General features: G+C 35.4%; 6 protein-coding genes across 7 annotated transcripts; 4 read left to right on the top strand and 2 right to left on the bottom strand.

Annotated features, from left to right (window-relative positions):
• Positions 1-3,939: 3,939 nt before the first annotated feature.
• LOC138330158 (large ribosomal subunit protein eL32-like) lies at positions 3,940-9,089 on the bottom strand. The gene is made up of 4 exons (XM_069277577.1): positions 9,031-9,089; positions 7,536-7,635; positions 5,218-5,370; positions 3,940-4,132 (listed from the first exon to the last, which is right to left on the bottom strand). Exons 2-4 carry the CDS (start codon positions 7,626-7,628, stop codon positions 3,974-3,976), a joined length of 405 nt encoding a protein of 134 aa, XP_069133678.1. The 5' UTR covers positions 7,629-7,635; positions 9,031-9,089; the 3' UTR covers positions 3,940-3,973.
• Positions 9,090-15,268: 6,179 nt separating this feature from the next.
• Positions 15,269-44,239, top strand: LOC138330156 (leucine-rich repeat protein SHOC-2-like). 2 transcript variants are annotated; one of them, XM_069277575.1, is made up of 17 exons: positions 15,270-16,553; positions 21,129-21,260; positions 21,944-22,012; positions 22,622-22,651; positions 22,974-23,159; positions 23,902-23,997; positions 24,942-25,062; positions 25,548-25,656; positions 25,993-26,086; positions 26,711-26,815; positions 27,313-27,427; positions 28,447-28,571; positions 31,235-31,322; positions 31,734-31,803; positions 32,520-32,587; positions 36,535-36,704; positions 37,530-44,239. In XM_069277575.1, the coding sequence occupies exons 1-17, from the start codon at positions 16,296-16,298 to the stop codon at positions 37,563-37,565; spliced, it is 1,872 nt and encodes a 623-aa protein (XP_069133676.1). In that variant the 5' UTR covers positions 15,270-16,295; the 3' UTR covers positions 37,566-44,239. The 2 variants fall into 2 exon arrangements, with proteins under 2 accessions (XP_069133677.1, XP_069133676.1); XM_069277576.1 differs by lacking the exons at positions 36,535-36,704; positions 37,530-44,239 and adding an exon at positions 33,760-33,815 and having other exon boundaries at positions 15,269-16,553.
• A 4,061-nt stretch (positions 44,240-48,300) lies between these two features.
• Positions 48,301-51,985, top strand: LOC138330155 (large ribosomal subunit protein uL11-like). The gene is made up of 5 exons (XM_069277574.1): positions 48,301-48,467; positions 49,970-50,043; positions 50,391-50,571; positions 51,396-51,595; positions 51,937-51,985. The coding sequence occupies exons 1-5, from the start codon at positions 48,431-48,433 to the stop codon at positions 51,940-51,942; spliced, it is 498 nt and encodes a 165-aa protein (XP_069133675.1). The 5' UTR covers positions 48,301-48,430; the 3' UTR covers positions 51,943-51,985.
• A 1,884-nt stretch (positions 51,986-53,869) lies between these two features.
• LOC138330154 (DNA topoisomerase 3-beta-1-like) lies at positions 53,870-68,203 on the bottom strand. The gene is made up of 17 exons (XM_069277573.1): positions 67,836-68,203; positions 66,924-67,001; positions 66,096-66,209; positions 64,361-64,528; positions 63,883-64,017; positions 63,427-63,539; positions 62,845-62,936; positions 60,782-60,890; positions 59,995-60,078; positions 59,681-59,801; positions 58,795-58,974; positions 57,955-58,164; positions 57,239-57,456; positions 56,492-56,672; positions 55,769-55,968; positions 54,638-54,743; positions 53,870-54,287 (listed from the first exon to the last, which is right to left on the bottom strand). Exons 1-17 carry the CDS (start codon positions 68,073-68,075, stop codon positions 54,075-54,077), a joined length of 2,562 nt encoding a protein of 853 aa, XP_069133674.1. The 5' UTR covers positions 68,076-68,203; the 3' UTR covers positions 53,870-54,074.
• Positions 68,204-68,221: 18 nt separating this feature from the next.
• LOC138330153 (DNA helicase MCM9-like) lies at positions 68,222-89,304 on the top strand. The gene is given in 20 exon segments (XM_069277571.1): positions 68,222-68,377; positions 72,399-72,495; positions 72,930-73,071; positions 73,753-73,864; positions 74,162-74,250; positions 75,206-75,299; positions 76,316-76,469; positions 76,948-77,077; positions 78,017-78,163; positions 79,162-79,225; positions 79,560-79,669; positions 80,355-80,501; positions 82,534-82,614; positions 83,139-83,274; positions 84,366-84,465; positions 84,719-84,819; positions 85,455-85,480; positions 85,482-85,538; positions 86,335-86,413; positions 86,970-89,304. Coding segments are annotated over 20 exon segments (3,843 nt in total). The 5' UTR covers positions 68,222-68,328; the 3' UTR covers positions 88,898-89,304.
• Positions 89,305-92,339: 3,035 nt separating this feature from the next.
• LOC138329851 (uncharacterized) lies at positions 92,340-107,352 on the top strand. The gene is made up of 11 exons (XM_069277140.1): positions 92,340-92,343; positions 92,750-92,776; positions 96,596-96,685; positions 98,582-98,719; positions 99,370-99,423; positions 99,615-99,650; positions 100,685-100,717; positions 101,347-101,379; positions 103,052-103,220; positions 104,969-105,003; positions 106,016-107,352. Exons 1-11 carry the CDS (start codon positions 92,340-92,342, stop codon positions 106,669-106,671), a joined length of 1,275 nt encoding a protein of 424 aa, XP_069133241.1. The 3' UTR covers positions 106,672-107,352.
• The last annotated feature ends 693 nt before the right edge of the window (positions 107,353-108,045 follow it).

The raw sequence follows: 108,045 nt of genomic DNA, 5'->3' as shown, positions 1-108,045 counted from the left end.
ATTCATTTCAATCCACATTCTACAAACTAAAAAGGTACGCTGCCCAGAAAGCACATCACGTCTAGATGACGTCTGCATGATGTTGGATTGTGGTCATGAAGTCAGTTTAATAGACATGCAATATCATAGATTACATATGTATCGTGTTTTATTGTATCATTGTATCGTCACATTTACAGGCATCGCATGCCAATGGTTCAGAAGAAACTAATATTAAAGCCGTTGTAAAGAACGCAACTCGGAGGAAGCGAGTCAGCAAGCGGTTCTCGATGTGTGAAGAGCGACGATTAATAAGGGGAGTGAAAAGGTTTGGGTACAACTGGAAATCCATTCTCAACTTATTCAGTTTCTCAAAGGGACGCACTTCTCATGATCTCCGGAACAGATGGAGGAACATGCACAAAAAAGTCGTAGGAATGTGATTGTGGTTCTAGTAGAAACTTCACAAAATGATTTCTCAGTTTTCTTGACAAATGGACTAGAGTTGGTTGGACTCAGTATAACTGCAGAATAATCAATTGACAAATTCTAATGGATATAACAAACGAAAAAAATGTTAAAGTTATCATTCTGGCATTCATATAACGTTTATTTAAATAGTTATCAAGGAATACATGCAGATAAAAAGCTCTTAACTTATAACCGTTACTTGTGATAAGTTTTTCATTTGACTGGAGATTTGTTCTGAGTAAAGAAATTATTTTTGTTTTTATATATTGTACATATCTTTGTTATTGAAGATGCTCTATGTGATGGGGTGGGGTTGGGGGGGGGACTAAATTAATCAGTTTCCTGGTTAAAAAATGTCATCATTGAAAGTCTGTGATATATTGAATTTGTTGGATGATTTGGCAAATGTTATTTAATCATACAATGTATTTTAAAACCCTGCCAAGGATTGCTGGGTCCTACAAGGTAAAGGTTACTTCTTCTGGTTTGTTGATTATTTATTTATGATGTTGATCAACTTGGCGAAGTTTGATGTTGATATAAGTAACCACTGTTATTAATTACCGTGCATACAGTTGTAAATAGTTGATAGAACATTAATGGCACAGATGATACATTTTTACTTGCGTATATGAACGATATTGTACTTTTAGATAATTTGATGTCGGTTTGACGATCAACTAATAGTCGGTCAGTTCTGATTATTATTTATATATTAGTTATCCCGAGGTTTTAAAATCCTCTTTTTTAAATATTTTTTGTGTAATAAAAACCAATAATCATGCATTGTATATATCCAAAAATGATATTTTTAAACAGCATCTAAGTTAATATACCCAGAATCCAGGGATCAATCTAGGTTTGGGGGGAAACTACCCTTTTTCAAAATAGGGGAAAATTTGGCGAAATATAGGGGAATTTTAATCTTCTTAGTTTGGTCCAAAATTATATTCATTTTGACGAAAAACTACTGAAAAACAACTAATTTTATTTTTAGATTTAGTAAAGCAAGATTCTAAGCTCAATAATGAAAAATTTGAGTTCATCATAAAATAATTCAATTTTGTTTGTTACGAGCATTTTCATTGGCTTAAAAATTTACTTTATCAGCCCATAAAGGAAAAAATGGCGTCGCCGTTTGTGACGTTGCTTCTGATTGGCTGAGAAGACGGCGTAATGATTTCATAGACAAAGGAGTCCCAAAATGAATTTCGAGTATTGAAGAGATTATCTTTAGTAATTTGAATTATAAGGATTAAGTTGAATAGACTTTTTATGTTATGGAGATATAACACAAAATCGGAGATTTTTGTGTTATATCTCCATAACATAAGAAAGCTATTCAAGTTAATCCTTAAATATGCAGGAGCTGTATGATAAATATGAAGAAATTTGCAAACAAAAGTCTAAAAAAATAATGAAAAATAAGTCACAGGGGAAATTGTGTTACAGAAACGGTCATTTTTTAACTTCAAATGGGGAATCTTTAAATCTTTAGGGGAATTTTAGGCCAGAAATTTACCCATAAACGGTAATAAATCAGAGCTAGATTGATCCCTGGTATCATTTATATAACTGTCAATGATCGCCATCTTGATCTTCGTTAAATGTATTTATTTCAGCTATTTCTCATTTACGTTATGTTATTATCAATACAATAAAATTCATTCAGATGTTCACAGTCTTGACAATGCGTATTTATTTCGAAAGATTTTCAAACAATTAAATGAAAAATTTTACGAGGATGATATTTTTGTGAGTCATCCCTGAAGGCTCTGTGTGCGACCAGAAATGAGAAGGTAGTTTTGTCCCTTGATATACATCAAAAGAATTGAATAATGATACACTTCGGTTGACTGTGTGGCTTTGAAGTTGGGCGTCACTCTCTTGTGTACATATGTAATCTTCAAAAGAAGTCTTTAGTTTAGCCATAAACTGTGTATATTACAGGGGTCGATATATTATATAGCGGCAGTGATTATAACCATTGAAATATCAAGACTGCACCTTTGTCACTAAATGGATCCGTAAACAACACTTAAAACCAAATCGCCAGATATTGGCCCGCGAAGATACGGTTTCTGGCTAATTCTGAAGACATTTTTGTTCACAATCCTGCAATCAAACCTTTCCAAAGTCGGAGAATGCCGCGACCACATGCACTTGCAGATTATATATATAAAGTTTCTGTTAAAGGTATAACGGAACATGGCTACTGGTTAACTCCAGATTTTTTACATTACAGATGCTCCAAAATACAAATAAAATAATTTTTGTTTTTGATACATGCTCAATCAGTACTTAATTCCATATAGGGCATAGTGCCGTGAAATTTTTTTCGGACGCAATAATTTTTTTTTATCTTGAAGTAAAATAAGAAGCTCAAACTTTTCAATGATGGTAATTGTGTAAAGTAAGTAACTTTTGTGACTGAAGAAAAATGCTATTTTGTCTGCTCCTGCTTTTTATAGAGAAAGCGCCAGTGACCGAGACTGGTAAAATGACAACCCATGATTGAACCTATATGATATAATCTTTCATCCATCATAATAGTCCTTCATTTCGTCTGTCCGTCTTTTCTTCAGCCCGTCAGTAATTGTTTGGTTTTTCTCAGAAAGCACCAGAGGAATTATTCTGAAATCGTAGTTTTTTAATCGGTCCCTAATCCCTATATTGCCAGATTCTAAAACAGGAACCTTAATTCAACAGCTACACGTACTGAAGGGAACTTATGTTCGTTACTCATTGTAGTGTGCTAGCTGTACATTGTTTTAGCATTCATTGCAAACATGTAAAAACCTTGGATTGGAGTTTGTTACCGCTATTTCTTAGCGAAAAGATATCTTTCACATTCCAAACCAGAGTTTCTCATGATCACTTATATGCATTCTATTTTATGCAATAGAAATACGTGTGTACATGATTGAAGTTTGTCGCTTCTGTTAACAAAATACCGTACATGTATTAACAATGTCTCCCTTGAAATCTTTTATAAATGTAGGACATCTTGGATTTTGATCATATTGTTTATGGATCCAAAACGCAATCTACAGAACTAGGCAACAAGGGGAACCTACGACACATATGAAAGAGAGATCACTTTCTAAAACGTGCACCAAAGAGTAATCAACCATGGGTCTTAGACCATGCACAAGATCTCAAATTAAATTTACTTGAAAATTAAGCCTGATCATTATTTTTCAATGCCTATCCATTTTTTTTCCAAAGAAAGTCGCTATAAAAAGCAAGGCATTCTGATCCATCAGTTACTTCCCTTTGTTTCACCCATCAGTAAGGAATGGATATACAATCGGAACACTTCGCCCACTTCTGCAAACGTTAGAGAAAATGACCAAGTGATCAAATTGTATGATATAGTAAACTAAGGGAAGTAACTCCGATGGATCAGAATGTCTAACCTTGTATTAAATGTTCCTTTCAAAGGGAGAGCATTATACTATACCAGTAAATCAAAATGAAAACAAAATATTGTTTCTGTCCTTTTTTTATTGTACACATATATTTATTCGTTATTCTCAGACCTCAGTCTAGCATTAGGATTGGTCACTTTGATGGACAATTGCTGGGCACGCTCAACGATTTCTTTCCTCTTCCTACTGGAAACGTTGTGTGCTATCTCGGCAGCAATGGATCTGTTCTGCATAAGGAGTACTTCGAGTTCCTGAAAACACAAAATGTTATATGATACTCTATGTATTTTAACAAAATATTCTAATCTAATAAGGTAACCCTCAGCCCGCAATGAAAATTTAAGTTCTTTTTAAACCCTCAGGTACATAGGCCATATTTTCATGCATCATTATCTTCTGTCAGATGCTGTAGCAGAAGTCTTGTTCCATCAAAAGTTGATGTTTAAACATATATATTTCCGATGGACTTTTCTTCGCTTAGATTTTACTCATACTGTGAAAATATTTGGAATTATTCAACCCAATAAGCACCTCCCCCTCCGCCTTTTGAGGCCTCAATTTCAATTGCCCAGGCATAAATAAAGACCAAAACTATCAAAATTGTATAGGTTTGCAATAATACCGTCTTATTAAGTACATTTGCATTTCTTAAATTTTTTTAAATGCCCTAAACGCTTCCTTATTGGGTCGAATAGTTTCTACAATGATCTATCTGTGGTTATATTTTGACCATTAGTTATTAAGCACCAACGCAATCAGGTTTTTAGTGATTAGAAAAATGCCAACCAGATCAGACTATGTACCTGCACTAAACACAATCAGCATGTTTATGGATGTACCTTTTCAATGGCACTAAATCTTATAAACACACTTTGTTTATAACAGAGCTGTGAGTTAAGTGGCCTATGGACCAAGGGGAAAGTAAATGGCAGTATATTGATTAACTAAATCAAAGGTATGAAATTTACCTAAGTAAATGATAGACACCTGGCTAAATAATTATTGTTCCCTACTAAACAAACTGATTTACAACAAATGACAGACTTTTGATTTTCCATTCGTAAATGCCTCAGTAATTATAATGACAATCCATTTATATTGACAAAATTCAGCAAATGGCAGATGTCTCTGAAATAACTCACTGCTTTTCCTTTCGATTGGGCTGATAAATTTTCACTTTTTTTTTTATCAAGCATCCTCAATGTTTATAGACAATTTTGTCCTTGGTGTCCACCATATTTATCATGTAAAGAATGCCGACCTTGTTTCTATGATTACGACACTGACTTACAAAGAGATATACTTGCACCTCTAATTTTAAAAAGATTTTTTTTACCTTAACATTGTGAATGCGGAACTTCCTGAAGCCATCGGGCATTAAGTGCCTTGTCTTCTTGGCTGTTCCATAACCAATGTTGGGCATCTTGTACTGTCCCTTGAAGCGCCTCCTCACCCTGTTGTCAATACCCTTGGGTTTCCTCCAGTTTTGCTACAAATAAACAATTCCATTGCAGGTTAAACCTATGTACAGTACCTGCTTAATCAAATGGCTTTATGATTTGGGATTTCTAATATCAATTAAATTTCTTTAACAATACCCATGAAATTGTAAATATTGATCAAATGGTTTTACATCATTTGCTTCATCAATTTCATGGCTATTGTAACGTGATCAGGTCTATCTTTCGACAGATTTCACCAAGTGAGATATCTGGTCTTGGTAACAGACCACTGGTCATGTAATACTCACTACAATGTATTTTCTGCTAGATACACCTCCAATAATATATACTGTAATTAGTTAGATAACGTTAATAATTCTCTTAAATGATGTGCGCTATCTTTCTAGCCTCAATGAATTTTCCTGGTAGCGAATGTAAACAATACGCAATTCAGGGGAAACCTCAACTATAAATAACCTACCATTCTGGTATAAATATATTACATAACAAGTATTGTTCCCTAGGAGAAATAGAGAGTGAGTCACAGAAGACATCGTAAAATGTGAATAACACATGTGGTATAAGGTGAACCACCTAACGTTACTTTATAATGGAAATCTATTTAAATTGCTTTAAAGGGACAATTCAGTCAGGCTAATTCTGTTATATAAACACAGTAAAATATGGCATAAATGTATTGTTCTACATTCCTTATAAAACATACAACATAAAATATTGACAAATTCCACGTCATTGTATTTTCATACAGGGGTTTCGGATCCCAATATTATTTGGGTAAAGAACAATTTACCGCCGATTAGTCCCACCATCCGGTGATTATGATGTCATCATTTGACATCATTTTTGTGACATCATAATCATCAGAAGGTGGGACTAATTGATGATAAATTGAACTTTGTCGTTTTAGAATCTCGAAACCCTGTATTGATACCGTTGAAATTTCAAATGGTATAGCAATACCATTAAGAAGGTATAATATGTATGCTGTACCAATACCGAGCCAATGTCACATACTTATTCAACAAATGAAATACATAACCACTAAGGACGAAATGATTTTTTTAAGCAAGACAATTTACCTAATAAGGTAAACGAGCACACTAATCTATAAGTAATTGGAGCAGTTCTAGACAAGAAGAAAAACAGGTTCCTGGTATATATATTTAATTTGCACTACTCTAGAGATTAAATAGTCACTAGTAAAATGTTGGGGTTTATATTACTAGTCTAAATGACTAGCAGCTGAAAAATATTAACATCACAGGCCGGTAATAGCAGACAGCAAGTGAGTTTGCACATTTCACCACAACAAAATGAAATACATAACCACTCGAGATATGTCCTTCATCTTCGTTTCATCTAAGGACGAAATGATTTTTTTAAGCAAGACAATTTACCTAATAAGGTAAACGAGCACACTAATCTATAAGTAATTGGAGCAGTTCTAGACAAAATTTGCATTACTCCAGGAGCAAGGGACAGGATTCATCGGACCACAATTTGTAATGCAGTCTGCGACTTTAAGCACTAGTCTGATGCCCATGACTAGTAATTTTAAGGCCAGACTAGTGCCAATTGTAATTAAAATTGGTATAAAATACTATATTAACAAGAGCAGTGGTTAATTGCATTTTCAACACATTTGAAGTCCATTCTGTATGCCATTATTTCAGTGCGAAATGATGACTGAAGTGACGAAGAAAAACAGGTACCGGTATATATTTAATTTGCACTACTCTAGTGATTAAATAGTCGGACTAGTAAAATGTTGGGGTTTATATTACTAGTCTAAATGACTAGCAGCTGAAAAATATTAACATCACAGGCCGGTAATGGCAGACAGCAAGTGAGTTTGCACATTTCACCACCATGGGCTTTTCTGGCATATCACAGTAAAACCAATTTACCTAATTTCCATTAGAACCTTGTGTGTGTGTTTTTTGTTTTTGTTTTCTTTGTTGTATGTGCAAATTTTAATGTTCTCTTAGACTGAATTGTCACTTCAATGAATTTCTCTAAAACTATCAAAACTGAGTGAATGGGAAGCTACATAACAGGATGTAATCAGATTGCATATGGCTAGAACACTCGAGATATGTCCTTCATCTTCGTTTCATGGCAGGGTATAAAATACTATTTGAGAGTGCATTTTTCTAAACAATCATCATAAAGAAATAAATTCATTTCTTACCTTGACTTTGTCATATCTGTCAGACTGGTGGCGAATGAACTTCTTATTTCGCTTGTGTACATTTCTTAGTTTAACAAGTGGTCGGACAGCCATCTTGCTTCTGAAAAAAATAAAGTATTTTGTAATTGGATACCACTCATTGAAGAAAGCAAACATGTAGAATAGATTCGAACCTGAAAACCCTGAATAGCTAAAAGTAGCCTGTAGACAGAGACCAAAGTTTCTGGTCTCATCGTTAATATCAATGTTGATCAAGGACATCTTTGATAATAGATATTCCAGGGGTTACTATCACTGTCTTCATATCCACCCCTGAAATATATCATTGCAAAATTTAAGGCTCTGTGCAAGACAAAAGATGAGCAGGTTGATTGGTCCTTTGATGTACATCAAAGGAATTTAATAATGGTACAATGTGATTGACTTTGTGTCTTTAAGTTGAGCGTTACGTATACTGTCTCTGTAGTCTTCAAAGGATGTCTCTGTGATTGCTCAGTTTTTTTCTCCTGAACTGGCATGCTTTCACAAATTTTACAATGACATAATCCAGGGGTGGATTTATAACGACAGTAATAACCCGTGAAGTATTTAAGATGGCCCCAAGATATACAATCTCACCATACTTTTTGGATTTAAAACGACAGTAATAACCCGTGAAGTATTTAGGATGGACCCAAGATATACAATCTCACCATACTTTTACAATTAGGGTCCATTCCAATTCTATCATGAATAATTTCATGGAGCACTTGTTAAAAGCATTATTGCAAATGAAAAGGTACATGTACATGAAAGTGTCTTTAATTATATATTATCAGATATTAAACTTCATAAGTTTCTGGATGAGGTCAACAATAACCTTAGTTTTAATGTATATCAAAGGTAATTAACTAAATAATAGCATTAGTTAATTGACTTGTATACTTAGATGACAAACCTACACATAAAACAGGCCAAGGTTAAATTCTGTAATCGATTCATATGAACATACGTCTGATATCTGATTTATTGATATCCCAATGGATGTATTATTCTTAAATGTACAATAGAGGCAGGTGGTACATAAATGTTATCAAATTTATTATATAGCCGGGCACCTGTGTAACAGACGACACAGAACCTGCGATACGCTAGAATTTCGAGCTTCCAAAACCGTCTAGATGTCCGTTACCAACAACGATCACGACCAGTACTATCTCAGATTAATAAAAAGTATTTCATCACCAACAAAACAGAAAGATATTGGAATGCAATCATTCACAAACAGTCACAAAATCGACAGTTATAAACAACCATTTGCCTAAAAATGCACGTTATAGTGGAGGGTAGAGACTTTTCAGGAATTATTTAAACCATCATCACGAAGACCTGGTGATGTTAACTGGCTAAAACGTATTTAGATATATACTGGCGATAATATAGATTCAAGTCAGGATATGAAATTGCTACATATGAGGGATTAGATCGGATTTTATTATCACAACAAGTTTCAGACCTTCGACTGCCAGGAAGAAGACGGAAAAGGAAATAGACACAGTGTCGACCCCTAACGGTGAAGCAGGGAAGATAACTCCAATGTAACGGCTTTCAGGACTTAGGTGTTGGTCTTTGCGCACATTAGAGTTTCATAGCTGGTAGATAATTAATTTAATATTCATTTATTGTTATATCATGGTGACTATAAGAACCAAACATTTTTTCAGTACCTTTCAAAAAAAAAAAAAAAAAAAAGGTAATTTTTCAGGTTACCAAAAATAAATAAAACATTTACATAACCCCATGTTTGAACCAGATGTAAACACTAGCACATGATCTTGTGCAGTACACTCTATAATCTAATTTTAATCATATTATATTCAATTTAAAGTGAACAGTCGGGCAAGGATAACTAAAGTCGGTAAAAATGGTGTGAATGTATCCAGTATAATTTCTTGAGAAATGGAAAAATAAAATCTCTCGTCAAAATCTGTCTGCGTACAGAGAAATTAATTTAAAGTATGGAAATTCTAAAACGTCCTCCCGGCTCACTATGTCCGTGGTTACATTTCCACGCAGCCTCGCTTTCAATGCTTTCAACTTTTCTTTACTTTAATGGTCAGAACTGGGAAACTAAGCAGAACTTGACCGTCGTTTTAATATGTGAGAACTTTTGGAAGGCCAATTAAGGAACGCATTTAGACTGGTTTTCTTTGCCCGACTATTCACTTTAATTAGCTGACCATTTAAAGTCCAATAGAAAAAGAAAAGAAAATTGAATTATATGTCAGTTTGCAATTTTTACAAATGTTAAACAAACAAAAACTGGCGACTTTTCAAAGCAGACGGCGCTTGTCGCAATTCTTCCAAAATGGTCCCTTTGTAACATGGTACGTCTGCATCTAACATTGCCATTCTGTTCTTTGTTAAAATTACCGGAAATTATGTGTGCGCAAGATATGTGCCGCGCAAGATCATGTTCCTTTCCTGTAATTAACAGCAAAGTTATTGAAATGAAATGATAATTACGAATCTAAATTTTGGCAGCATATGTTATTCATGTTTTTAAAAGACGAACCACTTGATTTCTGAACATATTGAAAGGATTGGTGAATTAAAAAAGACACTGGATATATTGCTTTTTATATTTCTGATGATAAGTCGTGTCATAAACCAAGGACGTACATGTATGACGCTTAAATAAATTCTTGGAATAAAAAAATAATAATAAAAAAACTAGTAAACTCCGATGAAATCACAAATCGTGTGAAACACCTGGACGGTATGAACTTATGTCCAAAAATCTATACATTGTATTAGAAAACATGAGTTGTAGGAAAACGTTTGAATTCTCAACAGACGCTACAAAATTATTCCAGAGAATCCATAACTTAAGGTATAAAGCGAATTTCACACTTTTAATAAGTTTTATATACATAACATCCATATGTGTAACAGCCATGATCATGATACACCAGTTAAATAAACTGCATTCATTTTATTAAAAAAAAAAACAATAATAAAAAAATACAGTATTGGTATTTTTTATCAGTATGCCTAGTCTTGTTCATAAATTAAATTTTTACTTCGTTAAACGGTGACTTCACATATCTTAACAATAAATGAACTGATGAAATATATGAAATTTAGTGATGCCGATTGAGTTCATGACTATCAATGGTTATCAAATACATATGTACAAATCATATATCAGTGGAAATCCAGTATTAAGTACGAACATTTCAAAGATGTTAAACATCTTTGAAAACTTGAATTCAGAAAAAATATATATAAATTTGCACTTTTTATCGCCGCGAATGTATTTACTTGGTATTATTATTATTTTCATTTATTTATTTCTAGTTTTTCTTTTGTATGTTATCAGGAACTTTAATCTCATTATCCGGTTACTCGAAGTATGAGCTTTTAAATATTGCCTGGTTAAACACAACGACAGGTATACAAAAGATGGCTACTACCAACCTCCAGGTAGATCATCTGATAATTAGGTCAAGGGTAATAGATCATCTGATAATTAGGCAAATGGGAAACAAAAGACCGACTGCTTTTATACAACCCCGCGGGCAGTTGTTCATGGGTCGCTGCGCACGAGATAATTATGAAATCACAGGTGGATGTGGGCTCATCCAGAGGGCAATTAGTTACAGGGATCTGAGAATTGGTTACACTTTTATGATTATGGACTCATCAGAGTGTCCTTAGACCATTTTAAGGCGTTTTAGGGGGTCTAGATCAAAAATCGGTAAACATCATACTCTACATGGTACTACATGAATTATAGACACCGATCGGCCCCTATTTTCGTAATAAATGGGGTTATATCGTCTTAGTGACGACTCTTTATATCTATAGATGTGTAGGATGATCATTGCTCTTTCCAACGGTGGTAATTGTTTTTATGAGGACGTGCTCAGGGGCGTATAGCTATCATAGACTCCGGTACTCCCGTGCATCCACATAATTTTCATGTTCATTTTTATAAGAAGCAAGATTGCTCTTTACTTGTATTGTAAGCTATACTCTTGCTAAAATAACTACAATGAGTATCTATACTCTATTAATTAATATATATTTAAAGCAACCAGCAATACTAAAAAATAAGGTGACATTCTAATGTTGGAAATCAAAATATATTGTTTTTGTTAGATAAATTTTTCCACTAATGCTATGGGTACGTGGAGGTCGGTATGACATAGCATATGGGTTTTCCTTTTTTTGAGAAACATTAACTAATTTTAGTTTCAGTGACGTCATAGACGCATTGATATTGCACTTTTGAACTCCTCTATGCAAACGTTGAGTTCACAAGGGTAGTTTTCTATAACCATTATTTTTTTTTATTAGCAAAAACATATGGAAGTAATTTCGATCTTAGCATAAAAGGAAATATCTACAGAGAGGATTTTGCATCCACATTGTTTCAACCCTGGCTACGCCCCTGGTGCTGGAAATGTGGTTATACGTTTTGTGTGGGGAAACTTTCCACTTTTTACGTATATAGTACTATGTAGAGTATGATTTTTACCGATTTTTGATCTATACCCCTAAAACGCCTAAAATGATTTAACTATGGCATTCTGGTGGGTCCATAATTATGTAAACTGTAACTAATTCTCAAATCCCTGTGCTATTAGTGGACGTTGGGACAATAAAATGCTGGTCGTAGTACGGAATAACGGGGTGGTCGTAAAACTGAAACAAGGATTTAATTCACTTATAAATCCTTGACTGAAACGACCAATATATATACAAAGATATTTATAGAAAAGAAGAAGAAAAAGTGAATAGCTGGATGGTCGTAATTCCCCTTGAATACATAAAAACTAAACCATGTTATTAAGTTACATTTCTATTATAAATAACCTATACATGGTATTACCATCTCCATATGACTACTAAGGCATGCGCTAAACTACATCTCATTTATATGTTAAAATACATACATGTAAATGGATGTAAAATTTGTATTTAATATTATTAATATTGTCTAGGTCTATTTCTCTTGTTATTACTATAAAAAGGGCAATAATTCCATTATACAAGAAGACACAACACGAATATACCGCAGTCTCCCAAAACACGCACCATGCACTTCATACACGCAACAGTCCGCATACATGGGAGGCCGTCCTTACATGACCCTGGCTGTTAATAGGACGTAAATTTAATCAATCAAATAAACAAATCCGTCGTTGTATATAAAGAAGGCTTTTATAAGTTGTAATAACTTTCGTGTTGACAATAAATACTAAACTAAAGTGAATAGTTTTCTCAGTATCTCGATTCATAACAAAAATATCTAATTTAAAATAGTTAATTACATAATACTGCAAGTTAAAAGTTTGGTATTAAACCAAGATCGCACCGAAAATACAAATAATAAAAATACAGAAATGAAACATGTTTGTGGTAACGAAAATTAAGCGCAAATACGCGGGAATCCTTCTTTTATGCATAGCACAACATAGTTAAAATTGATGACGTAAATTGATCTGATAGATGTCTCAAATAGAATTGTTTTCTAAACCATTTGCATAGCTTGGTCTAGAAATTCAATAACTTTAATTTCTTCATGATGAGAATCAAAATTATAATATGATGCATGCGTTTTTTATATGAAATACAAAGCAGTCGATGGTATATGGCAAGGCGACCCCTAGTGTCCACCTTTTGAATATATTTTTATTAATGTTAAAGATGCTCCACCGCCGACAGAGCATAAATGATATTCATCACGTGAACAATATTTGGTGTTTAATCGTGTATATATATGCCTAATTAACACACAAATAATATAAAATAATTTACTTCGCCTTTGGTGCTTGCTCAATCAGTACTTCATTCCATATAGGATATAGTGCCACAATTTTTTTCGGGATGCAATTAATTATTTTTCATATTTTTAACTTGAAGTAAAATTAGAAGTTCAAATTTTTCAATGGTGGTAATGGTGTAAAGTAAGTAACTTTTGTAACTGAAGAAAAATACTAAATCGTCTGCTTTTGTTTTTGATAGTGAAAACATACCATTTGTCAGTGGTGGAGCATCTTTAATGAAAGAGGCTTCATTCTTTTTACACCCATTTATAATTAATGATTATTTGATTGGTCAAACCAAAAATCAAATTGTTTGACAGGATGAAAGTAAGATTTTGGGTTCTCTCCAAATATTGGGCGTGTTTTCGATTGTGTCCACAATTTTAAATCATTTAAGCATTGAACGTCTTTCAGTTGGCATTCATATTGACTATGAATTCCATCTAAAAGACGTTTAATACTTACACTTACATTTGATAACAATTTTATGATGAAATCCCAAGATAATTTGCGTCTATATAGAATAAATAATGAATAGTTACAATCTCTCCCAGAGTTCGGCCCCCACAATGCACCCTGGGAGAGATTGGAATAAATAATGTATTATCATCAAAGACGGAACATCTATTTGAACAGCAATCTTTTCGTGGTCACTGACACGACAATTGTGATGTCACAATGATAATGACGTCATATTAAGCGGATGACAGTTTATAGACTGATGAATGCCAACTGCGCTTGGTACGTGAGGTTAAATAGTGGGACTGCAATGCTTTTTTCTTCTTTTAAAAAGTCAAACATTTGTCCTATATATGTGACTTCAAATTCAAAATTGATAATAGGCCCTTGATTCAACGCGAATGTTTGTATTTCGTGTTAAAAATGCCATTGCTATTAATGAAAGTTTTTAACTAGGATATATTTTTTTTTTATATTTCACATCTCATATTATTTAAAAAAAATGAACAGGTTTTATGCTAAAATATAACTACCACAAATTAAACTGTTGAAAATGTCGCTCACGCACTTTCTCCTGCATTGCAATTTCTGAAAGGAGACATATATGTTTTTCTAAAACGTATATGTTTCTGGTTTTCGATTAGAGCGAATATATGTGTACCCGGCCTACTAATTTTCGGTCGATATAAAGACGACATCATTATCACAAAAAAAAAAAAAAAAAAAAAAATCTGTCTAAAAGTCTTTTGATCTACGATATTGCAGCTAGTTTTCTATAAAAATGGCAAAGCCATACTTCAACTGCCGTGGCAATCATGCGACGTTATATTTTCATTATGACGTCGCAATAGTGCAATTGCACGATGTAAGGCATGCATTGTGGTATTTTAAATTGGGGACATGTCGGTGTGGTTATGTTATATCAGATAAAACTCGCGGGAAAAGGCAATGACTTTATTTTATCAGTCGTACACGGGGTGCCTGATTCAGTCAATAACATAACCACAACGACATTTCCCCGATTTATATCAGTCAATTAAAAATAAATATAAAAATAAAAGAAAAAATTGGTAGGTGCGCGCTTTTTAGATACAAACAATTATATTTATTACGTTGATAAAAAGAATAAAAGTAAACTCTAGAAAAAAACCCAAAAAACTTAAGACATAAAAAATACCATTGCAGTGAGGGCGACCGTTAAAATGGGGCCGGTTTTACAGTTAATTAAGCTAATTAAGCGCGCACCTGTCAATTAATTAACGTATTTTGTAGTTGTTTTTAAATCGTCAAACTTTTATAAATGCTTAAAGTGTTGTTGTGGTTAGGTTAATGTATTAAACATTTTATGTACAGTGGATAAAATAAAGTCATTGCCTTTTTCGCGAGTTTTATCAACATAATAAATTCTCAGTTAACTATTCCTTGACGTCACTTCCTACACAAATGTTCCAGTGCGCATACAGCTCGCGCATGTCTAGAACCTATGTGATATTTTCTGCTGCAACATAACATGCAAGGTATTTTCATTTGCCGATTTCTCGTTTACGCAAAGGGTTCCAATTTTTTGCAATGAACATATGGTAGAAAATTATTGAAAGAACAATTTAATCAACGCAACACATTATTTGATATTTAGTAACAATAGGAGCACCGAGAAATTTATTCGATATATCCTCGAAGTCTTTTGACGGGAACAGATGGAGGAACTAGGTCACAGTCTCGTTTTCGCCCCAATGGATGACTTCGTGAGAAACCATCGTACGTAACTACGAAAGAAGAGGTATCTCTGTCAGCATGATAACGTTGTTGACGAAGAAAGCTTGGTTTCAGTCACCCTCGGTATTAGGCCGATAGACCAATTTCTTTGAACTGTCACAAGGGCAGATTATATTGTGAATCGAGTACAGATTTCAGTGAATATTGTGATGTTTTCTTCACCTCGTTGAAACCAACGTGTGTTTGTATGTGTATTGCTTCAAATCACAACCTAACAGATTACTATTCACGTGCTTGAGAATTAGACAGATGGCTGGTCGGGCCGACATGCCGTGAATTTCAAGTTATCGGTGTATTCAATTTATTTAAAATCTATCTTATATGATTTCATTGTGGCGATAAAGACCAACAGTGGTCATTTCGACTGATGAACAATGAAGTGATGGACCAATGATATATATGACTTCATTTGTATTAAGTTTACATGACCATAGAAAACAGACATGATTTGTTTTGTTGATCACAAAAAATGACAACTTGCAAAATATAACCCGAAACGTGATTTAAGACATTGAAACAGTTGTATATACAGTAACATTTTAGGCCTATGTCTCTTCAAACAATGCAATATATGCTTTGATTGAACTTGTGATATTTTTGTTTTAACATGGACCTACTATCGACACACATGTATTTGTTAAGAATATTAGGGTAACATAAAACATCAATGCTAGTAGATCTTTCATGATTTCAACAAAAGCGATATATTGTGATGAGTCGGAAATCCAACCGTCAAGCACCACCATCCGGAGATAATTCAGCCACAGCACATCGTCTAGCAGACTACCTTGGGGAAACTTCCACGCCTCTTGCAGGTCACGGCATTTCTTCTCCCCAGGGTGGATCATTTGAACAAGTAGACTACAACAGTACTTTTAAGCCCTCAAACTCTGTATCTAGCACTATGGGTGACAGTCCAGATGGGACCGAGGAAATCAACATGGATGATCCTCCAATAGATTCAGGAAAGGTGAGAAAATTAAAGTAGATATTAAGTTTCATTATTTTTAGGGTGCCGTTGGATAAACCTGCCTGCATGTTTGGTTGAATAGAAAGAGTGGGTTGGTATGGCACTATGTATTATATGTACATATCTGTGTGTGAATATACTGTTCAGGTCAGTTTTAAATGTAAACAACGATTTCTCGACACCACCTGCGTAATTGACATGCTGTTGCTGCGCTTCTTAATTCAAGGGAAAGCAAGCATTGCTACCCCGACACTATGGACTATTTTCCCTGTTCTTTTATATGTTAGCACCAAACTAATATGACTAAATAACACATGAAAGCCATTTTTGAGAGTCTTTGGTTGCGATTAAGGAAATAGGGAGACTGGGGAGTACCTATTTATAGTGTAAACGGAGCCTTATTAAAAATCACAATAAAAAGTTCAATTAACCATGCTATTCAATTAAAAAAATAAACATGGATAATGTTCTCAATAGCAGTGTTTTTCTTGTCAAGATCGGGGATCAGTCAAATATCTATCTATCCACTTCCATGTTTCCTAATTTGTTCCCCAATTATTTCATAAAATTTCTCATTGACAAATAAATTAATTGATTCTTTTGAGAACATATGATATATTTACCAGAATGTGAGTCCTGATGGGATGTTGTCAGATTCTCTATTAAACTGAGTGATTATCAGGTTTCTTTAAAACAATTATAACGTGATATGGCCAAAGATGGGGTTACAACACCAAACCAGTTGGAGTTTTGCGGTCTTGCGCAGATTGGTCAAGTACCGCGTTGTAATTATGACAACGTCAGGGAAACATAATACGACCTGCGTTATGAAAATGAATATTTTGTTTATTTTAATAAAGTTGTTCAGAAGGTGCAGTTGGCCTTTCCTTTATGCGAGCAAGTTTTCCGTTAATAGCACTGTCCTGATATGCATGTATACATATACATGATATCATACGCATAGAAATAAGCATAACATTTAGGATTTACTTTAGCGTATACAGTTCAACAAATATCCCCTAAGTAAAGCCTAACTTTGTTTTAGCATCTCCCATATACAGACACTTTTTACAGGGCCGCGGTGGCCGAGTGGTTAAGATGTCCCGACATATTACCACAAGCCCTCCACCTCTGGGATGCGGGTTCGAATCCCATGTGGGGCAGTTGCCAGGTACTGTCCGCTGGCCGGTGGTTTTTCTCCGGGTACTCCGGCTTTCCTCCACCAACAAACCTGGCACGTCCTTACATGACCCTGGCTGTTAATAGGACGTAAAACTAAACAAACCAAAAAAAAAAAAAAAAAAAACACTTTTTACAAGTAGGTCATGATCATCTAGCTTACAGTACTAGTTAAGATATATGTAGATGCTCCACCGCTCCTGACAATGTTAACAAAACTCGGCAAATCACCGAACTATTTCCGTCAATTTCTCCGAGGGGATCCGATTGCGAACTTATGTTCTATTCAGTAGGTGTAGCGCCGTCTTGGGTGATATCTGAGAATAATGTCCGACAACCAGAAAAGACATTCAGACTTCTCTGGGTTTAGCAAATGATAATTTGTTTGCAATAATTTCCCCCCACTGGTACCCATTACAAACATGAAATCTTCAACAACAAGTAACCAATCAACACACGTAAATCGTTTTGGCCAGCCAATCAAAGTGAACAGACTATTTACCTTGTGAAATCCAAACAACATGGCAGAAAAAGTGACCAATTATAATAGCTACCATCCCAGGATGGTAGCAATTAAGTAGGTGTTAGCTATTGAACATTACAAAGTTATCTACCCTCACAGCTAAGTATTCATTGTGACGTTGTGTGTTTCAGGGTGTAACTGTATACTTTTGAGAGAAAACAATGTGAGATATGTGCTCACAAAATAATGAAGTCACAATGGCTACCTACCCAAAAGGGAGGTAACTCTAATATGTAATGATGGAATAATATCTATAGGAATAGTTACATTTATAATTATGGTAGTTGTTGGGTCAATGTGGTCAATGTGTACATGGGAAATAAATTGCTCATATAACCATTGATTATGCATTTTAATTAAAAATTAAAAACAAAGGTTTCTTTTACTTATACACTTCCATGGCTTTACATATTGTATAACCTGGCCCTGACAGGTCTTCAGAGATAAGATAAGATGGCCCAGGATAGTGTGAATACAGCTAGGGAAAATGTGATTCATAGTCTTGATAATTTAACTGATAACCCACAGCAAAACTGAAGGCTCTGTATGCGACAACAGATGAAAATCATGAGACAGGTAGTTTGGTCGTTTGATCAAAAGAATCAAATAATGGCACACTGGGGATTGTTGGGCGCCGCTATGTCTGTAATACTACATGTTTTCTTCAAAGGAAGCCTCTACAGGCCTGTGATTGGTCAGTGATTTTCTCCTGAACTGCCTCCAGTTTTACTGTGACATATATATAGACCAGGAGTGGATATTATAGCGACAGTGAGATAATAACCCCTTGAGTATCGAGAATGTGGTAACCAGGACTAAGTCACTATACACAAGTAGAATGGCCAAACATAATACGAACCACATTATGAAAATTAACATTTAATTTATTTAAAATTAATTATTCAGAAGGTGATGATAGGTGTAGTATTAACGGTAAGCTAATAACTTTTGCGTCTCTACAAAATTATTAACCTCGTTTCACATTCCAATTTTAATAGGTAAAAGCCGATTCGGAAAGGTAGTGGGCCTTTAAATAATTACATTTTCATATCAAATTTACTGACACATATCTCTAAGAACATCTGGACTTACATATCTCTAAGAACATCTGCGCTTTGGTCGTTGAGACAAGGCATCGTAATAGGCAAGTTATGTGGGCAATAAACCAGTATATAACTAACTTAAATTCTTGAGTTTTAGAATTTTGTTGACTATTTTGATAACTGCATTCTCATATCAATTTTACTGATACATAATGTATATATAAGAACATCCGAGTGGACTTTGGTCAGTGAGACAAAGCCTAAATAGATCTAGACAGAGTCATGTAGATGATAAACCAGTGACTAACTAATAGTAACTATATATTTACATGTACAGAGTATATATATATTTTCACTAACTCAAACTTTTTTTTGTATTTGAAATTTATTGGCAGTTTTTAATAACACCATTCTCATATCAATATTGATACATATCGCTAAGAATATCTAAGTAGACTTTGGTCAGTGAGACAAAATTTAGTAATAGACAGAGTCATATAGGTGTTAAATATATATTCACTGACTCAAATTTTGGAGAATTTTAATTGTTTTGGCTGTATTGTAATAACAACATTCTCGTATCAAATTTACTAATATATATCCCTAAGAATATCTAATTAACTGGACTTTGGTCAGTGAGATAAAACTTAGTAATAGACAGTGTCATGTAGATGATAAATCAGTAACTAAATAAGTCTATATATACATGTATATATATTAACTAACCCAAATTTTGGAGTATTTTAATTTTGTTGGCTTTTAATAACAACATTCTCGTATCAAATTTACTGATGCATATCGCTTAGACCATCTGTGTTATCTGTCCAGTGTTTCAGCCGGTGTTTTAAGTGTTAAAATCCTGTTGTTTGTATACAGTATTGTTGTCCATATATCGTATCCTCCCAGCTAAGCTCTAGTTCTAGGTAACACTTCTGTTACCAATGTATTTTCACTTTAAAACAATTCAGGAATGTTTGAAAGAGGAAGTAAACATATTTCAAAAAAAAAATTAAAGGTTATATATAAATAATGTATACAAGTGAAGCTCAAATTTACTCTTACCCTATTTTCAGATTGAGATATTTGAATTTTGACGACTAGGTGATGGTTGACATGTACATGTTGACCAATGGATTTTCACTTAAAAACAAATAACAAATAAGAAATGTTTGAAAGAGGAAGTAAATATATTTGGATCTTTCAACGCGAATCAGAGATCGTCATATGCCCTGCAAATTCCAATTGACAAATCCAATTTTTGACCCAGAGCTGGATTTTCTGTAGGCACTCCTGTTTTCTCCCACTCTAAGACTTACACATGGTTTTATTCTGGTTATTGAAAGTGTTGTATAACTTCACTGGTATAAAGTTATTTTATACTTCAAAACAAGTATATTGTATAAATATTCTAAATGGTGTAAAATCAATCAAGATAATAACAATTAAAAAGCCCCAACATTATCATAAAATTTTTGACCTGGTATATGTGTTGTTGTGAAAAAAACTTCACTTTACAAGTGTACATATGTATTAAATGAATGTACATGTATATATATATCTACAGTTAATACATTATTCAATATTATTCCTACATAATGTCATGGAGCACATTAACACTGTTATAGGAATTGTGACCTAAACTGAAAATCTAACAACCTGTCTATATTTGTCTTTAGCATGAGGAAAATTTAAAATAGCCCCAAATTGAATTTTAAATTCGTGTCAGTACACTAACAAAATAGAAATGTGAAAGATCAAACTTTCATATTTTTATCGAGTGTTTTGTGATATTGACATGTTAAACTTAAATTCATGTTTTCTTTGTTACAGGAAAAGAAAGGAAGTCTCGGTACTATACCTGTAGATCCGACAAGACCAAAGATGGTAACGGTGAAAAACCCTGGCCAAAATCGTGCCAAGCCAACCATGCCAGGGAAGAAATCCTCCCTCAAAGCAGACCTGGTAAGTCATTGTTACAACATCTTAGGAATGGAAAAGATGATTTTCTTGTTACAATGTCTTAGGAATGGAAAGATGGTTTTGTTGTTACAATGTCTTAAAAATGAAAAGATGATTCCATTGTTACAATGCCTTAGGAATGAAAAGATGATTTCGTTGTTACAATGCCTTAGGAATGAAAAGATGATTTCGTTGTTACAATGTCTTAGGAATGAAAAGATGATTTCGTTGTTACAATGTCTTAAGAATGAAAAGATGATTTCGTTGTTACAATGTCTTAAGAATGAAAAGATGATTTCGTTGTTACAATGTCTTAAGAATGAAAAAATGATTTCGTTGTTACAATGCCTTAAGAATGGAAAAATAATTTCATTCTTATAATATCTTAGGAATCGAAAGATTATTTTGTTGCTGCAATATCTTAAGAATTTTCTCAAGATAATTTCATTGTTACATAAGTATCTTAGCAAATTAATGACAAGATAATATCTTTGTTGCAATGTCTTATGACTATGATGCCAGGTACACCTGGCTGAGGTACTGCCTGATCTGGGCGGAATTACATTAGATATCACACTGATAGTATACAAAGTACCACCTGAAATTGCGATTGTATTGCCTTTCTTTAAAATGATGAAAGCCCAGATTCTTACTCAATTTAAATTTTGAGTTTTTGTCCATTGCAGGATGTGGCAAAAGAATTTAAGAAGTGTAAAGAAGATGAATCCACAAGACTTGATCTAAGTAAATCACAGGTGAGTATATCCAAGAGAATGGTAAGATTCCAGGAAAATTCAGACATGTCGGTCACACAGTGATTTTTCTGCCGAGAGATCTTTTGTTTTGTCATTTATCACATCACCTCAATGGATAAACACCCTTTCTTATGTGTAGAGTTGATGACCTGTTTTTCCAGCTTGTAATTATATCGGTTTCTTGGAATGAGATTTCATTGAACCTCTACAAATCATTAAAAACCTTTGTATATATCAGTACAATTACCAAGGGAAAAACAGTAGGGTCCTTTTGATTTTCTATGCTTAAAAAGGATATGGGGATGTCATGAATGCAAACCCTGATTATATCACTTTATACAAGTGACTTCTTATTCCAAAATAATCTATTTTGCTATTTTCCTTTAGACTACTGTATTTACAAGATTATATAGCTTTATATGAAGTCAGTACCAAGTTATTTGGACAGATTTAATGAGCACTCCTGTGCAGTTTGACTATGATCAATATTAAACCGTGTCACTTAGGAATTGTTCCTGGTGCACCGTCATGGATACTGTTATCATTATTTGTTGATGCTAACTTCTCGGCTTTAATCATTATTCTTAATAAAATATCTTTATTTTTCAGATAACTATTATTCCAAGTTCTGTGAAAGAGGTAAGGAAATACAGAAATCTATTCATCTCTTTTACATGTACAGTTTTACTTGTCCAAACCGTTTGATCATATGGGATTTTCTTTCCTAAGCCAAACAAAGAATTATGTTTGTTTACTGTGCTCCTACCCTACATAACCAGGATTATTTTGGTGGTGCTAAAGTGACTTTTAACAAAAAAAAATTATGACCTTAATATTCATCTGGCCCTGATATCTTGAAACAAACAGAGTAAAGATATGATGCAAGTCTAAATCGGAGCCTGTTCCCTAACATATGATCCATTTATGCCGTTATATTGACAGATTTGTTTGAATATTTTAGTTGATACTGCTACAAGAGTTCTATCTGTATGGGAATAAGCTGGGCACATTGCCTGCGGAGATAGGCTACCTGACGAACCTACAAAAACTTGGTCTGAGCGAGAACTCGCTCACCACACTTCCGGACTCTTTACAGAACCTCAAGTTCCTCAAAGTGCTTGATTTGAGGCACAATCGACTGAACGAGGTAAAACATTTCAGGGATTAATCTCTTTGTTGTAAAATACAGTGGAACCAGGTTATATTGAAGTTCTTTGGGAATAGAAAATCTCTTCATATTATCCAGATTTCAATATATCCAAGGAGAAATACTCTGTATATGTGTGAACAGGGATTGTAATTAATTTCAATTTAAGCAGGATTTTAATATAAAAATTTCAAATTAATTGGAATCCCATTATTCCGTCTTTGCATATTACAGAGTTAGCTCCCTTGCGAGTAGATATCAATTGTTACATCATTATTTTGTGAGTGCAATTCACATTGTTTTCTCCGAAAGTCCAACATATGATGTTACGCTCTTAAACACATGAAGTCATAATCAATACCTACCTGCAAGTGCAGATAACTCTGTAATATGCAAATTAGGAATATGGAAGTTAATTTTGCTATCTAATATGGAATTCATTAAACAAGTTCAATGAATTGATATGCCATAAGCATAAAACAAATAACTATTTCAAATTATTCAACTCATTTAATAAATTACTTATCAATACGATTGGATGTCTCATTTCTGATCGTTCTCCCTTCTACAAAACTACAAAAGACCCAATGCCATCAATAAAAATATGAATATCTTTGATGAGTTACCTCCCCTGAAGATTGTTTTATAAATTTTCCTTTGTAAAAATATGTACAAACGCAAAGAATTTTATTTGCTTGTTATCAATCCATTTGATAATGACATTTAATCCTTATTTCCACAGATCCCTGAGGTTGTGTACCAATTAAGGTCTTTGACAACACTCTTCCTGAGGTTCAATAGAATTCGACAGGTGGATGAAGATATCAGTAATTTAACAGTAAGTGTTGGATAACAGTTTAACCCTGTCATGTGATCTCTAACCCTGTGTCCTACTTGCCATATTTGATGAAATAAGCGCCCAGGGTGCTTAAAAAAAAATTGAAGGGGTGCTTTCTAATTATATTTTGCACAAAATTATTGATTTAAGTAAGCCACTAATCAATATTTGCAATCAATTTAAAAAGAAGCAAAATAGAGGAACTTTGACATCTATATTAAAGGGACAATTAAGTGAGGCTTATTCTGTTGCATAACCATGAAGCAAAAAAAATCATTTCACACACATTTCACACCAGTGTGGGCTTTACTGGCATATCACAGTAAAACTAACTAATCCCACTTTCATTTCAACTGGTTTGTTTCCAATTTATATCTGTGAATTTTAAAGGCCCATTACCTTTCCGCATCAAAATATAAAGGTTTCTTAAAAAAACATAAATAAGATCAGAAAATGCATACCGATGACCTAAAATAAGGTTACGACACCATACATATACAAGATTTCATGTGTAATATATGAAAACAGTGGAGAGTCAATTCGCTGTTTTGCCGTCTGGCGCAGTGATAGTCAACTACCGCGAGGTATATAGGACGACAGCAGGAAACATAATACGACCCGCCTTATGAAAATAAACATTTTATTTATTTTAATCAAATCGTTCAGAAGGTGATGATAAATGTAGTATTAACGGTAAGTTAACAATTTTTGTGACTCTACAAAATTATCGATCTTGTTTTACATTCCCATTTTAAAAATTAAAAGCCGTTTCGGAAAAGTAGTGGGCCTTTAATGTACTCTTAGACTGAATTGTCCCTTTAAAATAAAGATTTTAATTTGAAGTAAAATAAGTCTGGGAAAGTGAGAGGGATCATTTAGATGTTCAGATTTTTTTTCTCTCATGAATGATATAATAAATTCACATTTTTTTTTTTTTTTTGCAGAAACTAACCATTTTCAGTTTAAGAGAAAACAAAATTCCCAAGCTACCGCGAGGTATAGGGAAGCTTGTGAACCTGGTGACCTTTGACATTTCTCACAACCATTTGGAGCACCTGCCGGAGGGTAAGTATATATATATATATAATAAGTCACAGCAGTTGGTAAGTCCATATATATGATACATCACACCAGAGGGTACGTCTGTTATAGTGACCAACCAACTTTCTTTCCCGGCTACTGAATTTTGCGATTTCCATTTCAAAGCAAATTTGTGAAGATAAAGCGTCACAGATTTACAAAATGAATTGACAAGTGATGTATAGATACTAATTTACGGAGATAAACATTAGTGAATTTACTTGCATCACAAAATTTGTGAAATTGACTCGCACATGAAAGACGTTAGTTTATGAAACATGGAACATGGAATGTTATGGTCTTAAATTTGAAGGGGTCTTTGAAACACTTGACAAATGTCATTTCCAACAGTGTTTCACTGTCTCCTATTATAGATGTTTGATATTTTGTTAGATGCTATTTTATTCTGTTATAGAAATTATTATACACTGATCCCCACTGATTTAATGTTGATATTTTTTTCATTACAGAAATTGGTAACTGTGTGATGCTGTGTTCACTTGACCTCCAGCACAATGAGTTACTGGACATCCCAGAATCTATAGGAAACCTAAAGTCGTTATCTCGGTTAGGCCTAAGGTTAGTTCCAGATTTCAAAGATACAGTAGGTCAATGGTTTTCCTCCGGGTACTCAGACTTTCCTCCATTTCAAATTCCTGACATGTCCTTTAATGACATGCGAAACAATATCAACATAAGATTTGTACTTCAGATAATGAAAAAAAGTTTTATATACTATCGGTGCTACAAAATATGAAAATGGAAAATCTCATCCGTTAAATTTTACTTGAGTCCTCTTTTCATATTTTGCATCTACTTTGATTTCATTAAGCATGCTAAAAAAATGTAGAAAAATTCAAGGTCATGGAATTAATCTTGCAATACGGTAAAGATTTCATTTACTTTATATTACAGGTACAATAGATTGACAAGTATTCCAAAGTCTTTAGCACAGTGTGTTCTTATGGAGGAGTTCAACGTGGAGGGGAACAACATATCACAGTTACCGGTATGTATTCAAAACACAGACCATGCATTCCATTTGCGGGTTTGAACCAGATGTAATGGTTTGTGCATTACCAGGGAACCGAACGATGCAAGTGGTTTATTTCTAGAAGCGTACCACTTGAATCTCAAGATGGCAGGCTCAAGATTTTTCTTTCATCATCGAAATGTTTTCTTGAAAACAAGACAGATAGTATATCCAATGAAATTACATGATTATATATTTCTATGTATGCCAAAACTATTTAGGTATTACAATATATCCATAGAAAATACTTAGCTTTTATATTTGAAGTGCATCTATCATATGGGTGCCACCATCATAGAAAAATTCAAACGTGTTCCATTTGGCGATGCCGTTTCATTTTAGTACAACTGGTACGAATCTGCAAAAAGATTATTCAAAACACTGAGTGAACATATCAATTACAGATGTGTTATGAATGTGTGGGCTTTGATGCCTTACAAATGGTACTACAGGAAGTTATATGAAATTTGAGGGCTTAACATGCCCCTTTAGGAATGTTGTTTTAACAAGAGTGCATCAGTTAATGTTATTTTAACATGAATGCATCAGTTCATTTCTTAATCAATAAATATTTGTCCTTCAATATTTTTACTATAACAGGAAGGCCTGCTGTCCAGTTTGACAAACCTGACCAGTATCACGCTGTCAAGGAATGCGTTTCAGTCCTATCCCACAGGGGGCCCTGCTCAGTTCTGTTCAGTTTATGTAAGTACAACTGTCAAGGAATGCATTTCAATTTCAACAAAACTCCATTGATATCAAACGCATCAAAAGGATGAAGACTTATATAGGCTTTCCTGTTGTCTGATCCCTTTGTTATTAATAAAATATGTTGAAATGAAATCAAAAGGATTGGACATCAGGCTAGGTCTAATTATGTCAAAATATGAATTTACAAAACGTCTGCATTCAATTAATTTTAAAGTACAGTCAAACCTGTCTATAAAGACCATCCATAGGACAAGATAAATATGTCCTTTATAATCAAGTGGTCTTTATACACAGGTTAAATTATATTGAATTGGATCGTCTTTATATTGAGAGGCGGTCACCATGGTTACTTCACTAAAGGGGGGCAACTCTTAATAACATTAAAATAACCTGAGTTGTCAGTTTAGATAAATATGCTTTCATATAGAATTTGCATGTTGTTTGAAACTATTTGAATTCAGCCTGATTCTGTATTGTATTGTTTTGGACAGTCAATAAACATGGAACACAACCAGATCAACAAGATTCCACTGGGGATATTCTCCCGGGCACAGAGTCTTACGAAACTCAACATGAAGGACAACCATCTTACATTCTTGCCACTTGGTAAGTTTGGTGACTTTAGTAGTTCAGTACTTGAATCTTATAGTCACGTGTAAATTTGGAGTTAGATAATTAGCAAATAGAATAAAATAATTAGCAAATAGAATAAAAACTTGTTAAGATAATTAGCAAATAGGATAGAAACTTGTTAAGATAATTAGCAAATAGAAATAAAACGAGTAAAGATAATTAGCAAATAGAATAGAAACTTGTTAGATAATTAGTAAATAGAATAGACACTTGTTAAGATAATTAGTAAATAGAATAAAAACTTGTAAAGAACTTGTAATAATTAGTAAATAGAATAAAACTTGTAAAGATAATTACAATAGAATAACTTAGATAATAGAAAAACTTGTATATAGAATAATAGAATAAACTTGTAAAGATAATTACAAATAGAATAAAAACTTGTAAAGATAATTAGCAAATAGAATAAAAACTTGTAAAGATAATTAGCAAATAGAATAAAAACTTGTAAAGATAATTAGCAAATAGAATAAAAACTTGTAAAGATAATTAGATAATTAGCAAATAGAATAAAAACTTGTAAAGATAATTAGCAAATAGAATAAAAACTTGTAAAGATAATTAGCAAATAGAATAGAAACTTGTAAAGATAATTAGCAAATAGAATAAAAACTTGTAAAGATAATTAGCAAATAGAATAAAAACTTGTAAAGATAATTTGCAAATAGAATAAAAACTTGTAAAGATAATTTTCAAATAGAATAGAAACTTGTGAAGATAAATAGCAAATAGAATAAAAACTTGTAAAGATAATTTTCAAATAGAATAGAAACTTGTGAAGATAAATAGCAAATAGAATAAAAACTTGTAAATTATTGTAATTATACAGCATTGAAATGAAAGGTTTATATCGTATAATATATAGTGTTCATTCCATCCTGTCATGGATAATGGCATAAAATAGATTAAGAAAACTATATATTTTGTATTTACAATAGCCATTAATTATGAAATACTATATAAAACATTTCTTGTATGATTTTCGGTTGCAGACATTGGAAGTTGGGTAAATATGGTGGAATTGAATTTAGGTACCAACCAGTTGACTCGGATCCCTGACGACATCCAAAACCTCGAAAAGTTGGAAGTTTTAATTCTTAGTAATAATTTGTTAAGGGTAAGAATTCCTGTGTTTATTACCACGTAGTCCCCCGGAATACCTGAAATTTTCTTTAGAAAGTGAACTACCCCACCCTCTAAAAATTAGCAATGAACTTTTCCAGTCATTGAACAAGATGAATTGGCTTCAGGGGTGAATAAGATGCCCTCTCAAGCATAGCCAGTAAACAATTTTTAATTACGAAACATTATATTACAGTCAAACCTCGATGTATCGAAGTTCAAGGGACCGTCAGAAAAACTTCGAAACATCGAGACTTCGAATTATTCGTGGTTGAAATTAGACCGATGTTTTTTTTTTACCATGACCAACTGTGGTAGTTGTGTACATGTCGTCTCCGTTCCGTAAACTTTATAATCATTGTATTTACCACAAGCAAAACAAAATAAAAACGAAGTATGCAATTAATCACATGTATTGCTATCGTTAGCAATACATACGTATGTATATTATAAACAAGACTTACGTGTACTAGGCCTAACCCATGTACAAGTGTTCGTTTGGTGACTATTTAAGCGATGGTTGATATTACGGAATGAATATAAAAACGAAACTAAAAAGGAGGAACCGAAAGCGCTACACCACCTACAAAATACTTCGATTTAGAATGATCGATTTGCTCCAGTATTTATGCCAAAGTTGTGCAATGTAACAGTTTTGAGTATGAGTTACTAATAATGTGGCTTGCTGTTTACCATTCTGTAAAATTCTACAAACCGCTACCAATGGCGGCGGCGAACATCAAAAACGACTAACTGTATATTTGCTTTACTAATGATTTAATAACGCAGCTTGTAAAAACAAAGCACCGGGTATCGGTCTGATTAGTGATATTAATTATCTTGATGATATCAAGCTAGCAACACAAGCTGTCATAATCCCTATTGTCCGGCGAAGGGCCGTCGCGAGACAGCTAGGTGTGACAGCATGCCGCGGGGTATCGGCGAACACCTGATCTGTACAGGTAAATTTTTATTCGAATCATCGAGTGTCAGTTACCTATGATTCTATAACAAATGGTCCATGAAAAAAGTTCGATACATCGAGAACTTCGATTCATAAAACTTCGATTCATACATGGTTTAGTTAGTAATGTTATATAGTGAAGAAATTCGGGACCAAACAAAAAGTTCGATACAGCGAGAAATTTGATTCATCGAAGTTCGAATCATCGAGGTTTGACTGTAGTTCCAATATTGGAATGGTGGTCAATATCTACATATTTAACAAATTGATATGAGGGTATAATGATAATGGAGCTAGTGTAAATTATGTAACCCCGGCGTAGCCGAGTTACATAAAATTTACACGGGCTCTATTATCATTATACCCTCATAACTGCAAGAAAATAAAATCAATTCCTAATATTTACAGTTTTTCATGTGAACGAATATCATTTATTCTCGCGAAAATTGCATATTTTGAGGTCATCTGACCCGAAGGGTCAGGATGACCTATTGTCATCATGCACCGTCCGTCGTCGTGCGCAGTGCGCCGTCAGCCGTGCGTTAACTTTTCATTCAAACGACTTCTTCTCAATAACCGGAAGGCCCAGGGTACTCATATTTGGCCTGTAGGTTGCTGGGATGGAGGGCTACCAAGTTTGTTGAAATGAATGACCTTGACCTTCATTCAAGGTCACAGGGGACAAAAAGGCTAAAATCTTTAAAAGACTTCTTCTCAAGAACCAGAAGGCCCAGGGTACTGATATTTGGCCTGTAGGATGCTGAGATGAAGGGCTACCAAGTTTGTTCAAATAAATGACCTTGACCTTCATTCAAGGTCACGGGGGTCAAATAGGCTAAAATCTTTAAAAGACTTCTTCTCAAGAACCAGAAGGCCTAGGTTATTGATATTGGTCCTGTGAAATGCTGGGATGAAGGGCTACCAAGTTTGTTCAAATAAATGACCTTGACCTTCATTCAAGGTCACTGGAGTCAAATAGGCTAAAATCTTTAAAAGACTTCTTCTCAAGAACCAGAAGGCCCAGGGTACTGATATTGGGCCTGTGACATGCTTGGATGAAGGGTTACCAAGTTTGTTCAAATGAATAACCTTGACCTTCATTCAAGGTCACTGGAGTCAAATAGGCTAAAATCTTTAAATGACTTCTTCTCAAGTACCAAAAGGCCCAGGGTACTAATATTGGGCATGTAGCATGCTGGGATGAAGGGCTACCAAGTTTGTTCAAATGAATAACCATGACCTTCAAATAAGGTCACAGGGGTCATATAGGCTAAAATCTTTAAACGACTATGTTGTATTGTACTAATAGTCAGATGACCGTTAAGGCCCATGGGCCTCTTGTTTTTATTAAAATACCCATATTATTTTCTCTCCCGTCATCGTCAAGGAATTTCATTGAACAGCTGATTGGAATTGAGTCATTTATATGTTCCCACCAAAAGTGGGGTCTGTAACAATAGAATTGCAACTCTTATTGTAATATCATTATACACTGATAATGATAATACTAGAAAGTAGAAAGCATGGTTATTGAGTCTATGTCAATGCAAACTGTAAATATTTTAAGTTTATGATATTGAATTAGGAAAAGGTGAATAAGCATGATCGTTTGCAAAATAGCAATAATTAATGGCTTAATATTTGTAATGATTGACTGGCCCATGGTCATAATTGATTGTTCTCTAATTATACAGAGGCTACCTCCAAGCATAGGTAATTTGAAAAAGTTACGAGTGCTGGATCTGGAAGAGAATAAACTAGAGTCTCTACCTCATGAAATTGGTAAGTTTTTATATTTCCTAAAGCCATTTTCTCAAATATTTTCCAATTTGAATCATCATCTTGATAGAAAAATCTTAAACAAAATGATGTAGTAATTTTTCTTAACAAAATGATGTAGTAATTTTTCTTGCGTGCTTTTCAAAAACACACAACACCATGTGATACAGAATTTTGAGAATTTTAAGAGAATGTGCAAAAATGTATTATTAAGCTCTTATGTCTTAGCTGTTCTTAAACAGCTCTTGTTATAACCTAAGGTCATGTTATGTTGAAATTGGTTATATGGGATCCCTAGAAAGTGGTCATATTAAGCAGGTGTTTATACAGACTATACCAGTATAACACTATCTGCCTAATTATTATCGTAATCGGCCTTAATGTTATCTCCCTTTTCTTGATCTCCTTCCACAGGTCAGTTACGAGAGTTAACGAGACTAGTAGTTCAATCCAATCAACTCACAAGCCTTCCCCGTGCTGTTGGGTAAGTAGGAAATTCTCACTTTCAGGTGTGACTATTACACTGTATCTTATATAAGTCCATCCTCAATACTCCAGAGGTTAGTATTACTGTCGGTATATCCACCCATGGCTTATTTCATAGCAAAATTGAAGGAATTTCAGGAGAAAAAAAACTGACCAATCACAGGCCTGAAGAGACTTCTTTTGAAGATTACAGAGACAGCGAAGTCCAACTTCAATGCCATAAGTCAACCACAGTGTACCATTATTAGGTTATTTTGCTGTACATCAAATGACCAAAGTACCTGTCTCATCTGGTGTCGCCAATAGGGCCTTCAGTTTTGCTATGAAATAATCCAGAGATGGATACCGCGCCAGAAATAGTAACCATTGGAATATCGAGGATGCTGTGAAACTGGATGGGAACAATAGTGTTCAAGTCTCTGTATATCTGTTGACATGATATAAGTAGGGAAACTCACACCTACAAATGTGGCTATGTTTTATAATTAAGTCATCAGCTATGAAACTATATATTGTTTGTCCACAGCTAATGTTTAGGGATATTGTCAACATGGGGGTTTCGAGATTTAAAACGACGTGGGTAAAGGGTGCGTGATTTGTCTAAATGTGTGCAGTATATTTGCTTTTTTGGCACGGAATAACTCTCTTTAAAATTGAATATAAATTCTGTTTTGATATCACAATTGTTCACTTTGTAATTGTTTAATATTTCAGGATGCTGAGTAAGTTGGAGTATCTTGGTGCTGGAGAAAATAATCTCACATCTCTACCTGCTGAAATAGGTAATTTTAAAGAGAGATCCTTATTGTTTATGGCAGATCGTTGTTGTTTATAGAAAAATACATCTATTACTATGCTGTAAACCAATATTCTTTAGCAGCTATTCAATGTCACAATTTCCATTTCAAAACAAATTTGTGAATCCTAACACTTAGATTAAAAAAAAACATTTCTCTCGATACAAATACATAAGGTAGAAATTAACTCACAGAGATAGATTTAATGGTCAAAATCCGTCAAAATTTGCAAGATTTACACGACTTTAAAATCGTCAAAACAGATAAATCCATGGTTTCCGCTCGATATCTTTAGTTTATTGTCCGATTTCAAGTAAATTTGGTATGATGCTTTATATCAATGAGATCTTAGATGGGTTTGATACTTGTCAAAATCCATCAATATTTGCAAGAGTTACGGGACATGATAACTTCACCTAATTCTTTAAAATATTTTAAACTGTAAATAAATATTTTTTGTGATGCTGTGCAGGCGACACATTCACTTCCATGGAATTCTTATTTTACGTGTTTTAGGTACGCTGGAGAACCTTGAGTCGCTGTACATCAGAGACTAGATATCTGTAGTTTTATTTCGGTGTTTAAGGTACGCTGGAGAACCTCGAGTTGCTGTACACCAGAGACTAGATATCTGTAGTTTTATTTCTATGTTTTAGGTGCGCTGGAGAACCTTGAGTCGCTGTGCATCAGAGACTAGATATCTGTAGTTTTATTTCGGTGTTTAAGGTACGCTGGAGAACCTCGAGTTGCTGTACACCAGAGACTATAGCTAGATATCTGTAGTTTTATTTCTATGTTTTAGGTACGCTGGAGAACCTCGAGTCGCTGTGCATCAGAGACTAGATATCTGTAGGTTTATTTCTATGTTTTAGGTACGCTGGAGAACCTCGAGTCGCTGTGCATCAGAGACTATAGATATCTGTTGTTTTATTTATATGTTTTAGGTACGCTGGAGAACCTTGAGTCGCTGTACATCAGAGACTATAGATATCTGTAGTTTTATTTCTATGTTTTAGGTTCGCTGGAGAACCTCGAGTTGCTGTACACCAGAGACTATAGATATCTGTAGTTTTATTTCTATGTTTTAGGTTGCTGGAGAACCTCGAGTCGCTGTACACCAGAGACTATAGATATCTGTAGTTTTTTCTATGTTTTAGGTACACTGGAGAACCTCGAGTCGCTGTACACAAGAGACTAGATATCTATAGTTTTATTTCTATGTTTTAGGTACACTGGAGAACCTCGAGTCGCTGTGCATCAGAGACTATAGATATCTGTAGTTTTATTTCTATGTTTTAGGTACACTGGAGAACCTCGAGTCGCTGTACACCAGAGACTATAGATATCTGTAGTTTTTAGCTCACCTGGCCCGAAGGGCCGGTGAGCTTATGTCATGGCGCGGCGTCCGTCGTCCGTCGTCCGTCGTCCGTCGTCCGTCTGTCCGTCAACATTTCCTTTAAATCGCTACTAGTCATAGAGTTCTGCATGGATTGTAACCAAATTTGGCCACAAGCATCCTTGGGGGAGGGGGAACAGAACTTGTATAAATTTTGGCTCTGACCCCCCGGGGGCAGGAGGGGCGGGGCCCAATAGGGGAAATAGAGGTAAATCCTATAAATCGCTACTTGTCCTAGAGTTCTGCATGGATTGTAACCAAATTTGGCCACAAACATCCTTGGGGGAGGGGGAACAGAACTTGTATAAATTTTGGCTCTGACCCCCCGGGGGCAGGAGGGGCGGGCCCCAATAGGGGAAATAGAGGTAAATCCTTTAAATCGCTACTTGTCCTAGAGTTCTGCATGGATTGTAACCAAAATTAGCCACAAACATCCTTGGGGGAAGGGGAACAGAACTTGTATAAATTTTGGCTCTGATCCCCCAGGGGCAAGAGGGGCGGGGCCCAATAGGGGAAATAGAGATAAATCCTTTAAATCGCTACTAGTCATAGAGTTCTGAATGGAATGTAACCAAATTTGGCCACAAACATCCTTGGGGGAAGGGGAACAGAAATTGTATAAATTTTGGCTCTGGTCCCCCGGGGGCAGGAGGGGCAGGCCCAATAGGGAAAATAGAGGTAAATCCTTTAAATCGCTACTAGTCATAGAGTTCTGAATGGAATGTAACCAAATTTGGCCACAAACATCCTTGGGGGAAGGGGAACAGAACTTGTATGAATTTTGGCTCTGGTCCCCCGGGGGCAGGAGGGGCGGGGCCCAATAGGGGAAATAGAGGTAAATCCTTTAAATCGCTACTAGTCATAGAGTTCTGAATGGAATGTAACCAAATTTGGCCAAAAACATCCTTGGGGGAAGGGGAACAGAACTTGTATAAATTTTGGCTCTGACCCCCCGGGGGCAGGAGGGGCGGGCCCCAATAGGGGAAATAGAGGTAAATCCTTTAAATCGCTACTAGTCATAGAGTTCTGAATGGAATGTAACCAAATTTGGCCACAAACATCCTTGGGGGAAGGGGAACAGAACTTGTATAAATTTTGGCTCTGACCCCCCGGGGGCAGGAGGGGCGGGCCCCAATAGGGGAAATAGAGGTAAATCCTTTAAATCGCTACTAGTCATAGAGTTCTGAATGGAATGTAACCAAATTTGGCCACAAACATCCTTTGGGGAAGGGGAACAGAAATTGTATAAATTTTGGCTCTGGTCCCCCGGGGGCAGGAGGGGCGGGGCCCAATAGGGGAAATAGAGATAAATCCTTTAAATCGCTACTAGTCATAGAGTTCTGAATGGAATGTAACCAAATTTGGCCACAAACATCCTTGGGGGAAGGGGAACAGAACTTGTATAAATTTTAGCTCTGGTCCCCCGGGGGCAGGAGGGGCGGGCCCAATAGGGGAAATAGAGGTAAATCCTTTAAATCGCTACTAGTCATAGAGTTCTGCATGGAATGTAACCAAATTTGGCCACAAACATCCTTTTTGGAAGGGGAACAGAACTTGTATAAATTTTGGCTCTGGCCCCCGGGGGCAGAACAGGTGGGGTCCAATAGGGGAAATAGAGGTAAATCCTATAAATCGCTACTTGTCCTAGAGTTTTGCTTGGTTTGTGACCAAACTTGGCCATAAACATCCTTGGGGGAAGGGGAACAGAACTTGTATAAATTTTGGCTCTGACCCCCTGGGGGCAGGAGGGGTGGGGCCCAATAGGGGATTTAGAGGATAATATTATAATTCCTTCAGAAAAGAAACAATGAACCTGTATTCAGAACATTACTTGGCATTACAAACCAAGTGAGCGATACAGGCCCTCTGGGCCTCTTGTATTTCTGTGTTTTAGGTTCGCTGGAGAACCTCAAGTCGCTGTACACCAGAGACTATAGATATCTGTAGTTTTATTTCTGTGTTTTAGGTACACTGGAGAACCTTGAGTCGCTGTACACCAGAGACTATAGATATCTGTAGTTTTATTTCTATGTTTTAGGTACACTGGAGAACCTCGAGTCGCTGTACACCAGAGACTATAGATATCTGTAGTTTTATTTCTATGTTTTAGGTACACTGGAGAACCTTGAGTCGCTGTACACCAGAGACTATGGATATCTGTAGTTTTATTTCTATGTTTTAGGTACACTGGAGAACCTTGAGTCGCTGTACACCAGAGACTAGATATCTGTAGTTTTATTTCTGTGTTTTAGGTACGCTGGAGAACCTCGAGTCGCTGTACACCAGAGACTAGATATCTGTAGTTTTATTTCTATGTTTTAGGTACGCTGGAGAACCTTGAGTCGCTGTACACCAGAGACTATAGATATCTGTAGTTTTATTTCTATGTTTTAGGTACACTGGAGAACCTTGAGTCGCTGTACACCAGAGACTATAGATATCTGTAGTTTTATTTCTATGTTTTAGGTACGCTGGAGAACCTCGAGTCGCTGTGCATCAGAGACTAGATATCTGTAGTTTTATTTCTGTGTTTTAGGTACACTGGAGAACCTCGAGTCGCTGTACATTAACGACAACCCGGATCTCCATAGTCTGCCCTATGAGCTTGTACTGTGTAGTCATTTACAGATCATGAGCATAGAAAATTGTCCACTTAGTCAGATAGCTCCTGAGATTGTCGCCAAAGGACCCTCGTTAGTTATACAGGTACGACAAAATCATTTAAAATGATAATTCTTCATGGTGAAATAATTATTTTGATGTTAATAACCAGATTTATCATTATTAAGTCATCATGTTTTTAATTTTTAAATTAAAAAAAAAAAGAAAAAAACAATTGACACATAGTACTGTTATTCCTTGCATATTGCCAGAGGTTTATCTGGAATTTATTTTATAAAATTAAAGAAAATGCCTTACTTGCTTCCTGCTAGCTCTACCTGTGTGTGTAATATTTAGGAATTTGTATAATTATTTTTCATGAATAACCTCAACATTTTACCATTATTGCTCCAACATGATATAATTATAACCGCTGCATTGAAGTTAAGGGGTGGGGGTATACTGGAATCGGGTTGTCTGTCTGTCTGTCCGTAGACACAACTTTTTCCGGTGAACTCCCCCTAAACCACTTGACGGATTTGATACATTTGGTACACAGAACCCTGACATAAAGGGGAGTTGAGTAAACTAGATAGGGTTCTACAATGTCCCCTATTAATGGAGCTATTACTAAATTTATGCAGTGGGGGGTATTGGTCGACCACTCTGGCGACAGTTCTAGTTTGATTTGGTTGTATTTAGACTCATACCAAGCTGTTCCTGTCGATATAATTTTTTTCATGCATTTTTTTCATTAGTTTTCAGTATAATAGTACAATTCACAGTACAATAACAATGAGTACAGTATATACACTGGACGAGTGTCGATATAATTTGATTCGGTTATATTTAGACTCATACCAAGCTCTCCCTGTCGATATAATTTGATTCGGTTGTAATTAGACTCGTGTTTTGCTGTTTCTGTTGCAGTATTTGAGAATCCAAAGTCCATACAATCCAATGTGAAGACTGAAGACGGTGATAAGTCATCTGTGATCTAACCATCCCCTCCTATAATCCAGGGATAGTCCACAATGTTATTTAGGTTTGGGTTGCTGCCAGACACTTATAAACCGATTGCACATATTTATATATGAAAATGAAATCGTGCAACAAAGACCCTTGACAGTCACATGCCGGATATTCTACAGACCAGCGGGATTTCATTTTTATTAATTTGCAGATATATATATATATATATATCATGGACATGTTAAAGATGATGTGTTTCTTGCAAACAGTGATGCTATACTTTGCATTAGGGATTTATTTTGTGTTGTTGTACCTGGAAACATACAAGAAATGAAAAGGTTTGGAGCAGTATAAAGATTTTAAAATGTGCCAAATGTGTTGGGACGGAGGTGTTGGACCACGACGGTTCTTGGTTGAACCTTTTTAATGCTGAGAGTGCTAAAGACGCTTGTATCGCATGTGGAAGAATGGACTGTTTGCTTTGATGACAGATATACAGTGTACATGATATAGCATTCAGGCACAAAATGCCGGAACAAGTTATCTTGGGAGCTTCGGACACTTATAACGGATACGGCTTGTTCAATTTTAGCAACACAGTACACAACTATTGTATGTTTGATTCACAAAGCTGAGAACTTTTTAGTGATCTGGTGTGATTTTATTTTAATCCTGCAATGCTGCAAAGAAGTGTTCTTTGCTTTGTACCAACCCTTGTTTCCATGAGCAAGTCTAGACGGCTTTACTGCGGCAACATGATATTGATGTTGCCCATATTTAAACAAAGCCTGAATCAGGCTCGTCTCCCTTGAAAGTAGTAATTGCTGTCAGTCAACTGAAGGTCAAAGTTGACACAACTGAAGGTGACAACTGAAGTTGACTCAGGTATGCGCTACCTAGTTCACAGCTTTGCCCAAGGCCTATTGTTCTATGAATAACTTACATTTTGAGGTAAAACATTTTTCGTTGCAATTCACAAGAAAAGTCCAAAACAGTGTGTAGGGACACTTGTTAAAGATAGACATGTAGTTGTTGTCCTTGTGAGTTAGTGATATAAAAAAATAGTCATAAAAAGTACATTATACAAATGACTTGTGACGTCGCTCCTATGTAATATGAGCTGTGTTTGTTGTTTAGCTGTGTACCGGAGACATGTTTAGACGCCTTTCCGTGTTGATGTAGAGTTCAATCAGTTGTATAGGGGGCCCAGTCTGTTCAATCCCGTAATAATATTCAAGTTAAAACTTAAAAAACAATATCCAGACTAAATTAAAATATTTTCTTGTTCAAAAAGAGGGTGATAGAATCTTATATTGGTCTGTCAAGTGGACAGGGATATCTCAACCTAGAGTAATCTTTCTATAATTGTGCAAGATTTTGGCTAGGCAGCATAAGGCATGCAGAGTGTTGACCAGCCAAAATCTTATATGATTATAAGACATTATAATTACTCCAGTCCAGTCAGCAAATTATTTGGTTTGTAAGCTGAATAAAAGCAGTTTCATTTTGTTAATAAAATAGTAAATGCTTGCTCTTGTAAAAATTATTTCTACCATAATACAATTTTATATTGGTATACATTGAATAGAAATTTTGTGTTGACAGGAAGTGAATTACTATTAGGTGTAGTTTGAGGAATATAGAAAGTTTCAGTTTTCCACCTTTTAAAGTATTGTTGTTGACAGTTACTTAAAGTTAAACCCAGAACTATTTAAAAAATAGAAGCATTTAGATTTGGTTTGTTTAAGCATTTACTGCTCTCATTTTTAATGTTATTTTTAGAAACCAAAAAATATACTCTTTTATACCAACTTTTTGTGTCGAGAGAGAAATTTTCCTCAAAGGCTACATGCATTTAGATTTTAAAGCTTTATGTACAAGTAATACTTAAAGGTGATTTCAAAGGTTGAAAATTTTGTTTAAATTATTTTGTTGATGTAGATGGAGTGATATAAGTGATGAAATTCTGTGGATGTATAAAGTGGAATGAATTGTCTGTATTCTAATATCAAATATATAATGATGAAACTGGAATCCTTATCGCACTTGTCATTCCTGGACTTTTGAGGTAGCACTTTTCAGTTTGATTCTAATGTGGGAAATTCAGATACTCTTTAGCGGTTAAATTTTGCTGGTATTTTTAATTTATTTTTGCTATATTCACATTTTTTTCTGAAATCTGTGAATTCTTATCATATAAACACTAGCGAAATATTCAGAAATACAGTAACGTACCTAAGAATGATAGCTGAAAGAATTGTAGGAATTAGTGAACCGTGAAATTTAACCTCTGGGAATTCAAATATGCTCCGCATATAGGAAACTGCAAATATTGACCCTGTTGAATTGAAAGTGCTATACGGTAATTCTGTAGATAGTGACACAAGATGCAGTAGACTTTCTCAAGATTTGTTTATACAAGGCAGAAGCTAACATTTTGAAAATGAGACTGAGACTAGGACAATGAATACTGCTAGACGTCTTTGCATATTACTGAGTTATCTCCCTTGCAGATAAGTATCCATTTCGACGTCATTATTTTTTTTAGCAAAATTCACATCTTTTCTGAAAAGTATGATGTTTTACTCGATCAATACCTACCCACAAGGGCAGACAACTCTAATATGGAAACACAGAATAACTGACAAGAGAATTCTATAATGTTATCTTATGCTGATTGATTTAACTTATATGTGAAATATCATGTTACCCATCAGTTTGGTATCGATTATTTATTTTTCATATATACTGCTTCCTTTTTTGAGCATTTTGATACTTTCAGTGAGCATGTCATGTTTGAACCTATCGTGATGAAAATATTGTTGATAATTGTAGCGGGATTTTACTGCCAACCTGCAGGTAGTCAGTTTGTGAACCCATTCAGACATTTTCAATTAATTGGACCTCTAAATTATAACTTTGATCTTATTTCTACTATTACATAATCTATCAGTCATTTAAATTTGAAATTCTGTGAGAAACTTTCATAACTATATGACAATGATTATGGTAATAATATATAGTAAAAATACTATATAATAAAATTTGGTCAGTATTTATAGTTTAAATCAGAATGTTATCTTCAACTGAATAACAGATCACACACCTTAGATATATTGATAGAACAACATGACAAAATTGTTTTTACTTACTGCATTATGTATTTTTGGTTTTGAGTTCTTCCATTTCTGAAGTTTAAACCGAAATAAGGGATACTAGTCTTATTTTCTCCATCTGTCTGTCAAACTTTATAACTGTACAGCTATAGCTATTCCATTTTTATAAATAATTGAATTTTATTCAAATTTTGTATTAAACATGGCTATATGCTATATAGCCAACCAATCAAATGTCAGCTATAACAGAGCAAAAGCACAGGGACCTGACACAAAAATTTTAACAAACAGTATACATTTAAATATATTATAGTACCATAATAAATATATATGTATATTGATGGTTAAAAATTTTGTGCCAGGTCCCTGTGATAAAAAGAAGAGTTATATCCACATAATATTGTTTTGAAGTTTTAATATACAAGATCTGCAGCAGGTTAATTATTAACGATTTTCTTCTATTTAAACACCTTAAACTTATCCACATTTGATTGGAAGCTTTATATTTAGTTGCATGTCTTTGTCACTTGGTAAACCAAAACATGTATTGACAGCGGACAATATTAATTTCACACAGTTTAATTAATATGAACTTCAGGATACAGTAATTAAACCAACTTATTTTCTTATGCAATTTTATTTTGTGTATTTTATAGGCAATGAGAAATCACAAATGTAATTTGTTGTGTAAAGGTTTCTAATACAGGTGAAGTAGAACTGAAGAGGTCTTGGTCTCGAAATCAGATAGTTGTGAAAAAGTGGTTATGTGTGGAAACACGAAATTAAGTCACCCAGAAAATAACTTGATTTACTATAATATAACATAGTGTCATCGAAATTTAGTTTAAGCAATTTTTTCCTGAATCAACTACCAAAAATAGCTGATTTCAGGTAAGAGAATCGATAATTTATAAATATTTAGGATTCTTTGATACTGTTATCCTCAGCATTTTATGTCTTTTGTTATTTTTAGGTTTTATGTACTTGTAATTTATGTTCATATTTCTGTATCCCTTGTCAATTCAAGTACAGTTTGATCAGTACAGTGGACCTCCAGTAATACGGACGCTGATAGTCTGGAAAGCTTGCCGTCCAGACGAAAATGTTAGTTACAGGATGACCGTGAGCCCAATAATCTGGACACTAATAGTCCAGAGAGCTCGCAGTCCGGACGAAAATGTCCGGGACCGGATTACCGTAAGGTTACATATTGACTAAGATCACAGAATTCACAAATAAGTCCAAACTATTTACGCTAGGAATGAAGTGTCTGGATTATCGAGGGTTCACTGTAAATATTTTTTGTCTGATTTTGCCAAAGATTCATACATTATAAACATTTTGAGCCATGAAATGGTATTAATCAACATGCTGTGACAAAGTGATTTTTGTCTAATTTTGTGTCACTTTTTCTTTATCTTTATTATTATAGTTGTCTCAGCATTTATGAAAAGCCCGATCTATATATATATATATACACAGTTAGTACAAAGTTTTGTGAACGGAGAAACTTTTCAGCTAAATATTTATCACGCATCTTCATTTGTATTATCATACTTTGTGCCATTATAAATGAAATTTCCAAAGCTGAGGCCATTCTACTAACAAATCATGTGTTTTGTATAGAAATATGCTATGAATTAAGTTGTTAAAAAGCCAAAATGAAATCTTCTTAAATAAAATTTCCAGATTTTCAAAACATTAGCAAGTGCATCAGCTGCTATTTAAGCTCTGCAGTAACAGTCTGGATAATAGACTAGAAAAGGAAAAAATTGTCCTGATCGACAAGTCTAAAATATTTTGGTTATGGGTAAGATGATATGGTCAAATAAACATGCGGTGCTCTTAAAGGAATGAGGGCATGCAGTTAGTGGGGATAATTACATATACATGTAATTTCTACCACATTATATCGTGTTATTCCACTCTAAGGCCATTGTATAAATGTGCTGGGTATTGGATAAATATATTGCTATATCACTCGTGGAACTTTTCAGGTCTTTTGATTGGCCGTAATATAATCAATTATCCAAAAGATTTAACCATTCAATTTCACCATGGGTGCAATACAGAATGATATAGCTGATGCAGAAAACATGGCAGAACTTGCTTCGTCTTGCATATATATGTTAAATAACATATTTATTTATTGCTGTTATTGAGCAATTATATTTTACCGTCAAATTTATAGGAAGGATAGGTTTATATGCTATGATTTAGTTGGTCAGTTATGCTTCCTTAATAAGTATATCTTTGATGTGTGTGCAGACCCATTGATATAGGTAGAATCTCCTGATACACTCTGGCGTTGTTCTGTCCTATGGACAATTTATTTTTTTTACAAGGGAGACTACAAAATGGATATATCAAAGTAAAATGATGTTATATCTTCATAACATGAAACAGTGAACTGAATATATATATATTGTAATCTGTAATTTTGTATCGAAGAAAAGATGAAAAATACAAGAGAACTAGTTCAGTGTTGTCCTTGACACTATGTGTTAATTTTCCAGAATAAGGAAGTATGTTAGTACTATTGTATTGGTACACTTGCTGTATTTAACCCTATAAGTGTCCAGGGTAGTTATAAAATTGAAAAATAAAGGGGCGTAAAATAGGACCAAATTTTGGCTAACATTTCACAAAATTATTGCACTGAGTAAGCCATTAACTAATTTACAAAAGAAAACAAGAAAGAAACCTTCACAATTGTCATAGTTTCAGTCTGTATTTAAGTCAGTGTAAGTGGAATTGAGGCCTCCAAAAGAGAGAGGGATGGGGCGTTTATTGGGTCGAATATGGTATATTTTCTTTTTTTCTGAGAAAAAGGTTATGTTCTGGTTGTATGATCAGAGTTCAAGTTTCACGTAAAATGTATTTATGTTCTAGTAAATTCTAGTAATTCTTGTGAATAGGGAACTCTGACTAATAAATTTCCTGGTCAAAAAAAATATATTCCTGATTTCGTTCTATACTTAACTCATACACCCCTGAAATTTCTCAATGGACTGTTCTAGTCCTTGATTTGGAAGAGTCTAAATGTGTCTTCAGGGGTTAACAAGTTAGTATATTTCAACTACAATCTACATTATATTGAAACTTGTTCGGATGAAAAGTGTTTGACTTTGGTTTGTGTATCATTAAGCTTGTTTAATGATGTTTGATTCAGCAGAGCCATCAAAAATTATCCTTTAAACTCTGGCAACTTTTCTACAAATAAAGAAATATGAAGAATGTGTAAATATTATAATGATTTAATTGAAAGGATAAGATTTTCTTTGTGCCCCATGCATCATTATGCTATTTTTCTGCTAGACATGTTTTCAAGTTGACTCGACAGTCACCAAACTTTGTACTGATGTCTTTTCTTGCTTAACATGCCAACAGTTTTAACATTATAGCTGGTATCCCTGACTTCTCCGTGAAATATTGGCGTGCGTTTTATCAATGGAACAGTACTATAGTATTTATTGTTATTTTTGTATGCAGGAAATAAATTCAGCATGTAACTGCATCATTTTCATTGTTATTAAACATTTAAAACTCTAATTGTGTTTTCTTATTAATGCGAGATGCTTTTCTGTTTAGGTCATCTGACCCGAAAGGTCAGGATGACCTATTGTCATCATGCACCGTCCGTCGTCCTGCGCGCCGTCCGCGTCATTCAAATGACTTCTTCTCAATAACCGAAAGGCCCAGGGTACTGATATTTGGCGTGTAGCATGCTGGGACAAAGGGCTACCAAGTTTGTTCAATTGAATGACCTTGACTCAAGGTCACAGGGGTCAAAAAGGCTAAAATCTTTAAACAACTTCTTCTCAAGAACCAGTAAGCCCAGGGTACTGATATTGGGCATGTAGTATGCTGGGATGAAGGGCTACCAAGTTTGTTCAAATGAATGACCTTGATCTTTATTCAAGGTCACAGGGGTCAAAAAGGCTAAAATCTTTAAACAACTTCTTCTCAAGAACCAAAAGGCCCAGGGTACTGATATTTGGCCTGTAGCATGCTGGGATGAAGGGCTACCAATTTTGTTCAAATAAATGACCCTGACCTTCATTCAAGGTCACAGGGGTCAAATAGGCTAAAAATCCTTTAAACAACTTCTTGTGAATAACTAAGAGGCCTAGAGACCTGATATTGGGCCCATAACATGCTTGTATGAAGGGCTATCAAGTTTGTTCAAATGACCTTGATCTTAATTCAAGATCACAGGGGTCAAAAAGGCTAAAATCTTTAAACAACTTCTTCTCAAGAACCAGTAAGCCCAAGGTACTAATATTGGGCATGTAGTATGCTGGGATGAAGGGCTACCAAGTTTGTTCAAATGAATGACCTTGATCTTTATTCAAGGTCACAGGGGTCAAAAAGGCTAAAATCTTTAAACAACTTCTTCTCAAGAACTAAACGGCCCAGGATACTCATATTGGGCCTGCAGCACGCTGGGATGAAGGGCTACCAAGTTTGTTCAAATGAATGACCTTGACCTTCATTGAAGGTCACAGGGGTCAAATATGTTAAAAAATTTTAATGACTACATTGTGTTGTGCTAATAGTCAGATGACCGTTAAGGCCCATTGGCCTTTTGTTTCAAGAAGAATAATTCTTGTACTAACGATCAACCGTTCATGATGAAATTTTGAGCCAACATCATTTACATAAATGAGACAACTATGTTTTTCTTCTTCCTTTGAGATGCAAGTTCAAATCCCATGTGGGGCAGTAGCAAGGTACTGACCACTGGTCAGTAGTTTTTCTCGTGGTACTCTGGCTTTCATCCACCAACAAATCTGGCACATCACTCATGACCCTGGCTGTTAAAAGGACGTTAAACTAATAAAAGCCAAATCTTCCAGATTGCAGTCATCATTATGGGGTTGATAAAAAAATAAGGGTGCTATAGGTATTGCATAATACAGAGTTATCTGCCCTTGCAGGTAGGTATTGATTGTGGCGTCATATGCATGTGTTTGTGAGCTATGGTAATATTTTTCGGGAAAACATGCAAAACAATGTGATCAAAGCCAACAAAGTTATGACGCCACAAGGGATACCTACTCGCAAGAGAGCTAACTCTGTTGTAAACAAGGTGGCAGTCTAGGGAGAATAAGAGTGTTCTAAACTCTTTCCCAAATAGGGACCTAAGATTCAAATTTAATGTACAAAATGAGGACCTACAATTCAAGTTGGATGTACCAAATATGGATGTACATTTCAAGTTACATGTACCAAATAAGGATCAACAGTTCAAGTTAAAGGTACCAAATTAACACGGATCAACATTTCAAGTTGAATGTACCAAATAAGACCTACAGTTCAAGTGGAATGTACCAAATAAGGACCAACAGTTCAAATTGAATGTACCAAATAAGGACATACTATTCAAATTGAAGGTACCAAATAAATTGAGATAATTTGTTATAAAACACGTGCACTACGGAAGATTAGAGTTAATCATGAGTATTTTCCAGCAGTTATTTCTGCAAAAGGCCTGGCAGTTTTCACGCAACATGTCCAAAAACATTTTTTGAGTTGACATAGATCGGCAAATTATCGCATTTCAAAACGGACATACCAGCTGTAATATGTAATAGTATATGTAATGCAGCAAGGTCACGTGTGAATTACAGGCATTAGGGTTTTGGAATTACATGTTACAATATTGATATACAATATCGGATTTAGAATTAATGAATTATTAATGTCATACTCACTGACGATCTCATGAACTTTGATGATCCCGGATTTTTAAATTCCATGCAGTAACACTTTGAGATATAGGTAAAATATGCCGCTATTATTAAACGCCTAAGGGGCATTAAATATAATTTTACTTTAAAACGTCTCTCGGTTAGGCTGCAGTTATCGCAACTAGACAATTCCTTATTTCTGTTACCATATAGTCTTTTGAAAAAACGGAAACGTGGAATTCATTGGTGCATAAAAGCTATAGTCAGTTTTAAAACACATAGTCAGTTTTAAAACACGTTTTTTTTTTTTTTTTTTCATAGTATGATGCTGTTTTTGCGTCCGGAAGTTGTAAATATTTTTCATTTCAGCGAGTTGTGATGCCGCACATCAATTATGTGCAATCTTTATCGCATATCGCACATTTGCATACACGATCTACGCACATGTTATTGGTTGCATTCACAGGGACCTGGCACGAAAAATTTTAAACTAAGAGTATACATTTATATATATTATAGTAATGTATATATGTATACTCTTAGTTTAAAAATTTTCGTGCCAGGTCCCTGTGGTTGCATTTGCTAAATTATTTACATTGGTCAATAATTCTTGATTACATATATATTTTATAAAAGTACTGAAGACTGTAAAAACCAGCTTACATATCCATCCCTATCTGTAGATTCATTACCAAATATACATTATTATATAATTAAATTTTCATTTTCGGTGTTTTGACAACTCTCTTTTATGTGCGCGCAATATCTTATTAAAATAAGCCTACATACAAAACCTAGTGTATAATGGCGAGCATTTAAATCGGACCTTAAAAAAGGTACCATTCGTCGGCGGTTGAGCATCTTTAATGTGTCTATAATTGTATATCCAGGAACAGCTATACTTTATGTTGCGTTTTAGCACAGGAGCTTGACGTTCTGTCAATAATATATACAAATGTAGTATAGATATATAAAAATATTACTATACAAGTTTTTTTTAATATATATTTATACTTTACATTATTGACAGAACGTCAAGATCCTGTGATTTTAGCTTTTAATAAGAAAAAAAACTTCCCCAGAAAAACCACAGAGATTAGCAATTGTGCCATTTTTACGATCGGCAGATATGTGCCCCGGGACGGTTTTTTCCCCTATTCATGATAACTCTGGTATCTCTACATAGTAGTTCAATAAATTTTAGATGATGTTTATGAAGCTACATAGTAGTTCAATAAATTTTAGATGATGTTTATGAAGTATAAATAATAATTTAACTTATACAGTACGTATAACAATAAAAGAAAAATGCAATTTCGGTTTTGAATGTAAGATTAAAAAAAATATAGTAAAAAAGATTTAATAGAATAATATTTGTAGCAGCTTAGAAACTAAAAAACGGTTCATATCAGACACTGATAATGCTTAAACTTAACATATTTGCAAAAGTAAAATGAATAAATAAACTCAAAAGTGGTGAGCTATGGGAAACTGATGATATTTATCAAGGTCCATTTACCATTAGCAAAGGCAGGGAAGGAGTTTCCAATTTCTTTATTTCTGGATACACGTTTCATTTTCATTTTTTGTCAAGTCATACTTAGTTTTCTTTCATATACATAGATTTATCTATAATAAAAATAACAAAAACAAATGAGAGGAAAAATAAGAACATATAAAAGTTGATAAGCTCACTTTGAATGGGTTTGCATGTTTTTATAATTTTGTTCAGTTACTCATAAAACATTTGTTTATTTGCTTATTTAAAATGGAGTAAAATTTCAACGTTCTGCTTTTAACAAATTGAAGCGAAATAGTTATCTTATAACTATCACCATGTGCACTTGCACGACTGTCTATTGCCCATGAGAGGAATTCGGAGTTATCGTTCCTGGTGTAGCAATTCACCGGAAGTAGCCCTTGTGACTTCCTTTTCCGTTAGGGACATTTTGACGATTGGTGCAACCTATCTTGGTCGTGTCCAAAAGCCGGACTCATCCAACACCTTTCGCCGATTTAGACGTTGAGACCGAGTTAAAAAAGTAGCAAAATGCCTCCTAAATTTGATCCAACTGCGATCAAAGTCGGTAAGAAGGACAGACTGATTTTTTTTCAGTTCGATGTGAAACATCTATTTCACGTGTTGACATCGAAGAGTTCGTTGACGTGGTAGGTAAACGGCAATGATAAGATGTTTAATAAAATCCTTATAAGCCCCTATGGTTTGTAGATTGTTATCGTATATAAAGTTACATGAATTAATATCGATTGACAATGTCACATTCGTCTGATCTTATTAAGCACTGAGTGGCCACTGATAGTCTAGTGCGACGTCACCAGTTTCGACGAACATGATGATAGTTTGATTGACATTTATGCACAGGGATTTGACGTTCTGAAGCCTGCATGACGTATTTATATGATATATAGAGGATCTTACATGAGTGGCTATAGTATATGATATGAAATTTATCATCCTAGTTCTGACAACAATTAGATATGCCACAAGCCTTAAGGCGAGTGCCATATCATTATTTGATAAACTTCATATTACATAGTCACGAGTGTAAGATTGTTTTTAATCACACAACTTTTAGCAGTAGAAGTATAAGTAAAACTTACATTTCGTCGATATAAAACCGTAGAAATGTGGCTCGGATGTGACGTTTCCGTCTCCTGAGACAATCATGCCAAGTCATTTAGATTTTGACGTCTAAACTAAGTGTGACGTCACCATAGTGTTATTACACAGGTCTTCGCTATTTATGACATGACTGGACGGACCAGTTATGTGATAAATAATTAGTATTTAGAACATCAAACTCCTGTGATTATATACAGAAGTTAGAACGTCAAACTCCTGTGCTCAAGTGTATAACTTGTTTCCCACTGAAGTATAATACCTCAATTAAGGTATTTTAATATTCCCAGTAGGTGCACATAATGTTAATTACCTTGCATAACACCAATGGAGTATCTGTGTAGATATGTTAATGATGTATACCTCACAGGTATTTTAGTAAGAAAAGATTCACTTCTAAGTTATAAACCATTAGAGGTTTGTGCAAGTTTTGTGCAAATGAGTCAAATGTATACCTCGCGTGTACTTAAGTAATAAAAGTGTAAATTAAAAGTTATTGTTATAATTCATTAGAGGTTTGTGCAAGTTTTGTTCAGATCGGTCAAACTGAAAAATAATTTAGCAGATAAAATGAAAAGCTAAGTCACTAAAAACATGATTACCACTATAGTGGTGGGCCTATTTTCGAAATTTTGACACAATTGACCAAACCTCTTTGCGGGTCGTTTTTTATCAAAAGTAAGTTACAATGGGAGTGATTTAGAAAAAATAGAAAAAGGTTGTTTAAAAGTAAAATAACTTCACATCCTTGTATCCAATTTTAATAGAAAATTGATTGGTTTATGTTGTCTGATAAATCAATAAATAATTTCCATACAATTCCCATCACTAGTAGTCTCCATCTACTCCCTTTCTGCTATATATAATAACCTAGGCAGCCTGTTTTTACTTTTAGTCTGTATAATGCATACTGAGTTGTATTAAACAATGTCCTGTTTGACTTTTCAGTGTACGTGAAGGCTGTGGGAGGTGAAGTACCAGCAACATCATCCCTGGCTCCAAAGATTGGTCCACTCGGTTTGGTAAGTAAATAGGAATTTTTCTAGCCTATAGTCACGGCAGAATTTGTCACTAGTTTGTGATTTAAAGAAAAGAATATAGTTGGAACTACCAAAAATGAATGTTTTGATTTTTCTGCAACCTGTAAGCAAGATTTCACTTTATTTTAATTAGTTGTGTTTTCCTTCCGGAATGATGCAACAGTTTCATGCAAAAGTTGGGCTAACATTTAAACAAGACTGAGTATATATACCAATATGGAATTTTTCTTCTGGAACATTATAAGATCATTCAGTGTATTTAACAATGTTGATTTTGCTTTTGAAATGTTGTTCATTAATTTTATAACATTGCTCCTTTTCTCCTTTAGTCCCCAAAGAAAATTGGTGACGACATCTCCAAAAGCACCCAGGAGTGGAAGGGACTGAAGATTACCGTGAAGTTGGTCGTCCAGAACCGTCAGGCCAAGGTAGAAGTTGTGCCAAGCGCATCTTCTCTGGTGATCAAAGCCCTCAAGGAGCCCCCAAGGGACAGGAAGAAGGTGAAACATGGTAAGATTCAGGGGATTAACTAACAATACTTTCATCTGCTTGACAAATTTAATTCTACCTGCTTCAATCTAATTAGACTTGTAATTCTTCTCAACTAAAATCCTCTACGATACGCTGCAATACAAGATCTAACAACTCTCTATTGGGGGTCACCTCGGCATGACCCCTATGATTAGCCAATCAGCATGTTGTCTCTGAAATCTTAGGTATGGTTGAATCTGTTGGAAGAATAAACAACTTCTAGAAAGTTTCAACTTTAGGGCGGGGATCGTACTGAATGACCCCAAGTTTAGAGATCTTGTATTGGAGCGTATCTTATAATTAGTGGAATTAAAAATCTAACCTTAATTTAATTAGATGTTTACTTAATGAAATCTGTCTTCCCTCTCATTTGACAAAAAGTTTTCTATCTACTTTATAAATGTTTAAATTGCAAATAATCGATATGTTTGCTGGGGATCGAATAGGAATAACTCTAATCTGAAAATAAAATCATAATCTCTGGAAGGTGGACTTTATTCAAAGAGGGTAAGTAGAAAAGGCAGAGGAGAAAAAAACATTTTTGAATGCTCAGTTAGAAGTTGTCCAAATTCTGCTGTTCTATCGGGGAAATTGAATATGTTTAAAGACCATTGAAATGCTTTAATACCCGTGTGATAATAGAGATGAAGTTTCACATTCAATGACTTAATCTCTAAATAAGAATTGATTGGAAGATGAAATAATTCAGTCCTAGGTGCCGAAATTCCAATAGATTTCATATGTATTTTATTATTCATTGTGAATCCTGTACAATATAAGCATTAATTACTTTTGATTTCCAGTTAAACATAATGGCAACATCAGCATGGACGAAATCATCAGGATTGCTCGTATCATGAGGCCCAGGAGTATGGCCAGGAACTTAGCCGGAACCTGTAAGGAAATTCTTGGCACTGCCCAGTCTGTTGGCTGTTCTGTGGAGAAATGCCCTCCTCATGACGTCATCGACAAAATCAACAGTGGTGAAATCGAAGTCCCCGATGTAAGTCACATTTCTAGATTATCTGATTGATTACTTAATTGATCTTAAAATCAATATTGCGTGGATTCTAGATGATAATCAGGTGACATTGACAAGCTTAATTTAGTTTCTATAAGAAATTGATCTATAATTTCCTTTCCATAATTGATTATAATCATTAGAATTTATGTTCTATTTCCATCCATCAGACCCATTATAGATAAATTATGAGTTTGAGCTATTTTATAATATAAGATTGAGCTGTTTAATATTATGAAAATTGTGCTTTGCTAAATCAATCTTTATATTGTAGTTGCATTTCAGTTGGTATAAAACTAATTCATACTTTTCTTCTTTTTCAGGAGTAAACCAAGCAAAGATACTTTTACATTAAAACAAAAGACCACTGTACTGGAAATCTTCTAGTTTTCTGTTGAACAAATCTGTACCAAGTACAAAACTAGTCTGTGACTACAAATTACATATACCATATTTGATCCAATAAGTGCCCTTTGCCTTAAAGATGCTCCACCGCTGACAAATGGTATTTTTTCACTATCAAAAACAAGATCAGGCGATTTAGTATTTCTCTTCAGTTACAAAAGTTTCTTTCTTTACACCATTACTACCATTGAAAAGTTTGAGCTTCTAATTTTACTTATTTTACTTAAAGATAAAAATATTAGAAATAATTAATTGCATCCCGAAAAAATTCCGTGGCACTATGTTCTTTATACAATGAAGTTATCCTGCGCATGCACCAAAAGCAACATGAATTGTTTTATATTATTTTTTGTGTTAATGATACATATATATACACGATTAAACACCAATTGTTGTTCAAATGATGAGTACCATTTTTGGTCTGTCGGCGGTGGAGCATCTTTAATGAAAGCACTATTATTGTGACCTTAAGATCTTTCAAAAAAAAATCTTCAACTGTATATTTTCAGTTTGTTTATCCAAATTAAACAAGTGTTCAATAGTAAAATTGATGCATTGAAAAGGGGAGAAGAGTGCTTATTTAATGGAATATGGTTTAAGTATTGTTGTAGTGTATGCTATGTGCAATTTTGAAAAGATGATGTTGGTCATGAGCCATCCTTGATACTTTCGTAGTTACTTTCATTGTCGCATTATCCACCCCAGGCCTATCTTGTAGTAAAACCGGAGGCAGTTTTGGAGAAAAATATTCGACCAGCAGAACTTCTTTCAGAGCCAACACCCATTATTGGATTCTTTTGATGTACATCAAAGGACCAAATTAATCATTCATCGGTTGTCCCAGCCTGAGTCTCAGTTTTGTCACGACACAGTCAAAAGATGGACAGTAAATAACAACTGGATGGATAATCAAACGCCTGTGTCAGGTTGTTTAAAAGGTGACTGGTTTAATCTAGTGATTAGGGACATATTCATTTCTCTTTGCTGTAAAATCAGTGATTTCAGATTATATCTTTCATCAAAGTAAACAAGCAGATATAGTATTGAAATTTATAAGAATCATTTGAAGTTAGTGTTAAAAGAAATGATTTTATCTTAATTTGAAAATTATTTTTTTGTGAAATATTTGAAAATCATTGTCACTGATTAGCCTTTTCACCTTTTGAACAACTGCTTTGGTCTGGACAGACCCCAACTGGTTCTGATTGTTGGATGGCACCTTATAAAAAGAGGCCCAATGGGGCCTTAAGTTATCTGGACTACCTTGGCAATAGTCGTTTGGGAAATTAGTTAGATATGGTCTCATCAGTCATGGTGGCCATCTTTGATTTAGGATCAACCAGAGATGTAACAACACTGTCAAGATCATATAGGGATCATCTCTTGCAAGTTTCAGCCAGATCGCACTGGCAAAACTGTAGAATAGTTCAAAATGTGTATACAAGATGGCAGCTGTGGCGAATCGACCCAAAAAATAAACACTTTGTAGGAACCATGTCAGGATCATTTCATGCAAGTTTCAGTCAAACCACACTGGTAAAATTTGAGAAGTTCAAAATGTGTTTTCAAGATGGCGTCCATCTTTGATTTCAAATCGACCCAAAAAATAACAACACTGTCAGGACTATGTCAGGATCAAGTAAAATGTTTGATACATGTCCATGTATTCTGACGGATGCAAAGAGCAACTTGACAAAGTTTCAATTCAATTGTATTTGATTTACTTAAAAAAAGGACTTTAATGCAAATGTCGTCAGCAGCGGAAAGGCAACACATTTGCCTTCCTAAGTAGTTTCATCAATTTGCTGACAACAAAAAGATAGGGCGAACAAACAAAAAATATCGACATAATTTTGACCTGACTTGCTTTTAATTGTAGATTTCTGTAAAAAGTCGCAGAAAGATTATATTTGATAAAAAAACCTATACATGATTGATGTACATTAATGTTTTACTTCTAACTGTAAGAAGATACATGTATATAATATATAACTTATAAAACTTGTAAAGTACCAAAAAATTAGTTCACTTCTGATCGAGTATTGCTGTTGGTGTTTCACACAAAGTAAGCGGCCAATGCTGCCATTTTGTCCTTAGGTTTTCCCCTGCCCCTCCCTCTTCCTCGACCCCTCCCACCTCGACCCCTGCCCCGCCCTCCTCCTCGACGCTTCATAACAGCGTGATGCTTCTCGACCATCGGTTTGAACACATTGTCACAGAATACACAACCAGAATGCTCGGTATTGCCGTCGGCCAGTGGTGTTTTACCCTGCAAAATTACAAAAATATATCAGCAATATATATATATACATGTATATATAAGAAATAAAAACAATAATGACTGACTATATTTACATATATATATCTCCGATTAACAATATGGAGTTTTATATACACAGCAGTAGTTTCAAAACAACATCATCTTGTTAATATTGCAAACTTTTAGAACAGAAAACAAAATCAACTTGTTTTAGAAAGTTTGTACAATAATTAATATTTCCTCAAAGGCCCACAACCTTTTTTAAAAGAAAAAATAAAAGTCTTATATAAGTAAAATAGTTTATTCCCCAAAGAAAGATATAAAATTTGAACCTCAATTGGTATGAGTTTAGTGTTTACCTTGCTGAAATCTACATTGACGATGTGAGAGCCGCAATCATCACAGGTATCCTCTGACACTGACACACGATGAGCATTCTCAAAGAAATGTAGCACCACATTACATCTGTAACACAGAGAAGATATGACAACATTGAGGATGGGGTAGATATAACGACAGTGATAGTAACCGCTGGATTATCTAGGATGGTCCAGGGTTGGATATAATGACGGTGATAGTAACCCCTGCAGTATCGAGCATGGTCAAGGGATGGATAAAACGACAGTGACCGTAACCCTCTGAGTATCGAGAATGGGGTAGATATATCAAATGATGGTAATCCCTGCAGTATCGAGGATGGGTTGGATATCACAACAGCGATAGTAACCCCTGCAGTAATGAGGATGGAGATGGGTTAAGGATTGTGATAGCAATCTCCCGAGTACCTAAGATGAACTAGAAGAGGATATAATGAGTGATAGGAGCCTCTGGAGTATCGAGGATGGGGGAGGTTAACAATTGTAATAGCAATCTTTGGAGTACCTAGGATTGACTAGGGGTGGATTTTAAGACAGTGATATTAACCCCTGGAGTATTGAGGATGGGGGTGCATTAACGATTGTAATAGCAATCTTTGGAGTTCTTAGGATTGACTAGGGGTGGATATTACGACAGTGATAGTAACCTCTGGAGTATTGAGGATGGGGGTACATTAACGATTGTAATAGCAATCTTTGGAGTACCTAGGATGGACTAGGGGTGGACATTACGACAGTGATAGTAACCCCTGGATTACCTAGGATGGTCAAGGGATGGATATAACGACGTTGACAGTAACCCCTCGAGTATCGAGGATGGGGTGGATATAGCTAGTGACAGCAACCCCTGGAGTATTGAGGATGGGGGTGGGACAGCGATTATGATAGCAATCTCTGGACTACCTAGAATGGACTAGGACTAATGACAGTGATATTAACCCCATCGAAGATGGGGGTGGGTTAACGATTGTGAGAGTAATCTCTTGAATATCAAGAATGGGATGGATATAACAACAGTGATAGTAACCCCTGGATTTTCTAGGATGGTCAAGGGGTGGACCTAACAAAATTGACAGTAAAATAACTTTTGGTGTATCGAGAATGTGAACTTACTTGTTACATGCCATTCTCCACTTCGGACTGGACGTTGGGTCTAGTACGAGGATCCCGGACTCACATTCGACACACTCGGACACTCCGTTCTGGGATAGACTGTGCTGACAGCTAGGATGAGTACATTCGTTACAGCCATTGTTCTTCCTCATATCCTTAAAAGGCGGGTTGTTGTAGCAGTAGGGACAGAGTGGGAAGCTCTGAAACCATATTTGGATTTAAAGAAAGTCTTAAGTACAACAGCTTACAGCAGTTATTCATGATCAAATGTAAAAGAGTACATGATTTTAGATTAATACAATCACTGCCTCTGTCACACAGGCAATACTTCTTCACATGAATTTCATATGAAATTCTTCACATGATTTTACATACATTCAATCATTGCCCCTGCTAGGGGTTAAACTAAATATTTTACATGCTTGTCATTCTTCTACCCTGAAAGATGTTTTTGGCTAAGTATGTCTGCAATCCATTCCATACTAAATGATAAAGTTTTAGTAATTTTCAGGCATTGAATGAATTCTTTTCCTATAATATGATGATCAGATCTCCATCCCTTTGGTAGGTATATATGCACCCCCACACCCCAAAAAATGATATTACTGTTCATAGGCAAAATCAATTCACTACTGAATGACCAAAAAGTTGTTAAATATTTTTTCTCTCTCAAAGATAGGTCTACTTTGAGGAATTTTATACTGTAAAAGAAACTATTTGTACCTTTCCTTTGACACCAGTTGTCCAAAGTACCAGTTCAAAGTCATCCAGAGGACATTTGATTTCCTTGTACAGCTTGATGTTACCATTCTGGGGAAGACTGAAGGTTTCGTCACAGTTGGAGCAGTGAAGACGAGAAGGCTTGGCCTGAACAAACTTCATAAACCTCCGACATTTACCACATCTGTAAATATCAAGCGACAATTGTTTATCATGTATGTATACCATATAAAATTACGATGCCTAGTACAATGTGATATATATACAACAAGCATTTAATTGTTAGGATCCAGTATATGTACTTAATTGTCATATACTGCGCACGTTTAAAATGTCAGACATAGCCAATATTTTCTCTCGTGGGAGTATAAATTATGAAGTTTTATCACATATCGCCAGATATCCAGTGACTTTCGGCCATGAAATATTTGTTCATATGTCACTAGTAACCTAACAAACAGTACTTTTCAATGGTTGGTAATCCATTATCGATGACATCATGGCTTGGCCTAAGTAAACATTGACATGATTGCAAGGTCGAAATAATCTTCATGCGGAGATTCTTTGAAATGTTAGTTGCAGTCAGGTATCTTATTTGTGTACATTTCGTATGAGATTTTATGAAACTCAAAATTTAAGAATTCTTGTTTACAAAGGCTCACAAAAAAAATAAAATTTTAAGATTTGTTTCATAAATTCTATGAAATGAACACTCATTTAAGATCCTATATGTACATGACATGTAGATACCTTGAGAGTGGTTTTCCACTGGCAGCTAGAGGTGAAAAGGTGACTTCGAACAACTCGTCCATGCCAGGAATACTCTCCACGAAGTACTTGAACTTGAGACAGAAGATACTGATGCCGTGCTGTAACACCTCTTCATAGTTAGCCTTCCCGACGGCTATCAGATTCAACTGCTTCTCCAACGCTGACCGCATCGTAGGCAGAACAAGCTCCGCGTCAATCTTTTAAAAAAATAGTAGTATAATGAAGTTATCGGGTATACAAGGATATTAAGGCACACAATACTGTATACCTTTAGCAGTAACTGAAATTTCGTGTTTTCAGACTTTTCAAGGCCATTTGTTCTTGTAGCTGAAACAGCCTCATAGTTTTTATTCCCATTTATTCTTTTCGCCAGTGAAATATGCGCAATTTAATTACATGCAAAATTAAGGCACACAATTCTGTATACCTTTTGCCGAGACTTTTCAAGGCCCTTTGTTCTTGTAGCTGAAACATTTTCATAGTTGGTTTTTTTTCACTTGTTCTTTTCGCCAGTGAAATATGTGAAATTTAATCCCATACGAAATTAAGTTGGTTAACAGCAGTAAATATTCGAAAATGAAAAAATATCTATGAACTATATACGAGGTTGCAGTGGTTGATCAGGTTAAGGTTTCAAAATATTACCACACGCCAGCCACCTCTGGGTTTCTAATGTATCTTATAATAAGCCATACCTTCTGGTATCCATGCACCAGTACGATCCCTAGAGCTGTGGGTTTTAGTTTACGTCCTCCGATGATGCTGACATAGTTTCTCTCACAGATGTTGTTGATGTGGACAGGAATACTGGCGTCCGTCCCTATACCATGTTTCTCCATGAGCGTGATTAACTCGCTCTCTGTCAGATAGTCTGGTGGAGAGGTCTGACGATCGACTAGCTTCACCTGACACACAAGCAGGGTTAAAGTTATGTATGCCATGCGAGGGCGAAAATTTTGACGACATGTTATTGTTTCTTCAGTTATCTACTGAAAACCATCAGGTTTGATGAATTAAGCTGTGAAATTCATTCAAATTGAACAACAATCACATATGATGCTTTATAAACATTTGCAATAACACAGAATTTATGTATTAATTCTTTTTTTAATGCTTTTGTATGTTCATATGAAGAAGTGACTTTATAATTATTAACACCAATCTAAAAATGTCAAATATTACTTCATTACAGGTCACAAAACATATGTTCAAAATGTTATAATTGTTATTGATTAATGTTTAATTATAGTTTCAGACATAGTGGGCCTTTAACTCATTCATCCCTGAAAATTTTTAATGGACTCTTCGAGCCTTTGAATAAAAAATAGCTCAAATGAATCTACAGGGGTGAAGTAGTTAAATACCATAGCTTCAAATGTCTTTCTTCTTTGTAAAATAAGCAGATTAACTCATTCACCCCTCGAAATTTATAATAGACTGTTCCAGCTTTTGAATTAGAAGGACTCAAATGAGTCTACAGGGGTGAATAAGTTAAATACCACAGCTTTAAAGTTTTCTACAGGTTGTGTACCTACATCATTGACTGTGAGATTCTGATCTTTCTTGAATTCTGGTAGCGATTCCTCGTCTGCAGATTTCCAAGTGAGTACTGAAGTGAAGCCTGGATCCAGCACCACTTTCCCACTACAGGTAAACTTTTCAGCTCCAATCTCTATAAATACTGTAGTCTGTAAAAACTTCATGTCACGGCTCAGCTAGAAAAAATAAGTACATCATGTCACGGCTCAGCTGGAAAAAACAATTACATCATGTCACTACTCAGATAGAAAAAACATGTACATCATGTCACGGCTCAGCTAGAAAAAACAAGTACATCATGTCACAGCTCAGCTAGAAAAAACAAGTACATCATGTCACAGCTCAGCTAGAAAAAACAAGTACATCATGTCATGGCAAATTCAACATGAGGCTCTAGCGGGCTTCATGGAATTTGCCTCTGTCCAGTTGGCATTCATAAGGGCTATGAATGCCAACTGAAAGACATTCAATGGTTAAGTACAAGCGGTGTCAAAAATGGCCACCAGTCAGTAGGAATATCAGATAGGCATTTTGGAAAAAATGAAATGACATTCATTTTTCTAAAAGCTGCAAATAGATTTTGTGTGACTTTAGCAAGGAAATAATGTGGCGCTGGTTGCCAAAAGAGATAGTCGTTTAATAGAGTTAAAATTGATAGTGAATATACTTGGAGGAATTGAAGTGTGCATTTAGATTGCTTAACAGAGATGGTCGTTAGTGTAGATTCAACTGTATATATCTAATATTCTGATTTTTAACCAAAAGATAAGTAAATTAACTTCTAATTAGCAAGTGATTGAAATCCTCTTCATACCATCATTGATACTCCAGGGATTACTATCACTGACGTGATATCCATCCCTGTACTATCCTCATACTTACGGTTGCTATGAAATGTCTTGTGATGAAATCATACAACCTCCAGGCGTCATGGCCTAACTCAGCCTCTGTAGCAGGTCTCATGGGGGTGATGGGAGGATGGTCGCCAGCGTCCGATCCTTTCCTGTTTATCATAGGTAGTTGTTTTATAGTGAGTTGCTTATATGGCAATTTAATGAAATTTTCGTTTTAATACTAAATCTTACATTCTGATAGGCCAGTTTGTTTCTCTTTCATCTGAGAAAAATCTGAGAATGCTTGCAAGAAAAAAGCAAGGTCTCACAACAGAGACACAGACGTTCAGTGTTATGACTTACTTTGGTTTCTGTATTCCAGTGTTCAGTAGATCTGATACAATGCTGCCCCACAATGAATTGGACTGCTGCTGCTTCAGTGTACCTCTACAACAAATACACAAAATAAATGTCAAACAAAGTACAAACAATATTTTTTCCAAATACTTTTAACATACCGTAATGACCCAATAAGCGTCCAGATCGTTTAAAAAATTGGAAAAATGAAAATGTACTAATAAGACAAAATTATTGCAAATCTATACAGTTTTGTGTAGTTTTGGTCTTTATTTATGTGTGGACAATTGCAATTGAGGCCTCAAAAAGGGGGAGGGGCGCTTATTGGGTTGAATATGGTATTACGTAAATGACGCTTTCAAAGAGTACAAATAAATCTTCTATGAATACCGTATTTAACAGAATTAACAGCACTATCCCTTTAAGCGCCCCTCCCTTTTTTGAGGCCTCAATTTCACTGACCTCAAATTAAATGCAGATTGAAAATATGAAAACCTTAAATTTCTTTATTTAATTTTATAATTATTATTTACCGCCCCCCCCCCCCATTGGTCGCTAAATTTCCCAATTGATACTTAAGATTTATAAAGTTTATTTATAGATATAAAATTATTACATATTACAATACAGCATATGTACAAATGATTTTCCTTTCAAAAACAATGGAATTATAAAATACTTATAAAAGACTTCCAATTTCACAATTTACAACTTTAATTTCCCAATACAAAAGGCCACTGGCCCTGGTTTTTTTTCAAAGTAGAGAATAGTCCCTTGACCTGTTGAAGCTTACTTGAGGTCAAAGTTTTCGGGGTAATGCGTCGTCTCTGTTCTTGGGTAACTGATATAACCTTGTGTGTACAACCTCTCTGCTATCTGCATAGTATGCTGTGGTCCCATGCCTGTCAATGAAGAAAGAAAATCCTATAGGCAAGGTGATGGAAACTTTCAATTTTACTATTCTTCTTACCAACAATTCAGTAAAACATGGCGATAACTAATATCTTGGGACCTAAGAATTTTTTTATATGCATAGTTCGCTTTGATTTATAGATTGAAGACAGATTATTGGCTTTATTCCCCGCGCCCAGTTGTATTTTTTAATAAATTTCCATGGTAACAGAAAAAGTATTGAAAATGGAAGGTTCCCATTAGAAAAAGGCACAACTAGAGCACTAGCCTAACATGTACAGAAAGTTTCGTGTAGCCAAATTGAACGGTTTTCGAGTTATAGCCCGGAATAGAAAGGAAACTTCAATAATATGGTATTTTTGAATAAGTTTCCATGGTAACAGAAAAAGTATCACAAATGAAAGGTTCCCATTAGCAAAAGGCACAACTAGAGCACTAGCCTAACATGTACAGAAAGTTTCATGTAGCCAAGTTGAACGGTTTTCGAGTTATAGCCCGGAATAGAAAGGAAACTTTAATAATATGGTATTTTTTAATAAGTTTCCATGGTAACAGAAAAAGTATTGAAAATGGAAGGTTCCCATTAGAAAAAGGCACAACTAGAGCACTAGCCTAACATGTACAGAAAGTTTCGTGTAGCCAAGTTGAACGGTTTTCAAGTTATAGCCCGGAATAGAAAGGAAACTTTAATAATATGGTATTTTTGAATAAGTTTCCATGGTAACAGAAAAAGTATAGAAAATGAAAGGTTCCCATTAGCAAAAGGCACAACTAGAGCACTAGCCTAACATGTACAGAAAGTTTCGTGTAGCCAAGTTGAACGGTTTAGGAGTTATAGCCCGGAAACGATACTCGGACGGACGGACGGACGGACGGACGGACGGACGGACGGACGGACGGACGGACGGACGGACGGACGGACGGACAGAGCCCAAATCAATATCCCCCGCAAACGCGTTTCGCGGGGGATAATTAAAGACAGATTATAGGGACTACGTTATAACCATGAATTCGTTTTTCTCTGTACGTTTTTACTCCACTATATATATCTATATATTGAGGTTGGCAGATGATTTCACAACGATAACGTTCCTTAGGCTATCCCATTTAAGAAAGTAACTTCAGTTCTAGGCTTAAAGGCCCGATTTCTCAAAACAAAATTTACTCCATTGTAAATATCTCTATATATTGAGATTGGCAGATGATTTTACTACAATAACGTTCCCTAAGGCTATCTCATTTAAGAAAATAACTTCAGTTCTAGGCTCCAGGCCCCGATTTCTCAAAACAAAAGTGCAGACTTAAGTCTAAACTTAGTTTTTTCTCCTTATGCATTTAAACAATCGTCAACAGCTGTTAACATACTATCTTGGTGTAATCTAATATTAGAGCTAAATAGTACAATGATAAATTAACACGATCTAATCCCCATAATGGGGAATGATATACTGGTACTGAAAATACAATTAGCAAAGTCATATTTAAGTGCAGCGTTTCTGACACGAAAAACGCTTACAGTATCATGGCATTGCAGTATAATAGGAGAAATGGTGTAAGGGAGATAACTCCCCAACAAAACAAAATTTTAGCCAGAAACCTGCTCATTAAACGAGATTTTAGATGGAGTCAGAAAAATTGTTGGATCTTCGTTGTTTGTTGATGATGTGGCATAATGTCTTTATCTTTTATCTTGTCAGCGCCACAAGAAAATTCATTGGCAAAGATTTGCAACTTTATTTTCTTCATGATAGATTGTCACACATAACAACACAGAGCCCAGATACATTTTTGTAGGCGATTGACTATGATAGTTGTAATATGATGGATAAAAGGACGAAAGGATTGATAAATAGAAAGATGGAGGGACAAAGAGATATTCTTACCCTCAAAAGTACTTGCTGAACAGTGATCATATGAATTAATTTTAAACGTTAACATCCATACCAAGTCCAGAACTGGCGGCCCGAAGCATTTCCACAGTGTTCAGCGCGATTGGACGACTTTTATACTTCTCTTCCTGTACAACCTTCAGAACTCTGTCATAAATAAAGAATTCAGACGTTTAATTCACAAAACAAATCTCACATCAACAGCCATATCGAAATATTTCTTAAAATCAAACTTCAAAAAGTTTATATGTATTCAACAAAATTGCAGATTACCGCATTTGACCCAATAAGCAGCCCTACCCCTCTTTGAGGCCATAACCTTAACCATGAATTAAATGCAGAGAGCAACTATATAAACCATGTAGGTTTCTCTATTTTTTTTTTTATTTCTGTCGAAAATTGGCAAATGACTTAGTTACACTGTGCAATAATTTGCAATTTTGTGAAATGCTGAATGTTAGCCCAAATTTAGTTCTAATAGAATCCCTTTGGTTTTTATAATTTTTAGTGCCTTGAGCGTTTATTGGGTCAAATACAGAACTTTACTGCCACAATGTGTTGTGTTACTTCAATCTATCTTCAAATATACTGATATACCGTTCAATATTGGTCGACTATGATCACATAGATATCATACCTGGCCGAGTCAACACCTTTTATCATGTTCACGAACATCTGGGCCACCTCCTTGTCGAATATCCTCACTCTGTCCCAATCAAGGGTGATAACTCTACCACCAGGGTGAGCCACCTACAAAACAACGAAATGAACGTCTTAATTTGTTTTCAAAGTATGACATCGGAGCAATGATGGTTTGCAACATGTACTTACTGTATATAATATACAATATTTGTTGATACTTGATTTTTGGATTTCTCAAATCATTTGGTGAGTAGAAAGATTTGTGGTTAGCCTTTCTGATAATTATTGCAGCGATACATTGAACAAAGTTCATTGTTATTTTATTCATGGTGCCTGAACAACAACAATGTAACAGTTTGTTGCATGCCTTCACCTGAACAATAGGGCTCTGGTTTGCAATTTCCCAAATCTGAGCATATATGATCCATTACGGCTGCTATTTAAATCTCACCTGAACATGAATGACCCAATAGGGTTCTGGTTTGAAGGACTGAATCTTGTCGTGTCTGTCGACACAGAAGCCCAGTGTAGGCGTCTGACATGGACCGTAGGATATCAGTGTACTGTCCAAATCTCCATACTTCCCCTGAAATATCAGACTTTAAAGTTATCACTTGCTAAAGCAGCATATGATCAAGCTGTCAATCTAACAAACTCATTCAACCCGACAGACACATTTAGACACTCCTAAATCAAAGACTAGAACAGTCCAATGAGAAATTTCAGGGGGGAACGAGTTAAATATAAACTTGTAATTCCCCTTCACTAAGATACTCTATGATTCGCTGGTTGCATTGCAGTGTATCGTATCTATATAAAGTTTCATCCTCTTAATGGGATGTGCCATTTGTCAGAAAAAAATATATGATATTAAGCAGAATATGACATTAACCAATGTGACAATAAGTGAATTCTATTGTATTGTATACCTGAAAAAACTTTGTTTGAAACCTGGTGAAAGCGCAGCCGATTCTCAAGTCCATCTCTTGTCGAGCGTCCACCGACAACGCCTCGTTTTTGTTGGGCCTGGTTAGTTTGTTCATGGCTTCTTTGATATCTCGATCTGTGATAGCACTGAACTTCGACCTGTACACAGTCTGCAATAAACGACACAAAAATTATATAAACTTTGGATATATTACAATCACCAGGGTTCTCGTTAAAATCTGGTAGCCGGCAAAAACAATCGTCTATTTCCTTGTTTACAAACGACTATTTTTGTCAGAAATAAATATTGACCATCACGGGGCCTATTTTGTCAGAAATAAATATTGACCACCACGGGGCCTATGGCCCCCGACCACCTACTATTAATTTTCTATTAAAAAACTTAGTGAGAACCCTGATCACTTATAAATTAAAGTTCCATGAAATGCAATGCTGTACAATTGCTAGGTCTGGAACCAATACATGTATCTTACGGTTTTCTCATGGACCACTTGAAAAGTTTTTTTTATTTACAATTAACATGGCAGGAAATATGGAAAGTAAATACTGTACTTGATCCTAGAAGCACCCATAGCCCTTAAAGATGCTCAACCGCTGACAAATGGTATTTTTTCACTATCAAAAACAGGAGCAGAGGATTAAGTATTTTTCTTAAGTTACAAAAGTTACTTACTTTACACCGTTACCACCACTGAAAAGTTTGAGCTTTTAACTTGACTTCAAGTTAAAAATATGAAAAATAATTAATTGCATCCCGAAAAAATTCCATGGCACTATATCCAATATGGAATGAAGTACTAATAGTGCGTGCACCAAAGGCGAAATCATTCATTTTATATAATATTTTTTGTGTTAATTAGACATATATATGCACAATTAAACACCAATTATTGTTCAAATGATGAATAGCATTTATGCTTTTGGCCCTGCAGGTAGGGCGTTAGAATTGTACCTGCTGCCCCTATTGCATGATCGTAAAAGGCGACTAAATTTAGGATCTTATCTTTTCTCTTCTTCCTTACTGACTTTATCTTTCCTAATGCCTCCCTTGGCACCGCCTTACTTTTGGCCTTGAGTTGAGCGTTCGCCCCTGTGAGGAAGGCTCTGGGTTCTGTCCCCTGGCCGAGACACACCAAAGTCTATAAAAGTGGTAGTTTTCTGCTCCTGCTTAGCGTTCAGCATACAGGGAGAGTGGGACGACTGGTTCGCCCGTTGTCAGTATAATGTGACCGGGTGGGATGTGTTGCTTGGTGTCTTCGGCGGCATGCGTCAGTGATTATAGCACTATAAAAAGGGCAACAGTTCCACTATACAAGAAGACACAACACGAACATACCACAGTCTCCCAGTACACTCACCTCGCACAACATACACGCAACACACCGCATACATGGGAGGCCGTCCTTACATGACCATAGCTGTTAATAGGACGTTAATAAATCAAACAAACAAACAATTATGCTCTGTCGGCTGTGGAGCATCTTAAATGGAACCAAATTTAGAACTTTAGACAAAATTTACTGCCAAATGTAAGTAACAAATTAATTTGAAAATGAAATAAAACTATATGTTATTTCCATTTTAAGTTATATTAGCATGTAATGAAGATTTTAAAGCATGCAGGTAAATGAACTTGAGGCCTCAAAAATGGGGAGGGGTGCTTATAGGGACAGGGGAGATTATTGGGATGAATATGGTAATAAAATTATGATATACTTGTCCTGTTCCTCTGTTCATTGAGTTCTCAATGCAGTCCAACACCTCAAAGCAGATATTCTCTCCCTCCTTGTCACAATCCAACCACAGCACCACATAATCTGCACCACGTGCCTATTTGAAAAATTAGTTCATTATTGCAATTGCCAAAATGCTTAAACAAAGCCATATATATGCATTCAAATTCAAAATAAGCATCATTACCAATATGTAAATGGTAAACTTCTGCTATTGTAATTTTTAATGCTAAAAAATTTATGTAGATTGATAAATACAGAAAAGGGAGCGCTTATAAGGGAACCAAAATGTAAGTTGTGGACGAAATTTTTTTCTAAAACTCAGTAATATTTAAAACTCTTTCTCAAGTTTCTGTAATCATGACATGTGCCCATTAATAATTATACATTACATACACACAGTTAACATGTATTTGCCTTTTATCCTTTGAGATGCATTAAATTTATATTTATACGTAGTGATTCAAATATTAAAGACTTGCAAGTTTCTGTAATATGGGAATCCCAAAATTTTGATGTTAGAAACATCACACAGTAGTAATATATTGTAATATCAACATACAGAGATGGGCGCTAATTAAATTTAAAGCGAATACGGAAATTCAAATTAAAGTTATAAACTGTATTTATGTATTCATCCATTAGAGTGACTGTATATAATATACCGGTATACAGATGTGGTTCTATAAGGATCTAGCATGTGCAAAATTCCAACCACTTGTCACTGAATAATTTATATATATTTAGTTTAATAAGTCTTATTTTTTTTAAATTTTTCTAATCCTCAATTTAAATTTATTTTAAAATGTACCTCTTTTGACAGAAATGCTGGCATCTTCAATTTTTCAGTTGCCTCTTTCTTAGTTGTTGGTGCACTAAACAGTTCAACCTGAAATACAATTATAATTAAAATTAAAGCACAAAGTAAAAAAGAAAATCGAATTATAGGGGTATTTTTGTTCAAAATATATTATTCCAGCTATACATGATTTTTAAATTAAAATTCATAATGAGAATCAATTAAAGTTTTTTTTTATTAAACATGGTAATGCTGCATATTGATTTTGTTTTTAATGTTATTCGTATTATAGGGATTACAGATCTACTAAATAAGACTGTTTCTCTTTATCATATCATTCTTATGTAAATCTAAATTCAGTAAATTGTATAATAAATATCTTAAAAAGAATTTTAAAACAAAAACATATACAGCCTCCAAATGACAGTAGGCACTGACAGAAATCCATCTGAAAGTCATGGGAATAGTTCTAGGCTAATAAGAGGTCAATGCAGTAGTGCACATGTATTGTCTATAGCACATCATGACCACAAGACATTCAATGCCTTTTGAGGGTAATGGTAAATTGGTAATATTTCGAAGAATTATGATGCTTCATTCCGCATTGTATATCTATGACACCAGTAATAAATTATTGAAAGCACCCTTCAGATACAGTTTAAAATACGCCAAGATAGATTAATGTGGTCAGTCTACAGTGTATATTGATGTCAGATGATAGTCAGATGATAATGATGATGATGATGATGAAGATGATGAATTATGATGATGAGATGAAGAGGATGATGCTGTTACTTACAGCTCATCATTTTCATCATCATCATCATCATCATCATCATCATCTATACAGGTGACCGTCGTCCACATTAAATGATAATGATGGGGATGATGAATTATGATGAAGAGGATGCTGCTGTTACTTACAGGATCAACACGATCCCAGTTGTTGTATTTCCCCATAAAATCCAAACCAAAAACGTGACCGCAGACGGATGTCATTTTGTAAAACACATTTTCTCGAGTTGGTGGGAAAACTCCTCTGTATTCATGGACCGAGCAAGCTCCGTTAGAACCTTTCCTGCTGTTCATTTGCCCATTTGATAATATTTTGGCGATTGACTGAGCCAAAGATGGCTTCTCAGCCACCATCAAAACAGTCTTCATTGTTTTTGGCTTAAATGCGACCAGACCTGCTCGCTATCTATAAAATACAACAAAAATCCATCTGTCAGACAGCCTACGTGCATCTACGAATGGGCATCGCCATCTTGGTTCTCGTGAAATCTCGCGGTTCACATTTCAGCGAGAGTTGACGATAAACATGGCGGGAGATACAACATGATTTGTAAACATGTGGGAGAAACGTTTAGAGTATAACAATTTGGCTCCTTATTTCTGTATATAGCCGTTTCTTGACATGGACAATATGACCTCAGACCGCATTGATGAAGTTGCACAGACTAAGAGTGAGTTAAACAACGAACTTTTCTTTTTATCGATGTTCGATTGTCTACTTTCGTTTTCGTTTCAGTCAAGAGTCATCAAAGTAAAGGGTCTGACATCCCTGATTAATTAAGGTTGATGCGCTGACATCCCTGATAACATTTGGGTGATTGGCTGATCCCTGATGACATGACACTGACCACCCCTGATGACATTAAGGTTGATTGGCTGACATCCCTGATGACATTAAGGTTGATGGACTGACATCCCTGATGACATTAAGGTTGATGGACTGACATCCCTGATGACATTAAGGTTGATGGACTGACATCCCTGATGAAATTAAAGGTGATAACATGACTGACATTTCCGTGATGACATTAAGGTTGATGGACTGACATCCTGATGACATTTAAGGTTGATGACTGATCATCCCTGATGACATTAGGGTTGATGGACTGACATCCCTGATGAACATTAAGGTTGATGGACTGACATCCCCTGATGCCGTGACAAAAGGTTGATGGACTGACCTTAAAAACTTGATGACATTTAGGTTGATGGGCTGACATCCCTGATGACATTAATATAGTTGATGGATTGACATCCCTGATGAAATTAAGGTTGATGGACTGACATCCCTGATGAAATTAAGGTTGATGGGCTGATATCCCTGATGACATTTAAGGTTGATGGGACTGATATCCCTGATGACATTAAGGTTGATGGGCTGACATCCCTGGTGATGGTGACATTGATGAAGGTTAAGGTTGATGGGCTGACATCCCTGATGACATTAAGGTTGATGGACTGACACATCCCTGATGACATTAAGGTTGATAGACTGACATCCCTGATGACATTAAGGTTGATGGACTGACATCCCTGATGACATTAAGGTTGATGGCTGACATCCCCTGATGACATTAAGGTTGATGGCTGACATCCCTGATGACATTAAGGTTGATAGGCTGACATCCCTGATGACATTAAGGTTGATGGGCTGACATCCCTGATGACATTAAGGTTGATGGGCTGACATCCCTGATGACATTAAGGTTGATGGATGACATCCCTGATGACATTAAGGTTGATGGACTGACATCCCTGATGACATTAAGGTTGATGGGCTGACATCCCTGATGACATTAAGGTTGATGACTGACATCCCTGATGACATTAAGGTTGATGGTGACATCCCTGATGACATTAAGGTTGATGGGCTGACATCCTGATGACATTAAGGTTGATGGACTGACATCCCTGATGACATTAAGGTTGATGACTGACATCCCTGATGACATTAAGGTTGATGGACTGACATCCCTGATGACATTAAGGACTGACACCTGATGACATTAAGGTTGATGCTGAATCCCTGATGACATTAAGGTTGATAGGCTGACATCCCTGATGACATTAAGGTTGATTGGCTGACATCCCTGATGACATTAAGGTTATATGGGCTGACATCCCTGATGACATTAAGGTTGATTGGCTGACATCCCTGATGACATTAAGGTTGATGGACTGACATCCCTGATGACATTAAGGTTGATGGACTGACATCCCTGATGACATTAGGGTTGATGGACTGACATCCCTGATGACATTAAGGTTGATGGACTGACATCCCTGATGACATTAAGGTTGATGAGCTGACATCCCTGATGACATTAAGGTTGATGGACTGACATCCCTGATGACATTAAGGTTGATGGACTGACATCCCTGATGACATTAAGGTTGATGGACTGACATCCCTGATGACATTAAGGTTGATGGACTGACATCCCTGATGACATTAAGGTTGATGGACTGACATCCCTGATGACATTAAGGTTGATGGACTGACACCCCTGATGACATTAAGGTTGATGGACTGACATCCCTGATGACATTAAGGTTGATGAGCTGACATCCCTGATGACATTAAGGTTGATGGACTGACATCCCTGATGACATTAAGGTTGATGGACTGACATCCCTGATGACATTAAGGTTGATGGGCTGACATCCCTGATGACATTAAGGTTGATGGCTGACATCCCTGATGACATTAAGGTTGATGGACTGACATCCCTGATGACATTAAGGTTGATGGCCCCTGATGACATTAAGGTTGATGGCTGACATCCTGATGACATTAAGGTTGATGGGCTGACATCCCTGATGACATAAAGGTCTGATATGGTGACTGACATCCCTGATGACATTAAGGTTGATGGCTGACATCCCTGATGACATTAAGGTTGATGAGCTGACATCCTGATGACATTAAGGTTGATTGGCTGACATCCCTGATGACATTAAGGTTGATGAGCTGACATCCCTGATGACATTAAGGTTGATGGCTGACATCCCTGATGACATTAAGGTTGATGACTGACATCCCTGATGACATTAAGGTTGATGAGCTGACATCCCTGATGACATTAAGGTTGATGGGACTGACATCCCTGATGACATTAAGGTTGATGGCTGACATCCCTGATGACATTAAGGTTGATGAGCTGACATCCCTGATGACATTAAGGTTGATGAGCTGACATCCCTGATGACATTAAGGTCTATATGGGCTGACATTGATGAAGTAGGTTATGGCTGACATCCTGATGACATTAAGGTTGATGGACTGACATCCCTGATGACATTAAGGTTGATGGGCTGACATCCCTGATGACATTAAGGTTGATGGCTGACATCCCTGATGACATTAAGGTTGATGGGCTGACATCCCTGATGACATTAGGTTGATGACTGACATCCTGATGACATTAAGGTTGATGACTGACATCCCTGATGACATTAAGGTTGATGGACTGACATCCCTGATGACATTAAGGTTGATGGCTGACATCCCTGATGACATTAAGGTTGATGGACTGACATCCCTGATGACATTAAGGTTGATGGGCTGACATCCCTGATGACATTAAGGTTGATGGGCTGACATCCCTGATGACATTAAGGTTGATGGGCTGACATCCCTGATGACATTAAGGTTGATGGGCTGACATCCCTGATGACATTAAGGTTGATGGACTGACATCCCTGATGACATTAAGGTTGATTGGCTGACATCCCTGATGACATTAAGGTTGATGGACTGACATCCCTGATGACATTAAGGTTGATGGACTGACATCCCTGATGACATTAAGGTTGATGAGCTGACATCCCTGATGACATTAAGGTTGATGGGCTGACATCCCTGATGACATTAAGGTTGATAGGCTGACATCCCTGATGACATTAGGTTGATGGACTGACATCCCTGATGACATTAAGGTTGATGGACTGACATCCCTGATGACATTAAGGTTGATGGCTGACATCCCTGATGACATTAAGGTTGATGGACTGACATCCCTGATGACATTAAGGTTGATGGCTGACATCCCTGATGACATTACAATTGATGGGTCACATGCAAAGTTAAGTGGCTTGCATCCTGATTATATTAGGGTTCGTTTTTGTTTCAGTCTAAGAGACATTTAAGGTTAATAGGCTGAGATCCCTGATGACGTTATATATATAAGGTTGATGTTGTGCTGACATTCCTGTTCATGATGACATTGTGGCTGATGGGATGACATCCCTGTTGATATTAAGGCTGATGGGCTGACATCCCTGAATACATTTAGGTTGATGAGCTGATATCCCTGATGACATTTAGGTTGATGGGCTGACATCCCTGATGAAATTAATGTTGATGGATTGACATCCCTGATGACATTAAGGTTGATGAGCTGACATCCCTGATGACATTAAGGTTGATAGACTGACATCCCTGATGACATTAAGGTTGATAGACTGACACCCCTGATGACATTAAGGTTGATGGGTTGACATCCCTGATGACATTGTGGTTGATTGACTAATATCCCTGATGACATTAAGGTTGATAGACTGACATCCCTGATGACATTAAGGTTGATGGGCTGATATCTCTGATGACATTAAGGTTGATGAGCTGACATCCCTGATAACGACTAATTCTTTTAATTGATAGGAAGTTGATTCATCTGATTTTAATTTTAGCGTCACTGCAGCATTATGTATTGGAAAACCATCGAGATGAGTTGGTCCAGATACTATTGGAGGAGGATGAAGAAGATCACTACTCCATTTCTGTTCAGTAAGTATGTCATCAATATCTAGGTACGTAAATGCCATAATTGCGGTAACTAACACCCAGGTTGTTAAAAATTGTAACAAAAGTGGCGCTTATTCTAAGACTAACATGTAAGTTGATTGCAGACAATAAAATCACCATATTTGAACTCTTTCCATACTCATGGCATATTAATTTGTCAGTAATGAGTTACCTTATGGGAAACAGTAAGCACCCCTGCCCATATAAGTGCCCTTCTCATTTTTGAGGGTTCAATTTCACTTCCCTCGAATTAAATGCCTGAAACTATGAAAACTGTGCAGGTTTCTCTTAGTTCAGTAATGGTCACTCTGTGCAATTATTTTTTGAAATTTTAGCAATAAATGTTTAAGCGTCCTGTTCGGTTTTTAAGTCAAACACTGTAAAGGCAGTTGAAACTGATTCTTCTCTACTATCAGTGCTCTATCGTTGTTCGAGAGTGACATGTCAATCTGTGACATGCTCCTGTCAAAGTCAGAGAAACTACTTCCTGTGTTTGACGCCGCCTTGGTGGAGACGCAAACCCGTCTTATGGAGGAACATCCAGAAAAACGACTTATGGTAAGTGTTCCTTGTATGGGCTGTGTAGACGTGTATATAGAGGTTTCAATTTTTTCCAAGAAATCCAATATGGCCGCAATAAAGGCTGGGGCAAAATTTTAAATTGGTTTTTTGTTGAATATCATAGTTATAGTTTTGAAGATGTTTAAAAATTACTGCAGCTAAAGGTCAACCTAAAGCATCCTTGATACTCCAGTGGTTACTATTACTATCATTATATCCATCCCTGGACTATATCATCAAGAAACTGCAGACAGTTCAGGAGAGAAAAACTGACCAATCACAGACCAGCAGAAACTCTGAAAATTTCGGAGAGAATGATGCCCAACTTCAAAGCCACACAGTCAACCACAGTGTACCATGACTTGATTCTTTTCATGTTTATCAGAGGACCAAACTACCTGCTCATCTTGTGTTGTACACAGAGCCATCAGTTTTGCTATAACATTAGGTCAGGGGTTGATATCATGCAGTAATAGTAATTCCAGGAGTATCGATCGAGGATGATTCTGAATTGTTGGCGATTTGGCCAAACTAGGCAATTTCGTTAATGGTTGAATAATGTTGTGTGTCAGTATATATGTTGCATAATATAAACAATTAAAGTGTGACAGGAAATATAAATGGAAATCGTTACTGGGTGGTAGGACTTGTAAGCGATATATATTGATACTTCACCAGAGTCTGAAGAGGAATGTGCACGGAAGAGTTATGTCCCTTCCTGTGTGTCCAGAGCTGACCAGAACTACTCTACCTCGGACAACAGATGTTGGCAGTTTTCTTTCCGTTAGCGGTAATATCTTATTTTTATGTGATATTAATTGAATTTTGATGCATAAAGAAACATTGATCTACAATATTTATAGAATAAATCAAAGTTGGTGAACAAATCAGTTTATAATATCAATACAATATATAAGCTTATAACCTTATGGTTGTAAAAGTACAATTAGTATAATTACATTATATCAACTTGATCACCCCTAAAATTTCATAATGGACTGGTCATGTCCCTGATTTAGAAGAGGCTAAATGTGTCTACAGGGGTGAATGAGTTAAGTAAGTAAACATGGTTTGTTTTAAAACACAGGCACTGTGATCCGTACCACTGTTATGAAGATGCTCGAGTTTGAAAAAGACTACATGTGTACAAAGTGTCGATCAGTCATCTCGGTACAGGTAAGTCAAAGATCTATATTTCTCCCACCATTTACTGATTTATCACCGGTTTTAGCTGTGAGAGATTTCTTGGTCAACACTTAGGGTATGACCAATACCAGTAAAACAATTTTGTTACGTCATGACGTCATGTGTTGTAAATTGTTGATGATGTTATCAAAATTGATGCCCAGTTGACAATGTTCATGCCCCTGTGAAAATGCTTCTTTTAAGGCTGTTATCTCATATTTTTCTTTTGTATATGGGAGAAAAAAGAATCATTTCCCAGTCTGCAACTTTAAGCACGTACTAGTCCGATGCCCATGACTAGTAATTTTACCGCAAGACTAGTGCCAACTGTAATGAACAAGTCAGATTGGACTTGTGGCTCCCAATTTACAAGAGCAGTGGTCTATTGCATCTTTCAACACATTTTAAGTGCATTCTGTATACGATCATTTCTGTCTGGATGCATCCACGAACGCATCCAGAATGTAATTCGGGTCCTAAATTGTAAACTGATCATGTGACTGAAGTGCTTAAGCAAAACAACCGTATTTTTAATTTGGACTAGTGATTAAATAGTTGGACAAGTAAAATTTTGAGGTTTACTAGTCCAATTGACTAGCTGGGGAAAAAATTAATGTTGCAGACTGATGTCCTATTTATGAGGGTGTGATAACGAAATTATATACAACCATTGGCAAGCCTTAGGTTGGACGTTCATTAGTTAACCCCCCGGTTTTGATTTTGTTGTCACACCCTCTAGGTAGGGAAAGATTCTATAACAGTCAAATCAGGATGAAAAAGCATTTATGTTTGAAATTCCAATTGTACTGTTAGAAAAAATATGGTTAATATTTGATCTGTAGCATTCTTCTATGAAGAGAAACATATTTTGCCTAATATTGACTCTTGTCACTTACGGCATTAGTGGTGCTGCAGTTGAGGAAGTATATATACTGTTATATTTCAGGCAGACTTTGAGCAGTTTTATGCCGTTTCCAAGCCTAGTAAATGTACCAATGAAGTGTGTAACTCTAATAACTTTTCTCCACTTAACGATGCAGGTTGGTACATACCTATAATATTGATAATTAGAAATGTATTTATTAAAAAAAAAATAAAAAACACTTATGATATTAGGTAGGGAGATGATATTTCAGTGAAATTACTTAAGTTCAAAAGTTCATAAAGGCCAAATGTATTTTCTTATTACATGAATGTATATTTTAGTCTTATCAATATAAAAAAAGATATAAAAAATCTGTAATGTTATGGTCAAGCTTCACATGGTGTTTTCATATGGCAAACCCTAATTAGAGGTTTGGGAAAAAGTTAGATAGCTAGCCCACAGGAGGTAACTTTCAATGTTTGTCTGTGTGCATGGAACTATGGTTTATTTTTGTGCCTATAGATTCAATTTTGAAGTATTTATGAAATGCACTTACATGTTAGTGTTTATTTTTGAAGCCACTTTTTGTGTCACCTGCAACACAAGGGCGACATTTAGGTATCACTATGTCGGCGTTGGTGTCGACGTCCGGGAAATGGTTTCCGTGCGATAACATAATTATTTTTTGTTCAATTTCAACCATATTTGGTATGATGCTTTATATCAATGAGATCTTAGATGGGTTTGATAATGGTCAAAATCCGTCAATATTTGCAAGAGTTACAGGACTTTAATATCGACAAAACAGATAATTCCCTGGTTTCCGTTCGATAATTTAAATACTTGTCGTCCAATTTCAACCAAATTTTATTAATTGCTTTAATCAATGAGATCTCAGATGAGTTAACATGGTTTTCGCTTGATAACTTTAGTATTTATTGTCCGATTTCAACCAAATTTGGTATATTGCTCTATATCAATGAGATCTTAGATGGGTTCGAAACTGGTCAAAATCCATCAATATTTGCAAGAGTTACGGGACATGATTACTTCACCTAATTATTGACAGTATTTTCAATTGTAAATAACTATTTTTTGTAATGCTGTGCAGGCGACACATCCACTTCTGTGGAATTCTTGTTTGTAAAAACCTTGTATATATACCTATTGTGTGAATATTAACCTAATCAGGTACACAGCCACTAAAATGTCGGAACTACCAAGAGGTCAAAGTTCAGGAGCAGGTCCAGAAACTGGCAGTGGGCACTATACCTCGCTCTATGTGGATCGCTCTGGAGGACGATCTGGTAGATCTCTGTAAGGCAGGGGACGACGTCATCATCTGGTGAGACACAAAAACTAATGACATCATCGTATGGTGAGACATAAAACTAATGATATCATCATATGGTGAGACACAAAAACTAATGATGTCATCATATGGTGGGACACAAAAACTAATGACATCATCATATGGTGAGACACAAAAACTAATGACGTCATCATATGGTGGGACACAAAAGATAACATCATCATATGGTGAAACAAAAAACCAAATAATACCAAAAATTTATGACATCATAAGTTGAAACATATAAAAACTAATGACATCATCATATAGTACAAAGTAAATATACATAAATAGACAAGTGTCCTTTATTCAGAGGTCAATTATGTAGTAAATTGCACCTCATGGGGTTGATGACTCCTTTATAGACAGGTGTCCTTATACTGTATATATGTTAATGTAGGAGGTGTGACCTCGTCTACCCAGGTTCCACATTAATAAGAAAGAATTTTTGAAGAGATTTTCTTTTTTTCAGTGGAACTGTGATGAGACGATGGAGGTCAGTCGCCGTAGATGCTCGCTGTGAAATTGAAGTTGTCATGAAAGCTAATCACGTCCTTGTGACCAACGAACAGAGGAACGCTGTACTAGTCACTCAGGAGTTAGTAAGTACAGATCATGTGATTGGTCATCCCCGACCAATGATCAGGAGTTAGTAAGTACAGATCATGTGATTGGTCATCCCTGACCAATGATTCAATTGTTGATGCATTAGTTCTGGCTATTTATGATGGACAACAGTATATTCCTTTGTCCTGATTAAGCATGATCACTTGCTTTGGACAAATATACTGGTTGCCAAGGAGAACACTTACGGTTGCTAGGGATGAATGTTTTGTTTGCAAGGATTGTTTTGCTTTTAAAAGACAAGTATTATTTTGATTGTTGGACATATGATTATATTCCAGATTGTTTTTCAAAACCAAAGGTATTTAAAATAGAGTCGAGTGATAAATTATTTGATTCACATGTTCCACGACTTTGGGCAACAGGTTGTTCTTAAGGACTTCCCTTCTGCCTTCGGTCAATGGTTTCTTCAAAACCATTAAAACAACCCTATACAGTTCAGTCAAACCTGTCTAAAAGGACCTACCAAGGGAACTTCAAAAGTCCCATGAAATTGAGCAAGATTTGATTTAACAACAATCGGTTATGGTTTCAGAATAGTCATATGAGACACTTCTGAACAAGTTACGGTGTAATTTTGTATGATCATTAGTTGCTTCAGGCAGGTGGTCGTTGAATACAGGTCATTTCTATAGTTTTTATCCTCAAGAGGAATAATTTAGGTCACATAAGACAGGAAGTCGTTCAATAAAGGGGGACTATAAGAGAGGTTTGACAGTATATCTACAAGATTCGCTCAAGATTTGCTCAAATCACACCGTTAAAAGTGAAGTGTCACTTGTTGGGATGTATTGATGGTTCTTTCGTCTTTACTTATATATAACTTACAACACAAACTTAGAATATTCTATTTATATTGACCTACAGTTGAGGATATGATTCAGTTCTGACCAGTAACACAATCTTTTATTTTACAGAAAAATGAGATAGCGAACTTTTGGGAACAGCACAAAGCATGTCCATTGAAAGGTCGTAACCAGATTTTGGCAAGCCTCTGTCCCCAGGTCTATGGGTTGTATGTGGTCAAGCTTGCTGTGGCGGTGGTTTTAGCCGGGGGAGTGCAGGTTCGTACAGATCTTGGAGGATATGGTCAGCATTTCAATCTCCTCTGTTTAACCTACTGCAAAAGTGGATATTTTTGCGAGTACTTAATTTTGTGATATGCATGCATAAACTTTTACAGTGTTGTTAATTTCACAATAGATACAATTTAATACTTTATAAGAACAAAGTTTTTACAGCCACAAGATATTACGCGGGAGGAAAATTTTTGCGGTCAAGCAACCTTCACATAACTAGCAAAATTTCACCCTCGCGTAAATTTCCACGTTTATAGTATATAAAAATGTCACCATCTTTTGCAGTTCCATGTTGTATGTCCATATTGTAACGTCACTTTTGATTAGTTTAACATGCATCCAATTTACAACCAGGGTCATTTGAGGATGTGCCAGGTTTAGATGGTACTAGAGGAAAGACGAGTACCTGGGGAAAAAACTGACCAGCGGTCAGTACCTGATAACTGCCCAATTTGGGATTTGAACTCGTAACCCAGAGGTAGAGTGATTGTGGTAATATGTTGTGACATCTTAGCCACTCAACCACTGTTGACCCTAGGGCCACAGTGGCCGAATGGTTAAGATGTCTAGACATATTACCACAAGCTCTCCACCTCTGGGTCACGAGTTCAAATCCCAAGTGGGGCAGTTGTCAGGTACTGACAGCTGGTCCGTGGTTTTTCTCGGGGTACTCTGGCATTCCTCCACCAAAAAACCTGGCACATCCTTAGACGACCCTGGCTTTTGATAGGACATTAAACTAGTAAAACCCCAAACCCACTGTGGACCCTTGTAACATAACAATGATAAAGTTATTTTACTAGAGACAAAATTACTCAAAATATCACATCGAAAAATAGAAGTTTTCTTATTATCTCATAAAATACAATCGAATTTCAGAATAATTTATACTTAAAGATTACATAATTAAAACAAAGACTGCTCTCTTTAGCATGACATTTTAATACTTTTAATTTGATAGTTGTAATAATTTCAATTTTTAGCGGATCGACGAGTCAGGAACTCGCGTGCGAGGCGAGATACATATGTTAATGGTTGGAGACCCAGGTAAGTTTTTATTAAGCCATTATTACTGGCATATTCAATGGGAATTCATGGCCAATTTAATGACAAATTAAATTCTTTGTAAAAGTTATTTTCAACATTATACTACTTGTGTTGTTTCCCCTACATTACGATTATGTCATGTTTAATGCTTGGTTGAAATACAGGCTATGATATTAATCATGAAATTGACATTTTAACAACTCACTTTAATTTACAACTAACAATTCATATTATAATCAAGATATTTTGAAACCAAAGCTACCATGAGTTATCTCCATGTACCCAATACATAAACATTAAAGTGTTAGCTTTTGTTCATTGTTGAATTCTACAGGTACTGGAAAGTCTCAGTTCATGAAGTATGCCTCGAAGATCACTCCTCGGTCTGTGTTAACGACTGGGATTGGCAGTACAAGTGCTGGTCTTACTGTCACAGCCGTCAAGGTAACAATCTTCAAAATTTCTGCAAGATTTGGGGCTAAAATTTTGCCCTTTCCACCAAATATCAAAGCCCTAATTTTTTCTCAATTCAAGCCTGAAATTTTTATGGAACCTCCGAACCAGAGAGGTACATATGAAGCTACACTGGAAATGAAAAATTATTAATTTCAATTCAATTTTTTCTCAAATTTTTATTATACTGCACATTCAAAGCCACATGTAACATTCCCAAAGTTAGCCAAAAAGATTGCATCGGAAGCCCTGTAGTAATTAGCATGTGTCCTTGCATTTTCTTGACTTTCTTACCATCCCTATATATCTGCTAATATGTCTATCCACAGTTGGTTTTGAGAAATCTTATTGAAAACCATGTTAATAGCCATTTATACTTGCTTACTTAACTTTTAGCCAAAACTAACTTAGATCAAGGTTAATTACCAAAATGTAACAAATTTTAAAAAGTACAAGGCTACGGCGGCCAAATGGTTAAGATGTCCCAACATATTACCTCAAGTTCAAATCTGATGTGGAGCAGTTGCCGCTGACCGCTGGATGGTGGTTTTTCTCCAGGTACTCTGGTTTTCTCCCACCATCAAACCTGGCACGTCCTTAAATGACCCTGGCTGTTAATAGGACATAAAGCTAAAACTAACAAACAAAGTACAATCCCATGCATCTCTTTGTATAGGACAGTGGTGAGTGGCAGCTTGAGGCGGGAGCCTTGGTACTGGCCGACGGAGGACTTTGCTGTATCGACGAGTTCAACAGCATTAGAGAACACGACAAGGCTAGCATACATGAGGCCATGGAGCAACAGTCTATCAGTGTAGCCAAGGTCAGGGTCATACTCTGATATAGCTCTTCTCCCAGTCAAGGTCATCTGTATTTCATTTAAATATTACTGGGGTCAAGGTTACAGAATGATTTAACCTTTTATTGTTGTCAAGCTAATAGAACTTCTTTCACTGTGGCTATAAGGTTATTATAGATAATGTAACTGTTCACTTTGGGTCAAGGTTATTTTGAAGTGTAACGTTCTTTTTCTAGGACAAGGTCATAGTCAAGGTGATAGATAATGTAACCCTTCACTGGGGTTAATGTCAATTTGAAATGTAGCATTTATTTCAGGGCCAAGGTCATAGTCAAGGTCATAGAGTAATTTAACATTTTCTTCTGGGGTCATGGTCATAGAAAAACATTTTCTGAAAACAGTCAGAGTTACAGATAAGTTGATACCTTCTTACAAAAGGGTTAAGGTCTTATGCATTTTATCCACCACTACCGTGTTAAATCTCCTTAAGGATAAAAGTTCATTCATCTGTTTATAATTACATTACCGTATTTCACCGCAAATAAGACCCCCCTCCCGGAGAAGAAATAAAGGTCAAAAGTGGTGGGGGGTCTTATTTGCGGACAACCCGCCTGATAACATCGATCTATGAGGTCGCCATCTTGGATTTTTTAATGTCCTGTCATTGTTGTAACAGTCGTATGACAGATGGGTAATAGCAAGATGTTCAAGTATTTATGATAATAATGAAGACGTAGGAGTAAAATTAAATCAAATGTTATGACAAATTAAAATATGAACAATACTAGGGCAGTTGTAACGTTAGTCTAAAGGGAAACGCACATTTTTGCAAGAGTCACGCGGACATTCACCAATGAATCAAAACGAAGAAACAACATCATAAGCAATGTCATTTTAATCCAGAAGTTTTAATAATCGTATAGTTATTTTAAAATATTCAAATTCGGTGATTGTTTACGATCACAACTACATCTCCGTCTTAGTAAACACGTGAATCAATCGCCGTGAATCAGAAGGACGATCGCCGTTCAGACTCAGGCCTATTTAAAATTCACTGCAAACGTTTACATATCAAATTCGTTCAAATACAGAAGAATTTACGTACATTTGTCTCAGCAAAATGAGCAAACGATCGTGATTTAACTTCAACGTGCCGACATGCACTGATGCAGTTGTTTGTAACATCGTACACACATGTGTAGGAAAATGGCGCCGGGATGAAGCCAGTCTGTATGGCAATATACTGACTTCGTAAACAAAACATGGCGGCCGAAAAGTAAAGCATGGTTTCTCCAACTGATCGTGAACTACAGGTACGTTACGTTCACAAATAAACATATTTGAAACTGTAAATGCCTTAAGTAAATGTTTTAGGTAATGATTGTATTGAGTTAGAATCCACGACTGCGGAAACGATCTGCATCAATGACGAATATCTTTGCCGATTCATGTAAAAAATGACAAGCCGTACGAACACTAAAACGTGTTGACCATGCCGATATGAAGTGTTCATGGAAACATATATCGGCGTATTTTATTGAAAATAACCTCCAATTAAATATGAGCACTGTCCACAATTCGTAGTTATTGATAATTAAATTAAATCACCCGTGAATTAACTTGAATTAAATGACAAAAAATAACAAGCACACAAACAGTTGTTTACTACGTGATTTTTCTATGCCGATAAAACAAACAAAAAGAAGTTCCGATATAAAGTCATTTTGGTGATATTTTTAATTACTCCATTGCTCAAATCCATCATCCAGTAAACTGAAAAATAGGTGGGGGGTCTTATTTGCAGACATCCCCCCTAAGTCTGAAAATGTGTCAAAATAGGTGGGGGGTCTTATTTGCGGGAGGGGTCTTATTTGCGGTGAAATACGGTATATGCATATATAGGTCATGGTAAGGTAGTGTAATTTTTTCCTGGAGTGAAGTTCAAGGTTGTAGTTGAACTTTGGCTTTATTCAAGGTCGTTTGTCTGACCTTAGTCTACATTGCTAAAGATGATAATAGTAATATTTAGTGTTTTCCTTTTATGTGTATTCAACAGGCTGGTATGGTATGTAAGCTGGACACTAGAACAACTATACTGGCTGCCACAAACCCAAAGGGACATTACGATCCTAACGAGGTAAGTAAAGGCCTTACTAGACAGTATAGACTACTTTGTACATTGTTTGATATCTTGACTTGTACAGTGTATTATTTTTCCCTTATAAACTGCTATTGAGTCTTGATTTTCTGAAGTTATTCCCTTAGTTTCTAAAATTAAAATTCCTTCATTTTTGAAAGTGATTTGGTCTTGGGAAAAGCCTTATTTATTACAGCAAATGTTTATGAGAGGGTCATCATAATGGGGACGTAGAGGCTAAGGTGTTCCGACAAATAACCTCTCTACCTTACTGTGGGTATCAAGCTTAATAGAGATATCTATGGTAATGTATAGTTTAGTTGCTAATCTTCGCAGGGGTTTTAATTTCACAGAATTCTCAATTCATTTAAATATTACAGTCCGTTGTATGAACAAGAATTTTTAAGACTTTAAAGAAAATTTGCAAAAATAAGCCCCACAAATATTCAAAGTTTTGAAGAGTAAATCACAAAATATTACACCTGCAAAATTGAAGATCTATATATGCAGTATATTGTTCACAGTCATTGTGTGTGAATGTGGCTCTGGCCAGTCCACTCTTGAGCCGATTTGACCTTGTGCTTGTCTTGCTGGACACTCAAAATGAAGACTGGGATAGGGTTGTGTCCAGTTTCATCCTGGAAAACAAAGATCCAGTCGGTGAGTACAGTGATTTTCATTCATTTCAAAGTTATCTCCCCTTGCAGGTAGGAATTTATTTTGTATGTTGATATCTTGCAAGCAAAACTAGAGCCATTTTCTCTGAATTACATAATATTGCCCTTACGATTATATGTTATAAACACATGATGTCAGAGACTGTGGTGGTCAAAAGAAGATGTTCCTACAAATTACCACAAGACCTCCCTCTGTGGGTCTCGAGTTTGAATCCCACATGCATCAGCTGTCAGGCACTGACCACTGGTCGGTGATTTTTCTCTGAGTATTCTGGATTTTCTCAACATTCTTAAATTTTCACATCCATAAGTGACCCGGGCTGTTATGATCCAAATCATAATCAAAACCAGCACACATGGGCAGATAACTCTGTAATATGCAAATACAGAATAAACCAACTTTTCACTGTCAGTTACTGGGGTCCTTTTCCTTGGTGAAATTTTATTCCATGTAGTTTATGAGTGTATATCATGTGTAGGAATTACTCATACAATCTAAGTAAAATAAGACTTATAATTCCGCTTCACTACGATGCTCTAAGTTACGCTCCAATACAAGATCTAACCATACCATGCCTCATTCGGGGTCACCTCAGCATGACCCCTGTCGTTAGCAATCAGTGTCTCACCAAGAGAATCTTCAGCGTAGTCGATTCATTCTGAAATATAAACGGCAAACAGTACGTCCCGAGATGTTCCAATTCTAGGCCAGGGGTCATGCTAAGGTGACCCCGAATGGGGCGTTGTTAGATCTTGTATTGGAGCGTAACGTAGAGCATCGTAGTGGAATGGAATTACAAGTCTAATTTTAGTATAATATGATATAATATAATATCATATAATATTATATAATGTAATATAATTGTACTACCCATAGCTGTTCTGTTCCGTCTTGTCCTGCCCCCTTCAAAAACATGTACTGCAGAACCAGTATAAGTCTAAATTGTGAAATCAAATCGTTGTGAAAAAAAACAATAGACATGAATACATGAAATGTATAGTCTCAATGAAAATAAATTTAAAAAAAAAGGTTTACTTTCATGTACTTTGATGACGGACTTATGATTTCTGTAGGTGATATGGACGTGAAACAGTTATGGGGAATGGAGAAGATGCAGGCTTACTTATCAATGGTCAAGTCTATTGACCCTCAGCTGACAGATGACTCCAGCAGGTAAAAATCATCGTCAGTTAATCACCTGCCATAATAGTTTAGTACCAATATTATTAAGTGATTCTGTTAAAAAACATTTAACTCATTCACCGCTGAAATTTCATAATGGACTGGTCTAGTCTTTGATTTAGGAGAGCCTAAATGTGTCTTCAGGGATGAATGAGTTAATGATAGTTTAAATGTCATTGGGATAGTTTTTCAATGTCACGATGACAATGATAAGTAATGACTGAGTCATGTGTATTTGCCACAGGGTGCTGAGAGAGTATTACCGTGCCCAGAGAGGAGCAGACGACAGAAACGCGGCGAGGACGACGATGAGGCTTCTACAGAGCATGATCAGGTTGTCACAAGGTGCGTTTGTATGTTAGGTTCCAACCAGGGGTCCTCTGAACTCTAGACGGAATATTCTCTCATATCTACTGGTGTAACACTGGTTTAACCCATGCTATACACTTGTAGCATATGAGGTTGTATTACATGGCTATTTGGTAAACCTCGGGTTTTATAACATTTTGCGTCCCTTGGGTAGAATATCCCTATCCTTCATAACCACATATGAAAGAGTCTTACATTCTCTTATACACACAGGTGTAATTAAACTGGTTTATCCTATGCCATATACACTCATATTAGTTGAAGCTGTAATACAGGGCTATCCACTACGTCAACAAAATTATTTTTTTCTTAATGAATTGACATTATTTTTAGAAACTATGCTTGTTTTACTACAAAGAATGAATAAAAATAACAACAGTATGTACATTAAAATTTCATACATTTTTCATGTATGAACAATAGACTTGCAATTGCAGTTTTCTTCAAACTTATTTCTCAAAATGACCCATGCCGCCTGATATTCTGAGACTATTGTTTCTCTTTCCTTTGTAGCCCATGCTCGCCTGATATTTCGAGACTATTGTTTCTATTTCCTTTGTAGCCCATGCTCGCCTGATATTTCGAGACTATTGTTTCTATTTCCTTTGTAGCCCATGCTCGCCTGATGTTCCGAGACACTTGTGACAGTCCAGGACGCTGTATTGGCCGTAACATTGATGGAGTCTTCTATGCAGGTAATCATTTCAGAGACATGCACATTTGATTGTAAATCAGTAAATCCCCCTCCCCCACCGCAATATAAAATACTTGATTTGTGGGATGTATATATTTTCCCTGATGTTACAACGGATTGATCCTTAAATACATTGTAAGTAATGTAAATAGATTGATTGAACAGTGCCTTGATCAAGTTAAAAGTGGTATGAACACAAGTAGATACAGACTAATAAAATCTTACATGGGTCTGTCAAGAGAGCAGGGATATCTCAACCTGAGTGATAGATTTTGGCTGGTCAACCCGAGGCTTGTCGAGGGTTGGCGGCCAATATCTTTCACGAGGGTTGAGATATCCCTGTCCACTTGATAGACCCATGTTTGATACTTTTTCTCCCATACTTTCACGAAACATTATGAAAATGCAATTTTAAGAAACGTATCCAAAGCGCTGCAATCAAAGGAACGTCGCAGTGCGTCAAAATTAATGACGTCGCCGACAATAGGCACCGCATGTATTGATGACATCACATCATTGTCTAGCGTATGTGAGCTGTCTTTTCCCTATCCCGGTAAAAGACAGTTATCTTTACCCTAGCAACCGTGGGATAACACTGTCAAGTATGGGAGAAATATTTGACATGTAGCGCTACCAGCCCTTTTCTAATCTAGCTTTCTATGTACTCCATCCTAATTGTATTACATTTTTCTTCTTAATTGATAGTGATTAAAAACTGTATAATCCGAAGTGACATCCTGTTTAAATAAGTTCCACTATAGATTGTTGTCAATTCTCAAATCTATCTTTTGTCCCAGGGTGCTGCCCTGCTAGGCGGAGTCAATGCTCTCCATACTTCATTCCCAGAAGATGCAGAAGAAGAATATAAGTTACAAGGTAAAACAATATAATGGAACAAACAAAAAATATAGATATTTTGATTACAGTATCACCACAATTCCATCTTTGCATATTACAGAGCTATCTGCCCTTGTGAGTAGGTATTGATTGTGGCATAATGTCTTTGCAAGCCGAATGTCATACTTTTGGAGAAAAAGATGTGAATTGCACCCAAAAAAATAATGACGTGACAATGGATACCTACCCGCAAGAGAGCTAGCTTTGTAATATGCAAAGACGGTATACTTTGTCTTGAATAGTCTGGAGTTTTAAGCATAAAGTGGGGGTTTATGGTTCGATCTTGATCCTATAACGATCAAATTTCTTCTTCTGTAACCATATTTTATCTCCATGAATGTATTATATGGTCCGGTTGATATATATTTATTTCTGTGCTTTGTGACTATGTACCCCCTGAAATTTCATAATGAACTGTTCCATGCCTTGAAGTGGAAGAGTTTAAATGTATCATTATGGGTGAATGAGTTAATATATTTTGTTTTGTAAGTTTAAAATACTGTCCTTACTTCCTTGTGTCCTTCGTGTGTTTCAGCTGAGATGGTGCTCAGTACACTTAATCTACATGACCTTCTGGACCAGGAGATGTCACGACTGGAAGAGGAGAAAAAATCTGGTGGACCTGGATCTCAGGGTGGGGGTGAAACTCAGGGGCCAGACCCTCGGGGGATCTCTAATCCTGATCAAGGATCTAGAGTACAAGTTTCAGAGTTAGGTACACCAATATCAGGAATAAATGAAAGTTCAAAATTACACCAAAGTCTTCAGAAAGCGGAGGCATTCCCTGATTCTGGAAGTCAGAAGAGCAGTGATGTGAAAGGTCAAGGTCATAGGGCAAAATGTACATCTCAAGATCATCAGGAAAAGGCAGCAAATTTTGGTGCCAGATCTGAAGCAACAAGAGAGGCAAGAATTGAAAGTGATAGAGTTAGTTCACCAGTAGATTCTGATGCTGAACCAGGAGCTCAGAACGGCTTAGAGTCAGATAGTGTGGACGGCAGAAAATCTTCGTCTGATTCTGACTGCCATGACGTTTCCCTTACTGACCTTTTGAATACCAGTGTTGAGGATAGTCAGTCTAGTATAGGGACCTTTGCTGTCCCCTCTGTGGGCCTGACCCCCGGGTTTCAGAGTCCCAGACCTATAACTTCCACACAGCTGTCTGGGACCGACCACAGTAACCATGGCGACATTAGTTTGTCTGACGTGTCTGACATCTCAGTGTCGCAGGAACCGAGATTTCCCTCACAAAGGTCACATAAAATGGATGTTAAACCTCAACATTCTGTGTCAAACAGGATTCAGAGTTGTCTACAGGAGGAGAGAAACAGGAAAATTCCTTCCAAGGGAAAGTGTGGAGTGTCCGGATCGGACATATTGGACATTTGTGACAATGAACACCAAGGGAAGCTTATATATGTGAAAGATAAAAATGCTGATAAACCTAATGCTAGGTCAAAGAAATTGGTCTCAAAATTACTTAATAAGATAGAGGCAACAAGAAGAGATCATTTGTCATTGGCAAAGCTGTCAAAATCTGGTGAAATCATAGATAAAAATCCTGCAAAACCTGTCAGTTCTACAGAAAATCGTGATGTATCAACTAAAGAAAATGCTAACAAAGATTTTTCTCCTGAACATTTGGATGAAAGCTCTTATTCTGCCCATAATAGTAACAAACATAAATTATCGAACAATACAATGTCTAAATTAAAGAAATTTATGTTTGATGAATCTTCAAGTTCATCAGCAAAGAATGGAGATTCTGAGGTGATTGTGGATGATAGTCTGTTATCGGATAAGTCTGTAGAGAGTAGTACGAAAACAGGACATAAGCGGAAGCACAGTGGACAGGATAGTGGTATGTCTGAGAGCCTACTATCTGGACATCTGTGGACAGACAGTATTGGTCAGTCTTCAGATACCGATATAACCGACCCACAAATTGGTGACGGTTTAAACAGTAAACTAAGCGAGTCATCTGGACCGGAACGTCATCGGTCAAACAGTGATAAACAGCGTACTAAAAAAGCCAGACTTTCTACGGGCAAACCAGATGACAAAATCAGTAAAAGATGTTCAGAGCATGTTTTAGAGAACGGAAGATCAAAGGAAACGTGTACAAATTTAAATTTGAACAAGTTCAAGTTCATTCGTAAACCTCTAGCGTCTGAGCAGGTTTCTCGGACCGACAGTTGTAAATCAAATACACCTAGGAATAAAAGTCCATTGTCTATTCAAAGCCAACAGATATTACAAACACCTGTTTTAACACAAACTGCTTCACGTTTGGCACCAAGTAGTGGGCCCAGTCCTTCACAGACTGCTAGCAGCATGTCCCGGTCAGCTCTAGCTAGTCCTGCATGGCTCACATCTCTAAACTCCAAGAAATCGTCACCGATGTTCACAGTGTCTGTCTCTGACGATAACGACTTGGATGACCTTGACCTTGAGCTTGATTGATACACCAGAGTCTTCCTCGATACTCCAGGGCTTCTGATCACTTACGATATCTAGAGATTGTAAATGTTCGGAAGCCCTGGAGTATGGAGGATGCGCCAGACTGTAATTGATCGTTTGTTAGATATTCCATCTTTGAATATTGCAGAGTAATCTCCCATGTGAGTTTATATATCTTGTGATGCTATGACTTTGTGAGCAATGATGTAATAGTACCTACACACAAGGGCAGATAACTCACTCTGTAATAATTATATGCATATACAGAATGTATTTATATGACTAAAGACAGACTAAAACTGATAAGACATGGCATTAAATGGCGTAAAAAGAAGATAATTCTAAGTATCCACATGAAAGAAATTCATAAGTCTTTTTTGGTTTACTCATTAAAGATTTTTTCATTTTAACGATTTACAAATTGTTTTGTCTGATGTTTTTGATGAAACACAATTTTTCTCTTGCCTTAATTTTGTGCATTGGTGATGACTTGACTATCTCTTTTGAAGAAGTAAGTTGCATCCAATATGAACTAGGAAAGTCTAGGTACTCTTTTAATAAAACAAAATACTTTGAAATTGGATGAGACTTTAAAAATTTTTAAAATTTGCTTTTATCACATTGCCATATTCTGATATTTTGGTAGTGAAATAATTTTAGGTTATTGCTGCAAAAAGGATGGTTTTACGATAAAAGACGCAATAAAATGGATTTTTGTTAAAATAAGTACATATTTACGGTCTAGGGGAGATAATTAAACCCCTTGTATATACGAGTTATTCCCCTTTACTTAAAAACTCGACGTTTCGGGAAACTAAATGAAGACTTCAAAGTAGCAAAGAGATATATTGGCGTTTCTCAGACCAACTACAGCGAGTTCCTTAATACATTCGACCTTTTAAACATCTGCATGTCCTGTCAGCCTAGCAGACGATAGAATGTTTTAGTGTCCTAAAGAGCTTTAAAATTGAATTTTTTAATGTATGATTATTACTAATTGTCAAACTGGAATGTTCTGACCACTATATCACCACAGGCGTTAGGCTCTGCAGACATTTTCCCCCGTAGTATTTTATATACTATATTATTGTATATATAAAGAGAGAAAAGTGTCTAGAGCCAAACGCCTGTGTTATCACTAAATAACAGCTTATTTCGCGATGGCTTTATTTCGCTTTTTTTATCAGTACTAATTTCCCTCGATTTTATGTCATTCTATGGCTATACTTGTATATACTGTTAACATAGTTGTAACATATTCGCCACTTAACTTGGATACTGTAACAGTACATATTTTAGCGCTTTTCTCGCGCTAGAAAATTTGCGTTAAAATTCGATTGCGCTAATTGTGGTTTCTGTTTACATACTTCATTATAACGATTGCGCGAATCTACCATTGCGCTCACCTATTTAAAATCACGTTTGCGCTAAAATTTAATTTGTGTTAACATACTGTGCTCGTGGATATTTTTGCGGTGCTTGATTTTTGCTTTTGGCATACATAAATCAAATAAAACAAAGTCTATATATGTACAAAATATTACGCGCTGGGAAAATTTCACGATCATGCGACCTTCACGTAATAAGCGAATATTTTCGTCTCGCGTAAATTTCAATGTTTTACACTGTACCGGAAATTACGAAGCTAGAGATAATTGAATAAAATGTTATGGTTGTCACCATGAACATGTTTGTGGCATATTGCCATTGCTTCTAAGATGAATTGTAATGTTTCTGGTTAAAATTGAAAATACAGATTTTAAGCAACAACGCTTATTCACACATTGAAACAGACCAAACCAATGCGGTTATCATATGGCTTGACGTTGGCTATCTAACTAATTTATTTCAATGATTGACTCATAAATCTGGATGTAATCAGGATTGATGTATTTTCCCTCAATTAAACTTTTTTTTAATTCAAAACTGATAATATTAGTAATTTATAAGTGTTTCGCTTCGGCGACCGCTATTGCCGGAACTCGGCATTTGCCATTCGACCAATGTGAGTATGCGAAATTTAGTTGCACTCGAAAACAATTTTATTTACAGTAACCTCTCTATACACTTATATACCCTACCAGCTTCCTTATATTGACCGAGGGTAACAATGTAACGGAAGATACTCATTATGTGGTTTATATCACTTGTCATGTTCTATATTTGGAAACATATCTATAATCTCGTGTACATAAACCAGGAGATTTGACCGACTTACAGTACTGTAGATTGTTTGGACGTATAGAGCTACGTTGTACATGGATTTAAAGGAAGTGTTTAATGATAAGAGTGGGCTTTCATGAGTTGACATGGTAAATTTCCTCGTAAAATATGAAAAAGACAAAAAAAAAAAAAAAAATGATAAGGAAAAAACCCCACAAAATGTCATAAGGGCAACAGGATTATTGTAAAAGCTCGCAAACGTAAGGCTAGGTAAAGATGGACACAGTCGGCCTCTTACGGGCCGGTTCATAAATCTTTTTTACGAAGCTTTAAGATAGTAGTTAAAAATTAATATGAATTGTGCAAATTGACTTTTCATAGCGATACCCAAAGATGTTTAAAAGCTTGACATTGACCACATGCAAAGCTGAAGGCTCTATGCGCTACGACAGATAGGACCGGTAGTGTACATCAAACGTATCGAATAACGAGTCGCTATCAAAAGAAAGTTTTCTCGGCCAGTGGTCAGTTGTTTTCTCATAAAATGCCTCCAATTTTGCTGTGGAGTGGATATATAACGACGGTGATGATAACCCCTATAGTATCGACGATAGGTTTAGGAGTGGATATATAATGACAGTGATAGTAACCCCTTTAGTATCGAGGATTGGTCCAGGGGTAGATATATAATGACAGTGATAGTAGCCCCTTTAGTATCGAGGATTGGTCCAGGGGTAGATATATAATGGCAGTGATAGTAGCCCCTTTAGTATCGACGATAGGTCTAGGGGCGGATATACAATAACAGTGATTGTAGCCCCTGTAATATCGATGATGGGTCCAGGGATGGATATATAATGACAGTGATAGTAACCCCTGTAGTATCGAGGATTGGTCCAGGGGTGGATATACAATGACGGTGATGATAACCCCTTTAGTATTGACGATAGGTCTAGGGGCAGATATATAATGACAGTGATAGTAACCCCTTTAGTATCGACGATAGGTCTAGGGGCAGATTTATAATGACACTGATAGTAACCCATGTAGTATCGAGGATTGGTCCAGGGGTGGATATATAATGACAGTGATAGTAGCCCCTTTAGTATCGAGGATTGGTCCAGGGGTAGATATATAATGACAGTGATGGTAGCCCATGTAGTATTGAGGATGCGTCCAGGGGTGGATATATAATGACACTGATAGTAACCCCTGTAATATCGATGATGGGTCCAGGGGTGGATATATAATGACAGTGATAGTAACTCTTGTAGTATCGAGGATGAGTAAAAAATTATTTATTTTTTCACCTGACATTGATAAAGAAATAAAGGTATGTTTATTTTGACTATAGACAATCATATACGTGACTAAAGACAGAATTTTGACAATTTCAAGAGCCCATTAGGCCAAAATGTACCTGCATGGTTAAACACTAATATGCTTGTTACTCCTGCTTCTCTCCCTATTGTACAATCTCTCCTGAAGAAATTTCCTTTCAGAATGAGACCTTATACGATGTACTATAGGTAGGTACATCCGTAGAGTGACATCACTGAAGGAACCATCACTTCCTGATCGTGATGTATCGACACAGGGACCTGGCACGAATTTCTAACAAGAGTAGTTATATATAGTATAGTATATATATATATCTACTGTTGTTAGAAATTCGTGCCACATCCCTGTGAGAGGAAGATGCTGAACGTCTGTCCTACAGTAAGTATAGATGCCCCACATACATCCTCCCGTGACTAACGACCTAACTCGATCATGTTAAAGCTGTGATGATCCCTTTTGATCACATACAGTGTCACCACAATGGATTTATCTGCGCTAATTACCCTTCATATTGTTTTATTGTCCGGCTTGGCATTGCTTGGATTTTGTGGTATGTATGCTGTTAGATTTTTGGGGGAGCTACATAACTAACTGGTAGAAGTTAACTATTCAATAAAGCTTCAATTTTATGAATAACGAAATCCGATAAACCGGCCTACAAATCATGATTTTTTAGTTTGCGTGATACAGTGGAATTTGGTTGATACGAACTCAGATAATTCTTCTTCTTTTATTTTTTAATTTCCAAACAACGTTTCAACAAACAATATAAGTTTTCTACATATACATGTAATTCACGCATCCGAACTTTCTTTCATTCTGGCATTTTTCTCTCTCTCCTACACTCGCAAATGCATTGTTTATTATTATTATTATTAATGAGAAAGCGGAGGGGGTAGAAAAGAAAAAGAAAAAAAATATTAAGAAAGGAGATACTCGGATAATACGACAACCTGGCTTAATACGAAGTGCATTGCACTTTGCCGGTCCCACCCTTATTCCCAATCTTTATTAAAAAAAAACCTTCGTAATATTAGAATTAGGAAAACTGAAAAAATTCGGCTAACACAAAGTAAATTTTCGTATATGTATTAGTCAAACTACAAAAAGCCTAATATAGAGACAGGTTTAGCGGACTATGAGCTCCTGAGCACACATGTATAGTGATCAGAGAAAAATACATCCTCGATGTTTTTTGGGTTACTATCACTGTCATTAATATAACCATCACTGGACTATGTCCTGGTGAAGGCTCCGAGCCCTTTTTTAGCCGACCATCTGATGGTGGGCTATTCAAATCGCCTTTCGTCCGTGGTCCGTCCTTCCGTCCGTCCGTTAACAATTCTTGTTACCGCTATTTCTCAGAAAGTACTTAAGTGATCTTTCTCAAATGTGATATGTAGGTTCCTCTAGGACCCTAGTTGTGCATATTGCATTTTGGGACCGATCGGTCAACAAGACGGCCGGCAGGCGGCCATCTTGGATTTTGATAGTTAATGTTTGTTTCCGCTATTTCTCAGAAAGTACTGAAGGGATCTTTCTCAAATTTCATATGCAGGTTTCCCTAGGACCCTAGTTGTGCATATTGCATTTTGGGACCGATCGTTCAACAAGATGGCCGCCAGGCAGCTATCATGGATTTTGATGGTTAAAATTTGTTATTGCTATTTCTAAAAAATAATTGAAGGTATCTGTCCCAAATTTCATATGTAGGTCCCCCTAGGTCCCTAGTTGTGCATATTGTGTTTTGGGACCAATCGGTCTTCATGATGGCCGCCTGGCAGCCATCTTGGATTTTGATAGTTAAAGTTTGTTATTGCTATTTCTAAAAAAGTACTGAAGGGATCTCTCTCAAATTTTATATGTAGGTCCCCCTAGGTCCCTAGTTGTGCATATTGTGTTTTGGGACCAATCGCTCAACAGGATGGCCGCCTGGCAGCCATCTTGGATTTTGATAGTTAAAGATTGTTATTGCTATTTCTAAAAAAGTACTGAAGGGATCTCTCTCAAATTTTATATGTAGGTTCCCCTAGGGCCCTAATTGTGCATATTGCATTTTTTAACTGAAAGGTCAACAAGATGGCTGCACGGCCGCCATCTTGGATTTCATTGTTAAAGTTCGTTACCCCAATTTCTTAGAAAGTGCTATAACGATCTGTCTCAAGTTTTCTATGTAATGTGTTTGAAGAAGTTTGATAAGCAGAGAAAAGATACCTCTTTCCATTGTCAGACATAGATCATTCTTTAGTGGGCGCCAAGATCCCTTCGGGATCTCTTGTTATTTCCTGAATTGTCTTCAGTTTATCACGCTAGTGATAGTAACCCCTGAACTAGATATCGAGGATGTTTGGTTTGGTGGATTATATTAATGTCCTATTAAGGATTCGACAAAGATCAAAGAAGTTATGAGATTTTCAAAAATATTTAATCAATATCTGTAGCAAATTGCCAGATGCAAATTTTGTCAAAAAATTACATTTCTATTTAGATTTTTAATACATGGATTTTAAGAAATGGCTCATTTGGCGGCCATTTTGAAATTGTGTCTTTTTCCTCTTTGAGTAGAGCCATAGTTTAACTATTTTTTACTGAAATTGTTTTTACTTAAATCATCACTGCACCAGCATTTTTAGCTGTATCGAGCTAATTTTTGCTGTTAATCTTTACTAGGTTCGTGGTTATTAAAATATTGAGCATTATTGCGTGAAGTGATACGCGTTTGTCACTTTATTTTTACATTTAATGGTAATTTGAGCACTTTTATTTTTTACTCTAAAATACTGAAAAATAACACATATTCAAATGGGGCAAAAAAGTAAGCTCACTGACCCCCCCCCCCCCCCCCCCCCCCCCCCCCACCCCCCATTTTTCTGCCTAATTTAGAACAACCCATTCCTTATTGATATGCAAAATATTAACAAAAGTTTAATACCACAACTGTTTCTATAAAGGGTTAAATTTGGCAAAAATGGCTGAAAATGGTGTATTTTGTAGCTCAAAATTAAGGGGTAGGGGTAGCATATGTTGTTATTCTGAGAAAAAATATGAGTCTTATTAATCAAAACTTGTATATTTTTAAAGAAGACTACAGGAAAATAAATTCTTCAAACTTCCATACATATCAAACATTTCATTAGGAAATTATGGCTTTAAACTCTTGTGTATATGGTCAAAACGGCAAAAATCCCAAAAAATCTAAGATTTTGTCATCTTGGTATCTTTGAGTGACAATAGCTTAAAAACAAGCACACCGACATATGTTTTTTCCTCCATTTTCTTGTATGGTATGAACTCCTATTTCCAAAAATTTGTATGAGAAAAAAAGTTTAATACAAGAAAATTTTGACTTCTCAGAGGTGTACATTCTTAATAGTTAGGATCATTAATGATAGCCTACCGTGGATGTGGTGTCCTGCGTGTGTTAAGTGCGAGGTGTGTGTTTTGGAAGACCGCGGTATATTTGTGTTGTGTCTTCTTGTGTAGTGGAACTCTTGCCCTTTTAATAGTGCTGAAGCATGCCGCTGAAGACACCAAGCAACACACCCCACCGATATGCAAATATAAAATCGCCACTTGTTGGAGTAGTTTTTAATTTAAAAAATAACCATTACCTGGCAGCTAAAGGTTCTCTTTGATAGAATTTGATAAATATTGATAATAAATATGACAAGTAATGCGTTTGAACGATGCTTCATCGTTGACGAATGGCATTTTTTCTCTTTCAAAAACAGGAGTAGACGACTGAGTGTTTTCCTTCAGTTACAAAAGTTATTTACTTTACACCATTACCACCACTGAAACGTTTGAGTTTTTTAAAATTTTACTTCAAGGTAGAAATATTAAAAATAATTAATCGCAACCCGGAAAAAGGTCTTGGCACTATGGCCTATATGGAAGGAAGTACTAATTGAGCATCCACCAAAAGCAAAATAAATTATTTTATGATATTTCTTTGTGTTAATTAGACATATGTTTATATGAGTAAACATCAGTTATTGTTCAAATGATGAGTAAAGTTTATGATCTGTCGGTGATGGAGCATATCTTTAACGGTGTTTAATGAATATCCAAAATATTTTACATATTTCAAATTCTTTAAGAGCCAATGGGAAAAAATAACACAGAAAATCGATAAATCCGGATTCATTGTTAAACATTTACCTGATATTTCATCATAAATCCATATTGTTTTCACAGAGGAGTGTCCGGATAATTGTTTAGAATGCGAATCGCCAAGAAGATGTACCAGGTGTGAGTGGCTGTATGGAGGGAAGCACTGTGAAAAAAGTAAGTAAAAACAAATGTTATCTATTTATTTATTCATTCATTCATTTTATTTATTTATTTTTTTGTTTATTTATTTAATTGATTCATTTATACATGTATTTATTTATCTATTTATTTATTTATTTATTTATTTATTTATTTATTCAGTTTTATTTATTTATTTATTCATTATTATTTATTTAGTTATTTATCTATTTTTTTTTATTTATTTACATGTATTTATTTATTTATTTTATTTATCTCTTTATTTATTCATTCATTTTATTTATTTATTTATTCATTTCCAATATTCAACAGACTATAATTTCCACCTACAGAACGGATAACAAATAAACAATATATAATTCAACATGAACATAAAATATCACAGAATAGGAGATAAAAAAGTCAATAGTACCTAATGACTTATACATTTCTTAAATTTAGTCCACAACCCTCGTAAACCCAGTTTTATCTGACCGCAACATGGTGTAGGCTGATTACGTGGGTAACTGACGATGAAAATCCATCTAATGTCCAGTGATTTCGCACGTGTATTTTTTGGCACTTGTCACTAGTGTAATGTGACCTGATTATTCCTTGTGACGTTGTTATGTAAACATTGAATTGACGCCATTGTTTGAGTGGAATTTTGCAACAAACTTTAACGTTGAAATTCTTAGAATTGAGGTTGTTGAAGTAATGTGATCAAAAGAATGTTAAAATATTGAAATAAATATATAAATGAAGTAAAATATAATCTTCTAAGAATAGTTTAGTAAAATACCATCGGTTATCCGTTATGCGCTTTTAATGTTTCATAGTCAGTGAATACATTGCATTTAGAAGCGTTTAAAACTATAATAAAGCAGAAAACGGAAAACAACAACAACAGCAAAACTAAACTAAAAAATCAATTGAAGAAATATCTGGGACGAGATAAGAAGACGGTGATTCTCATTTGAGTTTGAATTCGAATCTTCTTCGATTAAACCTAGATATAATGACTTAAGCTATATAACGAGGGACGCTCGCCCTCCCGGAACTAGATCATTCGTAAGTACTCCACCAATTCCATAAACATCATATGAATCACCGAAGAGTTTCCTGAGTGTCTTCTGAAATACGTTTTTTAGCTTATAAATGTCATAGAGCGACGTCCGTCGTCCGTCCGTCAACATTCCTTTCAATCGCTTCTTGTCATAAAGTATTCTATGGAGTTAAACCAAAAATGCCAAGAAACTTTCATTGTGAAAAGGGGTAAGATTTATTATAAATGGTGATCCTGACCGCCACGGGGATGAAGATGCGGGGCCAATAGGGGAAATAGAAGGAATTATTTAAATCGCTACTAGTTTATCCGATATTATTAAGAAACATCAATGTGGGAAAAAGATATGATTTTTATTAAATGGTGAATGTGATTGCTCTGGGGCCGGAGGGTGTAATCAATAGCCGAGATATGAGTAATTCATTCAAAAAACTACCAATCATAAAGTAGTTGAAAGGTTTACACCCGTCAGAAATTTCCTATAGGGAAGGGGATGATAAGAATTTGACTATTTGGTGAGTCTGACCGTCACATGACCGAACGGGGGAAATAGAAATACATTCATTCCAAAGTAACTATTCTGACCTTCCTGGGGCAGAAAGGGATGGAAATAGGAGGAATTCATTTAAATCGCTACTATTTAAGGTACTAGATGGAGTTTGACCACAAAGTATGTCAAAGTTTGTTCTTCAATGATTTTGCATCCATTTTCGTGATGAATAAGCCCTTTTAAATGGCATCTTTTTATAAGAAATAATCAATAAAAGAAGTCTTTTAAATTTATTTTTCGCCTCAATCATTGCAATATCAAGGTGAGAGATACAGGCCCTCGGAGCCTCTTGTGTATGGCAGTATTGTTTTGACAGAGTGCCCTGTTGGATTCTTTGGGAAAAGTTGTAAGAAAGAATGTAAATGTGAAGGACCTAATTTTGAACCTGGATGTGATTACAACAGCGGAGAGTGCCGATGTGAGGAGGGATGGGCAACTTCAACATGTGACAGACGTAGGTGATTTAACATTACAATTCAGTTTTGCTTGTAACGAGCATTTCTATTGGCTTAAACATTACTTTAACGGCCCAAAAAGAAAAAAAATTGCGTCGCTGTTTGTAACTTCGCTTCTGATTGGCTGATATAATGGCGTAATGATTTCTAAGAAAAAAAAGAGTCCTAAAACGAACTTGGAATTTTGAAGAGATTAACTTAAGTAAATTGAATTATAAAGATTGATTTGAATAAATTTTTATGTTATGGAGATATAAACCAGTTTGCGGTTTACTTAGAGGCACTTAGATTTTTGTGTTACGATCTCCAAAACATACAAAATATATTAAAGTTAATCCTCAAATTAACATCAACAAATAGGGATGAATTGCCAATATGGGGAGATCTCCCGTCAAAAGACAATTAAAGGGATGAGATATTGTGTGGTGCGCTGTGATAGAAATCGCACTGCAATATTATTGTTATCAGAAATATGTAAAATTCCAACTCTAAATAGTAAAACATATGTGTGTGAATTTGGTTAATGACATTTATAACGATCAAATCTATCTGCATAATTATGTAATTCATATGCATTTACGTGTCTGAGTATATGGGGGTGCATTTTCAAATTTTAAAGTTGCTCAAACCATGGTTTATACGTCAACAGGAGAAGATACAAGTCAAGTTGGAGACGATATTACAGACATACCATTGGACGAGGGTAATATTTTTTTTTATCTATGACTAGTTTAATCATTGGCTTAACAATTTACATTATCAGCACATAACATACAAATGACGTCGCCGTTTATAAGAATATACAATTACTAGTAGTTAATGTTATTTTATTGTATCTCGTGATATTAACGATTCTTTTATGAGAATTTATTGATTTTGTTTTTATCTTTTTAGAACCTGATGAAACGACTGTCGTCTCCGGAACCACTGGTAAGGGTTTGATAATGATCATTCTGTTTATCGTTTCATAATTACGTGGTTACAAAAATCTTCCTGTTTTCGTGTTATGTTTAATATATTCTGCATTAAAAAAATCTTCAACTATTTTTTTTTCACATTTGACCTACAAGAGATTAGTCTTGTTGTTACCACAACACTTAGAGATGTTCCATCGCCGACGGAGCATAAACGCTAATCATCATTTAAACAATAATTGGTGTTTTATCGTGTATAGATATGTCTAATTAACACACCAATTTAATATGAAATAACTTATTTCAGTATTTTTCTCTCAATAAAAACCAGGAGCAGACGACTTAGTATTTTTCTTCAGTTACAAAAGTTACTTACTCTACACTATTACCACCATTGAAAAGTTTGAGCTTCTAATTTGACTTCAAGTATAAAATATTAAAAAATAGTTAATTGCGATCCGATAAAGACACCGCGGCACTATGTTCTATATGCAATGAAGTACTAATTGCACATGCATCATAACCAAAATAACGATTAAACACTTATTATTATTCAAACAATGAGTATCGTCTTTACTCTGTCGGCGATGGAGCATCTTTAAGGTTTAAGAATGTTCTTGAAGGTTTAAGAATGTTCTTGAAGGTTTAAGAATGTTCTTGAAGGTTTAAGAATGTTCTTGAAGGTTTAAGAATGTTCTTGAAGGTTTAAGAATGTTCTTGAAGTTTAAGATGTTCTGAAGTTAAGATGTTCTTGAAGGTTTAAGAGTTCTTGAAGTTTAAATTCTTGAGGTTTTTGAAGGTTTAAGTTCTTAGGTTTAAGAATGTTCTTGAAGGTTTAAGAATGTTCTTGAAGGTTTAAGAATGTTCTTGAAGGTTTAAGAATGTTCTTGAAGGTTTAAGAATGTTCTTGAAGGTTTAAGAATGTTCTTGAAGGTTTAAGAATGTTCTTGAAGGTTTAAGAATGTTCTTGAAACTGGGCCCAGGCGCGAGGCATTGCATTTCTGTTTCTTTACCACTTTAACTTAAATCTACTATGCATTTTCTTTTAAGGTGAAGGCATTACGTTTGCAACAACAATTACACGTAAGTATATATATTGTATTCGAAGGGAAATTACTTTACTTATGCTAAATACTTTTTTGTTTTCAATGTAAAATGTCACTCTTTTTTCTATTACTGTTTAGTAGCTAAATTTCGTGGGTGTATATATTCACGGTTCTTTATTGTCACGAATCACCATTGTAGACTTTGGATGCGTCATTCACTTGATCATCCTAGATACTCCAGGGGTTCCGGTCACTTACGATCTCTATACCCTTTGACTATCTCTTAGTAAAACTGAAGGCTGTTATGAGGAAAAACTCTGAACCAATTAAAGCCAGTAAAAAAATCCATTGAAGATTACAGAGAGAGCGACGCCCAACTTCAAGCCATACAGTCAACCACAGTATGCCGTCATACGGCTCTTTTGATGTGCATCAAAGGACTAAATTACCCGTTCTGTTATGTTGCCTCCAGTTTTACTGTGAAATAGTCAAGGAGTGTAGAGAGTAAATGATCGAAATTCCTGGAGTATCGAGGATATCACTTGATAGGATGTGACTTATATAATAATAAAGAAAGAAAATTAGCATACGATATTTTCTAGCAATTTTAGCATTAAAATTTTGTACTTCACCCTGACTTAAATATGCTAATATATTTTTTTCAAGGTAACGAAACCATGTTTGAAACCACAATTACACGTACGTATATTTATTGTATTCGAAAGGAAATTAGTATAATTTTACTAAGTATTACTTTGTCTTAATTATTCCGTCTTTGCATATTACAGAGTTAGCTCCCTTGCGGGTAGGTAACGATTGTTACGTCATTATTTTGTGAGCGCAATATACGCCGTTTTCACCGAAACGTATGACGTTACGCTCGCAAACACATGACGTCACAATCAATACCTACCCGCAAGTGCAGATAACTCTGTAATATGCAAATTGGGAATACATTTCATGTCACTCTGATATAATCACAATCACTTCTATCATTTTAGATTGTTGATTTAAGAATTCATCAAGCAATATTTCATAATAATCTTTTAAATAGCTCAATCTTGCGTATAACAAGCATTTTCAGAGTCATACAAAAAATACCTTGATCTCTTAAAATGACATCATTTGCTTTGCTTGAGGATCACTGAACTTATTATTCACCCCTGAAATTTCATAATGAACTCTTCCAACCTTTGAATACGAAGAGTTTAAATGTGTCTACAGGGGTGAATGAGTTATGTTAGATTTATATCTATATTGAAATACATGTACCATAACAGCAGAAGGGAGATAACTCAATGCAAAATACAACATAAATGTTCATATTAATGTATCAGAAGAACTATAGGCGTGTACTTATTACTTTACTTTTTTTTTAAATTTTTTTTTCGAAAATTTAATATAAGAAATTTGTTTTCACATCAACCACAAAAACAACAAAATTTTCTACACAACGAACATTTCATGTTATACAGTATGGCAACACCCCTCCCCCTCAAAAAAGTCAGTACCTTTCATAGACACTAAAATAACAATTCGCCACGTCATGATGGTTCTTCGGGCAATAATGTTAAATTTATCACTTGAAGCAAGTTACCAGTTGCAAATTAATTTTTTCTTCTATTTTTAGTATTTTTTTTATACGCGGATTTCAAGATATGACCCGGCGGCCATTTTGAAAATGTGTTTTTCTTTTTTTTTTTCGTTTTAAGTAGAGATAACGCCAGTATTTTTAGCTGTTATCGAAAAAAACATTAACGTTTGTCAGCACAAGCTGAAATCTGCTGATGTTTCCGTTTTGAAATGCAATATTTCCCCGATTTTTGCCAACTCTACCAAATGTTTCTGGAATGGATCCCATCCTCATGCAAGAGATTTTCCCTAGGTACCGCCTACAACTGGTGAAACACCTCATTAAGTTATTATGGCTTTAATCTTTTGTGTATATGGTCAAAACGGCAAAATTCCCATAAAATCCAATATTTTGTCAATAATGTATCTTTGAGTGACAATAACTCAAAAACCAGCACACGGATAGATTCTATATATATGATTTTCTTTCATTTGCTCTTATGGTATTAGCTCTTATTTTCAAATATCTATATAAGAAAAAAGTTAAATACAAGCAAAGTTTGACTTCTCAGAGGTGCACATCTTTAATTAGATAGGTCTTTTATTTTTTACGTGCTAATATTTTACAATCACTTTTTACCAAACAGAACACGACAAACGTTTTTATTCATAAAATTAAAACAAAAATAATAAGTAGATCAATATAATCATGTTTGTTCATGCTATCTTTTTAAGATACACTCAAATAATAAAAGTTCTAGTTAATTATATAAAATATCATCATTTTTATAATTGATAGTCCAAATGACAGATAGGATCGATAACAATGACGTCACGGCGGATGTTGATGTCGTAAGACCAGTACCTGTATCGATCATAGCTTCCTCTGTCATAGGTGTATTCGTTTTCCTGGCCCTAGCAACCGTCTGCATTGTGTGTGGAATGAGGAGAGCTCACGGAAAGAGGAGGTAACTCTGCTTATTAAAGTTATATCTGTCATAATGTTCATATCGATAATTCTAAATGTGAGTTGATAATATGTAAGTATAAGCACCAAAATATACCAACATATACGTGTTACATGAATTACAAAACGAAAGTTTTAGTTCTACAATGACCAATAAGAATCTGTAAGTATTGCCAAAAATGTGATATTTACTTATAAAGTTTACAATAAAGTAAGTAAATGCGATCAAACCATGAAGTAATGATCTACACTGTACTCATTGTACATGTATGATGTTTTACATAATTATAAAGTGACCTCTATTCATATTGTAATGTATTTGCATAGTTGAGTCTTGTAGCTGTTTGTCGGTCTACAATATCCGTAATATCATTCCGGTAATTAGTATGACACATTTAATACCGAACTGTATCATGGGTAATAAAAACATATGTTGACGCCGCCATATTTGTGTCTGTCAGTTATGTCATGCGGTCCCAAGATTTGTAACACATATCAATATATTACAACAATTACAATAAAATGTACTGATTTGAATAAAAATATGGGGTCAATATAATTCGTTCTACATTTCGGGATGGGTAAGAATGTAGAAGGAATTATATTGACGCCATATTATATTCAAATGTGTACATTATCTATTTGATAAAATTGCTTTGACTTGATATATTACCTTTTTAGTACCCCATCGAGTTTTTAAAATGTTGTACCGTATTTTATCCTGCAAAATGTCGAATTACTATACGAAAGAATAGTGTTTTAACAGAGTACAGATTAATGTTAACCATATCGGTTGTATTCCTAACATTTTTGTTTTCAATGGTTCACTTGGAATTATTAAATAAGATATGAAAAGAATGTGGTTTAGATAGATAATTTTACTCAGCATTCATTATATCAAAATGTATATCAAGTACATTTATTTAATTTGTGACGTTGCCACATTTTTATACGTATTTATGTATATCATATCTTATATTGCCATTTTACATTAACGTTAAAAAAACCAATTAAATGAACTATGATATATTATATGTTGAATGCGTATTAATTCAAACTTTATTGATTTGCTATCAATGCTGTAAGAGGGCCCTTGAATCTTTTGATTTGGCAAGAAATAAAAGAACATTAGAAACAAACATTGCTAGATTGTGTATAGTGTATTTGTTTACTGTTTATAAAGCATTATATATACTTGTCCATGATCTTTATTGATTTCTGAGCAAAATTCGTCAACACATCTGTGTGTAAAAACATAAACCAAAATTTTCAATATATACTGTTGAATGTTGAAAAAATAAATGTGATTACGTCTGTCAATGAAATCAATCATACCGCACTATGTTCTACACAAATTCATCGTTATACCCCCCGCAACGAATCGAGTTGTCCGTCTGCCCTTTCTTCCGTCTGTAACACAACTGTCCGGCGAACTCCTCCTAAACTACTTGACAGATTTTGATAAAAATTGGTACACAGACCCCTGACATACAGAGGAGTAGAGTTAACTTAATAAGGTTCTACAATGTCCCCCTATTAATGGAGTTATTACTAATTTGTGCAACAGGGGGTATAAGTCCTTCACTCTGGCAACAGTTCTAGTTTGACATGTAAACCATAAACAAAGAACAATTTTGTATGGATAGATATGCATTAGGTGAAGCATTATGTTATCTTGCCAACGATAAAGTCCTATAATTTTATAACAATGTACAATAATCGGTTTAATTTCAATTTTCTCTTTTCTAGTTTCTTCGGAAATGGCACAGAAAGCAGTCAGAAAGGTATTTAAATTTACACAACTGATCTAATTATAGAAAGATATTGTGTTAGATATCTTAAGATGTGTTCCCGCGTTTAGGCATTAAATTTTCATTATCCACATTTTTCACAATTTTGTATTTTTCAATGGTTATATAAGTTATGAGTTTATTAGATTACTGCAAAATTTGCAAATTTATTAAATAACTCGTAGTGTATGTAATTAGCTATTAATAAGCTAATTACTGTTTGTAATTAGCTAATTAGCAAGTTATTTTTGTATTTAATTGTGGGTTTAAAATAATTTTTTAAATATAATATACCTTTAGAATGACGCATAGATCTTAGATTCTTCGGAAAATCTACCAAATGGAGTCCGTTTGTTGAGAATAAAAATTTAGAGCAAATACGCAAAATACTATCCTAAAATAATGATTTTTTACTATTTGATGATTTTTATTTTTATACTTTTCGGTCTATTAAATATCAGCTCAACTGTGGTATTCATGTTAAATTAGCAAGATTGTCAATTATGACGTAAATAGTAAGATAACATTATGGCGATCTCATCTACATTGCCTTTCGGTTCGTTATTGCGAGAATTGACAATCATACTGAACAAAACATCACCAGGGTTTAGCATCACTCTCGTTAAATACAAGGGGTTAGTATCACTGTCATTATATTCCAAGGGTTAGTAGGACCATATTCCAGGGGTTACTATCACCGTCCTTATATCCACATTTGAACAGAACCCATTTCAGAGAAAACAATTTGACCATCACATACTTGCATAAACTTGTTTGAAATATTACTAAGGAGAGACGCCCAACTTCAAATCCAGTACAGTTTATCCTTCACTTTCTGAATTAATTTCAGCTTTACTATGATATAACAAAGTCCGTGTGGATATAGCAAACCCTGGGAAACCCATGTCTATCATCTATCTTCTCAAAGCCATATTGAAGTCCTTCTGAGAACCCCAATCAAATAGACATATAAGATTGATATACTTTACATTTTTTATTTTACCAGATCTTATTACATCTCAAGTCGGTCGAGCAGACTATAGCTACGTAGATGTTCCAGATACAATCACTATTCAATCAGCTAAACAAAACCAGACAGGACCGAATGCACTGCAGGTGCATGACGCGACGTCACTTCGACGGAACCGTTCGGTGCCTGGAGGGAAATATATGTATGATACTGTGACAGATGAACTGGTAATAAAAGATGAGGAGAAACGTCGCAAAGAGAATCCTTCCAAGAACGTCAATGTTGACTCGAGTCCGTTACACAATGAAAATAATCTCGATTTGACAAATAATCGAAGAGGAAGAGAGGACAATGTTATAGATGATTCTGTCGCTTCAGCATCAATAGATCCTGATGCGTATAATAGTTTTAGTGAGTTAAAGGAGAGACAGAAACCCGAAAGTAGAAGTAATGACGTTTATAGTCACTTAGAAACAGCAAGGGGAGACAACCGTGATCTATACAATACATTCGATGATATGGAAGATGAAAGAAGAAACGAAAGAGTTAGCGCTGTGTTTGAATATGCGCATCTAAATTCTGTGTTTGAGGGAAAACCAGGTTCATATTCCTATATAGGCGTTAAGCCAAAGTGGGATACTGAACAAGCTGATGTTTCCGGCAACTACCACCACATGGCACTCAACACATAATATTATACAGTTATTGTCTTTAGTTTGATTTAGTAAGATGATTTCTTAACCGGAGATAGGTAATATAGACCGAAGCTGCAGACATTCAAGATATGAGACACATTGAAGAAAAATCCTCATCGAAATTATAATTGTCAATTAGAATTATGTTAATTTGCATTAATTTTGTAGACGAAACATCAATACTTATGATTGAACAAATGTCATACATTGTTTTAATTTCAGCACTTACGTTTTAAGACTGCATACAATACAGTTTCATCCTCCAAGCACTTTGTTGGAATTTTCCCTTTACAATGGGATGATAAATGATTTAATTTGTATATTCTGATCCAAATCTATTTTTTGAAAGCATTAAATGATGACAACTTGGTAATGACAGCCTGGCGAACTAGAAGTCCACTGGCCAATCGGATATCTTCGGGTCTTTCTGCCTTTCTCTCGAGAATTCCCGAGGTCCATTGGCAAAACAAAACGTAATTGATACCGTACTAAAATGGAAGTCAAATGGCAAGCGGTACAATTCATGATTATCCTGCAGGCAACTGATATACAAGGGATTTATCAAGAACTTCAAGAACTTTAAGATATTATTAAGGTCACTTTATAAATTCTAACTTCTCCTTAAAGTAATGATGTAATGATTTGTTTATTTCAAATAATAAAACCCATAAATACCGGCGATGTTTTATGTTATATATTTTCTGATCATTTTTACAGGAAAGAGAATAAGCATTGGAGGACTTAATCGGCCCACACAATTTCCCCCCGGTTTGGATGTTATTGTCAAAAGCATAATTTCTTCGACTATGCCCATTTCTTTACCCATTATTTCATCTCGCCCCCCCCCCCCCCCCCCCCCCCCCCCCCCCCGATTTTTTTTCTCTCTCTACAAAAAACCATTAAGATACTATTGGACCACCATATATAACAGAACACACATGTTAAATAGATTAATCACATTTGTTTGAATTTATGTATTATTCAGCCTAAATTGATATAATTTGATGTGTTTAGGCACTGGAATTAAGGCAAATGCAAAATCTACATCAAATGTTTAAATGATCTTTTTATGACAGCATTTAAAGATGCTCCACCGCTGACAGAGGATGAACGATATTCATTATTTGAATACTAATTGGTGTTCAATCGTGTGTATGTATGTCTTATTTACACAAAAATAATATATATAGTTTCATTTTGCCTTTGGTGCATGCGCAATCATAACTTCATTCCATACAGGATACAGTGCGTCGGATTTTTTCCGGGATGCAATTAATTATTTTTCATATTTTTAACTTGACGTGGAATTAGAAGCTCAAACTTTTCAATGGTGGTAATGGTGTAAAGTAAGTAATTTTTGTATCTAAAGAA

This window comes from Argopecten irradians, chromosome 8 (genome assembly GCF_041381155.1).
Source record: "Argopecten irradians isolate NY chromosome 8, Ai_NY, whole genome shotgun sequence".
Lineage (NCBI taxonomy): Eukaryota > Metazoa > Mollusca > Bivalvia > Pectinida > Pectinidae > Argopecten > Argopecten irradians.
The sequence above is the reverse complement of the archived record's forward strand: the minus strand, read 5'-3'. Positions and strand labels throughout refer to the sequence as shown.

Coding starts and splice junctions, on each gene's coding strand:
- LOC138330158 (XM_069277577.1), bottom strand. CDS start 7,628: ATGGCTGTCCGACCACTTGTTAAACTAAGAAATGTACACAAGCGAAAT. Junction 5,371..7,535: donor ACAGATATGACAAAGTCAAG/GTAAGAAATGAA, acceptor GTTTATTTGTAG/CAAAACTGGAGGAAACCCAA. Junction 4,133..5,217: donor TCCGCATTCACAATGTTAAG/GTAAAAAAAATC, acceptor TTGTGTTTTCAG/GAACTCGAAGTACTCCTTAT.
- LOC138329851 (XM_069277140.1), top strand. Junction 96,686..98,581: donor AGGGAAGCACTGTGAAAAAA/GTAAGTAAAAAC, acceptor TTGTTTTGACAG/AGTGCCCTGTTGGATTCTTT. Junction 99,424..99,614: donor AGACATACCATTGGACGAGG/GTAATATTTTTT, acceptor TTATCTTTTTAG/AACCTGATGAAACGACTGTC.
- LOC138330154 (XM_069277573.1), bottom strand. CDS start 68,075: ATGAAGACTGTTTTGATGGTGGCTGAGAAGCCATCTTTGGCTCAGTCA. Junction 67,002..67,835: donor ACTGGGATCGTGTTGATCCT/GTAAGTAACAGC, acceptor ATTGTATTTCAG/GTTGAACTGTTTAGTGCACC. Junction 63,540..63,882: donor ATTGGGTCATTCATGTTCAG/GTGAGATTTAAA, acceptor GTTGTTTTGTAG/GTGGCTCACCCTGGTGGTAG.
- LOC138330156 (XM_069277575.1), top strand. CDS start 16,296: ATGAGTCGGAAATCCAACCGTCAAGCACCACCATCCGGAGATAATTCA. Junction 21,261..21,943: donor CCTCCCTCAAAGCAGACCTG/GTAAGTCATTGT, acceptor TGTCCATTGCAG/GATGTGGCAAAAGAATTTAA. Junction 22,652..22,973: donor TTCCAAGTTCTGTGAAAGAG/GTAAGGAAATAC, acceptor TGAATATTTTAG/TTGATACTGCTACAAGAGTT.
- LOC138330155 (XM_069277574.1), top strand. CDS start 48,431: ATGCCTCCTAAATTTGATCCAACTGCGATCAAAGTCG. Junction 48,468..49,969: donor TCCAACTGCGATCAAAGTCG/GTAAGAAGGACA, acceptor TTGACTTTTCAG/TGTACGTGAAGGCTGTGGGA. Junction 50,572..51,395: donor CAGGAAGAAGGTGAAACATG/GTAAGATTCAGG, acceptor TTTGATTTCCAG/TTAAACATAATGGCAACATC.